General features: G+C 42.0%; 3 protein-coding genes and 1 non-coding gene across 6 annotated transcripts in view; 3 read left to right on the top strand and 1 right to left on the bottom strand.

The window, feature by feature from the left end:
- The first annotated feature begins 938 nt into the window (after positions 1-938).
- On the top strand, positions 939-49,253 carry BDP1 (BDP1 general transcription factor IIIB subunit). 3 transcript variants are annotated; one of them, XM_069962828.1, is made up of 45 exons: positions 939-1,288; positions 9,290-9,872; positions 10,852-10,961; positions 11,224-11,286; positions 11,513-11,647; positions 11,898-12,028; positions 12,129-12,223; positions 13,157-13,211; positions 14,657-14,788; positions 15,247-15,504; positions 15,937-16,089; positions 17,303-17,471; positions 18,803-18,944; positions 25,069-25,142; positions 25,219-25,327; positions 25,468-25,538; positions 25,736-25,964; positions 26,858-27,024; positions 27,225-27,351; positions 28,014-28,078; positions 28,860-29,064; positions 29,374-29,501; positions 29,658-29,883; positions 30,137-30,228; positions 31,019-31,181; positions 31,807-31,949; positions 32,309-32,495; positions 33,873-33,985; positions 37,250-37,400; positions 37,498-37,595; positions 37,807-37,963; positions 38,534-38,751; positions 39,208-39,544; positions 39,892-39,966; positions 40,417-40,450; positions 40,843-40,917; positions 41,881-42,001; positions 42,617-42,749; positions 42,866-42,935; positions 44,124-44,304; positions 44,398-44,542; positions 44,793-44,823; positions 45,893-46,121; positions 46,317-46,563; positions 47,259-49,253. In XM_069962828.1, the coding sequence occupies exons 1-45, from the start codon at positions 1,059-1,061 to the stop codon at positions 47,382-47,384; spliced, it is 6,783 nt and encodes a 2,260-aa protein (XP_069818929.1). In that variant the 5' UTR covers positions 939-1,058; the 3' UTR covers positions 47,385-49,253. The 3 variants fall into 3 exon arrangements, with proteins under 3 accessions (XP_069818929.1, XP_069818931.1, XP_069818928.1); XM_069962830.1 differs by having other exon boundaries at positions 17,300-17,471; positions 44,796-44,823; XM_069962827.1 differs by having other exon boundaries at positions 17,300-17,471.
- LOC138787655 (U2 spliceosomal RNA) lies at positions 44,864-45,054 on the bottom strand. Its single transcript, XR_011362419.1, has one exon. It is a non-coding gene; the product is annotated as a U2 spliceosomal RNA (small nuclear RNA).
- Positions 49,254-57,279: 8,026 nt separating the features above from the next.
- On the top strand, positions 57,280-94,568 carry MCCC2 (methylcrotonyl-CoA carboxylase subunit 2). The gene is made up of 17 exons (XM_069962826.1): positions 57,280-57,535; positions 59,748-59,814; positions 60,961-61,045; positions 62,674-62,775; positions 64,157-64,284; positions 64,952-65,064; positions 66,002-66,115; positions 73,375-73,439; positions 77,151-77,250; positions 78,323-78,418; positions 81,818-81,890; positions 82,848-82,924; positions 85,187-85,253; positions 88,160-88,316; positions 88,434-88,548; positions 91,498-91,583; positions 94,362-94,568. Exons 1-17 carry the CDS (start codon positions 57,296-57,298, stop codon positions 94,477-94,479), a joined length of 1,803 nt encoding a protein of 600 aa, XP_069818927.1. The 5' UTR covers positions 57,280-57,295; the 3' UTR covers positions 94,480-94,568.
- Positions 94,569-110,968: 16,400 nt separating this feature from the next.
- CARTPT (CART prepropeptide) overlaps positions 110,969-112,498 on the top strand; it is a 3,476-nt gene continuing 1,946 nt past the window's right edge. The window contains exons 1-2 of the mRNA XM_069964640.1: positions 110,969-111,124; positions 111,398-111,481. Of these exons, the coding sequence (XP_069820741.1) occupies positions 110,972-111,124; positions 111,398-111,481 (237 nt within the window). The 5' untranslated portion in view covers positions 110,969-110,971. The remainder of the gene's footprint in view (positions 111,125-111,397; positions 111,482-112,498) is intronic.

The raw sequence follows: 112,498 nt of genomic DNA, 5'->3' as shown, positions 1-112,498 counted from the left end.
TGTTTCAGAGAAGGTTGCCGAAACCAATCAGTTTGACAGGTCCACTCAACACTACTCTTTAGTATCCTTAGAGTACTGAAAACATGTCTTCCAACTCCAAGAACTCAAAGACCAGTCAGTGATTGTTTTCTTTTAATATTTATTTTTTCTTGTCTTTTTTTTTTTTTTTAATCAAAAAGCAGAGCATAAACAAGACAACAAAAAGCCTCAACCTTCCTCTATTTCCTTACACTTATTCTGATAAAGTGGCTTATCATGCAGAGGAAAGGTGACAATTACACAAATAATACTATGAGGCTCAGCTATATGTACCCATAGGCTACAAACACAACCATCATATGGAAGCACTGCGGGGTGCACGGTCATTACTTTGAATGTAAAGAGAAGCTAAACAGGAGGCTACAGGTCTCCAAGCTGCTGCTGCTATGTTCCCATGGTGCATGGGATGCTGAGGATGAAGGTAATTTTCATTCCTTCATCTTCACTATCGTTTACAGCAAATCTTCAGTTTATTGAATATTTAGATTGGTGCATTGGGGTGGGATTTTATGATTAAACTGAATCCCCTCTTCTCAGCCCAAAAATCAATTCATGTGGATTATCTGGGATTAGAGAAACATGGCTGGTTTCTACCAAAAACTGCCTGACCTATCCTCTGGTGGGTTATTATTACAACTGCAACACCATGGAACTTAGTTGCAGTACCACACTCAAGCTGAGGGCAAGAGTGGCGCTGTTTCTGCAAGAATGCAGTAGTGTTTATCGAATCGTGGATAACCCCTCCATACATTGTATAAAAATTCTATGTACAGTAAGTCGCTTTTAATTGCCACATAGTGCAAGCTATTTCCCACCGGGCAGCTCCTTCAGCCCAGTAATTGACGCTCTGACAAGTCGCATGTTGGTGACGTCATTATGAAAGCTCTCCATCCTCACTGCACGCCCTTCTCCGCCCCACGTGACAGGCCTGTGAGCGTGTGCTGCGGAGCGCAGCCTGGCCGTGAGTGTGTGAGCGGCTCCGGGATGAGGAGGAGGAGAAGCGCAGAGCCGGCCTCACCATGATCCGCAGACCACGGCTGAGCTTGAAGCCGAACGTCAGGCCCAGCGGCCGGGCATCTGGGCAGGGGGCAGCAAGCAATGCCCGGGATGGAGGAGTCGTCCCCCCAGCGGAGCCTGTACCTGATCCCGGAAGGGATGATAAGACAGCGGGCCCCGCAGAGAGCAGTACGGCGCCTGGCACGGGGGACCCGGTAGAAGCGCAGCCACAGGGGGCGAACAAGGCAGAGCCGTGAGTGTCCTCAGTGGCGATCCGTAGTCACGTGTGCGGGGTCTGGCGGGGTCATAGGTCACTACGGCTTCTAGCTGTCAGACACCTCTCCTCCTGGGCAGCCAATAGCAGCCCTTCTTCTTACCACAAGTTATATAGCACACTGTGGCATCTCCTGCAGTAATCCCCATCTGATGTAAACCACAGCTGGGCTCCCTGGGCATGCTGGGGGTTGTAGTTCTGTAACAGCTGAAGGTGGACAGCTTGGGGATTGCTGACCTAGTGCTGCACAGTATGAACACAGGGTAATATCCAGAGTACAGCCATGTATCCCTCAGGAAGGTATGGCGGTGTGTACTGCTTGTGGTCTAACCAGCAGATTGTCCCTGCTACATGAGAGCATTGAGCGTCACGTCTGACTAGTAGCCATAAGGCGCTTACTGGCTGTAGGTAGATCTCTGTGTAGCCTAAGTCCCTAGTCACACATCCTATATATATATATATATATATATATATATATATATAGTAAGAAGGTGAGCAGCACAGCAATGTAGATATGGGTGCCAGCGGTCTGGGTCCTGACTTCAGACCGTTCAAACATATAATTAGAAAATCCGCAGCACACCGAGGTCGTGAGGATTCGTGATTTATTGATTCATAAGTGCAGCAATCCAACAGACGCAACGTTTCGGTGATCACATATCACCATTTTCAAGCGTGTCTTGTGAAACATTCAAAAGCTTTTTAAAGCAGTACAAACAGTGTGATTGGTTAACAATGATTGGTAAAAAATAAATTACACGTGTGCAGAAATTCATTAGAAAGTGTCCATATACTGCCCTCTTTAGGGCGTGTAACTTCATATTGGTGGTCTTAGGTCACGAGGGCCGATTCTTGTTACGCCCACTGTGATGCGTGCATAATTAGTGGAAGTCCGTGATAGAGTCCGTGCATCACACATAGGTGAATAATAAAAACAGTGACCACTTGAAGAAAAGGGTGATGAGTCACCACAAATAATCGTTATGAACAGAAATAATATACTTTTGGATCCGGGCTCACCACCTTCTCCATTGCCTGTAGACGTCATGTCAGATCAACCATCGCGTCCTGCATTGTCATGACGACCGGAGCGTACTGCAGCCAGGAGCTCCACATGTGCAGCTTACTGTGACTATCTTTAAACACGGCCCGGGGACACCGCGGTCCAATTAAGGATCGCTGTACACCCACGTCTCCAGGAATCCGGTCACTTACCCGGTTAAGGGGAGGATCTCTTCATCCCAGAGACAAGGCCAGTGTTGCGGACCCCTCCGGGTCCATATTGGGAAAACGCATCAATGCCGCCTTGTGTGGATAGCTCCAAAACGTGACCTATTTTGCTCCACAGGTTCGCGAAAATAAAGGTGAACGTCCATGTCATCAGGTTCCAGAAGGTGTAGGTGAGTCCTGTCCTCCAGTAAAAGATTCAATTCTAAAGAAACAACAGAAGAAGGTAAGTATTAAATAAATTGATACAATGTTTCACTTAAGCTTACTCCGCATCAAAAAGTGAAGAAATAGGGCAAGTGGATTAGTCACTCATTTTAACATTTCATTTTTGATTTTATATTCAACATTCAAGCCTTGTGGGGTCAAGGCTTTTAATTTGTAGATCCATTCAAGTTCTCTCTTTTTCAAGAGCATGTGTCTATTGCCTCCATATTTCAGAGGTGGTACTTTGTCAATCACCATAACCTTTAGATCACTTTCTTTATGGTTCATGTCTACACAGTGTTTAGAGACTGGTAAATCTAGTCTCTTTTTTCTCACAGAGTATCGATGTTGCCCAAAACGTGTCCTTAAATCATGTGTGGTCTCCCCTACATAAATCTTTTTACAGGGACACCAGATGACATAAATTATCCAGTCAGTTGTACATGTGAGAAAATGTCTAATTTTATAATTACACTGAGTCTCAGGATGTATAAAGTGAGTCCCCTTGACTAGTTGTCTACATGTAACACAGCCAACACAGGGAAAGCACCCCACCTTGGGGGTAGTGAGGAATGTTTGTAAAGTATCCTTTTTCTTTGAGACATCTGATTTAACTAATCTATCACGTATGTTTTGATTGCGTCTGTATGAAAGTAAAGGTGGAATTTGAAATTCATTAATGTTTGGATATGAATCCCTTAAAATACGCCAGTGTTTTTGTATAATGCGGCCAACATGAGGGGAGCAATCGGTATATGTTGAGATAAATGGCAAACGTTTACTCAAATGTGTCGATGTTGTCTTAGGTTGTAATAGTACGTCCCTAGGGGTATCTATCACTTTTTTTCTGCAGTCTTGCAGCAGATTAGCAGGATATCCCCTATTAAGAAAGTCAGATGTCATCTTCTGGAGTGCGGGTACAAGTTTATCATTATCGTCAATGATGCGTCGTGCTCTCAACATTTGACTGTGTGGCAAGGATCTTACCATTCTTCTGGGGTGACAACTAGAAAAATGTAGAGTAGTGTTAGAATCAGTGGGTTTTTTGTAAATATCAGTACTTAATTTGTTCCCTGTTCGTGTTATCATGACATCCAAATATTGCATTTCAGTCTCAGAGTAGTTGACAGTAAATCTGATTGTTGTGTCAATAGTATTTAAATATGTGACAAATGTCAGCAGTTCATCGACCCCTCCCCCCCACAGCAGGAACACGTCATCGATGTAACGTCTCCACATCAGAACATTCTGAAAGTGGGGCGCCACATAGATGCTGTGCTCCTCCAAGTGAGCCATGACAATATTAGCGTAGGTCGGCGCGACATTTGCGCCCATCGCCACGCCTCTGGTCTGTAAATAAATCTTATCATTAAAGGAAAAATAATTGTTAGACAAAACTAAAGTTAGTAGTTGCATGATGAAGTCACATTCCTTGTTGTTGAGTGTAAGTTGGTGTAAGGATGAGGCAATGGCTGTTAGACCCATATCTTGTTCAATGGACGTGTATAGGCTTACAATGTCAAGTGTAACCAAAAGAGTTTTTTCAGGCAATTCAATTCCCTTTATCCTATTCAAAAAGTCTGTGGTGTCCTGCAGGTAAGACTTTGCACCTACAGCCAAGGGTCTCAGCACTTTGTCTAGAAAAATAGAGATATTACTCAGAATGGAATTTCTTCCTGAGACAATAGGTCTCCCCGGTGGATTGTTTAAATTTTTATGGATCTTGGGTAGAAAATACAGTAATGGCATTCTAGGATGCTCAACTGTGAGAAAATCTGCCACCTTTTCATCAATGATATTGAGACCAAGTGCTTCCTGCAAGACACCATCAATCTTTTTCTTAATGACAAATTTAGGATCGCAAGACAATTCTCTGTAAACCTCATTGTCCCCTAGTTGTCGATATGCTTCCTCTAGATATTTCTTACGATCCATGACCACGATCCCCCCACCCTTGTCGGCAGGTTTGATAATGAGATTTTTTTGAACATGTATTTCAACCTAATCTTACCTGTGACGACATTGCATGTATGAATTCTCTGATCCATGACCACGATCTCATTATCAAACCTGCCGACAAGGGTGGGGGGATCGTGGTCATGGATCGTAAGAAATATCTAGAGGAAGCATATCGACAACTAGGGGACAATGAGGTTTACAGAGAATTGTCTTGCGATCCTAAATTTGTCATTAAGAAAAAGATTGATGGTGTCTTGCAGGAAGCACTTGGTCTCAATATCATTGATGAAAAGGTGGCAGATTTTCTCACAGTTGAGCATCCTAGAATGCCATTACTGTATTTTCTACCCAAGATCCATAAAAATTTAAACAATCCACCGGGGAGACCTATTGTCTCAGGAAGAAATTCCATTCTGAGTAATATCTCTATTTTTCTAGACAAAGTGCTGAGACCCTTGGCTGTAGGTGCAAAGTCTTACCTGCAGGACACCACAGACTTTTTGAATAGGATAAAGGGAATTGAATTGCCTGAAAAAACTCTTTTGGTTACACTTGACATTGTAAGCCTATACACGTCCATTGAACAAGATATGGGTCTAACAGCCATTGCCTCATCCTTACACCAACTTACACTCAACAACAAGGAATGTGACTTCATCATGCAACTACTAACTTTAGTTTTGTCTAACAATTATTTTTCCTTTAATGATAAGATTTATTTACAGACCAGAGGCGTGGCGATGGGCGCAAATGTCGCGCCGACCTACGCTAATATTGTCATGGCTCACTTGGAGGAGCACAGCATCTATGTGGCGCCCCACTTTCAGAATGTTCTGATGTGGAGACGTTACATCGATGACGTGTTCCTGCTGTGGGGGGGAGGGGTCGATGAACTGCTGACATTTGTCACATATTTAAATACTATTGACACAACAATCAGATTTACTGTCAACTACTCTGAGACTGAAATGCAATATTTGGATGTCATGATAACACGAACAGGGAACAAATTAAGTACTGATATTTACAAAAAACCCACTGATTCTAACACTACTCTACATTTTTCTAGTTGTCACCCCAGAAGAATGGTAAGATCCTTGCCACACAGTCAAATGTTGAGAGCACGACGCATCATTGACGATAATGATAAACTTGTACCCGCACTCCAGAAGATGACATCTGACTTTCTTAATAGGGGATATCCTGCTAATCTGCTGCAAGACTGCAGAAAAAAAGTGATAGATACCCCTAGGGACGTACTATTACAACCTAAGACAACATCGACACATTTGAGTAAACGTTTGCCATTTATCTCAACATATACCGATTGCTCCCCTCATGTTGGCCGCATTATACAAAAACACTGGCGTATTTTAAGGGATTCATATCCAAACATTAATGAATTTCAAATTCCACCTTTACTTTCATACAGACGCAATCAAAACATACGTGATAGATTAGTTAAATCAGATGTCTCAAAGAAAAAGGATACTTTACAAACATTCCTCACTACCCCCAAGGTGGGGTGCTTTCCCTGTGTTGGCTGTGTTACATGTAGACAACTAGTCAAGGGGACTCACTTTATACATCCTGAGACTCAGTGTAATTATAAAATTAGACATTTTCTCACATGTACAACTGACTGGATAATTTATGTCATCTGGTGTCCCTGTAAAAAGATTTATGTAGGGGAGACCACACATGATTTAAGGACACGTTTTGGGCAACATCGATACTCTGTGAGAAAAAAGAGACTAGATTTACCAGTCTCTAAACACTGTGTAGACATGAACCATAAAGAAAGTGATCTAAAGGTTATGGTGATTGACAAAGTACCACCTCTGAAATATGGAGGCAATAGACACATGCTCTTGAAAAAGAGAGAACTTGAATGGATCTACAAATTAAAAGCCTTGACCCCACAAGGCTTGAATGTTGAATATAAAATCAAAAATGAAATGTTAAAATGAGTGACTAATCCACTTGCCCTATTTCTTCACTTTTTGATGCGGAGTAAGCTTAAGTGAAACATTGTATCAATTTATTTAATACTTACCTTCTTCTGTTGTTTCTTTAGAATTGAATCTTTTACTGGAGGACAGGACTCACCTACACCTTCTGGAACCTGATGACATGGACGTTCACCTTTATTTTCGCGAACCTGTGGAGCAAAATAGGTCACGTTTTGGAGCTATCCACACAAGGCGGCATTGATGCGTTTTCCCAATATGGACCCGGAGGGGTCCGCAACACTGGCCTTGTCTCTGGGATGAAGAGATCCTCCCCTTAACCGGGTAAGTGACCGGATTCCTGGAGACGTGGGTGTACAGCGATCCTTAATTGGACCGCGGTGTCCCCGGGCCGTGTTTAAAGATAGTCACAGTAAGCTGCACATGTGGAGCTCCTGGCTGCAGTACGCTCCGGTCGTCATGACAATGCAGGACGCGATGGTTGATCTGACATGACGTCTACAGGCAATGGAGAAGGTGGTGAGCCCGGATCCAAAAGTATATTATTTCTGTTCATAACGATTATTTGTGGTGACTCATCACCCTTTTCTTCAAGTGGTCACTGTTTTTATTATTCACCTATGTGTGATGCACGGACTCTATCACGGACTTCCACTAATTATGCACGCATCACAGTGGGCGTAACAAGAATCGGCCCTCGTGACCTAAGACCACCAATATGAAGTTACACGCCCTAAAGAGGGCAGTATATGGACACTTTCTAATGAATTTCTGCACACGTGTAATTTATTTTTTACCAATCATTGTTAACCAATCACACTGTTTGTACTGCTTTAAAAAGCTTTTGAATGTTTCACAAGACACGCTTGAAAATGGTGATATGTGATCACCGAAACGTTGCGTCTGTTGGATTGCTGCACTTATGAATCAATAAATCACGAATCCTCACGACCTCGGTGTGCTGCGGATTTTCTAATTATATATATATATATATATATATATATATATTTATATTACAGACCGGACCACAGAACTCTCTGCAGTGTTATACATTATGATGCCGGGAGCTCCGAAACTCTTAGATCTCTGCGCTGCTGTACTGACACAGCTGTGTCAGTACAGTAGCTCAAAGATTTAACTCCTTTAGAGTTCTCAGCATCATAATGTATGATACTGCAGGGAGTTCTGTGGTCCAGATTGTAGTATACAGTCCATGCACAGACCGTATAGTATAGATGTGTGACTAGGGCCTTAAAGTGGGCATATTGTCAGGGACACACAGCATCTGGTCATATATATATTCGGTTTTGTTGAAGATAGTTGCGTATGGTGAGCGTTGTCGTATTCTTGCTCAGTATAACTGGTGTGCTGAAAGAGACCATGTCACTGTGTACGCCATGTTCTGCGCCTGCTGCATGTGGAGGAATATGATGCATGGATAATCTATTGAAGTTTCTAGTAAAATGAGCTTAGAGGGATTCTCTGGGGATGAAATGTTACTGAAACCATAAACTATAGCATACTCAAGGGTTAGGGCAAGCGGATCCCCCTGTTCAGGTTTAACCCTTTTGCCCCCACCCCCCTTTGTGCCATAGTCAGGAAGCTTTTGAAAGAAGTGTTGATAATAGATACAGTAATTCTTTGATCATGGGAACCCTGAGACCCCCAAACCATCCCATATATATTATAGTTACAGACTAGCGACCTGCACCGGCTGCCATAAACTGGTTGGTCATTAAGGGGTTAATTTGTCCGCTCCCAACATGGCGGCTTACATAAATATGAATTTTTGAGCATCTTTTAGAGCTGTATATTGAGTCAGATGCTGTGAGGGTTTTGTGCCGTCATGCTGGTCTTTTAAACGTGACACATACATTACTTAATGAGTCATGCAGGACCTTTGGTTGTTCTGGCAGGATCCTCTATATGTGGATACTGTATAGATTTGTAATCTGAGAAGTAAGAGTTTAGAAGTCTTTCATTTGGTTGCATCACTTCAGATTATTGCATGTGATGTATTTACATGGTTTTCCTTTATCTTTGTCACCATTCCTGAACCATGTGTCACATAGTGACAGCTAATTCTCTATATAGTAACGGGTAAACAAGTCAGCTCTGTGAACGGGACACATGGATTACTGTTGTGTTCATTGTGGTTTACTGCGTACTCTTGTATACACTGTAGTAGTACTGGACAGAAGCCTCTATTACACTCGGTACCACCATACTACTTTAAAGGGGTTATCCAATTTTAGAGGAAAAACATGGCTTGTTTTTTTTTCCAGAAACAGAGCTACTTGTGTCCTCAGTTTGTGTGTTGTATTGCATCTCAATTTGAATGAAGTGAGTGGAGCCATGTTGTAATACCACACACAACCTGACAACAGGTGTGGCGCTGTTATTGCAAGAAACTGCTATGTTATTCTAATTCTGAGGAACAAAATGCTTCACTTCTTTTATATATACATTGCGCATGCCGGCTGATCATTGCCTTTTAACATTGCCTATTACACCAGCCAAATACGGACAATAATCGATTAGTGTAATAGGACTTTTAGTGATATAGAAAGGAAAATAAATCTTCATTGTCTATGTAACTTTTTTTTTTTTAAAATAGTTTTGAAGCAACCGCAGCAGTCAGCAATGAACCGCAACCAAGCAAGACCACTCCTGCTCCAGTCCAAAGACGGAAGAGGATCTCTACTCTGCCTAACCTGGCAAAACCAAGAGTTTCAAATTCTGCCCCTGCCTCCGTTCCGCCCCTTAAGCCTTCACAAGCGGACATCCCTTCAGCGCAGCCCATCAGTGCTGCCCCGTGTAAGATTGAGGGGCCATTACCTGAGAAGAGCAAGGTGCTGAGTCCTCAGAAATCACAGGTGCCTCTTACTGTCCCTCAAGTACAACATGTAACTTTACCTGAAAAAAGGACTCCTATACCCCAAGTTCCCCAGTTTTCACCATATAAGAAGTCTGTCCTGAAACAAGACATTAGTCCTGTAAAACCTGTGGAGTGCAGCCTGAAGGAGGAGTTCAGTCCGCTGAAAGAAAGGCCTTCCCAGAAATCCCTCAGCAATGAACTCTTTGAAGTGGTTAAAAAAACCACTCCGAAAAAGCTTATCACCAGTAATCTGGAGAAGGAGCGACTAAAACGGCAGAAAAAACTGCGCGACTTGCTGAAAGAGGAGTTACACAAAGAACGGGTGAGAGCCCCTGAGGCCTTGTGAGCCTAAAGTGCACCTAGTGTCACCTATCTTCCTAAAACCTATGAAGCTGAATATACATGATGACAATAAGGGGTCATCTTCGATATCTCGCATCTGCTCAGTAGGAGCTCATTACTTATCAGTCCTACTAGTGGCCACTGTCAGCTTAGATATTAGTGGGACACAAAGGAGCAGTAGCCTCATGAAGGATGATGGGACAAATAGTACATCTTAGACTATGGCACTCATTTAGTGTTCTGTATACATTTATGTGCCCATAGACTTCATATGTTAAACATATGTCAGAGAATGTTCAATTTCGGGTCCTGTGGATTTTAATGTACAGAAGTGAAAATTCCTATAATAGACTAATGGTAGTGATCTAGCGACTACTAAATGTTCAGATAACATACCCAAACGTAAACCTCTTTCTGTCTGTTAAGCCCCTATTACACGGGCACATCTGGAGGAGCAAGCGAGCGCTGACCTGTCAGATTAGCACTTGCTGCTTGTTCCCCGCTCGCTGCCTGCGCTATCACACGTACCGACAGTGAGCAGGTAAGAGTGCATGTCGGCTGATTGTTGCCTTTTAACACTAGCTATTACACCAAGCAATTATCGTCTGTAAGGCTGATAATCACTTGCTGTAAAAGGGCCTTTAGTCACAGGGATTATACATTGGTATACCTAAATATGTGATGTAAATGAAGCCTTAAAGGGGTTTACCAACATACATTGCTATCTGTAGACTAGGGGATGTATGTCTGGTCAGTGAAGGTCTGACTGCGGGGAGCTCCTCGGTATTGATCCTTTTGTCTCCCACAGTTATATAGGGCCTATTCCTTTAATCGTATTGAAAAGCATTGTTGACTGTCGTTTATAATAGCAGCAAATCCTGTAAAACATATGCTTAGTATCCATTCATGCAGGCGTTCAGTTTTTTGTAATTCAGGATATCTTGTGTTCTGTACTATAGAGAGCTTGGAGGGCAAAACATCCTGTTATAAACTCAGTAGAAGAGCCAGAAAGATCCAAGATGACAATGAGAGACTTCATACACTACATTCCGATAAATAACCCAATGAGGTAGGTCTGTTACAGCTTGTAATTTCTACATTTTAAAGAGGTTATCTGGATACTAAAACATATCTATTTTGCTGGTGCAAAAAACCCATAGCCCACCTCCCTGCCTTGGTCCCTTGGAGCTCCTGCTGTGCTGTCATCCAGCCGCCACAGCTTCTGACTGCAGCGGCATCCCACATCTCATATCTGATTATACCTGTGAAATTGAGGAGTTCTACCTTTCTTGATACTAGACTAACCTCTTTGCCTTCATGTGTTTTTCAAGGTCTTCACTTGAAGAAACTAAAAGTAGTGAAAAGTCTTTTACTGTGGAGTCTCAGCCTACTGGGTGAGTGTTGGCAAACTTTTTATTCATCATTGCAGTGTGGTTTTCCTTGCAGTATTGGTTGGGTAGATGTCAGTGTGGAGGATCTGCACGGTAAATGTGGAGCAAATTCAATAATTTAATATCTCTAATATAATGTCTGTTTTATAGGTTTCAAGAGAATCTTTGCCCCAAGCTCTAAAATATGTGTACTCTAGTTTTATATGTTTATTATGTCCTTAACTTTTAGGCTGGGAGGGAAAAACACTGCTGAAGAGGATGATATTAATGATGATGATGATGAGGAGGAGGAAGACCAGAGCCAGTTATTGGCTCCTCGTGTGAAGGTGGCGGAGGATGGCTCCATTATTCTTGATGAGGAGAGGTAAGCTATTATGGGATATATTAGAAAGTGGAGTTTACTTTGGTCCTTATTTTATGAATTGATAGTTATAATTTATTAATACCTTCTACACTGGTGCATGACTAAACACCGTGGGTGAAACCAGCTCATGGCTGACACTTGGGGGTAAAAATACTCAAGTGCTGTGTTCTTCTCTTCCACAGATCTGGTTCCATACATATAATCGTAATAGCATTATTAAACGTTCCTTACTTTTTCCATTGAATTTTAGTTTGACCGTGGAAGTGTCCAGAAATAAAGCACCGATTGTTGAAGGGAATGACCCCATCTTTGAACGAGGTTCCACAACAACATATTCTAGTTTTCGGAAGAGCAGTTACTCCAAGCCGTGGTCTGAACAAGGTCCATGTACTAACTGATCCTGCAGCTATCCCCTAGTATTCAGTGCATATAGTTACATCATTTCTGACCTAATGTGGTGTTTGTAATTTTTTTCCCTTAGAAACTGAGATGTTCTTCTTGGCCATCAGTATGGTGGGAACAGACTTTTCAATGATTGGCCAACTTTTCCCTCACAGAGAGAGAATAGAGATTAAGGTGAGTAGCAATTTTCCACTTAATTTATCTCTGCTCCCTGCCAGAAAAGTAGAAGCAGTGGCCATTAGCAGCCCTCCTTATAGAGATGACCCCCAACTCCATAAAACAACTCCATAAAGCTCTTATCCAGGTTTAGAACAAAACTTTTTTTTCACCACCCCTGTCCCCAGGTTGTGTGTGGTTGTGTGTGGTATTACAATACAGCTCAATGGAACTAAGCTGCACAACAACACCAAAATTGAGGACAAGAATGGTGCTTTTCCTGGAAGAAAGCAGCCTTGTGTTTGTAAGCCTGGGCAACCTCTTTAAAATGTTTAAAGGTAATCTGTCAGCTCTTGGTCATGCTGAGAGATCAAGTCAAGGTGGCAGAGCTGAGCTGCAGCGTGCAAACCTCCTTCCTCCCACACCCCTCCTTTTGGTGTCTTTTTGCACTGAACTGTGTACATCAACCAATCAGGACAGGGAGGGTTAGGGAAAAAGCGGGCATGCATCCTGCAGCTCGGCACTGCTTCCTTGACCTCGAAGCGTGATCTAGAGCTGAACGATTCCCTTTAGGAGCCCTATTACACGGAGCAATAATCTGCCAAATCAGGTCGATTCATGTAATAGAGACAACGATCCGCTGATTGATTGTTGTAGTTTTTCTGCAAGTTTATTCAGATGTATGGTAAAGTTGCAGAATCTCTGCAATAAATCTGTGAATGGAATGAATATATCCGGACTCCGCTGCAGTGGAATGCACAGTATTGGATAGCTCTTATGTGTATTGGCTTTGTGGGTTGGTTGAAGTAATGCTGGCTTCTTTATAAATGTGCTGTATTATATTTTATATAATATAATATGTATGTGTATATATATATATGTATATATATATACATATATTTTATGAAGGCAAATTAGTTCTATATTATTATTATTTTCACCTTTTTATAGAACAAATTTAAGAAGGAGGAACGAGTGAATGGATGGAGGATAGACAAGGCTTTTAGTAAGTGATTTTTCTATTATCTGTAATTTTTTTTTATAAATGGTAGCTTGTTGTGTTACTTATATGAAATGAGAACTATTTATATAGAATTGTAAAGTGCTGTGGAATCTGTTGGCGCTATATAAATAAAAAATATTATTAGTATTATTATTATTAGTATTATTATGCTATCCCTGTCACCTTGTCATTTACCAAAACTTTTGACATGCCAAAAGTTGTAATGAGTTGGGGTCTGAGTATTCAGACCCTCACACACCTTTCAGACAAGCTCTCTGCAATCTTCATCCAGTTGCACTAGATTAGCTACAGAGACTGATCAGTCTAGTGCAACCGGAAGGTAAGTGCAGCAAGCCAAGCGTGTCTTCCTGCACGTTCTAATCAGTGAGGGTCTGAACACTCCAACTGATCAAAACAAGTCTCTGTGATGTGTTAACGTCTCCCTGTCATTTAACAAAAGTTTTAACAGGGGTTGCTTTTGAATGCTTTATATAGGTAATGGCAGCACCTGCGGCATGTGCACTAACAACTTGATTCATTTTCAGTCTCTTGCACTCTATTAAAGGGGTACCCAAGTGATAATCTTTTTCTTTCAAATCAACTGATTTCAGAAAGTTATATAGATTGTAATTTACTTCTATTTAAAAATCTTATGTCTCCCAGTACTTATCAGCTGCTGTATGTCCTGCAGGAAGTGGTGTATTCTTTTCAGTCTGACACAGTGCTCTCTGCTGCCACCTCTGTCCATGTCAGGATCTGTCCAGAGCTGGAGAGATTTTCTATGGGGATTTGCTACTACTCTGGACAGTTTCTGACATGGACAGAGGTGGCAGCAGAGAGCCCTGTATCAGACTGAAAATAAAACAGATTCCAGCAGGACATACAGCAGCTAATAAGTGTGGGAAGGCTTCAGATTTTTGAATTGAAGTAAATTACAAATCTATTTAACTTTCCGACACCAGTTGATTTGAAAGAAAACGATTTTCACTAGACAACCCCTTTAATCTTGTATCTTGGCAGGTGTTCTAGTATTATTCAAAGTATTCACTACATTCCTTGGTAGTGCATCCTTGTTCTATAGATGAAACTTTACTTTTTGCAGTTTTTTAGTATTCTGCTTTGTGTATAGGTTATTTGATTCAGTACAAGATAGTTTTGTTGTTCTTGTAAGTTACTTGTGTTCAGAAGTTGGGTACACATAAGCACAATGACCGAAAATATTTATCAGGACATACCAATGGGTATTGTGTGAATAGGACGTCTCCACGTGAAACCATAGTAATTGGGGTGATGCCTGATGTCAGCCTGCTAGCAATTCAGTAAGTGTTGCCTAAAACATGCATGGAAGTGAATAAAGTGCTTATTAGTAATTGTTATGGTGACTATATTGCTGTGTGATAATTTCACCATCCTTTACCAACTAAACTATTTTGTTAACTATTTATCAGGGGAGAAGAAAGACTTTGATTTTGAGTTTTTTGCCCAGCTTCTGGAGAAGGCTCTTGAAGCAGGGAAGAAAAAGAAAAGTACGAGCAAACAGCCAAGAAAAACTAATACCAAGCCACGCAAGAAGCAAAAAGGTATTGGCTTTTTCTCTATAGTTAACTTACATTTCCATTCATCTTAGCAAGTCTTTTTTTGCTTAATAAATGGGAAATGGGATAAATGGGAAAGTTGCACAATCTCTGCAATAAATCTGTGAATGGAATGACTATACCTGGGTCCGCTGCAGTGGAATTATCAGTATTGGATAGCTCTGCTGTGTATTGGCTTTGCAGTTGGCTGAAGTAATGGCGGCTTCTTTATAAATGTGCTGTTATAATTTTATGTTGTTGAGTTGGGCAGATTAGTTATCTAGATTTTTATTTCAGTTTTAAAGGGTATATATTTATGGGGTTGATCATCAGAAACCATCTTCTTTTATATTGGATGTATACTTTTGAGACAGCCAGAGGGAGGGAGTGAAACAGCTAGGACTTTTTCTGCTCACCAGATGGCCTCCTTAAATATACAAATATATTTGATTTGTGTAACTCAGACAAAGCTGCTGCAGAACAAAGCCTTTGTGATGAGGAGTCCATCATATCAGAAGAGGAAGGAGTGGATGCTGGAACAGCCGAGAAGGAGAACAAGAGATCTCTAGATGCTGATAAATGTTCAGGGGTCACTGATCCTGTCCCTGTCAAGAAGAAGAGGGCCAAGAAGAAGAAAGATAGTACAAAGGAGCCAGAAGAGGAAAATCACGAGTCGCAGGATGATGAGATTACACAGAAAACGAAAAAAAAGACTAGTAAAAGTGAGACATGTCAATTACTTAATCTGAAAAATAAAATAATTGGTTTGCTGCGTAAGCCGAATAGACGTACAGGTGTCTGTGCTTTTCTATTCTAGAGATGTTTCCATATTGTTTATTATGGGTCTGCAGTAGGGTCTTATGTAGGGGCCCATTTATAGGAATTACTTGAAACCCATAGTGCCCACTTATAGGTAATTTATTGTGAGAAAAATAGGGATGCACAGAAATTATATCTTCTACTCCTTATTGTAGTAAGAGACTGCACAGCTTATCTTCTTTATTTGTCTTTTAGTATACTGGAATAAGCTAGTGATATTGGGCTGGAGAATAGAAGAGAGAGATGTGTTTAAAGTACTTTGGTTCTGTGAATTTATCAGAACTGTAGTGCACAACCTTGCCTTCTCTAAGTGAACTTGCTTATAACACCTATAGGTAAGACTGCTGGAGGCGATAAAGACAACAGACCTGACCGTCAGTCAGGAGATAGTGATGAAGGTCCTAAGAAGACCCCAGAAAGGAAGACAAGAGTGCAGAAAAATAAACCGAACTACAAAGAACCTGAATTGGAAGATGATGAAAATGATGGTTAATATGCTATATAGTTTTCTAGCAGTATTGGGCAACAGTAACATTTTAAGAGCTTGTGGCAATGTGTATAGGGTGAGCAGGGACAGCGGAGTCATTTTAGGTGGTGCACAGCTGCTTTCTGGGTGTAAGTGCTACTAATCTACACCACATGTCTGTCCCTATGTTATGAAGTCCACAGCAAGGGCAGCAAGATATAGGTGATTGCCTTTAAAAGGAAACTTTTATGTAAAACCCAGTAGTACAGCCTCCTGAATACTGAGATGGTGCTTTGCGGTGACATAACCCTGGCCACACAATGCTGCAGAGTGTTGGATGAATATTCATAAAAAAAGCAGTGGGTGTGTGGGTGGAACGGTGCACTGAGAGCTCTAGTACCACCCTAGTGCACTAAACCTCCTAATTAACATATTAATGAAAATCCCCTTCATTGTCAGCATCCTGTGCTCCCATAGATCATAACAGCAGGTTAAAGAAGTCTTCTAACTTGCTGTTTCCATTTAAAGAGGTTAGTTTTTTGTTTTGTTAGTTTTTTTAAAGCAGTCTGGTTGCTTTAATGGGCTTGCCTGCCCATTCCTCCACCTCTGTTGTTCCAACAGTGCCTGGCTACTCATCGATTTCTGATGACCTTTTGACATGGCCAATTACTGGTTAAGGGCCCTATTCTACTGGACGATTATGGTTCAGATTATTGTTAAATCGTCCAAATCTAAACGATAATCGTTCGGTTGAAATGCAGTTAACGATTAACGACCGAACGAGAAATCGTTGATCGCTTTATAAGACCTGGACCTATTTTTATCGTAAATCATTCACATTGAATAAGACATCATTCGGTCGTTTGCAATAGATACGAACGCAATAGCGAATACATAGCGAAGAAAAATCGTCCGGTGGAATAGGGCCCTAAGGCTGGTTACCATTGTGTTATTGGACAAGCAAGCACATGTCAGTCACCAGCTAGTGGGGTGCAGCAGGTTCAAAGACACCATTAGAGCAACATTGATGGGAAATCGAGGAGATGAATGTCTAATATTTTATTTTCCTGAATAGCCTCTAAGCTGTTGTATGGTCATCTACAGAAGAACCTGGGCACTGTACTAGTGACAGTAATCAAAAACTTAACATGATGCTACTTTACAACATGGTAGATGTATGTCACTAGGCATGTGAGTTAAGATAAACTAATGTCCACTTTTTTCCCTTCTAGCAGACTTTGACATGACAGAAGATTTTGAGGCTGATGATGACCATGAGTCTTGTAAAGCTGGGGAAGCTGAACTCTTATCTCTATCGGTTGCTCCGACATGTGCAGAGGAAACCTCACTACTACTTTTTACTGAAGAGAGTGACTACCAGTCAGGACTTGATGATCTGTCTAGGTATATTGACAATTAATGATTATAATGTTAAAACCGAGGCTATGCCTCTCATAGAAATGTATAGGGTGTTGCTGAGACATTGAGTGCTGTCTTCCTGCTATACCAGCACTGTCAGCTCTTCTTATACCAAGAAACAAATGTGAGGTGTAAATACACCGTAATATTGCTTGACATTAAAACCCCCTATCTCCTTCATCTTAACTCTTAATAATGGTTTTGTTAATGTTCCTGTAGTTATCTAGTCTTTGCTGGATTTTACTGGGTTGGACCTATCACCTCCTGGGAAGCCTTATGAATTAATAGGAGAATAAAATATAAAGCGTGTATTTAAGTAAAGTGAAGCATTTTCCATCTAGAGACCTTTCAAGCAAGTGAGGCTGGGGTTGGCACCAGTGAAGGATCGTTTTTTGACAGCTCTTAGATTTTTTGCTTCTGGTTTCTGAGTCCATTGTTTGGGAAGAGACTGTTAACGCAGTGGAGATCTGTGCTGGTCTTACTTCATGCTGGATGTTATATGAGCAGCAATGTGAGATGTAGGCATCCTTTGTATTAGGGAGCAGTAGGAGAAGAAAGATGCTAGGGTCAGAAGCCCTGTGCTCTTCATTGTATAGTGCTGATATCTGAAACAGCCCAGCTACTATTCACTTCATTGGGAGCTGGGCTGCAGTTATTTGGCACTATTGATGGCTTGTCTTATGGATAGGCCGTCAGTTATATAGCTCCGGATCAAGCAGTTTTGTCATTTGACTTTGAGAAGTTGACAGAAATAGTTGAATTGACTCTTCCTGTTATATTGTAACTTGATAAGACATAGAACAGTTAAATTGACTTTGTTCATCCTGAATTGTGGCCATATCTGAGCACAAGACTCCACTTTGCCATTCGGACACCTTATTGAGTCTGGGCCTCTATATGGTTGGTTTCTTCCAGAAAATAGAATCGCTAGATTTTTATTTTGTGGCCAAAATAAATGTAAAACCAGTTTCCCTGTAATACTGGGGAAAATCATACTTTTCTCAAACATATAATGATCATTTGACTGTAATTAATTGGGTTTCCCTTTAAACAAGTGGCAGAAACCTGATAGAGAACTACATCAAGTATGAAGAAGTTTCCAGAACTTAGAAATTAATGTTTACTAGCCTTAAAATCTAATAATAAATTAAAAATAGTAGTCCTCCTTGCCTTATAGACAACAGCTGCCAGATCTCTGTGGAGATTGAATGGATGCATACCCACATGTGTCCATGGTGCTATATGAGGGTTATCATGAATAGTGTTATAGTAACTTTACAACCTTTTAAGAAAAATTGCCTTTTCTCACTTTTCAGCATGCAGCAGAGCCTAAGTGAGGTCAATGAAGCTGTATCACAAGCCTCAGATGTGTCAGTGGTTGCCCCGAATGGCTTGCTTAGTGAAATTGTACCCATGAATATCACTCAAGAAAGAACAAGCCCTTCTGCTATTGATATGGTAGGTATGCAGTTAATATTTCTTTAACAAATTTCTGACGAAAGCCAATGTAACTGTGTGTGTGTGCGTGTATGTATATGTATATATATATATGTGTGCATGTATATATAAATAATGTGGCCCAGGGTAAGTTTGACTGATACTGTGAATGGTTAGTTGATGACCGCTGGCAGTTGGAGAGTGCCCAGTGTTGCCAGCACACAACATTGGTAGTTGTCCTGCAGTGAAGGAGATAACAGGCTGGTGTGTGCTGTGCATGCTGGGAAAGAGAAGAGGGGCACAGAAGGATCTTGTTTGGAGACCCAGTCAGGGTGTGTGCTCTGAGGTAACAAGAAGCAGGATTCTTTTGTGTGAGAAAGACAGGAATAAACAAGGTGCAGTTGTGTTATGAGGTAAAAACCCTGACAGAGAGTCAGATTTATATGAAAAGCCATAAATAACAGTACAGATCAGGATTTACCTCAGGGAGAGAGACTCCTTTACAGGATAGGACTGGTTGGACTCGGGTACCTGAAACAAACCCTCCCTATGTGAAGAAGTCCGGAATAGTGATGAGCGAGTACTAAAATGCCCGGGTGCTCGTTTCCCGATACTCGAGTGCTCGTTTCAAGTAACGAACCCCATTGAAGTCAATGGGAGATTCGAGCATTTTTGCAGGAGACTCAAGTTCGGTAGAAGGAAGGTCGTGTGAAAACCTGTCAACCTCAGAAATTGATGGAAACACAACGGAAATAGACAGGAAACAGCAGGGGCAGCATGTATGCATGCCTCTGAGGCTGCCTAATGTCACCATTATGCCTAATTCTGTGCAACAACCTGGTTAAAACAGAGGTAGCCATATGGACCACTCAAAAACCCAAAAAAGCCTGACGCAGCATGGCAGTGAGAACACAGGGAACCATTAAAACAGAGGTAGCATATGATGAACCACCCCAAAATTTTGCCTGACACAGCATGGCGGTGAGGACAGAGTGACCAAGGTAGAAGCGGTAGCCAGTGAGTCTTCCAAAAATTATACCAGACACAGCATGGCAGTGAGCACACAGAGGACCATTAAAAGTGAGTGTGGAAGCAAGTGAGCCTCCTAAAAATTAGGCCAGACACTGCATGGCATTAAGCACACAGAGAACCATTAAAAGGGAGTGAGAAAGCAAGTGAGCCCACCCAAAAATTGGAGTGAGTCCAGGGGCTGGGATTTCTAGTGGACACGAACCCAGGTGCTGACAGCTAACTGGCTAGGCCAGCTGTCAGTCACCATCAAGTGTACACCTGTCCCGCTCCTCCGCAGATGTAGTGTAACGTCAGAGCATGGCAGTGAGGACACAGAACCATTAGGAGTGAGGAAGCAATTGAGCCTCCCAATAATTAGGCCAGAAACAGGATGGCGGAAGAAGACTTGGCTGTTGGCTGAGAATTGAAGGAAGAGGAGGTAGAGGAGGAGGAGAGGAGATAACAAGAATCTTCATGTTGAGCTGCTTTCCTCGGGTGGACAGTTGAATTCAGGTAAAATCCAGGCTTTGTTCATTTTTATAAACGTCAGCTTGTCAGCACTGTCAGTTGGCAGGCGGGTGCGCTTATCAGTGATGATGGCACCAGCTGCACTGAAGACCAGCTCTGACGACACTCTAGCGGCAGGGCAGCACAGCACCTCCAAGGCGTAAAGCGCCAGCTTGGGCCACGTATCCAGCTTTGCAACCCAGTAGTTGTAGGTAGCAGAGTGATCGGGAAGGACGTTGGTATGGTCAGCAAGGTACTCCCTCACCATCTTCCTGAAGGCTTCCCCCCTACTCTGTCTAGACTGGGGACGGTTGACATAGTCTTGCTGGGGTACCATGAAACTGTAAAAGACTTTGGAGAGTGTTCCCCTGCCATTTGACAAGCTGCCTGCTCCACCCCTCCTCTCCCCCCGCTCTTTGGCCCACAGAACTACGTCCTCTGGCGCTAGTGGTGTCAGATGGGAAGTACATTTTCAGCTTCTGCACCAGGGCCTGTTGATATTGATTCACTCTCATACTGCGTTCTTCGGCAGGAATGAGAGTGGAAAAGTTCTGTTTGTACCGAGGGTCCAGGAGGGTGAACACCCAGTAATCTGTGTTTATCAAAAAAAAATTTAACCCGAGGGTCACGGGAAAGACAGCCTAACATAAAGTCAGCCATGTACGCCAGGGTCCCAACACGCAAGAACTCCCTCTCCTCACTATCCTCAATTTCCTCCTCCTCCACCAATTCCTCCTCTTCAGGCCACACACGCTCAACAACCAAGGATTGAGCATGGGTACCCTCTTCAGTGGCGGCAGCAGTCTGCTCCTCTTCCTCCTCTTCTTCATCCTCCTCATCCTCTACTTTGTGGTGAGAAACTGACGTCAGGGTGGTCTAGCTGTCTAGCGGCGGCTGTTCTTCACCCGTCTCCTGAGATGGAGGCAAAGTGTCAGACTTCAGTTTTGAAGCAGACACAGCAGCAGGATGGTGATGCTGATGATGGCGGCATCGCCGCCGACCATCTGTGTTGACTCCTCAAAGGGGCCCAGTACCTGACAGATAGCAGACATCCACGTCCCCTCCACATTGTAGATTTAAGGTAGCTGACTGACCTGACTACCGCTTCTTACTGAGGTTGACATCTGCCATTCCACAATGGCTCTGCGTTGCTGGTAAACCCTGGCTACCATCTGGAAGGTGGAATTCCACTTCGTGGGCACGTCGCACAGCAGTCTGTGAGTTGGCATTTGCAAGCGCCTTTGCACTGCCCTAAGGATGGCAGCATCTGTGGTTGACTTGCGGAAATGCGCACAGAAGCGCCGCACCTTGGTGAACAAGTCAGCCAAATTGGGGTAGGTCTTAAGGAACCGCTGCACCACTAGGTTGAACACATGGGCCAGGCATGGTACATGTGTGAGGTTGCAGAGCCGCCACCAGGTTCCGCCCGTTGTCACACACAACCATGCCTGGTTTGAGGCTCCAAGGCGCGAGCCGAAAATATAACTGCGCCATGATGCCCTGCAACAGCTCCTGGGCCGTATGCCTCTTGTCACCTAAGCTCTTCAGTTTCAACATCGCTTGTTGGCGTTTACCTACCGCACTGCTGATGCAGCTAGCGCTACGAAATGGAGGCGACATGCTCGTGGAGGGTAATAGAGAGGAGGAGAAAGAGGTGTACAACTAATGAGAGACCGCGACCGAGCTAGGCCCTGCAATCCTCGGTGTGGACAGCACATGAGCGGAACTAGGGTCAGACCCTGTCCCAGCCTCCACCAACATGACTCAGGGAGATATAGTGTCCCTGCCCGCCAGCACTTGTCCACGTGTTTGATTCGGTGGACCTTGTCGCTGACCGCGTAGTTATCCGACATGTGCTGGTGTAGGACTGGGACGGCACACCGTGAAAAGTAGTGGCGGCTGGGGACAGAGTACCGAGGGACAGCCACCGCCATGAGGTTCCTAAAAGCCTCTGTCTCTACCAGCCGATAGGGCAGCATCTCCAAGCTCAGCAGTTTGCCTATGTGCACATTTAGGGCTTGTTCATGCGGGTGAGTGGCAGTGGATTTGCGCTTCCGTTCAAAGGTCTGCTGCAGGGACAGTTGAACGCTGCGCTTGGACACCTTGCTGGAGGGTGTGGAGCAGAGTGGAGGTGAAGGGGTGCGCTCGTGCCTGGGGCCTGGGCGGGGGGACTGACAGAGCCAGCACGTGACACGGGAAGGAGCAGGGGTGTGACTTAGTCACTGAACGGCCTTGGTTTCACTGAGTGGGGTGTTTAGCACTCATATGCCTGCGCATGCTGGTAGTGGTTAGGGTGGTAGTGGTGGCTCCCCTGCTAATCCTGGCGTGGCACACGTTGCACACTACAGGCCGCCGGTCATCCGCACTTTCTTTAAAAAACCTCCACACTTGGAAACATCTAGCCCTGGCCGTGGGAGTTTGACTCCGTGAAACAGTTACTGATCTACTCGCTCTGCCCCTGCTTCTCCCTCTGCCCACCCCTCTTTCTCTTACAACCGGTCCTGCGGGTGAAGTTGCCTCCCCCTCAGAAGCACGGTCTTCACTTGGCTTATCCACCCAGCTCGGGTCAGTCACCTCGTCCTCATTCACCAGTTCTTCCTCCAATTCCTCACATTCCTCCTCACTTTGAGTTACATCCATGGCAACAACCTCACTGTCTGACAACCGGGTCTCATGGTCATCATCAGACACCTCTTCGAACCCCGCTTGCAAGTCCCCACTCTCATCACCCACTGACTGCGTGAGCTGCATAGTTTGGGCATCGGGACAGATCGACTGCTCCGGTTGCTCTGACTCAGGGAAGGGTCCAGAAAAGAGTTCATGGGAGCATGGTGGTGGATCTGAATCCCTTCTTTACCTGGAGGGGCTAGGCTGTGGGGAAGGAGGCTGAGCTAATAGAGCAAGGGTTCCACTCCCTTGGGTAGCGTGGGTGGACTGCGTGGAAGACTGGATGGTGGATAAGTTACTGGACACATTATCCGCTATCCACGTGATCACCTGTTCACACTGCTGCGGTTTCAATATCAGTCTGGGCAAAGAAGCTAGGGAGTGGACGTCTGCGGTGTGCCACTGCTCCCTCCTCAACAGGTGCTGCTGTGTCACCCTGCCCTGAACCACGGCCTCTGCCAACTGCATTGCTTGGAACACCACGCCCTTGTGCTCGTCCTTCGACCCTTACCCCTGGGGTTCACCCATTTTATGGACACTGCACAGTATGGAACTTATATATGCCTTGCGTATAAAATACAGAAATCAGGAAAAATACTTGTGGTCCCACTAGTTTTGGGGGGCTGTGGGATACAATCCGGTAGTGGCTGCACCTATACACACTCTGTGACACACCCTTTACCCTGTGCAAGCCGTTGTGCACTTAGATAGGCCTTGGGTATGAAATACAGAAAAAAGGAAAAATACTTGTGGTCCCACTAGTTTTGGGGGGCTATGGGATACAATCTGGTAGTGGCTGCACCTATACACACTCTGTGACACCCCCTTATAATGAGCAGTGAAGTTCTATGCAGGTGTACTACACATCCCAGCAATACAATGTAGTACAGCAGCACCACCAGCCACAAAATCAAAAAAGAGTACACTGAGCACTTCTTAGGGGTCTGTGTGCAACACCTAATGTCCCCTTTCTGCCAGCAGCCGATCACCACAGTGTGCTGGTAAAATCGTGGTAGCAGCACTGCAAGTCCCAGCCAGCAGTCTGTAGTAATATTATTAAAAAACTATTTGAAGGCCTTAAATGGGCTGTTTGTTTGTATTGCTAGAATTCCCTGCCTACTGGAACGCTAAATCCTACACTGACACTCTCCCTGACCAGCAGCAGCTTTGTCCCTAATCTCTTTCAGCATACATGTGAGCCGAGCACTGCCGCCTGCGCTTTTTATATGGCAGGGTCATCTGATCTGGCCAACCAATCGCTGCTATCGACATGTATGGGTCACACGTGATCGCAGGATGTACAAAAGGGTTTCCTGCATGTTTATTGGCTGAGAAATAGCGCCCAAACTTACAGGAAACTGATGATGAGATTTTCTCGAGTATCGCGAGATGCTCGTCCGAGTAACGAGTGCCATCGAGTACCTTAATACTCAAACGAGTACCAAGCTCGGACGAGCATGCTCGCTCATCACTAGTCAGGAAGCATTTCAGCATTGTTCTCAGTGATGTTTTATTGATGTTGGAGTTTTACTGTATGGAGAATGTACCAGAATAAAACCTGTTAAACCTCACTACAATGGAGTCTGTGGAGCCTCAGTTGCGAGTGTCAAAACACGGTAATAGCCAGATATCCTTCTCTGTAGAGAAGGAAGCCTGTTGCCAAGGGGTACCTCCCAGTGGGGAGAACACCAAACCACCCTGATACGTAACCCCTTAGGTCCTCACTCTGTTGCGAGCATTGGGACCATAATAGGGAAACACCAGGGTGGCCCCTATATATATAAGGTAGTCTCTAAGACTTACTGCAAATGCTAATTTGCACCCAATGAGTATGGAAGACTATCAAAAATCTCCAGCTGAGGTGGCTGAACTATCCCTGTGCCTTGTACATAAGATCACTGATGACTTTTTATGTCATGTCTGACTGGCAGAAACAGTGATAATGTTTATTCTTCTGCAGCTTGATACATCAGATGAAGCATTAGATACAGAAATTGGGGAACTTGATGAACAGGATTTGGAACCTAAGGATCAGTGAGTCACTGCTCATCATATCTACTCTTTACATTTTGTGTTCTTGAGACCTAATCTACCTTATTTATTCTGACAGACAAAAGACGCCTCAAGGACACCAAGCGCAACCTGCTACAAACTTATCAAGGGCCACTGAGGAGCAGAGTGATGGAAAAGAGCAGGTCCATGACATGGATGTTGAGAAGGTACTTTAAACTGTAATAGGTATAATAAAAATATATGGATGTTTTTTTTTATATTTGATAGCATTGTGTATTGCCTAACATACATTTTGCTTTACTCGATTATTCTGTTGATACAGTTGATTTTTTAATTGTATTTTTAGAGTGATATGAGAATAGCCAATAAAGAAAGCTTGAGCGTGGACCAACAGAAGCAAATGGATGAAGCAGCAACGTAAGTAAAAAAAAAAGAATATGATAAGTGTATGATATAACTTGCATGATACAGACACTTGCCCTGGCATCCATTATTTGCCATATCATCAGAGGACCACATTTTGCCTACAATTTTGGGCCTGTAGGTTGTTCAATCCAGAAGCAGCTTCTGGTATATGTTGTTGTGTCATATACTGATGTTTTATTTGATAACAGAGCGGAGGATTCTTCTCTACATAATGGGGAAAAGGAGTCCTCTATAAAGCCTACATTACCAGGGAGAGGGCGGCTGCAGAGGCCGAAGCCCAATTTGCCAGCAAGAACATCAGCTAGAAGAGAAAATCTTGACATTACTGATTCTAAGGACGTCCCAATGGAAGGAACTGAGAAATTTGCTGATGTGTCTGATGTCTGCACACAGGACAAGAATAAAGACGCTAAAAATGTAAGTGATGTAGTCATGTCAAAAAACAAGTCTAATACCATAAACACTATAATGCTTCCCTTATAATATAATGCAGAAGAAGCAGAAGACTACATCATGTAGTAGCTGCATTGTGTAGGATATCCCCAAAAGGGCAACTTCGTGAAGTAATGCCTTTTTAAATGTTGAAGCGTCACAGCCATTTGTAATAATAAACAATGCAGGCGTTTGGGAAAACCTCTTTGAATTAGTGCACAGGAGAATAAAAGCATTTTCATAAGTTGTGGAAGCACAAATGGATATATGAAAGGTACCATGTGTCTCCTTGCCCTAACAGCTATCTAACAGTGTTAGCAGTTTGAAACCTGATAGGCAGCTGACAGATGCACTTTAAGGCCATGTTCACTCAACGAATGTTTAGCATAAATCACTGCCGTTGTTGTAGTGTGCAACTAGGGCCGTGATTTATGCTAAACATACATTGTATTGGAATGAATGGAATCCCGGCTACACATAGTATACGCTCCGTCCGGGATTCCATTTAGCCACACAAATAGCGCATTGAATAGCGGCCGCAAGGACATGTCAGTTCACACAATGGAGCGTTCTGCTCTGGCCACACGCTCCATTGTCTGCAGCGGTGAATTGGGATGTGGTTTCACTTGGGTGTGTCCGCATCCCATTATAACAGAAATGAGGGTCATCTGGCTGGTACTGCAGTACCAGCCGGCATGATCTTCAGTAACACCGGCCGTTCTGTGACCCGGTGAGGTCACAGAATCGCCGCTGGTATACGCCATGTGAACATGGCCTAAGATTGTATCCGGTCTTAGTCCAAGTATAAATCAGGGCAGATTTCAACAATAAGTGAAACTGAAAGATTTTAATTGTGTTAAGTTTTTTTTTTTTTTAAGCCTAACAGAGAAGCTGAGGTTTCAGCACTAGATAAGTGCAGACAAGACAGCTCCTTTTCTGTTCAAGTTTCTTCCCCTGTTAAGAAAGATGTGGGATCTGAGTCTGACCTGTCACAAACAGAGGAACCCAGCACTGTACAGCAAGACCGTGAAAAAGGAGATGCCAGGTAAGAGTCTGTAGAGACGCTGCATAATAGAATGGTATGGACCTAGATCAGGTGTCGGGTGATACAGCCACTTTGCCTATAGCGTAGGGCTGCTAGTTGGCTTCATCTGCCCGCTGTATGTAATGAGGGTAGTTTAATATAGGAGCCTGTGTCTAATGTAAATCACAGTTATAGTTTATATTGGATTTTACTTTCAACAGTAAAGAGAAACCTTCCCTGCCTATTAGAGGACGTTTGAGACCAAAGCCAAATCTGACCAGGGCTACAGGGAAGAGCAAGTCTTCAGATACAGAGCAAGAAAGTCAATGTTCACAAGGTGTAGGAGTGGTATGTGTATTCATTTTATATGGTTTTGCTTTCTGTTATTTCTAATGAATTGCCTATATAACTTTTGCAAAAACTTGTTGAGACTGAACAGCTGCACAAACAATTACACAAGCATTTGTGCAACCATTTCCTTCCATCATATCTTATGTTTACATGGGGAGTTGTAATGATGACAATAGGTGATATAGCTTGTAGCAGCGGCGCCATGGTCCCCTTGTTCCCCTGTGAATCTGTCTTATAAGAGCCACCCTATTCTAGGGTAGTCACTAGCATGTCATCTTCCCTATGATTATCTTAGACCCAGATGCCATGATTAAGGGCCAAGTTGGCTCGAAACGCGTCGTCAACGTCTTTTAAGAGTTTCTACAATTAACTTGAATTTTACATGAGCTGAAGGAGTCGAGTTTTTTTCTTTAATAGGTGATATATACAGACACATAAAAACCATGAACAGCTGACAAACAAGCAATTGTGTGTTCATTGGCTGACCACAGGGTCTTATACGTGGTGGAACTACTAGGCATATAGATGTGTCTTTTATTGAGGTTAATCTGAATAGCGGTGGGTTGATTCTGTTCACATTCACTGCTTATTAGAATGCTTATATTATGTATAACTTTATATGGCTGCGCATATCTTACTACCTTTTACTTTTATCTCAGGTTTCAGGTCTAAGTGTCAAGCTGCCATCACCTGGCAGAGACCAAGAAGATGAAGCAAAGGAAAGGTAACAATGAAAGCATTCTACTTAACTTGCTGGTATCTACCTATAGTGGACAGACCGCTGAGGATGAAGGTAATTTCCTTACTTTGATCCTCAGTGCTGCTTTTGGGATATTTGTAGGTTATTGCTTATGCTAATGAGGCGTTTTTGAGCACTGGGGGCGGAACTACCACCCTCCATGCCACCGATCTACCCCAGCTGGCCCCCTCATAATGAATATTAGCAGAGAGCTGCCCCAATATTCATTAGGAGGGACGGAGCGGCCAGGGCGAATCGGTGCAATGGGGTCAGGGACTCATTAGCATATAATTTAATCTACAAATATTCTGAAAACAGTTCAGAGGATAAAGGTAAGACTCTTTCCTTCATCCTCTGTGCCTTGTACCCTTTAGGGACATATCAGCAGGCTACACGGTTCTAACCTGCTAAAAGTTTACCCTTTTAAGCTTTAGAATTATATGTAAAGATAAAATAGGCCAACAAATGTTCATATTTGGGTATGCATAGAAAAGAAAAAAAAACGTACAATCTGACTGTGTGTAATGTACGTGTCTAGTCGCACTGGTTTACAGGATCAGTGGCAGAACCCAAACTGACGGCAAAAGTAATTCACCCTCAATAGGAAGCTCCAGCCAGAGAGTGTTCACTACTGACACAGCTGCATTCAGTTGGTGCTCCCTTTAGTTTTTCTCCGCTGTAGCTGCACATAGAAGCAACATTTTACTAGAACGAATAATGTCTTTAGTTACTTTTTACACACCTATACATATCTATTTCTATATAGAAAGGAATCATGTGGCTCTCAAGATGGATGTGAAAAGTCCTCCATAAAACCTGCACCTTTGGCTCGAGGTCGTTTCCAGAGACCAAAACCCAATCTGATGAAGGCGACCTCGAGGAAAGAAGCGTCCGCTGACAAGGAAGAATCTGTTGCACTTAGTTCTGGGCAAACTGAGGGAGACACGGGCAAAGACAGCAGTTCTGGGAAAGTATGTTGCAGCTGTTTTTTGAGTTTGGCTGGTGATTTTTTTTTTTTTTTTTTAAGATGTCTTCTGGTTTTCTGTGCAGGTATAAAAAATTCTAAAGTGCTGGGAATTTTTAGTTGTGGTATATGTTGCAGCTACAATGCATAGTTTTTATTATTTTGAGCATGACATATGTCTCAATGACTGCTGCTGTTTCATCAGTTCTCAAAAGCAAAATAATACAGCAAGGTTATATTGAATTCAGGCTATGCGTGGGACAATGCCATTCCTCATAAATGGGTTTTATTTCACAGATTGTATTTTCTTTTATAGGAAGAAGATGAAGGACCAGTAAATACTGGGCCTGGTTCTTCCCAAGATTCTTGTAAGTCGGAAAATATCTTGCATCCTTCATCCTCATTGGAGCTGACCCAAGACAGCACTGTGAATCATGATAACCTGTAAGCACCTTATTATTTTGTGAATGTGATGATTTTGATTTTACGATTTTTTGCGACGTGTGTGTGTGTGTGTGTGTGTGTGTGTGTGTGTGTTTGTGTGTATATGTGACTATTAAATAAAATTGCATGCTTCTGTCCTTTTTTTATATTTCTAAGGCCTGAAGCATCCCATTTATCAGAAACAAAGAGCGCTAAATCTCCCATTAAACCTGCTCCTCTGGTTCGAGGACGGTTTCAGAAACCAAAGCCAAATCTAGTCAGAGCGTTTGGAAGCAAAGGGGAATTTGAGGAAGTGAAAGAAAGTAAAAGCTTTGAGGCAGCCTCTGATGTTGCTGAGAAAAGAGTGGAGGGAGATCATTTACAGTCATCTTATGTAAGAAATGTAAGTAGGTTTATTGTGAATGAAGCTTCACATGTCCAACAACCACAGTTTGTTTCAATAGTCAGGAGCAAAGTCCAGCTGTGTAAATTGATATGGAAACTCTAGTTATGACCACCACCGTAACATTGATTTATCCCTTGTCTGGAAACATGTATGACAGCAAATTTGTCCATCATGTTACAGCAGGGGAACATTTTTTTTTGCAATTCATTGATTTTTTTTTTCTTACGATTAATTGTATAATTGATTCTAGTCTACAGAACTCTCCAAAGAGAATTCATCAGTAGAACAAGATTGCTCAGAGAAACCAGACTCCACATTACCTCTGGAAGTGAAGCGTAAGAAGTAAGTGTCATACAAAGCAGTAGGTAATTCCATCTCTACATGCTTCTTTATTTACCTGGTCAGGTTATCTAGTCATGGATACCTTTTAGATATGCCTAAAGGGCTTAAGGTCTCCATACACTTTTAAGATCTCTGCCGCCCCATCCTCCCTACACACAGGAACATTAAGCCACAGCGAGAAAGAGCTTTTGCTGCAGCTTCTCTCTCCCTAAACAAAGGGGTCTGCTGTGATTTTCCATCAAGGCTGACCCATTCCCCCACTGACATTATCCATCAGTGGTCGATCAGGAAAGCCCCATACACCTTGGATTGACGGCCTGTGGTAAGCGGCAGGTTTAGCCATCCGTGTATGGGGGACCTTTAGGCAGAGGCACCTGTAATCTTGTGGTCAGCCAGCGTCAGAGGTCGCATACACCTAGTAATAAATGTGTATGTGACTGCACTAACATGTGCCTCAATATGGGTGTATGTTTGTGTCCATATTACCAATGCAATTCCTGGTCCAATCATGGGTCTATTTACCAGAACTGAAAGAACTGATTTACACATGTGTGAATGTGGCTTAACACTGAAATATGTGTGAATGTGGCTTAACACTGAAATATGCTAGAAGGTGAACTTGCATGGCTTTCTCCTCTCATGGAGAGGTTTATGTCAGCATTTTTACTGCATTTGCATTTGAGGAATATGAATGTCATGGGGTGGAAATTTTTCGTTGTGAGGTTTCTGAGTAAAGAGTTTGGTCCTCATCTCTACGTGTTACCAGAAAATATTATTTTTTTTTAATAAGCTTAACAGAGGAACCCAGTACACCACCGAAACCTGTCGCCTTACCTAAAGGCCGATTTCAGAAGCCAAAGCCAAATTTAGGCAATGCAGCAGCCAAGAGGATGGCACCTAAAGAGGAGGCCAGTGTGGAGAGCCCTCTGGAAGCCAAGGACACCACCTTAAATGTATGAAACACTTTGCTAACAAATATTAAATTCTCTATGTGCAGATTTAAAGAGGATGTACCACTAGGTACATCCTCTTTAATCTGAACCGACGGATCGAACGGCGCCGTCACGGGGAAGCCGGCGCCGCGGTCTGTTTTTCGGACCGCTGCCCGGTTCCTGTGCACGGCGCAGTTCTATGCACCGGAACCGGCCGGTGCACAAGCACTTGGAGGTAGGCCGGCCCGCCCCCAGTGGGAAGGAATTCCCTCCCCTGTATGACACGGCTCCATTAGAATGAATGGAGCCACGTCATAGAGGGGAGGGAATTCCCGCCCACTGGGGGCGGCTCGGCCGGCCTCCAGTGCTTGAGCACCGTCCGGTTCCGGTGCATAGAACGGCGCCGTACGGGGGAACCGGGCAGCGGTCCGAAAAACGGACCGCGGCACCGGCTTCCCCGTGAATGCGCTGTTCGATCCGTTGGTTCAGATTAAATAGGATGTACTTGGTGGTACATCCTCTTTAATGTTGATACAAATGTAAGAAATATTCCATGCTCTAGATCTGTGTAAATGTGGAATGCAGCCATTACCCCCAAAAGTGTAGGAATAAATAATTTACTAGGGTTGTGTCTCTTTACCAACAGATAACCGTAAGTGAGGAAGAAACAGCCCCGATGCCTGCAAAAAGTAATAAAGAAAATTCTGTTGCTGAAGAAGACTCTGTCACTTTGGAAATACCGAACAGTGAAGCATCTCACGAGAAGTCCGAAGAGTCTTCACCCAAACAGTATGGCCATATAATGTTAGAGGCTGTGGACAATTTTGAATGGATTTTATTATTGCATTGTACTTATTATTGTGCAATTATTGGTGGCTAAATAAGTTGGATGCAGCCGAGGCTGCCTGGAAAACAGATACAGCAATACAGGCTGTATCCATGTTTTCCAGGACTCCCTAGGGCTGCATTTGACCTCAGACACTGGTAATCAGATGGCGCAAACTCAGGCGGACCTGAGCGTGCTTGAGATTCGCTTATCTTTAGTCGGAGCAATTTTTATAGCAGCATATTTGCACAATGTATAACATGTTACTAATAGCGAATCTTCAGATTGAAAGCCAACAAGAGATGGCCATTTTGTTTTCTAGGGCTGATGAAAAGAAAACTGCTTCTGACGCCGGAGAAAAGACAGTAAAACCAGTATTAACCATGGCCAGATTTCAAAGACCAAAACCAAATTTAAACAGATCTGCTACAAGATCGGTTGTGGCCGCTCCTCTTGTGTCTACTGTGGAGGAAGAAGAGAGAAGAGCTGGTACACAGTCCACTGACAATGTAAGAGCGTGGCTTAAGATGATCAATAGTAGTCCGCACAGTAGAGTAACATGTGGTGCTGGGTACTAATAGCATTAACAGCATTTATACCCCCGTTGTGTGGGACTAATAAAATTCATAGATGTAGAATGCAGAACCAGGAGAGGGATACATGCTGCTTTTGACACTGATTGGTGACTCTAGGTTTGATAAATGACAAACTCCTTGTAAACTAATTTACATCCTGCATTGTATTATATTCCAGTGCTGTGATCACAATTTATTGCTGACATTTAACCAGCTAAACTATAGACACATCCCCTGCAAATTATTAAGACCCATATAATGTAGGTAAGCAGTTTGAGCAGTGCAGATCTTAGGACGGCAAGGAATGTGAACAGATTTCAGCTCTGAGGCCATTTAAATTGCAACTAAACTACAACTTAAAGGGGTTTTGTAGAGTAAAAAACTATTTATGGTAGTCTTACAGGATGGGTCATCGATAGCTGATCGGCTGGGTGCTGATGCCTACCGCTCCCACTTATCAGCTGGTTAGCATAGCCATGGCACCCAAATGTGAGCCATGAACTGAAGCCAGAATACTCAGTTCTGTACGTTGTTTAATGGTGACGCTGAGTTACTACAACCCAGCTCCCATTTAAGTGAATAAGCTGTACTGCAGTAACCTGGAGCCACATTTATGCTAATCTGCTATTGATAACATATCCTGTGAATTATCCATTAATTTTTCTTATGCATAAGTCCTTTTAAAGTGTCACTGTCGTGAAATTTTTTTTTTGCAGAAATCAATAGTCCAGGCGATTTTAAGAAACTTTGTAATTGGGTTTATTATCAGAAAAATGCATTTTTATCATGAAAAAGCAGTTTGAAGCTCTCCCCCCTGTCTTCATTGTTCTCCTATGGAGAGAGCTAAAGAAAAGACCAAAACAGGACAACAAAGAGTTAATCTACAAATATCTCACCCGTTATCTTCTTGGACAGTCACCAGTGACCTGTCTGAGCTCGGATTACAGCTGTCACCCAGCTCCATGCCTGTAATCCTCTGTTATCTGCTTTCTGCTGCCGGCTAACTCCCTCCTTCCTCCTCCCCCCTCCCCTCTCCCTAGAACAGACAGGGTACGTCTCCTGCAACAAGTCACAATTTTCAGATTTTTTGGAGTGGATGAAAAAGAGGAAGGAGGGGGGGACCTGGGAAAAGGCTTACATGCAGATAATGGCAGATTTGGCTAATAAACCCAGTTACAAAGTTTCTTAAAATCGCCTGGACTATTGATTTCTGCAAAAAAAAAAATACGACAGTGACTCTTTAAATAACGTACATCTTTTGTCAGAGATTAAAATGGTCATTTTGAATAATTACTTTTTCTTAAATCTCAGATTGATCCCAATGTTTCTCTTGAGGTGGGAGTGTTATCCAATGGAGATGCAGAGACTAAATCATCTATAGGAAAAGAGCCATGTAACAAAGATTCTGCTGAAACAGTTGCCCAGTAAGTCCATTGATTTAAGTTTGTAATGTGTTAAATAAATGTAACTGGGAGGATGATCTTGTGATAAGCTGAGATTGCAACAGTCTGTTGAAAGCTAATATTTCGCTGCAGGTTAAAGGGTCTGTATTCAGCTGCATTAACTCAAATATTTGTGTAATTGATGTGATTCCTGTAATGGTTGGCCTGCTCTTGTTAGAGATAAAGTAAAAGCCAAGCTGTACTTAAGAGCTATAAGTGTCATGTGAAGAGGAACACAAAGCTGGCAATACACATCCGATGAATGTTAAGAAGCCCCCTGATTTTGGCGGGGCCATTAACTGTCTAATATGGATGGAGGTAGGGCTGGGCGGTATACCGCAAAAATACCGATACCGTCACTGGCGTCGGTTAACCGACCTCAACTTAGCCAGGACGGTATCTGCGGTATTTTTGCTTTCTATCTCCCTGTTAGAGTGCCCCCTCACTGCGCCCATCCTGTGAGAGCGCCCCCCCGCACACACGCACGCCGCCTGGCATTAGCGCTGTACATTATGTGCAGGGGCGCTAATATCAGAGACGGAGGTGGTGGAGGAGCAGCAGTGTAAGAAGGCCGCGCCCCCCGCAAGTCCCGTCCAAGCGCCCGCCCTCCTTACCCGTCCGGTCCCGTCTGAGGCTCCTCACCTGTCAGATACCACCCCACCGCCAGCGGTCCAGTCCCGTCCCGTCCGATGCCCCCCACTGGTCCCGTCCTGTCCGAGGCCCCCCACCTCTCCCCTCCGAGGCTCCTCCCCCACACACCCGGGCGGCGAACACTGCCCATGTTTTCCTGTGTGTGCAGGGACGCCGGCGTGTCAGAGCTGGAGGAGCAGCATTTGGGGGCGGCTGTCCTGTACTTCCCTAAGTAACAGTACAGGAGTGTAGCATAGGAGGAATGAATGGGCTGCAGCAGGCAGGATAAGTTATAGGAGACATCCTGCTGCAGCCCATTCATTCCTCCTATGCTACAGCCCTGTACTGTTACTAAGGGAACTACATTTTCCTGTATAGTAATACACCCCTATCCGCCGCCTTGTATAGTCATACACCCCTGTCCCCCCCCCCCCCCCCTGTATAGTCATACACCCCTGTCCCCCCCCCCCCTGTATAGTCATACACCCCTGTCCCCCCCCTGTATAGTCATACACCCCTGTCCGTCCCCCCTGTATAGTCATACACCCCTGTCCCCCCCCCTGTATAGTCATACACCCCTGTCCCCCCCTGTATAGTCATACACCCCTGTCCCCCCCCGTATAGTCATACACCCCTGTCCCCCCCCGTATAGTCATACACCCCCTATCCGCCCCCTGTATAGTTATACACCCCTGTCCGCCACCCTGTATAGTTATACACCCCTGTCCGCCACCCCTGTATAGTTATACACCCCTGTCCGCCACCCCTGTATAGTTATACACCCCTGTCCCCCCCCCTGTATAGTCATACACCCCTGTCCCCCCCCCCGCTGTATAGTCATACACCCCTGTCCCCCCCCCCTGTATAGTCATACACCCCTGTCCCCCCCCCCTGTATAGTCATACACCCCTGTCCCCCCCCCTGTATAGTCATACACCACTGTCCGTCCCCCCTGTATAGTCATACACCCCTGTCCCCCCCCTGTATAGTCATACACCCCTGTCCGTCCCCCCTGTATAGTCATACACCCCTGTCCCCCCCCTGTATAGTCATACACCCTTGTCCCCCCCTGTATAGTCATACACCCCTGCCCGCCCACCCCGCCTGTATAGTCATACACCCCTGTCCGTCCCCCCTGTATAGTCATACACCCCTGCCCGCCCACCCCGCCTGTATAGTCATACACCCCTGCCCGCCCACCCCGCCTGTATAGTCATACACCCCTGTCCGCCCACCCCGCCTGTATAGTCATACACCCCTATCCCCCCTGTATAGTCATACACCCCTGTCCGTCCCCCCTGTATAGTCATACACCCCTACCTCCCCTGTATAGTCATACACCCCCATCCCCCCCCCCCCCACTGTATAGTCATACACCCCTATCCCCCCTGTATAGTCATATACCCCTATCCCTCCTGTATAGTCATACACCCCTGTCCACCCCCCGCCTGTATAGTCATACACCCCTGTCCACCCCCCCCGTATAGTCATGCTCAGTGAGTTTTTTACTTTTTTGATATTGACAGTTTTTCATAGCAAGTGGGTGTGGTTTGCAAAAAGGGGCGTGTCATAATTATCGTTACCGCGGCTACATGTGCGATTAATCGCGATATTGATTTTGGCCCATATCGCCCAGCCCTAGATGGAGGTGTCCTAAACACTTCCTTCCGAAGGCAGATGTTGATGAGAAGAAGGGGTTGGATTTCACTATGTCTTATTTATTTTATTTTTTTTACAAGGGTAAACATTCATTAGAGGTGTCCCAAAGCATACCTTTTATAATGTACACTGACTCGATCGGCGTAATGTCTATTTTGCTGCCATATGTTCAGTATCCATGGATTCAAACACACCGTTCTGTGCACAAGCCCTATTGGATCAAGATAGGTCTTGTGCGCAGAATTGACTCGATGTGGTTGTATCCATGGGTACCAGTGGCAGAATAGATTTAACCCCAGGTCAGCGTACATCATGACAGGTATGTGGTAAAGATACTGCACCACATTGACTACACATGCACAGTTAGCCAAGCATGCATGTTTGTGGGGGGACAGCTGAAAGAGGTGTTGTTCACCTTAAGGGGGGCTTGACTCGAATGCAGTACAGGTTCTGTCATGGCTGCAAATCCCAGCCTGACCACATTTTGGTTTATAAAGTGATTGTATTGACTTTCAGTGTATTTGTAACTATAAAGCAAGTTTATCCTTAAAGAGAAGTCCAACTGAGTTGAAAAAATTCAGCCAGGCGAGTGCGAGAAAATAATAAACGAGTAAACATACCTGTCCTTGTGCCTCCATTGGCCCGCCCCCAGGTCCTGTTAACAGCCACCGGCTGTCATTTTTGGATTGAATCTGCATACATCATGTACCAGGCTCTTCCAGCTGCATTGTCACGGCCCAGCTGAGCAATTGAGTGGGCAATCATTCAATGGGTATGTGACATTGCAGCTAGGATAGGAGAGCTGCAGGACACTGGTGACTGTCAGTGGGACCCGACCTATGGGGCACAAGAATAGCTAAATTTTAGATTGTTAATTATTTTCCTGCAAACCCCTGCCTGTCTGCCTTGTTCTAATGCTGTGGGACTACTCCTTTAATTAATGTTAATATTTTTTAGGCCAGTAGCCATAACTGATTCAGAACAAGGTGAAGCAGCTTCTGTAAAATCTCTTCGCACAAGATTTCCAAAACCTTGTCCAAACCTTGCCCGGGCAACTACGAGAAAAGAGACCTCAACCACTGGGCCTAAAACTTTGGCTCCAGAGAAGGTCAGTCTATAGGAAGGACTCCATTATTGTACACAGAAGGACAAATACACCTGATTCCTGTATGTGGTGTAACTTTGTATGTGGAATGTTTTCACAGGGTGAAGAGACATTGAAAGTCACTGATAAGAATCCAGAGAAAAATGAGGACACCTTAGATACAGCAATTGCTGGCCACAGTGGTAAAGAAGCTGGACTGTAAGTAGATCATCTTGTGCATGTTTCCATGTTTACCCTTTATAAAATTGAACATCACTGCTTTGACCCCTGGACCCCATCCTGACCCCACTGTTGCAGAGTCTGCTGTGTAATTCACAATTTGTGGATAGGTCTCTTATACTGTCATATAAGTTCCACATTATTGGTTGCATGAAGTTCCCATCTCCTGTTCCTCATTTTGCATACCTAGTGCCGTTGAAGAAAGATCTGCAGCTATCAAGCCAGCAGCACTGAAACGTGGCAGACTTATCAGGCCTGTTCCCAACCTTGGAAAACAATCTGCCAAGATTTTGAGCCCAAAACAGACCAAGACAAATGAAGATTCTGCCAGTGTTCCTATGCTCAAAGTAATTTTAAATTACCAACTTTTTTATGTCCTATATATTGGCAGCTGTGACTCATTCAACTGAATATGTAGCCCAGCTTATGGTGACATGAGGCATTAAAGTGACAGCTCCCATGTTGATGCGCTGGTATACATTCGCTTGCTAGACACATAAGACTGACAAAAAAGTACCAAGAGGGGATTAAAGGCAATCTGTTATCAATATATTGTGCTCCGAGATAGTGTTAAAGAGGCAGTGTTGAGCTGTAGCATACACGACTCCTCCCTCCCCCACCCTTTTCTGCTATGAGTAATTGATGTGCAGTGCTGGAAGCTAAGTCCTGGTTGTCAAGGCTGAGAGCAGAGTACATCTTTATCTCTGCTGGCTCCCATAGAGAAGTGGTGGTTATGCACTACAGCTCCTTTTAGCTGGGAGTCAAGATGGGAAGGGGGAGTGTGGTTTCTGCGTTTTGGGAATCAGTTTGTCGAGTCCCCCTTTTTTTTTTTGTTTGTGAAGACAAAAAGGGACTTGCCTTTTGTAATATGCAGGATGTTATGGATATATGCTGAATGGTTTTCTTTTCTGCCGAAGGATAAAGAACCTGTGGCGGCCACTTCTTCACCATCTAACAAAAGAAAAGCCTCCAGCTGTAATGTTGACTTATCTCCCAAGAGAATCTGCCCATCCCCTACACCCCAGAAGACATGTTCATCTGATTCTGAAGTGGACCAGGATGCATTGACCATTGATCCTCAGAGTAGCAGCCAGTCTGGCAGTGAGCAGGACGCCGTTACTCCTCAACAATCTAGGTAAGTGACCTAGGTCTACTGTTCACAGTTCCTTGTGATGAATAAATGGATATGACTTGGTTGTCTTAAAAACTTAATGATTATGTTTACTTAGCATCAAATCTGCATTGTATACAGTACATGTGAACATACCTTTTGGACCCTCCAGATCCCCCTATTTAGACAGCAAGTGCAGAGCATCTGTTCAGCACTGAACCAGTGATCAGAGTTGTTTACCAACCTGAACCTCTTTCTGTATCAGGGTCAGTGGGCTTAATTCAGGCGAGTTACTGAAGGCAATGCTTTTACCAAGTCTGCCTCCATTTATTCCATTTATAAGTGCTTTAGCAGTGTGCGTGTAAACCCCCCCCCTCACCCCCCACCCCTTTTAGGAGATCATCAAGGACAAATGTAATGTGTGTACAGCAACATGTATTTGCTCTATGTAAATAACAAAAATTCTGTTTCACATAAAAGATTTGGAAGGCCGCTGAGAAAAGTGTCCTCTCCGCCATCTGCTTTGCCCAAATCTGAATATTCATCTGATCGTTCGGAGAAAGAAAAAGTTGTGCGCAATGTTAAATCTAGCAGAGTGGCAAAGCCGGGGGCCAGCAAGAGCAAAGGGAAGACCACTCTGGTGAAGATCAGGGCTACACAGCAGGAAGAGGATGAGGAAGAAGATGCGGAGCAGGGGTTTGAAGAAGAGACTTATGATCTTACACCTGATACACAGAACCAGGCGCCAGTGTTTGTTCCCTTCAGTCTTCGATCACCTAAGCCAGTTACAGCTGAGATTGAAGAGACTGTGGAAGAGGTATTGGTTTCTGTGTATTTGGTATGGGAAATGTTTTGCTTGTGTTTCTATGCTTTATAGTTGTATATTATGTGAAGGAAAAAAAACCAAAAGTTTTTCCTGTCTATATTTGTTATGCAGTCTGATACCTGTAGTTTATCCATTTCAGGATTGAGTAAAAACTAGTGTAGCATTGTTCTAGGGGCTTACTGTCTGCACCCACCATACCTCCCACATCTTACCTCTCAGCCAGAAACACATACATACTGTACATACATTCCGTTATGCATTCTCCCACTGCTTTTTATATTGTGTATAACTCGCTTAACATGGTCTTTATTTCTATAAAATTGTCCTTTTACATGTAGCTTGAAATACCGGTGGATGGTGTGGATTTGCAAAATAGCACAAACCAGGATTTGGAGTCAACTACTTTTCACCATGTAAGTATTCATGGGCTGGCCTTGACACAAGACCCCTAGCAAATATTTTACTAAGTAGCTGGTTTGTGAATATTGTTGTTGCTATATGACTTTTAAGCAGGCTAAATGGATTGGCCACTACTCTTGATGTTTTTAATAAAACATGTGTTGATGGCAATAGACCACTTGCTTTTTGTCGTTTAATACAATTGTACCCTGCTATGTATATTGGTGAAGCTCCTCCACCTTACTTCCTCCTTAGCTGTCCATCCATGCCATCCGTATGACGTTCCTGTCCATAACGTGATGTATTACCATGAAGGGTGGTGTGTTATATACGTGTGGTGTGAAATATAGAACACAAAAAATAGTTAGCCTTGCTGTATATGTGGCGAGGGGGGTTATGATGTTCTGTCAATTTATAAAAAACGAATAACCTAACAATGTCCAATATGGTTGCATCCTGTCTAGGTTGTGGATTCTCAATCTCAGTCCCATAAGAAAGGTAAATGTTCTGGGTGCTACCTATGTGTATTAATGCAAATCTGAGCCCTTTCTTGGAAATGACTATGAAGTCTGAAGTAGAGACTATGACCTGAGCCTTCTATTAACATTACATAATCTATACTGCCTTTAGAATATGGAAATGACTAACAAAATTCAAAGTGTATTCTTGCTTGCTCAGCTTTTCCTTAACTCCCGTAAACATTTAACATGGCCACTATGATTTCCGGAGAGTGCCTTCTCTGAATTAGTGACCGGGGCCTGAGGTGCAGTCTATACCCTTCAGGCCTTTACAGCATATCCAGTGGAATAGGAATACCTGTAATGTTTTTGTTTACCTTTTGATATGCCATGTGAGAAGGATCCTCATCTCTTTGTCAACTGCTTTTACAGAACAGTGTGATGGAAGTGCTGAAGCAGCAATGGCTCTAATATCAATGGGCAGTTCAGTCTACAAGCCGAATATAGGTATGTGTTTAACTAACCTTGTTTTCTGTGTGTGTTCTGTAGGGATGAACTTGGTTTTCTAGGGGCCATATTATCACCCTATATAATAGGGCCAGCAATCAGCTGACAAATGAGCAGACACTGTAACAGGGGATGTGCGACTGATGACAGTAGTGCCACACTAACAATGTAGCAGTGGTTTGTGCAGCTCTCTTCATCGGATACTCAAGGCTCGGCAAATGAGCGCCAATATTGAAGGAGTCAGGCCATCTGATAATGTCTCAATAGAGTTGATTCACAAGTATTTTAGGCAGACTGATGCAAACTGATTGCAAAATGTTCATCTTTTTTTTTAATGGTCCGATTGTATTTTGGCTTAAAAAAACAGACTTTTGTACATCAGTTTGCATCAGTCAGCATCCGTTTTTCTATCCGTTTATTTTTCTTCTTTGGTTTCTTGCTACTTCTGCGCATGCTCAGTGCATAAACGGATGAAAAAAAAACGGATGTGAACGGAAATACCTTCCGTTTTAGATCTGTCCTCATTGACTACAATGTAAAAAAAAAAAAACGGAAGTGCACTTTCCGTTTGTGATCCGTTTTTTTAAGCGGAAAGAGAAATACTGCAAACACTATTTTTTCTTCTGTTCAAAAAAACGGATCTTGAACGGATTGCATGCAAACGGAGCACAATTAGGGCAAACGGAGCACACTAAAATAGCATGGGAATCTATGGATATTTTAACGGATCCGACAGTTTCCGTTTTGCATACTCTAAAACGGAAAAGGTAGACGGAATGGTGCCGGATGGTCAAACGCTAATGTGAACGTAGCCTTAGTCACCTTTTAGCCAAAGACAGTGGAACTGAAACTGAGAAAACAGGAATGTAAATTGTTGCACCTTTTTGTGTTTGGTAAAATGGCAAAAATGTGTGTCAGTTTTTATGAGATTTTCAAAGCAAGTTTCCTTGTTGCTTACAACAGCAGGGGGAAATGACATGTCCAGACCTGGCAGAGAGAACAACCAAGAACAAGTCACAAGCTTACACCTGTTATCCTCCCCTTCAGTGACTTTGCTAGAAAGTAGCAATACTGTAGAGCCAAGGTTAGTGATGTTGGTAACCCCTAAATGACCAGGTCTGAAAAGGCCTTACTGACCAGAACATTTTTACTATTTATTTATTTTTTTTCCCAGTGTTTTTTCTTCATTGTTTTCTTTAAATCTTATTAGTTTTTATTATCTTTTTTTCCTCCATGCCAATAAGGGATTACTATTTTATAAAATTATTTTATAGTTATAATGTACAAGCATATTTCACAGGCAGCTCTAGATCCCCAGCGCCGCCTGTGGAGCATTTTCCCTGTGTATGATTGGGTCACTGGGGAAACCCAAAGACCCGATCAGAGCGAGGAATCCCCTTTGATAATGCTGTGGTCATGAACTGCGGCACTCAAAGGGTTAAACAGATCAGAGGTTCCTCCAACACTGCCTGTGCTCCAGAGAATGCCTAAGGACTGGAAGTTGTATGTGACAACTCTGGTTCTTAGTGCAGGAGAAGCCCTGGAGCCGCAATCTTTCTTTACTGCAGCAACATCTTTTGGCAGAAGGAGGACCTGTACCGCTGGGCATCAGAAGACAGTGGGCGGTCAAGAAGGGGTTAATTTTTTCCCACTTTAGTCTCTTTAGCAACCTAATAAACAATATGCTTTGTTTTAACAGAACGGTGGAAGATCCTGACACTGCTCCCAATGTAGAGAACACATACCAGACTAATGTGATCAGTTCAGACTTTGGTTCAGTTGAAAATGTACCAAATGCAGTAAATAACAGCTTGGTATTCCCTATAGAGCAGGTAAGTTGACCGCTAATATTATAGCTAGTAATGGACCATATCTTTATCAGTTTTTTCTGAATTTTAATATATATAATAATAATTTTGTTAATTTTTTTTTCTGTTGTGCCTTGTAGATAAGTTACCCTCTCATGCATGAGAATTCTTTGCGTGAAGATTTTGGCTCTGAGGATACCACTGTATCAGGTATGTTGCCTGTCTCAAGATTTCAGTCTGGTAACAAAGATAAAGTAATTCTTAAGTGTAGGTTCGTATGCTATTCTTTTTACATTGTTTTGAGCTATGTACATTTATGTTCACTATCCTAGCACAGGAAACTGTTAATTACAGAGTATTATAACCCCCAGCCCTTCACTGGTTGAGTAACCGAAGGGGTTGCTGTGCCTGGTCTTGCACATTAGACCCATTTGGGATTTCAGCTGTGCTTGGTTAGTGATGCAGGGTTCTGGGAGTTGGATCTCTAAGGACCCTATTCCACCAGATGATTATCGTTCAGATTATCGTTAAATCCTTCGAATCTAAACGATAATCGTACGGTTGAAATGCAGTTAACAATTAACGACCGAATGAGAAATCGTTGATCGCTTTATAAGACCTGGACCTATTTTTATCGTTGCTCGTTCGCAAATCGTTCACATTGAATAAGACGTTGTTCGGTCGTTTGCAGTAGATACGAGCGCAATAGCGAAGAAAAAACGATCGCAAATACGATCATAAGTAACGATTATCGTTCCATGGAAATGAGTGAACGTTTTAAGGTCTTTCGCAATAGCGGTCGTTTGAGATCGTTAATCGTTAACGATTATGCGAACGATAATCAACCGGTGGAATAGGGCCCTTTAGGGTCCATTTACACAGAGATTATCTGACAGATTATCTGCCAAAGATTTGAAGCACAAGCCATAAACAGACTATAAACAGAGATCAGGAAAGCCTGAGATTTCTCCTCTCTTCAAATCCATTTCTATCTTTGGCAGATAATATGTCAGATAATCTTTCTGTGTAAATGGACCCTAAGGATAGGCCATTAATATCAAAGTCCCAGAAAAAAAACATGATCACACTATAGTCTATTGACTTTGTATGTTTTATGGCAATGAATGAAGAGAGTTGTGCACCATCATCTTTTTATGTCCTAGTAGCCTAGTCTTTCAAACTTTTATTGGATATCTAAAGTCGTAAATGTCAAACATGGGGAATACCTCTTTAAGACCTCTTTTAAGAAGGTTGGAGTAAGCAGCAACACTTCATATTTTTCTTAGCTCTGCAGTAGTGCTCCCTAACACTGCTGTGTTACTCCATTCATCATCATCATTTAATAGTTACAGATCATATCATGATGGTGATATCCTGTTTTGTTTTCTTGTTTTCCAGGTTGCTTCTTAGGAGAACATACAACTGGAGAGGAAGCAACGTTTATTCTGACCCTGGTGGAGATTCCCATTAATGATGACTATGCCTATTCATGTGACTCCAGCATAGCAGAAAGTCTTCCAGCCCCTGTGCTGATCAGCTCCGGCTCCTCTCAAACACTAACACAGAGTCTGAATCCCAGGTGAGATAATGGTAAAAGATATACCTGGCTAAGTGGAAAAACATTGGTCCTCTTCAGACCGATGCAATATTGTTATTTATTTCCTTTGCATAGTGTGGAAACTGTACAGTATGAGCCTTGTATAGTTGGCCAGAATGACGAAAATCCAATGTTAGGACAGACGTCGAGAAAGAGAGGCGCTGAGTGCATTGATGAAGGAGATCAAACTCCTCTACAGAAGAAGCCACTTGTTTCTGAGGTAAACCACAGATTCTGGTCTCCATTACAAATGGGTGTACTTATTGGCTGTGATATGCTACTGTCAGCTAGTTGGTGGGCTTCATGCCCAATTCCCAATAGGGGAGAGCTCACGCCTTCATATATATAAGTAAAGCTGTCGGCTATTGTGTAGAACTACCTACTGGACTTGTAAGCCCAGAATGAGCCAAAAATTATATAAATTGATCGATTCTTTAAAAAAAACTCACACTTGTTTTTCATTTTTGTAGCAGGTTGTTGATCAGGAAATTGAAGTTGCAGGTAAGCCTTTGTTAAATAGATCTTTTTTTTTTTTTTCTTTTTTTTTTGCACTGAACCTGGAGGCACTGCAATACCAGGTCAATACCTGGAGAGGACAGAGCAAGCTCTTTTTCCATATCCCTGTTCTAAAAATCCATTTAATGTATGATCCCCAGATAGGCAATGTATCAGATAATAAACCAATAAGAACACATACTACACTTTATCTTAGCCAAAAGGCCGAGAAGCGATATGTCTTATTTTTTCATGTGCATTTCTTATGTATAATTACTTTTCGGGTTGTCTGGATAACAAAACATTTATTTATAGGGATTATCCAGGAAAAACATAGCTGCTTTCTTCTGAAAACAGCACCACTTCTGTCCTCAGGGTTGCGTTACATTACAAGTGAATGACAGTCACTTCAATGGACTTAAGCTACAATAGAACACCCAAGGTGATGAAGAGTGGTGCTGTTTCTGGAAGAAAGCAGCCATGTTTTCTGAACACTCATAAGCCACTTTTTAAGTTAATTTAGATTCCAGGGTGGCTGCTTAAAGATTTATGGACATGGAGACCTCAGCTTCTCCTTGTTTTAAGAAATCTGCATTTATTTTAGTGTTTTTATATTTCTGAAAATCGTTAAACAAGTCGCCCTTGGAAAGCAGCCATGTTCTCACTTGCAAAAGATAATGCTTGGGATCATTGTAAAACTTAGCACGCAGCTATGGTTATGATATGTGAAGGATTACATGATAAGTTCACCCCATTAAACCTATCCTTTCATGCCAATGTTAATATACTATCTTTAGAAAGTTATTAGAGTTCATAAATTTGAGTCAATGATTGTATTTCTAATATCACACAACCTCATTTGACATTCATATTCAGACTATTTCCATTTCAATGTTCTAGTACAATAATCCCCAGAATTTATAACATTACTAATTCCTACAACCCCTTCACTTCCCATCCCCCTATTTGAACAAAGCTATATTCTGTTTCACTATGTGATGATTTATTCATCAATAAACAAAGATCCTCATGGCCATAGCCAGCTCCTAGCATCACATACATGTCTATTTTTTAGCTGTGGATGGTGATGGAGAAGCAGCAGTGACTAAGGCCAGGGATGAAGAAGCAGTGTCTCAGGTCAACACCACTGCTGTAAGAGGGAAACCCCGGACCTGGCCCACAGCAAAAAACAGCAATACCGTACCTGTGGAGATGCCTGGAATGTCACTGTCTGAATCATCAACCAGAAGCTTGCCTATAGTACGTGCAAATCCAGTAACCACTACTAAAACAACACTGAAAAGGTGAGCTATCTCTGGTGTGAACACACATACCATATGGCTGGTATTCTGTCTTTAGGAGAAATGGCCCTGGCAATAATCACACAGTTTATTCCCACTAATATTATTTAGCATCTACATTTTTATTCAGTACAAAATACACTGCCAAAATCTAAAGTCTATATTGGGCCATGCTTTAACATTTTCTTGGTCTCTCAGGCCTGGGAAAAAACCATTGGGATTTTTATCTTTGGTTTGCCAAGAAAAACAACCCAAGAAATCAAATGAAGAAACTCAAAAGAAAAAAGACCCAAAGAGAAAATGTAGAAAGACTTCCCCTACAGTCCATGGAAGTCCAGATGTGAACCTCGAAAGTGCCAGAGACAGTGAAGTGCCTACATCCATGAATTCACCTGTGGGAATTCAGCATACTGCTCGGCAAGGGGGCCTGCCCTCCACATCTCGGGTAAGTTTGAGTAAGCAATTTTCTATCTGGTTTTCATCTGAGATTTGTTGATGGAAGTTCCACCTTCTCTCTAAGGTAGAGTCAACCATAACCATAGGGATTGGATCTTATTTTACTGTGTTGTTCATGAATTTCTCTATTGCTTCTTTTAGTTTTACTATCTGCCCTTTTTATGTGACCTTTTTGTTTGTTAGAGCTCACTGATCCAGTTGAAGCATCCTCTCTCTTAAAGGCCACTTTATAGCCAAATTTAGCAGGCCCTTTCTGTGCCATCCTGGTTGGCGCTCAGAACAGTGATGCCATCCATAATATGGCTGTGCATGGCAAAGCATGTGGCCATGCTACTCCCATGGTGTCTTCCCCGGGCCATACAGGCTCAATGGAAAATGCATAATAGGGAGTGTGATGACATGCTTGCTCTTATGGATGAATGGGCGCTGAGCAGGATGGCACAGCAGGGGCAGGGCCTCATATATATATATAATCATTGTGGATTCTAATGTAAGTGCTTATATGGCATAAAGTTGCAAATGCAGAAAGCTGATAAATGTTGCTATAAAGTGCCACCCGTTTAAAGGAATAGATTTATTTAAAAAGACCCCAAGTATTATTAATGGAACTTGTTGGGTGGGGGCTCTGCTATATGTTTCGCATTGAGGCCCACACTGATTCTTATGTCTTTGTTAACATTTCAGATTTCAGACAGTCCAGAGCCAGAACTACAAAAAACATCCACAACCCCTGAGCTTGCTACTGAAGAGGAAGCCGCTCCGGTGTCAGAATACTTTTTTAGTGATATTTTCATGGAGGTGGATGATTGATGGACCCTAGCTGGTGGCTCCACATGTCTTGTATAGTATGTGAGCTGGATGTGCATTGTACAGCAGGGAACATGCATGAACAGTATTTTTTTTAAAATTTATGTATATCTGTTGTGTACAGTCCTAAAGAAATCTCTATTTATTTATTTAAAGTTAATTTATTGGCTCATTTTGAGCTGTAGGCTGCTACACGTTGCTGTGCAATGCATTACAGGATGCTATCATCAGGTTCATATACTTGGACTAGCTTACCTGAATTATAGCATTAACAGGATGATTTTTTTTCTTTCATATTAACACCATACAGTTGTATTGTAGGGGGTGCTTCTTCTTGATTCATACTGCAGGTTGGAAATCTCATCAGGATCTAATTTCCGTTTTGGTGCTGTAAACCTATAGTATCAACAGGAGGAAAAGTGTCATGTTCCTAGTTCATATAATAATCTGGTGCCTTTTCAAATAGAGCTTACTGCCTGAGCAGAAGAACATTTACAGTGAATTTTGAGGGAAATAAATATATCTATAATGATGACAATGAAATGCAAAAATGTAACTTTAAAAAATTCATTGAAAACTTTTCCATATTTCTACCATCTCCATTGTTGCTTGTGCATGCCAACTAGTAAGTTTATCCATAGTAAAATTAAATGTTATTCAAGTTAAAAAAAATATACTTCCTGTATCAATGTTTATGTGTTCCAGATGCTTGCAGTTAGTCAATAGGAACCTTAACTGCTTACTTTCAATGGTTAAAAATCTGTCTTGGTCATTTGATGATTGTGTTAGAAGCTATAACCAGCTGTACTCCAGTGTGTCTAACGGATGAACAGGACAGACAGCAATTCACTGGAAGTAAATAATGCAGAATCCTAATAACTGACAGCGAGCAGAGATCTTGAGGACATGAATTGAAAAAAAGAGTTAATTTAAAACATCTAACATGTTAAAGGGGGTGCAAGGATGGTTACAGCTGTACGAAGCTGGATGAACTTGGCTCTGCGGTTTTTACCTCTGACATTAAACATGCCTTCAGGGACAATCCAAGCCCTGTAGACATAAGGGATGTCAGAGGGAGACTTAAAAGTAGTAAAATCATACTTACCCAGGTCCCGACCACCAGTCCCAATGATGCCTGGCCACCGCTCTCATAGCTGGTTGTCGGGATCCTAGCATTTGTACCATCACCTAACTAATGATTAGGTGATAGGAACACCCCTTTTAACACTATAAAATAATAGGATTTTGGCAAATTTATTTATAGGTGAATTGGCAAATCTATTTGTTCATCTCTAGAAACTACCATTATAGGAAAAGTTTTAGGGTCACTTTGATAACCTGGATTAATTTCTCATAAAATTAGATTCCAAGTGTCATATTGCCTTTCTTATATCCGTATCTAAGAAATTCTTACATACTTAAACCACGTGGTTAAGGCTTGTAATAAGTTTGTAATAAGTTACTTATTCTGGCAAGCTCCGAAGACATTCCTGTGCACTATGGGCAATCCCCCTGCCTGTTAGAAGGGTTTCTTGACGGTAAGCTGTTCAGAGTATCACAGCATTATATTATAAGTATTATATTTACTGCCAGTACTACTACAGGGTAAATGTTAAAGGATTAGAAAAACATAGCTGTTTCCTTCCAGAAACAGCACCACTTTTGCCTCAGAGCCTCGTAGCCAGAACGCAAGGGGCCCCATAGAAAAAAACTAAATGTTTGTCATGGTCGCTTTTGTGCTGGCTGGCGGATGAGTGAACGCTGGGAGGAATGCCAAACTCGGGGAGAATGTGCCTGTGCCAAACACTATGATGTATTTGTAGTAGGGATGGTCTGAACCGAGTTCGGTTCGGGTTCGTACGAACCCGAACGCTCGGCAGCAGATTCCCGCTGTCTGCCCGCTCCGTGGAGCGGGCGGATCCAGCGGGAGGACCGCCTGGAAAACTGGGATACAGCCATAGCCATAGGCTGTATCCCAGTTTTCCAGGCGTTACACCCGCGGGATCCGCCCGCTCCACGGAGCGGGCAGACAGCGGGAATCTGCTGCCGAGCGTTTGGGTTCATATGAACCCGAACCTCGGCAGGTTCGGACCATCCCTAATTTGTAGGTATTGCACGGGTCTAAAGCAGACTTGGGAGTCTTCATCACAGCTGCCAACTGTGCTGAACGCTTGGAATAGGGGGAACAGTGTGCCTGTGGAGTAGCCGCTGGTTTGCCTGGTCATGTACCTGCAGCCGGTGTCTCGCAGTTGTCCCCATGTTGTACTTTGTCACAGCATAGACTATCACAGCCTCAGCTCTTCCCTTTACCCACAGTGCCCTGCAGGTCCGAGCTGATGCTGGTTTACAGTTTGTGTGGCACTGCACTCAGTGGACTAGCTAGTACCATGCTTTGCCTGGCCCCCCATGCACAGGCCCCATAGCAGTTGCATGGTCTAGCTCCATGGTAGCTACGCCGCTGCCTCAGTTTGTGTGTGGTATTGCAGCTCAATTCTGACATGAATGGGGCAGTGTTGAAAAACAACTCTCAACAGAAAGTGTGGTGCTCTTTTTGGGAGAAAGCAGCTGTTTTTTTATTCCTTGATAACCCCTTTTAATATTACACAAGGCCCATTTAAATCAATGTTTTGTCTATGTAATACAGGACAGGTCCTCTAGAGCAAAAGACACAGCTGCAGCAATGCTGGAAGAGGGCATGGGTCCTTGAGAGGCGGGCATCTACTGAACATATATAGCATATCCTGTGGCTATGTCAAAAACATCCACTTGCAAATAGTCCTTATAGATGGAAATACATTTTTCATATCAGACAACTGTTTTAGAGTATGTACTTGTTTGGATAAAAAAAAAAAAACACCTAAAGATGAAATGACTTTGTATGAATTGGTTACCATGGCTCATCTGAGCGTCATGATAATGGATGTCATTGTCATTAGGGCTAGGGCGGCCCATAACAGATTGTACTTGGACAAAATATAGCTCTGCTTTGTTACAGCATAATATGGTTTGTGCTTTATATCGGAGGTGAATGAGATGAGCCAATCTTACATGTACAAAATTTATATTTCCAACCTTGAGCGAAGTGCTTCGTTGGATCAGCTCTCCGCTCATCACTGTCTACAGTCTGCTAGAATATAACTTATTAAATCTATGTCTATGCATTTGGAGTTCTGTATAAATGGAGCCATACCCACCACAGAATTTTGAACCTCAAAACATTAGAAGGTAGATATTAACTTAAAATTTTTTGTGTTATATTTGGAATTGTCTATATATTCACGTTTTATGCCCTGTATGATCCTTCTTTTCTCTTTTGTATCTTTTTAATACAAAAATCTTAACACATGTGAGATTAAAGCCGACTTTAACACCGCATTCCCTATAAAATAACAATTCTGGAACATCTATTCTTATAGCTGTGAGATGTACCCCTGTTGTTCTAACTAGAACTATGACTAAATAGCCAATTGGGTGTTACCAAGTGGGGGGTGTCCCTACACTGTGTGACACTGTCAGCTCTGATTGGATAGTGTCAGACTATAAAGAAGGGACACATTCCCAGCTGGTAATGCCCAAATGACTATTTCTTGTTCTTACTAGAAATATATAGCTAGTAGAACAGGACAGGACATCCTCCAGAATTGTTGCTTTATGGGGAACATAAATATTTACTAAATTATACAGGTCTGGAGAAGCCAAGTGTCCACTTAATGGTAAAAGTCAGGTGACATACATGTTTATTGCACAGATAACACTTATTCTTGTTTTTTTTAATGAAGATCTTGTGTACATGAACATTACACTGGTGTGCTTTTGTGTTGTGTTTGCTTTCTGAACAAAGCTTAGTTCTATGGATGACATTCTGGTTTGTATTTTTGAATGATGTTTGAAATTTATTCTTGGATTTTTTTTTACTTTTTCCCATTTTTGATACTCAGATTATTTTATTTGTAACTGTATAAAATGTACACTATGTAAAAAATAAATGCAAGTGATGTTTTTAATCTGTCTGTTTCTTATACTTACAGTACTAGTATTATGCACATTTTTATATATGCCCAAAGCATAGTTTTTTTCAAGCGTATTGGTAGATGGAAGTATACAAATCAAGTGTCACCTGTATCGCTTTAGCACTGTATCACTATTTCTGTGCAGTAAATACTGATGGGCGTCTTAGGCAGGAAATTTAATTACATTTTAAAAAACAGATGCAATACGGAAAACATATATTTTATATTTGTTTTGATCTCTTTCTGTAGACTTCAGTGGGCTTTTTGCATTTCAAAACAGATGAAAGTAGCACATGCTGCATTTCTAAAATACACTGTAAATAGCCACATAGATTAAATCGAATGTACATCTATATGGGCGTTTTACATTAACAGGCTGGCGCGAGGATGCCGGTGGCGTGATTCTAATGGAGCTGCTTCGGCGGGACCGCTCCGAGTGCTTCATGCCCAGCCACTGCTCGGGAATAGGCCGGTGCCTTGCATGGGAACCAAGCAGCAGCTCAAAAAAAGGACTGTGGCAACAGCATCCCCTTGTCAGTCTGTTAATATTAAAAGCCCATAGCTATAAAAAAAGATATAAGATATAAGTGTTTTTATTACATTTTTTTGCATGTTTAGAAGAAATACAATACATAGGAATGGGAGAAAAAAAAAAAAAAAGAAAGACACAATAGAACTTTTTGCAATGTCCCATACAATGAATATATTGGTTCTAAAAAGAGATAAACAAATGACAAAAAATAAACTAATAGTCCAACATAGATTACTGGCAGAAACAGTTTCCCAATTGTGCAAAATAAACAATATAGTATCATGATGTGAGAGAGGGAGGAGATCTGCCCCAAGTAACCTATAGGTTATCACTTTTCTCCATAGTAAATACCCACTGTGTAAAAAAAAAAAAAAAATTGACATGACTCCAAGAGGTCAGGTTTGACATGGTTCTGAGTGTTCACACAGTGGGCAATGACTAGAACATGCCAGAAGAGCATGCCCATAACATTTTTTCCTGGCCCTTTACCACGTAACCAAGATGGATTTATAGCCTATGTTTCTGGGAATGTTTAGGTTTCTAGTACAGAGAGCAGGGAGAGAAGTGCTCGGCTCTCCCCAGTTGCTGTAGTGATTGTTTAGGGTCTAAACACTTGGGACTTGCCCAAAATTTTCTTAAAGGGAACCAATCACTCATAAAAGTGATATAGAGCTAAGTAAATGTGCCGGTACATGACCGAGCACACTTCCTAAACATACAGTATACCTATGCCCAGCACCCGTGCCCGTTATGATCAGAAAACTTACATTGAAAAAGTCCCACACTATATGTAAATGTAAATATTCATCTGGGTGTTGTGGCGGTAGTCACAATCCCCTGGGCATGCCAGCGCTGTAATCATGCTCCCCTCTGGGCATCATTCACAGCACTGTACCAGTTATACTTTGCAGCAGGTGGTTTCCAACTCGGCGATTCAATGTTGTCATCATGGCGGACAGTGGGAAATGACTCTTCTGTACTGAAAAGGTCAGCGCCAACTAGTTGGAAGACCGCTACCTGCAACGTATGGCTGTTACAGCCCTGTGAATCACGCCTAGAGGGGGTTGTGATTACAGCGCTGGCACATCCAGGACACTGTGACTACATGCACCAGCCAAAATGCCCAGATGACTAGTTGGCCTGCATTTACATACAGTGTAGAACTTTTTCAAAGGAAGTTTTTTTTAATCATACCAGGCATAGGTATATATTTAGGAAGTGTGCCTCATGATGTACTTAAATGTTCTCTTTAAAGTGTCACTGTTTTGTTTTTTTTTAGAAATCAATAGTACAGGCGATTTTAAGAAACTTTGTGATCTGGTTTATGCATTTTTATCATGAAAAAGCAGTTTGAAGCTCTCCCCCCTGTTTTCATGGTTGTCTATGGAGAGGGGAGGGGTGGAGGGAGATGAGGCACCAAAACAGGACTACAAAGCGGTAATTTACAGCTACATCACCAGGCTATCTCCTCTGAGGTCAGCTCTGATCTCTAAATACCGGCTTTCATGCAGCTCCCGCTGTGTAATCCTTTGTTCTCTGCTGCTGACTAATCTCCCTCCTTCCTCCTCCCCCCTCCCCTCTTCATAGACAGGGGCATGTTTTATGCAACAAGACACAATTTCCTGATATTTTGCAGTGAATGGAAAAGAGGAGGAGGAGGGGAAGCCTTTTTGAATGCAGATAATGGCATATTTGCCTAATAAACCCAATTACAAAGTTTCTTAAAATCGCCTGTGTTATTGATTTCTGCAAAAAAAAAAAAAAAAAAAACAATTATGTAATTCTTTTCCTGGACCTTCTCCTGGGCACCGGCAGCCCTTGGCAATGGCGCTGCTTCTCCCCGACGCTGGTAGAAGCTCCTCCTGCCTGCAGCAGCTCCCCCGGACCTTCTTTTGGCTGGAGTGAGGGTGCCAGCTGACAGGAGAAGATCCCAGGGAGCTGCTGCAGGCAGGAAGAAGCTTCCCCGAGCTGGGGGAGCTGTTCCTACCAGGCGAGTGTTTGGGTCTGCCCCGATATCAGCAATATTATCCTGGGGGACGGGCACCACAAATTTGCCAGGAGCTCTGGGGGAAGAAGCAGCAACTGCTGGGCACAGTCCTGCCATCCATAGCCCTAGCAGCAGCTGCCACCCAGCCCTCACATCCGGGACTTATACAGTGGGCCGTGACGTCACCATTTTTGGAAGAAATTATGCAGTAGTAAGTGCAGGGAAAAAAGCACTATATGTGCATTTCCCGTAATATATATATATTTTTTTCCCTTTGGTAATTTGTATAACTTTTGTTGGGCAATAACATACTTTAAAATAGCCTTTTGGCTTTTAAATAGACTTTTGGGTCTGCAAAAAAAAAAAAAAAAAGATTGCAATACAGCTGTAATAAAATAGGCTGTTTGTGTGACAGCTGGCCAATATGGATGTTTTCATAGTACTGGCACAAGTCCCCATGTGACGAGTTAGGCCGGGTTTACATATGTCCGGCGGTGCGGCGTTTCCCTCCGGCGCAGGAGAAAAGCGCCGGAGGGAAACGCATCTTTGAACTGATCCCATTGTTTTCAATGGGATCGTTCAAAATGTGCGGCGATGAACTAGTGGCCGCCGCATCGCCGGTGCGTTAGGACGCATCTTGCAGCGTCCTGGCGGACCGCCGCTCCGGTGATGCGGCCCCGCACCAATTCAATCGAATAGAGCGCCGGATGCCTCGCCGGGCAGGACGCATGCCGTTCGGCTCTGGCATCCGGCGTTCAGGCAAATAGTACACAAAATAAACATATATCTCCCCCTGTGTGCTCTCCCCCTCCCCTATAGTCCCCCCTTGGTCCCCCAGTAGTATATCACCCCCCCTGTTTCTCCTCCAGTAGTATATAGCCCCCCTGTTGCCCCCCCCAGTAATATTTAGCTTCCCTGTGTGCTCTCCCCCAATTAGTATACAGCATTGCTGTGCGCTCTCCCCCAATAGTATATAGCCCCCCTGTGTGCTCTCCCCCTCCCATATAGCCCCCCTGTGCGCTCTCCCCCTCCCATATAGCCCCCCTGTGCGCTCTCCCCTTGTAGTATATAGCCCCCCTGTGAGCTCCCCCAATTTAGTATATAGCCCCCGTGCGCTCCCCCGCAAATCCCATTGAAAATGACAGGAAAAAAATGTCAACTGATGAGCGCAACTTGTGACAACTGATGACAACTGATGGAAATTGATGGCAACTGATGTTTTTTAATGAAAAGACGGATAGAAAAACTGATCACAACTGATGCATTTTTGGCATCAGTTGTAACATCAGTTGTGGTCAGTTTTTAGGCAAAAAATGCAACTGATGCCAACTTATATATGTAAACCCAGCCTTACAGATGGATTATGATATTGCTGTACAAATGTCCAAAGAATAGTAATAGGCTTTTTTTTTTTTTCTGTCTAAATCTTGCAAGAAAAGCAGTCCTACACTAATTGTGCCGCCCTATGAAACTTTCAGTTATGATCAGGCTGGAAATTAAGATTTGAGTTCATAGGATGGACAAAAAAAAAAGTCTGTATTAAAACTAATTTCTATACGTTATCCTCTATCCTTCTAAGCAAAACTGTTGTTAGAAGTGATTGTTACACACAGACACATCATCAGGCACCCATTGACTCCACTGCATAGAACTGTACCTTATGAGGCGAGTCTGCTGCATCCTCATAGCTCCCGTCTCCAGACCAGCATCATATTGGATATTGTGGAGACAGAAGCTTGTCTCATAAGGTATAGTTATATATGGAGGTTAAAGGGGACAATAGGTAGCTCCAAAGCCTATTCTAGTGCCAAATTCGGAATAGATTTACATTATAAGGCCATGTTCACATTGAGTGAAACACTGGCCGTTCTGTGACCCGGCCGGTTACTAAAGGTCATCCCGTCCTGTACTGCAGTACTTCTGCTGAATTCGGATGTGGGTGCGCCCAAATCCACCGCTGCACACAATGGAGCTTGCGGCCGGAGCTGCACACTCCATAGTGTGAACCGACAGGTTTTCTGTGGCCGTAGAAAGTTGACATGTCAGTTTCTCGTGCAGCCGGATGGAATCCAGGCCGGAGCGTATACGAAGTATATGCTCCGGCCGTGATTCTATTCATTCACAGACAACGTATGGTTTGTATAAATCACGGCTGTTATTACAAATTGCAACAACAGCCATGATTTTTGTCAGAAAGAAAATACACCGGAGGTACACGTTAAAATACGTTTGAGTACTGTGGGGGAAATGTATTATTCATTCTATTAGATACGATTTGTGCAAAAGAAAAAAAAATTATTATATGCAATTTTTCTCACAAAAAAAGAGCATGAATACATTTTATGCCTGTCAGGAGGCGGTGAACCATTGCTGATTTTCACAAATGGTCTGCGATAAGTTCCCAGCGTTAAATGCAGAAATAAAGGAAGTTGCAAGCACAATGGTTTGAAATGGATAATACTGAAAATATACAGTTAAAAGGGAAAAAAACTGCATTTGGCTGTCCAGGCATGATGGGAGTTGTAGTTTGGCTACAGCTGGGGGGAGGGGGGCTGAGTTTGACACCTGTGCTCTACAGCTTATGTGCATGTTTCCTTTATAAATATGAGTGGTTATCAGAGCATTGTACACTTTAAAGGGGTAGTCCACAAAAAAAAAATTTCTTTCAAATCAACTGGTGCCATAAAGTGCCAGAGATTTGTAATTCACTTCTATTAAAAAAATCTTAAGTCTTCCAGTACTTATCAGCTGCTGTGTGTCCAGCAGGAAGTGGTGTTTTCTTTCCTGTCTGACCCATTGCTCTCTGTTGCCTCCTCTGTCCATGTCAGGAACTGTCCAAAGCAGGAGCAAATCCCCATAGAAAACCTCTCCTGCTCTCCAGACTGGAAATAATACAACTTCCTGTTGGGCATACAGCAGCTGATAAGTACTGGAAGGCTTGAGATTTTTTAATAGAAGTAAATTACAAATCTCTGGCACTTCATGGTAGCAGTTGATTTGAAAGAAATTTTTTTTGGGTGGACTACCCCTTTAAATGTGTATATCTAATAAAGATTTGACAGGAAAAAAAATGACCACAGCAACCAATTAGATTCTGCCTTCTAGTTTTCTACGTCTAGTTCTGATTGGTTACTATGGGCTGGTCTACTTTTCATCAATCAGCAGTGAAACTCCTATGGCAGCCAATCAGATTTAGGTTCTGTACAGCCTCAAAATAAAAGCAAAGATCTGATTGGATCCTTCGGCCCTGGCAGTATATAAAGCGCGTCCTATGTATATTAGTCCTGTCCGTTCTATTGTGTGCGGAAGGGAGGCGGGCAGGAAGTAATGGCGGCCGGGTCTGGTTGGTGCGGGCAGTGGGTGTGCAGCCGGTTACGTTGTGTACATGTCATGCGGGGGTGTGGCCAGCAGCGTCCTCTCCGGAGCACTTGACCGGGCAGGGAGAGCAGCACTGGGCTGTACGGTAGTGCCGGGCCCCTATAGCACCGCATACATGCTACATACAATGTGGCCCCGGTGGGCTCTCCTGAGAGGACGCTCCATGGGCGCTCTCCGGCGACTCTACCACGGAGACAAGGTGGCCACAGTCGGCTCCCCACCAGACTCTAGCTCCCCGGCTTACCAGGTAGGCCTGTCACCGGGTCAGGGTCATAGAGACTAATGGGACGGAACTGCCTGCAACAGCGCAATGACTAGTGTGTGCAAGCAGTCACCCTGCAGCTGCTGTGGGACTACAACTCCCAGCATGCCATATTCAGTGTATACGCAGGGGGCTGTATACAGCCGTACATACTCTCCGGTATATGTGCTCTAGTAAATCTATGGTTTACCCATATGACCTTTACTGTCTAGTCCTGTGTTCTCAGCTGTGGCAGAACTACAACTCCCAGCATGCCATATTCATTGTATATTCAGGGGGCTGTAGTCACAGCTGTATATGCTCTACAGTATATGTACTTTAATAAATCTCTGGTTTACACATATGACATTTACTGTCTAGTCTTTTTTTTTTTCCAGCTGTGGCAGAACTATAACTCCCAGCATGCCATATTCATTGTATATGCAGGTGGCTGTAGTATATGCTCTACAGTATATGTACTTTAATAAATCTCTGGTTTACCCATATGACTATTACTGCCTAGTCCAGTGTTCCCCAACTTGTAATTCTCCAGCTGTTGCAGAACTACAACTCCCAGCATGACAGCTGTAGCCTGTATTGTTCATTGATGTGCATTGTAAATACAACAGAAGGATAATCAGGATCCACACCACATTCTGAATCCAAAGCCTCTTGTACAGCGGTTTCCAACCTGTGGCTCTTCAGCAGGCATTCTGGGAGTTGTAGTTTTGCAGCAGCTGGAGAACCACAGGATGGAAGTGACGGTCCTAGAAATCTGCATGGAGACTTCCTGAGATCAGCGATCTGTTTCTCTTGTGGCAGCCATTTCTCTGCCTCTGTCTGCACTTTGGTTTGCTCTGTGTTGATGCCGAAAATATAAATACAATTCGAGACTATATGTCTCCTATTGGTTAAAATATATACACACACACTATATCGACGTCATATCCCATAGACACAGGTGGTGTGATATAGATCTCCTGCTATAATGTCATCCTTTGAAGAAATATATGCGATATTACACAGGCATTCTGGGCTTGTATTGCGTCTCTGAGAATAAGTACAGTAAGTACGACCTGTTGGCACTATGGGGGAGATACAGTATATCAAACTTTGTACAGAGAAACAGCGGAGCGCTTGTTTTTAGCAACCAATCAGATTGCAGTGTTCATTTTTTCAAGAAGCCTCTTAAAAATGAAAGCAGCAGTCTGATTGCAATGTGGCGACTTCTCTGCACAAGGTCTGCTAGATCTCCCCGTGTGCCATTATATTTTATTACCCTTGGCTGTTTAGTTTGTCTGCACTATCACTTAAAAAAAAACAAAAAAACAAAACTTGACGTGTCTTAGAGCAGGGATGGGGCCAGTGGCCTTCCAGCTCATGTTTTCTACGTTCATGCATAACTTTTGTATGGATTCTGCCAATGCTATTCTTCAATATGTAATGTGTGCATGCTGATATACTGCAGGTGTATGTACCAGTACTGCCCCATCATTCCAAACATCAGCAAGGTGGCATTGGTATATTATCTGGGTAGTATGACTTTATTTGTAAGATAATGAGAGATATATTAAAGTGTCACTGTCGTTTTTTTTTTTTTTTTGCAGAAATCAATAGTCCAGGCGATTTTAAGAAACTTTTGGGTTTATTAGGCAAATATGCCATTATCTGCATTTAAAAAGCCTTTTCCCAGGTCCCCCCCTCCCTCCTCTCTCTCTCTCTCTCTCTCATCCACTGCTCATTATCAGGAAATCTCAACTCAACATCAGTCGGGCCCTGTGTAACCTACGGAGAGAGGAGGGGGGAGGAGGGAGATTAGTTGCCAGCAGAGAACAAAGGATTACACAGTGGGAGCTGTGTGAAAGCTGGTATTCAGAGGTCAGAGAGGTCAATGCTGACTTCAGAGGAGATAGCCCTCTGATGTAGCTGTAAATTAACTCTTTGTTGTCCTGTTTTAGTGCTTCATCTCCCTTCACCCCTCCCCTCTCTATAGAAAACAATGAAGACAGGGGGCAGAGCTTTAAATATTTTTTTTTCACGATAAAAATGCATTTTCCGGCTAATAAACCCAATTACAAAGTTTTCTAAAATTGTCGTACTATTGATTTCTGCAAAAAAAAAATGTAACCGACAGTGACACTTTATTAAGAATGCATTATTCCACATGTGTAAGTAGATCTATAAGTTATTATAGTAGGCCTTTTATTGTTTCCATTAGGAGAGCTATGATAGAATGAAGGCATTAGTAACAGAGCTGCAGGAAAAAGCAGAAAAGATACGACTTGGTAAGTGACCCACAATATACCTGAAGGTGTGCATATCTCATGTGTGGGTTTATATAAGCTAAGGGCAGTCCAAAGATTGCAGAAATTTGTGTCATTTGAGGATTTTTCTGCTGAGTCACTGTGTATTTACCTCTGGTATATTGAAAGTGTGTGAAGGGAAGCTGACAGATCCCCTTTAAGGCTATGTTCACACTACGTATATTTCAGGCAGTATTTGGTCCTCATGTCAGGTCCTCATAGCAACCAAAACCAGGAGTGGATTGAAAACACAGAAAGGATCTGTTCACACAATGGTGAAATTGAGTGGATGGCCGCCATGTAATGGCAAATATTTGCTGTTATTTTAGAACAACGGCTGTTATATTGAAATAATGGCCGTTATTTACTGTTATATGGCGGCCATCCACTCAATTTCACCATTGTGTGAACAGATCCTTTCTGTGTTTTTATTCCACTCCTGGTTTTGGTTGCTATGAGGACCTGACATGAGGACCAAATACTGCCTGAAATATACGTAGTGTGAACCCAGCCTTAAGGCGTTATCAGGATAAGCCATGAAAATGATCCCAGTGTGGCTCTATTGTTTATAAATGCTCTGCACCTGCAATCGCTGTACTATTAGAAGCAGAGGTGCAAACTACAGCAGAATGGGACTGCAATATAGTAGATTGTAGATGGATGAATATATGATACATGATATTTAAATATTTTTTTAAGACTGCGTCATTTATTCCCAGGGTACTACTCTCATTCTCATGGCACTACTCTCGGTAATCTTGAAGTCATATAAAGGGACAAGTGACAACTTTTATCAATAATGTTACATAATTCACGTACCGGCCTTTATACCACAGAAAATAAAGTTTTAATCTGACGGTGTGCGGCAGGCAGAGGAGGGCAGGTAGTCATCTGGGTGGGTCACAGCTCTTTGTCTGTCACTATGCTCGGAGAGGATGATTGACAGGCAGAGAGGTCTGCTACTGTCCTTTCCCTGTCAATCATCCTGCCGAGTGCACTGACAGGCAGAGTGGTGCCTATAGATAATTGTCACTAATTTGTTTTCTTAATAGTTCAGGCTCCTATAAAGCTTTTATATAGCACTTATCATTATCATTACTTTTCCCCTATTGTCTTTATTTTTTTCAGGAGGAGGAGAAAAGGCCCGAACACTCCACACTTCCAGAGGGAAACTTCTACCAAGAGAAAGAATTGATAGACTTATAGATCCTGGGTAAGAAGCTTTACTCATCATGAAACCACAGGTTCTGTTCCCGCAACTTCTTTTTTAGGCAGATAAACGGCCGTTGTTTGATAATGGCGGCCATTAATAATATTCATGATTATTATTTACAGCCGTCATTACAAAACCACGGACGTTATTTTACCTAAAAGCAACATAGTCCAACTATGGCTGTAATAATGGTGCAAATGGATATATAATGAGGACAGTGCTATCACTGTGTGACTTTTCACTCTTTATATTTGTTGACCCATAATATGGTTATCAGCATGCATTCATATTAGATGGTGTTTTTTGATTTAAGAAATTCACTCAAAATGTTTTTCTGGATACACACTGGTTTAGAAACGTTGTCAAGTGTTTATTTTTTAGTAATATTGTTTCCTTGATGGTATGTTAAGTCGAACAGTGCCTATACACTTTATATAGCTTCAGCTGCCAGCTACCTCAAATACCTGCACTTTTGCCAAGAACATGAGCCATTTTTGTATTAGGTATATTTCGTTTTATATTGAGTTATTATCATCAGTAGAAACAAACTACAACCACAAATGTCTAACATGTCATATACAACATTCTTGTATTATAATGTGGGCAGCACATTAAAATGGCTGCAATGTAGTATTATATGTTCCCAGCAGCGGCCTGGGGTCCATTCTAAAGGTGGTTGTTTCTCAAGGGACAACTCCTTTTGTGTCCCCGTTGTAGTCAAAATTTTTGAGTTGTTGTAGAGAATGGATTTCTAATTAAGCTGGATAAAGAGCACAATGTACTTTTCTCTATCTTAGCTAGAGTGAATTGTGTCAGCTCGTACAATCCTTCTTACCAGTGCAGGCCGAAGAACACCCCCAGTGCACCAAATGGACTCATTTACATATTGCCTTTGATTCTAACTACTCAGAAAGGGCGACACAGAGGGAGATGGGAAGACGTGCCCAGATCAGTAGCTCTGCCACTACAGGTACCTATCAGCAGGTTTGTATGTACGAACCTGCTGATAGTTATGGCAGAGTCTTCTCCAATCCTGAGAGTTGTAACATGGTGTGATCTTTATGTTAGTTTCATGCTTTGAATGGGATGGGCTCAGCTCCTGGACGTACGTCATTCCCATGGCTTACATTTACAACATTGTGCATTACCTTTATTCCCATAAACTTAAAAAGTTTGCTGGGATTAATGCAGAATACAGCAGCATTATAACTACACGTGCCACAGCAGGTATCCACAGAAACAGTTCTAGAAACATTATCCTCAACAGTTTCCTTAACAAAAATCATAGCCCCATCCTCTGAAGACAAAACCATATTTACTAGGATCTAGTTGTGGTGCACCTTTTAGCCACACCAAGAGTAATACATCAAATTCAGACTGGCTTTAGGTTTTGTCTTGTCAGGTTTCTGTTACACTTGGTGTGGCTTAAAGGTGCCCACAACTGCATTCTAGTAAGTATGGCTGCAAATAATAGCAGATCTGCTGCACTATTCTGTCTGTCGAAAAAATGTTAAAGCTGAAAAAGTCAAGATAGTGAGATCTCTCTGCATCCGTTGCATAGAATAATTTAAAAAGCCCAGCCCCATTCTCTTCGTTGGGAAACACTAAAAATGTTATCATAATACTAGGTCTCCTTTCCTGGAATTCTCTCAGTTTGCTGGTTACCAGTTGTATGGAAATGAAGAGGTTCCAGCTGGAGGACTAATCACAGGCATTGGTCGTGTATCAGGGTAAGTGGATTCCATAAATCTAAATACAAGCTCGCTGTGGATATTGCTGAAGGCTGTGTTCACACATTGTGGGTTTGTCATGAATTTGCAGCAGAAACCGCAGTGTGAGCACAGACTCAAGATTTGTAGTTATTGTAACACACCCAATTACAATTTCAAGGCAGTCTATCAGGGGATTTATGCTTAAAGCTTCACTGTCGTTTGGAAAAACTTTTGACATTTCTGTGGCTAAGCGTGGTCCTCTCCCGGCTTTGTGTCACGTGATGAGTTTGGCTCTTAATATAAGTCTATGGAGCCCGACTGCAGATAAAAAATGTACAATTATAGGGCAGTTACTTGTCCATATAGGGGGTGTATGTGATGGATAACATTGTTCTGTAAATGACTTGTTCACTGTCTTCATATGATCCGTGCTTGTACAAGTGATAGCTGGACTGCTGTTGCAGCCCTTTACCATCATCATTGTTGGCTGCACATCTGTTTACAAAGGGGAGTGTGCATCTGACTATCAATTATTTTAAAGCATGCTAAAACGTGGTGATCTGCAGGTAAACAAATAATTTTCGCTCGAAAAATCCAGTCTGGGAGAATTGCAAACAATCACATGCCTGTAATTTACACACAATGGCCAATCATTACCTTAAAGTGTCACTGTCGTTATAACTTTTAAAACCTAAATCAACAGTAGATGTGATATAAAGCTAGTTTGCAATTTACATTCATTATTTTTTTTTAGTTGAAACATGGCACTTTCTGTGTTCTGACTTTTTTTTTTCTTTTCCAAGTCAGAAAACAGGAAGTCCAGTGTTTCACTGGCCATCTGAGCACTCACAGAGAAGGCTGTCATGTGGTGGATGGACACAGAGCCGTGACTCTCTGTACTGTCCAGACTTCATGTGTTTAGTCTCTTTTTTTAACTTAGGAGACTGGACCTGGTTTCAGGTAAGTACAGATTTGTTTTACAGCATGATAACAAACAAAAAAAAATGAAAGTAAGTTGCAAACTTGCTTTATTTCACATCTACTGTTGATTTAGATTTTAATGACAGGTACACTTTAAGTGTCTGGACACCAACAGATTTTCCAATGTAATTATTGAAGCTAAAGCCAGGAACAGACTATGAATAGAGAACAGGTCAAAAAGGAAAAGACTGAGATTTCTCCTATTTTTAAATTCTTCCAGGCTTTGTTTTCACCAATTGTAACCAAAAATCTGTATGTGTGAACACACTTTGGTTGTATTTCATGGCCCAAGCTGTGACCTAAACACATGCCAAGCTGCTAGATTACCATAGGCTTAGAGCCCTAATATTCTTAATACCTTGTTGGTTTTAATATGACCATATTATTATGTAACTTTGTTGCTTCTTTTTTTACACAGAATAGAATGTCTTATTGTAGCCAATGATGCAACGGTGAAAGGAGGCTCCTATTATCCTATAACAGTCAAGAAGCACCTCCGAGCACAGGAGATCGCTATGCAGAACCACCTACCTTGTGTATACTTAGGTAAGATAGATTTATACTTAGGTGCAGTTCATTACTGCATATTACAATTTGTTGCATCCCTGTAAATTTTCAACATCATGTAATTTTTTAGGGTTTAATATTCTTTGCTGAATGATACATAATATCTCTTTTTATATGACTTTTTGCTGTTTCCTTTTAATTGCAGCTGCCACTAGATTAATGTTATTGTCTATTCAGTTCAATATGAAAATTGGATCTTTCTAATCTCTGCTTAGTGGTGGCTTCAAGCAAACAAGAAGGACAAAAATAGAAAACCGATTAACTATAACTTTATGAATACAGATGATTTAGATCACTGTGTGTGAATAAATAATGTAGTCTTTATAGTTTCATCATGTATGTATCTGTTTTCTGGGAAGCATGTTCATGCTGAAATGTGAACATGATCCTGCATAAAAAGTTTTGTTTTAAAAACATGCGTCTGTATAACAGAACACAAAATAAAGTAGCGCTGATTCCTTCCCAGTGTCATTGTTCTCATAGAGCTTTTACATTTGACTATAAATCTGAATTAATTGACCTATGGTACGATACTAATGTAGACTTAATTCTAAGGGGAAGGTTTTCACCTTGCTGCAAGTGATATTAAAGATAAAATTTTTTTCCTGTTGATCTTATCAAATATTGACATAAATTTTATTTATAGTGGATTCCGGTGGAGCAAACCTACCTCGCCAGGCAGATGTATTCCCAGACCGTGATCATTTTGGCCGAATTTTCTTCAACCAGGCAAGGATGTCATCACAAGGAATTTCTCAGGTGATTTATCAAGTAACTCTGCATTGTGCACCTTTGTTGTGTATCTTTGCATATACAGTCAAATATCTTTAATATGGCACCTGATAAAATGCAGATCTTACTGCTACTACAGAAATACAAAGGCAATATAATTTCACAGGACCAGAAGCAGAACATTGAGCAGAGCTAAGCAGTAAGGACATTGCATTAAAAATTACAGTGATATTACTTTCATTTAAAGAAACTTATGACATGTCTGTGTGACATACACGCAGTATAGGAGTATAGGGTAGTTGACTACAGGGGAATAGGAAGCAAAAATTAGCAGCACCTCTATGCATCTGTTCACACTGTAGGTTGCACGCTGCATGTGGCTTAAGTTCAGGAAAAAAAACAAAAGTGCAACAGTAACCCACAGCTGCAAGTGCTTACTGAATATGCTCCCCCCGGTATGCACACAATAAAAACCTGCTATATAGATATTAAAAAATGAGGATCTAAGCAAACTATTTGATCAGAGTGTAGCATGTCACCACATTAAGGTGTCCTTAGAAACATGGTCCTCCTCTAGCATTTTCACACTAGCAATGGCCTCACACAGGGGGCGGGGTTGGGGGTATAGGAGTAATACTGAGATGGATGGCTGCCAGTGCATACAGTGAGAGGGGTCATACCAAACATTGCCCAGAGTCCCACAGGTGTAAAAGTACAACCACTTTTCACTGTAAACAAATTGCGTTGATACCATAGTGCATAAGTTTGGGAAGGGGTGGTCAAAAAGTTCTGACAGAACGAGGTATCAGGAACAGCAGTTCCCATAGCAGTATCTGTTGATGATCCAATGGACTGTATATTATAATGTTTCCATTTCAGATTTATTTTCCTTTCCTTTGCGTTTTGGCTAGCTTGTCCTGGATTTTCCTACAGTGCATAATATTTATTTGGACCTTGCTTGCAGATTGCAGTGGTGATGGGATCCTGCACTGCTGGTGGAGCATATGTGCCAGCTATGGCTGATGAAAGTGTCATTGTTCGAAAACAGGGAACCATTTTCTTAGGCGGACCTCCATTGGTAAGTGTTTTTAAAAAATACATAATAGAGGATATGATAGAAAAATTCTGGTGTTATTTAACAAATCATGTTCCTAATATGAATGCATGTAAATGGCAATGACATTTATAGTTTATGGTCTGAAAGTGAAAGAAAATATTCTTAGTGTAACACTTAAAAAAGCAGTCTATATATACTTGTGCTCTCAGTCACATGACAAAAAAAAAAATCTGCTTTTTCAAGAGCACCAATAATTTTCCCAGTGCAATCTTCCATCTGTAAATTGCCCCCCAGAACCTTGTCACTGCAAATATAGATCCTTGTACCCAATAAGTAGACATGAGGGTGAAGCTATATCCGCATTTACTCACTTTGCCTCCTCCTAACCCATAATGCTAATTGGTATGGTAAGTGCTGGCAATTATGTGACTGGGAATAGGGCGTGGGGCAGTGTGAGTACATGCCTCTGCAGCTCCACTCCCATGCCGATATTTTAAAAATACTGTCCCATTGTGTCTTTGCTTAGCAGCTACAACCGCTCTAGCTGTTTTCTGTCTGCTCACTATAGCTGTTAATCATGGATTAAAGCTCAGTGAAAAGAAGGTGTCTCTTTTGACTGGGCCAGCACGGTCTACTTCCATTGTCCATCTAGCCCTAGTATAAAGCTTCCTAGCTTGTCCCTATGTCTCTTGACATAACATTTTTTGTGCATTGTAAATTTATGCAACAGGATACACAACCTGTTTGGATTTTTTTTTTAAATTGCTGTTTACATTAGACTAATCACTGCTAACACTAAAGCCGCTATTACATGGAGCGACTGTGAGGAGCAAAAGAGCGCTGTCAGCGCTTGTTTGCTCCTCGTTCCCCATTTGCTGCTGCCGCTATTACACGCTAGATCGTCCGGGCAGCCCATAGAGGATAAAGGCAGTCCTCTGCCACCGCTCCTACTCCACTGAGCGACAGCAGCATATCGCTGCTATCATTGTTGTTTGTCTTTCAACATGTTGAAAGACAAACGACAGCAACGATCAGCCAATATCGTTCATGTCGGCTGATAGTTGCCTTCAATTACACTGGACGATTGTTGGCCGTAAAGGACGATAATCGTTCCGTGTAATAGTGCCTTTACTCAACCAGGGATGTCTTATTTTTATCGCTAAGAAAAGCAGGCCAAAAAAATCACCCTCACCCTCACCCTTAGACCCAAAACAATTAGAGTTGGCAAATACCCCTGTTGGATGGGTTCTTACCCACAGATCTGTGTCACGTCTGTCGAAGGCTTGTCACTATCAGGTCCCTTGCTGTTCCAGCTGTGTTCCACTGCAGCAGAGTGTATTGATTGGCTCCCCCTGGTGAACAGAAGCAACACATGGGAGTGGAGTGATGCCAACAAGACTACCCAGTCTGTATGTGAAAGCCTGGTGCTGGCCAACCCTTATCATTGTGGGGTATTTTGAGTGCGATTCTTTTGGGAGTGTCTACTTTCCTTGATAAAGGCCCTATTGTATATGGCCTGCTGTTATTCTATTTACTTTTTTACATGTATAGCTACCTGGACACTCAAAGGAGTACTCAAACATAAACATATAACTTTCTAAATCAACAGTAGATGTGAAATAAAGCAAGTTTGCCATATACGTTCATTATTTATTCTGTTATCATGCTGTAATACAAAGCTGAGCTTACCAGAAATCCAGGTCCAGTCTCCTGAGGGCAGATTTTCTGACTGGTTGAAAAAAACAGACTAAACACAGGAATTCCGGCCATTACAGAGTGTCACAGGTCAATGTGTCCATCAGTCACATGACTGCCTTCTCTCTGTGAACTCAGGATCTCCTCTGTGATACACAGGACTTCCTCTTTTCTGACTGTTTCCTGGTTTCTGAAAAAAAAAGAGTAAGAAAACACGAAGTGCAAAATAATGAGTGTAAATTGCAAACTTACTGTTGAGTTCAATTTTGAAAGTTATAACGACAGTGACACTTTTAAAATCTCAAGTCATCTAGTACTTATCAGGTGCTGTATGCACTGCAGGAAGTGGTGTATTCTTTCCAGTCTGGAGAGCAGGAGAGGTTTTCTATGGGGATTTGCTGCTGCTCCGAACAGTTCCTGTCACAGACAGAGGTGGTAGCAGAGAGTACTGTGTCAGACTGGAAAGAATACACCACGTCCTGCAGGACATACAGCAGCTGATAAGTACTATAAGACTGGATATTTCTTAATAGAAGTAAATTAAAAACCTCTGTCACTTTCTGACACTATTTGAAATGAAATTTTCTTTTTTGCTGAAGTACCCTTTTAATGGACTGTAACTAGAGCTTATTTTTGGAGTAAGGCTTATATGAGCATATTACAAAAATCATGAAAAATAAGGCGTATTTCCAGCAGAAACACAGAAACAAATACAATGCACAAAAGGTTAGTTTTAAAGGCTAAACAATGCAATTTTATCAGAATGCAAAAATGCCGTGTGAACCTAGCCTAGTTCCTGTCGTAAAATATCAACTGTATGTATACAGCCCCTGATCCCCTACTCCTGTGTCCAGCTTTAAGCTTGAGCCATTATGAAGAAAATAAATGCTCTGCAGACTACAGTCTATTTTTTTTATTTATTTTTGTCACAATGCACGCAACTGGGGTCATGGTGGAAAACTTGTTGCGCTGTAAATACTAAACAGATCTATAACTCTGTCACAGTGATAAATATGCAAGAATTCCATCGATTGAATCTACTTTCTTGTTGAATGTGTTTTAAGTGGTAATGAGTCATGGTTCTGTCATCATCCTCCTATGTTTGCGTGGCCCTGTGCTCAGGGGAAATAGCAGGGTCACTACAGCCACCTGCAGATTGATTTTTACATTCACTTCAATTAAAACTCGTGGAGAGAAGCCCATCGATACAGAGCAGTAATGGGACCTCAAGGAATCCCTCTTTCATCCAGTCTTAGACAGATGCAGGCTTAGGAAAAATACACACAAAACCGGTAGTTTGGCAAAGTCTGACATTCTTTCAAATCTGGTGTGTTTGTGTGTGCCTTTTGTAATTGAGTTTTTACATCATGCACCCATTGTTTGGGCTATTGAAATGCAATAAAAGGAACATGACATTTACATAATAGATGATGAAGCAAACTTTCAACTAGGAGCAAATGTAAATCACAGAGGACAAAGGGGTTGTGGGAACATAATCAAGGGATACTCACCTGTCCCTATGCCCCCGCAGCACCACCATTTGCTGTCAGCCTTCAGTCTCATCTCCCAGCTTCCTGTGTCGTCACAATACGGCAGGAACCATCCACTCAGCTAGTCAGTGACTGCAGATGTGTCCTGCCTGAACTTGCTGACTGGCTGAGCAGGCATTTCTGAGTCAGGTTGTGACATTTCCAGATTCGGAGATTCAGGCTACCGGAGGGGACTATGAGGGGTGGTGTTACAGGGGCACAGGGACGGGTTATGGTGCCTTTACACAGAGAGATTTATCTAAAAGATTTTTGAAGCCAAAGCCAGGAATGGATTTGAAAAGGAGAGAAATCTCAGTCTTTTGACCTTTTCTCTTTTTATAGTCTGTTCCTGGCTTTGGCCTCAAAAATCTGTCACACAAATCTGTGTGTGTAAACGCAGCCTAAGTATCCCTTGATTAGTATGTTTCCACCACCCCCTGCCCTCTGTTTGTGTGCTTTTTAAATTTTTTTCCTGGAAAACCCCTTTGTGTAACGGCCCCTCCTTGAACTTGGCAACATTATACAGCTATTGGTTAAGAAATGTGGTAGTACTTTTGACCCTGAACACAAATATAGAAACGTAGCCTAAAGTTTTCTATTAATTGATTAGCAAATTATACCTGTTAGTGGTAGACTGAAAAATGCATCCACCATGATGACTTGTACAGGTATTGTTAGGTTGGATCCACAATGCGAATCTAGGCCTCTTTTACATGGGCCGTCATTCCTGTCTTACCCATACACTGAATGTTTGGAACTGGGGAGGGGTATGCTGCAGCCAGACAGCTTTGGTAGTGGATTTTCTTTGCAGGTCAGGCAGTGACATTTCACTCTTATCTCAGGAGATCCCCATACACTTTATAATGATAAAGTGTATGGGGACCCTTACTGCTGCTGATGTTTGATGAGCCATTACAAGGCTCGAATAACTGTGCAGCTCAGCCGCACCAACAATCTGGAGCGTTAACACCGGGCGATGTTTGGCTGATGGTGATAATATAAATGGTTGCACGAAAGATCCAATCTGATTGTTTTACACGGGCCAATTATCAGGAAAGAGTGTCCCTAGGAACAATATTTTCCCTATAATCAGTCCTTGTAAAAGGACCTTTATTCCCTATGCAAATGAGGCAGATTGGTGCACTGGGACTAACATGGCCTGTCCCTCCTAATGAAGATTGGGGTGGCGCCCTGCAGTGACATCACTCTGGTGGTCATCGCTGGTGGCGCCAGATAAATATTAATTAGAAGGGGCATGACTGCAATGGCAGATCAGTGCAGTGGTCCCAGTGAACCAAACCACCCCAATTGCATAGGGAAAAATTACAAATTTCCCCCCCAAAAAATTATCTTCATCCTGACCTGCCTGTGCGAAATTTCCGATTTAAAAAAAAAAAGTTAGCAACGTAGCAAAATAATAAAATGGAAACTAGTGAGGTGTAAACACAAAACACAATGTGAACTCCTGCTTTCCTTGAACCCTGAATGCCAGTGCTGTGTTGTTATACAGGGATGTGGATGTATAATTTATGCAACCTAGAGATAACCTGCAGATCACCTCAAGGCTTGAAATACAACTAAAATGACTTTCCTTATATTTCTTTACTCACTTCACCATCTGCCACCAGATGCCTGGGTTTGCAGATATCATATATTCTCTTAGGCATGTAGATGGAATTTGGTTGCAGATGGTAAAGAGCAGAAAGACATACGATAGAGTGTAATTTTTAGCATTTCAGTCACACAGTGAGTATTCTTTTTTTTTTTTTTTCTCTGAATGGAGACATGAGGGCATTATCGCAATACGAGGGCACAGAGGGCATTATTACTATATGGAGGCACAGGTGATATATTACTATATCGGGGCAAATAACTAATTGATTAACAATAACTTTGTATTGTTTCGAACATCCAATATGATATTTTTTAGTGCGCAGCCCATTTACCCAGCTGTGTTAAAGATCCCTGATTTAACATCAGCTTAAAGGGGAACTCCAGCAATCACATAAAGAAACGAAAACCATATACAGTAGGTACACTCACTGATCCCCCACTAATTGACCCCCTTTTCACTTGTCTACATTTTTCATAGACCCCGATTCAAACTTTTACAAATGATTCCAATTTTACATCATGGCACCCAGATGGGAAACTACATCTGTTGTTTCCCCGCCCTTGGCCGGGTGAACACTGTGTGATGTCAGTGGTGGGCAGTGGTTACAGATGAGGTGTTACAGCTTGCCTGGCAACAGAAGAGACAAAGATCATGTGACCTCTGTCTCAGAAGGGAGGGAAGGACACAGGAGCCAAAACAGAGTAGGCCAGGAAGTGAGGATTTTCAGCAGCTTCAGGGTGTGAGTCAGGATGTGCTGCAGACACATATAATGTAATAGAATAGAATATAAGCTCACATTATGGGTGGGGATTAAACGGGCTAAAAACTTTCTTAACTGTAGTTCCCCTTTAAATGTCATTGCTAATTGCTTAACACAACCGTATCCCCAATTATAGGAGGGTGTTTACACTTTAGCAACATTTTTTTTTTTTTTTGTTTTACCCCAAACCATACCTCTCCTCCCTCTGTCTATCACTGGGTTAAAGGGGTTATCCAGCGCTACAAAAACATGGCCACTTTTCCCCCTACTGTTGTCTCCAGTTCAGGTGTGGTTTGCAATTAAGCTCCATTTACTTCAATGGAACTGAGTTTCAAAACTTCACCCAATCTGGAGACAACAGTAGGGGGAAAGTGGCCATGTTTTTTTAGCGCTGGATAACCCCTTTAACTATTATATGATTGCTGGTTTAAAAGGTGGTCTGAAAGTGTCTATGTTTGGCACATTTGCAAATGTATATTGTTTTTCAATGGGAACACAATTTGACCATGATCTAAAGGTTTCAGGAAGCCTATAGGGTTCTTTTCTTACTCATCTTCTATATTTTTCTTTATACCACTTTTGCATTTTTTTTTACTGATGCCATCTGAACTATTGCATTTTTTTGTTGGTGAGGACTGTGATTTTATATTCACATGTGGTTGGTTTACTCATATCCACATTCGACAGCTTTGGTGATTATACTCCTCTTTACCTCTTGTCTGTAGGCCAACACTGCTTTATGCGGAGCATTCTGTACTGTACTGTATTTATGTTCTTTACCATGTGTACTACAATGAGCCTGAATATGTTTGTGATAAAAAAAAAATCTAGTCAGCTGTTCTCTAGATATAGCTAAAAAACAACTTTATGCAAATTTCGGTGCACAGGGGGCTGTCCAAAGTCCAACATTTCCTTGCTGGGTGGTTAAAATGGTGCACTTGGGGGCTTGGCTTTTCAAGAACACCCCCTTTATGAATATTCATACTCTAGCAGGGGAAATTTTCTTAACTTCATCCTCAGTGCAGTGCCTTTTTTTTTTTGCTAAATCCTTATTTTTATCAATAGTAAATGAGTAAATTAGGCTGTATGGTGCACTGTGTGTGTGTATGTGTGTGTGTGTGTGTGTGTGTGTGTGGTGGTACTACAGTCCTCAATGCCCCAATCCACCCAATCAGACCATTCCAGTTTTTGAATATTCATGCAGTGATGAGCCACTGGTGTGACAACCCTGCAGAGCGTCATGGATCGGGGCACTGAAGGCAGTACTCCCGCCCCCAGTGCACCAAACTACTTAATTGGCATATCGATTAAAGTAAAAATTTTGCAAAAAATGGCACCAAGGATAAAGGCGAGAAGATTACCTTCATTCTCAGCTTTCTGTGCTTTATGGGTACAAAACAACATGTTAGAATTTCCTTTAAGTATACATAGTAGGGCATAGTTAAAAATATGATTAACATAAAAAGTTGATTTGATCAGTGGTCATTTTCTGATTACACATTCCCTTTGATTAGATACTCTTCCTTTAAAATATATACACACACATTTATATACACTGAAAAGCTGTATTCAGGGTTGGTAAACTATAAGATGTTATATCTTAGATTTGCACATTTGTATACACTGAAAAGCTGTATACAGGGTTGGTAAACTAAGTTGTCATATCTTGTTCTTGTTACAGGTAAAGGCAGCTACTGGGGAGCAGGTATCTGCTGAAGATTTAGGAGGGGCAGATTTACACTGTAGGTAAGGTATCACATAGATTGACCTTATTTTGCTCACCAGCTTCATATGGCATCAGAATAAACATACAGGCTTTCTGGTTTACTGTTTATATGATTCTTATTACCCTTGGATTTTACGATGATATCCAGAAATAAACCATGCAGAATAATGCAATCTTCCTCTGATAATTTCCAGCATAAAATGGTGGCACATTTATAAGAGGTCCCCTGAACATTCATCGTAAAACACTATACAACACATTTGTCAATCTCAAGCAATCCACATTGTTGCATTTGGGGACATGTTGTAACTGATAGAAATTTGCATTAGATATTTAATTCATGGAAACGGTGATAATACAGTTGTTGGAGCCAAAATCATCTGACCAAGGCAGAACAGACCTCTTTCCTCAGTTATAAATGTATCTGTGCGTATAGCTGTTCTACTCTGACCCGTTCCTAGCAGTGACTTGTTTTATGAAGTCTGTTCTCAATACCTAGTTTGAGAACATTAGGTGCCATAATATAATATTAGGTAGTAATTCTTTTATATAGCCACATTCTTTTTATGCTCGGCAATTGTCTTGCTGTTTTTCTACACTTGAATTCGTAACTCTACTGTCGTCACCAGTAAATTCAATTACAAATTTGCCCTGAGCAATCTGTTGTGTTGTCCAGTTGCATGAAGGAATGTGCAGGACATGTTATACATTATTAATAGTGATCTCTTCTATAGCCAGAACCTTTCAGATATTGTTCCAGATCACAAAATCTCTTCTTCACAGTGTGGCCACCAGTCATCAGTAAATGTCTGTCTATCTCCCATATCATGCCTAATATTGTGTAAGCTCCCCCCATGCTAACAAAACACTTCTGATGTATCAAGACACAGACTCAATAAGATTCCTGAAGGTGTCCTATGGGATCTTATGGTCCTTTTTACACACACAGATTATCTGACAGTTTTTTTTAAAGCAAAGCCAGGAACAGACTGTTAACAGAGAACAGGTCATAAAGGAAAAACTGAGATTTTTCCTCTTTTTAAAATCCATTCCTGGCTTTGGCTTCAATAATCTGTTAAATATATGTGTGTGTAAAAGAACCCTTACACCAAGATGTTAGTAGGAGATCCTCTAAAGGAGAAGCCCCACCAAATGCAAAAAAAATGGAGGCAGGCAGGGGAGTGTCTGGAAAATATACTCAGCCACCTCCGTAGCGCCACTCCCAGGTCTCGCTGGTGGCCGCCAGATGTCTTTTTTTTTTACTGGAAACTGTGTATGTCACATACCCTGCTCTTCCAGCTACAACGTCACAGCCCATCAGCAGGCAAACCGTCACAGTGATTGCCTGCTCAGCCAGGCAGGGGTCCCCCGCATCAATCACTCAGTGGGGTACATGATTTTGCAGCTGGAAGAGCTGCAGAACACTGGCAGCTGTCAGCTGGACCTTGGAGCGGCACTATTGGGCACAAGGATAGGTAAGTTTACTTAGTTTTGTTCTCGCACCCTCCTGCCTTGGGACTTCTCCTGTAGGTTGGGAGGTGTGGCAACCAGGGAATGGATTTGTGTTTTTTCTACACATCCCAGGGATGCTCAGATAGAGAACTGGAGACATTGGAGATTTGTACAGGGGCAATGGTCATTGGCAGTAAGTGGGGAATAGCACTACCATAAAGGGGATTGTATTTAGTCTGTACAGTTTGTTTCGGTATGAGGTACATGTACATGGTGGTGAGAGGCAGAACACTGCCCAGAGCATCACATTGCCTTCTGTCGTCTTCCCCATGAAAGTTACAGGCATTAATCGGACTACACTGTATAGTGCTCCATAATCCAGTGCTTTTGTTCATCATTCCATTGTAGGCACTTTTGACAGTAGACATGGGTCATATTGAGAAGTCTGTGGCCATGCAGCCCCATACACAGCCAGCTACTTTGCACTGTGTGTTCTGACAATTTCTATTACAGCAAGCATGAACTTTTTTTTAGCTATCTTCAGTAGCCCTTCTGTGGGATCAGACAAGATGAACTAGCTGTTGCTCCACACACATCAATGAACCCTGGGCATCCATAACCCCATTAAAGTTCACATTTGTCCCTCCCTGGACCACTTTTGGACAGTAACCACAACAAACCAGAAATTACCTACAAGATCGTCTGTTTTGATGATCTGACCCAGTTGTTTGGCACCATCAGTTTCATTCTGGTCTTTATATTGGTACATGTTTCCTTCTTCCAACACATCAACATCAAAAACTTTCTGTCTAATATATTCCATTTCTTGACAGATGCCATTTCAAAGGGGAATTAACAGCAGGTTAGAAGACTCTAACTTGCTTTTTTGTTCCCAGGGAAACTGAGAATGAAGGTAATTTTCTTACCTGTATGACATTTTCAGTTTAATTAATATGTAAATGAGGTGGTTTGGTGCACTGGGGGTGGGACTACCGCTCTCAGTGCACTGTTCTGTCTGCCTGCTGCTTCCCCATGCATATAGAGGTGGCGCGCTACAGTGACGTCACTCCGATGCTGATCATTGCAGAGTGCCAGTTAAATATTCATAAAGTTGCAGCTGTTTTGGGGGGTGGGGTGTATGTGAATCGGTACACTGAAGGCTATAGTACCGCCCCCATTCCATCAAACCACCTAATTTACATATTTGTAAAAATGAAGATTTTATGAAAGCTTTGCTAAGGCTAAAGATGAAGGTAAGAAACCGACCTACAGTACATTCTTAGCATCCCCGACTCTGTGGGGACATAACAGCTTAGAGGTTAGAGTCTTCCAACCAGCTGTTAGTTTCCCTTTAAAAAGATATTCAATGTTACTTATTTGCCTTATCTGGGGCAAGTAGCCTGTAAATCAGCCCCAGACACACAGTCTATACAATTTTTATCATAAAATATTATAACCATGGATAAGAATTAGGCATATAATAGCTTAAACACAAAATAAAAATGTTTATTACGGTAATCTTATAAGTGAATGGTGTAGGAGTTTGTTCCTTGCTGTTTTCCTGTGCATGTCTTTTAATATTCATTTCTAGTTCCTAAATGGACTCTGTCCCTCAAAAAATCCCAAATAACCTTCAATTATCAGTAAATAGTTTAAAAGACATCAGGTCAGAGTCTGTAATTTTTATCTTTTTATTCTGTAGCATGCCCTCAGTGTAAGCCTGCAAACTGAGCGTGCTATCACATAAAGAGGACTACTAATCTCAGTGATATAATAGAGAGGACTACTTAGACTCCCAAGTTTGCAAGCTTATAGCAGGGGACTGCAAGTGAGTAGAAAGCTGAAAATTATTTACGTATTACTGTTTGTGGGGGAGGGAGAGTGACAGGATATGGATATCATAAAAATGGTTGCCAGCTAGGTCCTACCAGAGTGGTAACCTACTCACAGAGACACCTGGCCTGTCCATGCCTTGTATGTTTGGCTATTAAAAGACTTAATAAATATCAATTTACTTTATTAGTTCAAGCAAAGATGTAACTGACAGGGGTACTACAGTGCACTGATCCGCCCCGCTTGTCTACCACCTCCTCATGAATATTGAGGCGGCGCATTGCAGTGACATTACTTTAGTGCTAATGACTGCAGAGTGCCAGATAAACATTTATAAGGAAGCAGTGGGCACACAGAATAAAATAGGCAGTTTTAGAAGTATAAACACACATATTATTATTATTATCATCATCATCATTATCATAAATATTCTTACTTTAAATTAGAAAGTCTGGCGTTACTGACCACTATGCAGTAGATGACAGCCATGCCCTTCACTTGGCTCGGAAAGCAGTGAGAAGCCTAAACTATAAAAAGAATCTAGATGTAAGTTTCATATCATCTTCTCTTCATGTATTAAATTGTACATAGTTGGCAAAAAGTTTTTTTTTCCAAGGGCACTTGGATGAGTGGGCATAGTATGTGGGGTGTGGTCTATTGTGGGTGTGTTTTGCTGGTTTGTGGCTTGTCATCTGTGTTGATTTTTTTCGGAATATTCCCTATATTGCACTCATTGAATGTACCTTACAGTTAGGACCATTTATAAGCTGGGTGACCTCCATAATATTGAGTACAAGATGCTGGGAGGACTGGGTCACCTATATCATACTGACTACAAGATACTGTGAGAGTTGGGTGATCTCCATTATACTGAGTATAAGATGCTAGAAAGCTGGGTGACCTCCATTACACTGATTACAATACGCTGGTAAAAGCTTAGTGACCACATCATACGGAGTATAAGATGCTGGGAAAGCTAAGTGACCTCTATCATATTGACTACAAGATGCTGGGAAAGCTGGGTGACCTCCATCACACTGACTACAAGATTCTGGGAAAGCTGGGTGATCTCCATCATGCTGACTACAAGATGCTGGAAAGCTAGGTGATCTCCATGATGCTGATTACAAGATGCTGGAAAAGCTGGGTGACCGAGAGAAGACTGCACTTAGTGAGTTCTCTATTGGCTCTGTTACATGACTGAGATGGCCGCATAATGTAAGTTTATGAGACTGTTTTGCTCACATAGAGCAGGGATTGAGGCCCACATGTTGATAAGATTTTTGAAAACTACTACCTTCTCTCTCTGTATTTTCAGTGTGGAAATCTGCAACAATTCTTTTTGTGAATAATTATTAATATTAATTATTTGTATAGCGCAAACTGGTTCAGCAGCACTTAACATAGTCCCATAGCCCCATTAGGGCTCACAATCTAAATTCACCTATCTGTATGTTTTGGGTGTGGGAGGAAACCCAGGCAAACACAGAGAACGTACAAACCTCTTGCATGTTGCCCTTGGTGGAATTTGAACTCAGGACCCCAGCGCTGCAAGGCTACAGTGCTATGACTTTCAGCATTTTTTTTTTATTGCCATGTTTTAATTTACCTGATCTAGGTGACTGTTGAAAAGCCAGAAGATCCACTGTTTCCAGCAGATGAACTGTATGGGATTGTTGGTGACAATTTAAAGAAAAATTTTGATGTCCGAGAGGTAATAAAACTTAAAGGGGTATTGCTGTGAACCTAAACTATTTTATCCTAACATATATGCCATAAATGTTTTAAATGGAAATACTGCTTTAGGCTACGTTCACACAATTTAACTTTTCTATTAATATTAATAGAAAAGTTATGTTATACTGCAGTCAGAGGGAATCCTGGTCAGAGTGTATACACTTCGGCCGGGATCCCTAGCGGCCACATGAAAAACTAACATGTCAGTTTTGTGCGGCCACTATTCAATGAATAGCCGCCGCACAACACTAACAGTTCACATAATGGAGAGTGCGACAATGGTGAATTGGGATGCGCTCGCATCTCAATTTAGCACTAATGAAGTTCATCCAGCCAGTATTGAGGTATAAACTTTACTTACACCGGCCGTTCTGTGACACTGCCAGGCCACAGAACAGCCGGTGTTGCACGTAGTGTGAACCTGTCCTTAAAGGGAAACTATCAGCAGGTTAGATGATTCTAACCTGCTGGTGGCTCCCTATTGTGTACGGGGCGCTGAGGTGGAAGGTGTGTCTCTTACCTTCATTCCCATGCAGTTTTAATGTAGTATTCTGTCTGGTAAAGCTGTTTGGAGCACTGCCCAGCCCTTGGTGTTTCTTCCTTGCTTTATAAACCTGCAATGTTATGTGACTGAATCTGTATGCCTTACATTGTCCAGAGTACTTCAGAGCTCCTAACTAGGTGTGAAAATATCCTGCTGTTTTTTCAATTACAATCCCAATGGGGCAAGGCTAATATAAAAATGATTGAAATTAAGGTAGAAACAAAAAAAAAAAACTTGACATTTGGAAATCTGAAGCTTCATGTGCAGACAGAAATGTGTAATTTCATCTGTCTCGGCTGCCTCAATAACATGGAGAACAGCTATTGCCGGGCTTTCAAAGCATCAGTATGTTTTCTTCACAGCTCCCTATTAGTATTGCTGTCCGAGTAGACATACCCTGCAGGGAAGCTGTTCCTTACTGTGTTGTCTTAATTTCTGATATTATTAATTACACTCTTGTAGAAAGGGGGGGGGGGTTGTCTCAAAGCAGAAGTCAGTAATGAAAGGGGGGTCTAGAATGTACAGTGGCTTTGAACTACAAGTTCCTTTTACAATCTGGTTAATTTATTTCTGCCCAGTCGAAAAATAGATATCCCTGCCAAATAATTGGATAGATTTGAGCTTTAGTGAAAATCATGTTGAATTGAATGAAATCATGACTTAGGCTGGGTTCAGACTAGCCTCATTCAGATATATTTTTACGTCTATATTACTGCCAAGGGTCTGATGACCTGAACTGACACCTGACACACGACTTGCAACTGTAACACAACTATAAAAACACACCTGTTAGGCTAATTGTGTACTCATCCTGAACAATACCTCTAGCTCAGTACCTCAGCGGGGAAACAAGAAACTGCTTTTATTTCTCACATTTTGATAATCGTCTCTTTTGGACTTTGTTTAAGGTATTCATGAATCTTGTATGCATTTTGTCTGTGGGGATATGACATTGACACCAAGAGACAAGTGAAACTGGTGTTGCAACTAGAGATGAATGAACTTACGATAAGTTTTGGTTTCGTAAGAACCTAGACTATCGCCATTTGATTCCAGGGCTGCCTGGATACATCTGCTCTGGAATCAAGGGCTGCCTATGTGTTAATTCGCTTATCTCTAGTACTATAGGTTTCTCCAAAGAGTTTTTAATAAAGAAATATTAATAAAGTAAAAAATTTAGAATAAAAGTTGCCTTCAGCTGTTGGTGTATACACTACCGTTCAAAAGTTTGGGGTCACCCAAACAATTTTGTGTTTTCCATGAAAAATCACAATAGAGTCAAGACATTGACAAGGTTAGAAATAATGATTTGTATTAGAAATAACATTGTTTTTACATCAAACTTTGCTTTCGTCAAAGAATCCACCTTTTGCAGCAATTACAGCATTTCACACCTTTGGCATTCTAGCTATTAATCTGTTGAGGTAAGCTGGAGAAATTGCACCCCACACTTCTAAAAGCAGCTCCCACAAGTTGGATTGGTTGGATGGGCACTTCTGGCGTACCATACAGTCAAGCTGCTCCCACAACAGCTCAATGGGGTTCAGATCTGGTGACTGCGCTGGCCACTCCATTACCGATAGAATACCAGCTGCCTGCTTCTGCTGTAAATAGTTCTTGCACAATTTGGAGGTGTGTTTAGGGTCATTGTCCTGTTGTAGGATGAAATTGGCTCCAATCAAGCGCTGTCCACTGGGTATGGCATGGCGTTGCAAAATTGAGTGATAGCCTTCCTTATTCAGAATCCCTTTTACCCTGTACAAATCTCCTACCTTACCAGCACCAAAGCAACCCCAGATCATCACATTACCTCCACCATGCTTAACAGATGGCGTCAGGCATTCTTCCAGCATCTTTTCATTTGTTCTGCGTCTCACAAACTTTCTTCTTTGTGATCCAAACACCTCAAACTTGGATTCATCCTTGGATTCAGTATTCCTCTGTCCAATGTCTGTGTTCTTTTGCCCATCTTAATCTTTTTCTTTTATTGGCCAGTCTCAGATATGGCTTTTTCTTTGCCACTCTGCCCTGAAGCCCAAAATCCCGCAGCCGCCTCTTCACTGTAGATGTTGACACTGGTGTTTTGCGGGTAATATTTAATGAAGATGCCAGTTGGGGACCTGTGAGGCGTCTGTTTCTCAAACTCGAGACTCTAGTGTGCCTATCTTCTTGCTTAGTTGTGCAACGGGCCTCCCACTTCTTTTTCTACTCTGGTTAGAGCCTGTTTGTGCTGTCCTCTGAAGGGAGTAGTACACGGCGTTGTAGGAAATCTTCAATTTCTTAGTAATTTCTTGCATTGGAATAGCCTTCATTTCTAAGAACAAGAATAGACTGTCGAGTTTCAGATGAAAGTTCTCTTTTTCTGGCCATTTTGAGCGTTTAATTGACCCCACAAATGTGATGCTCCAGAAACACAATCTGCTCAAAGGAAGGTCAGTTTTGTAGCTTCTGTAACGAGCTAGACTGTTTTCAGATGTGTGAACATGATTGCACAAGGATTTTCTAATCTTCAATTAGCCTTCTGAGACAATGAGCAAACAAATTGTACCATTAGAACACTGGAGTGATAGTTGCTGGAAATGGGCCTCTATACACCTATGTAGAGATTGCACCAAAAACCAGACATTTGCAGCTAGAATAGTCATTTACCACATTAGCAATGTATAGAGTGTATTTGTTTAAAGTTAGGACTAGTTTAAAGTTATCTTCATTGAAAAGTACAGTGCTTTTCCTTCAGAAATAAGGACATTTCAATGTGACCCCAAACTTTTGAACGGTAGTGTAAAAAAAATTATATGTGATGTTTTACTCCACTTTTCCTCTGATTTATAGGTTATTGCTCGGGTTGTGGATGGAAGCAAATTTGATGAGTTTAAAGCACTTTATGGGGACACATTAGTTACAGGTATGGAAGACACTAGAGGCGACTGACAAGCCTAATTTACTGTAGATTAGTTGTATAAACTATTCCCTGTATGTGGGGGAAAATCTGCCTAACATCTAAAATATTAAAGGGGTATGCCGACCAGGACCCCCTTTTCTGAAATGCCCAGAGAGGGGGTTGGTGAAAACAATTACATCCACATAATTCCCCTTAATCCAGCGCTGCCACCCACATTCCGCTGCTCCAGTTTCCTGGTGTCCGGCGCTTCCTGGTCTGAGATAGGACTTGGCAGAGCCAATGGCTGAGTGGGCCTGCCAAGTCCCGTCTCAAACTAGGAAGTAACCAGACACTGGGGGACTGGAGTGGCACAAAGTGGGGGCAGCAGTGCTGGAGCTTGGGGGAGTAAGGTGAATGTAATTGTTTTCACCCACTGCCTTCCTGGGCATTGCAGAAGAAGGGATCTCAGGTGGAGTACTGCTTTAACGAAGGCTCTGTTCACATGGATGTTGTTGGTCTCCTTATAAAAACAGTGCCCACCACTGCATTCATTTTGATGGGAAGACTAGAGCTGCATGAACATCTTCTCTTTTAGTATGAGAACTTTTTAATGATAGATAGACCTAAATATTTAGAGCATCAGAGACTGATTCTTCATTAAGTCTATAGAGCCTGTCTCTTGCAGCGAGTGTGCCAAGCCAAGCACTCTTACTAGTGTGTACTAGTGATCAGTGGGGAACCGAACACCCAGACCACCGAAAGATTGAACCTATTGAAGTCTGTTACTTGTCAAAAGTTTACTTCACTTGTCCTGGTAACATAATACCATTGCATCAAATAAGTCTTATCATCAAACTTAATATAGGGATATGACTCAGGGATATAATTGTAGAGGGCAATACATTTTCATACTGTGCATATGCTTTGTGTGATATTCTTGTTTAAACTACATTTATTAAATGCATTCTCTTTATTACAAAGGATTTGCAAGAATATTTGGTTATCCAGTCGGTATTATTGGAAATAATGGCGTTCTTTTCTCAGAATCTGCAAAAAAGGTACTGCACAGAATGTACAATACTGACCTACTACAGCTGCTTAGAAAAATAAGCTGTTCAAAGGCTGCAATGCTGGTAGAACCCGAAGCAGTCAGCTACAATCGGAAAGTGGTTTGCAGACACATAGGCTCACATTTACTAAGAGAACTGAATCAAGTTTAAGAAAGAAGAAAGTAGAATCACACCTATTAATGGGCTTGCACAACTCATATAAATAGTCCTGTTCCTAGTAAACTAGAACCAAGCACCATTTTATTCATTATGGGGCTTTGTTAGGGCCCTAGCACACTATGGAAATCATGCGGATTTCGTGCTCGCTCCTGCTTGACTCTCCTCCCGTCCCATAGACTCTATTCTATGCTCGGGCGGATTCAGCTGTCCGCCTAAAGAATTGACATGTGACTTCTTTGGGCGGACAATGGAATCTGCCTGAACATAAAATGGAACCTATGGGACTGGCGGAGAGTCAAGTGGGGGTGTGAAAGACTTAATCAGCGGCAGGTTATCTACATGATTTCCTTAGGGTACTATTAAACGGAACGATAAGCGGCCGAATTGGCCCGATTCGGCCAATTATCGCTCCGTGTAATAAATGCAACGATCAGCCGATGACAACGATCATCGGCTGATCTTTGATATAGGTTAGACCCTATTTTCGTCGGGCGCCGACCGCGCACCGCTGTGTGTAATAGCGGTGCGTGGCCGGCGACTAACGATATACATTACCCATCCACATTCCAGGGCTGCTCCTGCCGTCCGCTTCTCCCAAGGTCCCGCGCGCGCTCTAGCTTAACAGAGGCCTGTCAGCTGATAGGCTGCTCAGCCAATCGCAGGCCGCGACGGTCCCGGCCTGTGATTGGCTGAGCGGCCTACCAGCTGACAGGCCGCTGTGAAGCTAGAGCGCGCACGGGACCCCGGGAGAAGCGGACGGCAGGAGAAGCGGCCGGCAGGAGCAGCCCTGGAATGTGGATGGGTAATGTATGCCAGTTTAGCAAGGGCTGCAAGGACATCGGTAACGATGTCCTTGCAGCTCTTGTCAAACGATTATCGGGCCGTGTAATAGACCCAGTAAACGAGCAACGATCTAGCAGATCGCTGCTCGTTTACAGGTATTATCGGGCCCTGCTCGGCCCGTGTAATACCACCCTTAGTGTGCAAGGGGGTGGGTGGGTGGCTGAATTCGTGCACCAAGGTAGCGCAATGTGCGCACCAAACAGCCTAATTAGTATATTTAAAAAAAACAGTTATTTCATAAAAAGGACACACCTGAGTGCGGTATTACAGGTATCATGTCCCCTTTTAGTTTCTGTCAGTAGGTTAGAATGCCCTAATCTGCTGATTGGTTCCATATAGGCATTAGATCACTGAGATGTCTCAATGTATCTTTAAAAGTAATTTCTCTTTACAAAACATATAATTCATACAATATAAAACTGCATTTTTTCAGCCCAAACCCCTTACTTCTGGGCATTTCTCTTTAAAATAGCAATCTTTAGTTCTGTGTCTAAAAAGAGTTTTCCGTACCAGTTGCCATGGCATAAGTCTCAAGGGTACTGGACAGCGCAGCAGACAATGTACAAAGACCAGCCCTTAAATGACAAATAGTATGTGCTATTGACTGGAGAACAATGTCACCCCACTTATTGTGCTGCTTTGTTCGCCGAACAGCTGTGTCGTACACCCACTGAAACTTTTATATCCTCTGTGTACCTGCCCTTTTACTGCAAATTTCATTTGCCAGTAGCGACTTCATCTGTCAGATCTATCAAAGCGCAGTGCACCTGTTTTATAAGTGATGCATGTTCTCATTAAGTTTGTTAGAACTGGAAGGAGCAGCTTAGTTTAACCCATTGTGTAAAACTCCCAGAATTTTACATCCCAGTTACAGGCAAGGCATACAGTAGGATGCTTATGTCCAGCATTTGCATTTGGCACTTCATTTTTGCGATGCTCACAATATTTTCTCATGTTTAATGGGAGAGATGTGATCTCCCACAGCATGACATATAGGTGAGTTATAGCTGATATGTACACCAACTCACAGCTGGGATAGTAAGGTACTAGCTAATATGGATTGTGAGAATAGATACTTTACTGTTAAGCGCTGTGCTATGGGCTTTGTATGTTACCTTTATAACTCATTTCTGTCACTAGTGAGATACATGCTTGTAATAACCTCAGCTATTATACAGGCTGTTACCTGAAACTGTATGATGCCGTATAATGTGATAGATTGTAATAATATCTCATCTCATTTTACAGGGAACACACTTTATTCAGCTGTGCTGTCAAAGAAACATTCCCCTCCTTTTCTTGCAGAACATTACAGGTGAGTATATTGTATTCACTTGCAATTTCTTGGTTATCTAAAGCTTAATTAGTAATTCAATATTCTCTATGTTATCACAAGTAATAGTTTATTTATATAGTGTTCACACATTCTGCAGAGCTTATTAGCCACATCTGTACCAGTCTCTATTCAGGCTCAATACCTGACTTCCAAACCTAAAGTTTCTCCAAAGTCTCTTGCCTGTTGAGACCTCCTAAGATTTACCACACCAGACCAATAGGCATTCTCACTGAGCCGACTATAACAAGATCTAATGACACCACTCCTGACTTCACCAATCCCTGTATATGTCTGTTTATTGGGTGCTATCGGTGGGCCTACCCCATTTCAGTTAGTAAAAGGATTTTACATCAGTACATGTCTTAAACTTACTCCATTCTGACCCCCATAATTTTTGTTTCCATCTATAGCGATGATCGAAGGCTAATTTTTTGTGCTATGATCTTTTGATTACTTTTTATTCCATGCAATGTGGTCCTATTAATATTGTGGAATCAGGATGCTAGGGGGGGTTGTGGCAAAGTATGTGAAAGGTTGCATAGAAACCGCAGGATCACAGTTCAGAGAGGAAACCAGGAAATTAATAGATATATTGGGGAGGGCGGGGTTAAAAAAAAACTTTTACTAACTTTGCTTTGCGGGACAACTACGTTTGTGCATGGATTTACTGTTCGGACGCATGTTCCTTATTAAATTTGTCAGCTATGCCCCAAAATGTATCTTAAGGGGCATTCACAAGTCCGCAAACATAATAAATGTGTTGCTTATTTAATGCGACACTACTTTGACACATGCGGTGCCAAAATCTAGCATAGCAAGCATAGTAAATGTGGGCCACCTTGTCTACAGCTGCTCTGTAAACTTAAGAACAAAAAGGCAAATTTGGTCAGCTCTCCTAGAACACCATTCACACTAGGCAGGAGCACGTTGCTATGGCTGAAGTTGCAAACACACAAAAACACAGAAAAATGCAACAACTCACCGCAATGGCAAGATACAGACCCACTACAGACATGAAAATCAGCCCCCCCCAACTGCCAAAAAAAACTTCCACAAAAATAATGAGGCTCTTCGTTACCATTTGAAAATGTGTAAACTACCCCACCACGTTACGGTGGCCTCATACCGGGGCAGTCCCACACTGTACTATGGCCTCTTCATGGCATAAAATACGATATAAGATGCAAGATATGTCTTAAAACGGCAAAAGTAATTACACCACCTGTAAACTTAAAGGTCTGCATGGTAACATGCTCCAAACTAGGGATGGTCCGAACCCGCCGAGGTTCAGGTTCGGCTGAACCCGAACGCTTGGCATCGGATTACCGCTGTCTGCCAGCTCCGTGCAGCGGGCGGATACAGCGGGAGGACCGCCTGGAAAACTGGGATACAGCATATGGCTATGGCTGTATCCCAGTTTTCCAGGCGTTCCTCCCGCTGGATCCGCCCGCTGCACGGAGCGGGCAGACAGCGGTGATCATTGCGGATGGTTCGGGTTCAGACTCCAGCACATCGTAACACAGCATTACTCTCTCATTTTAATTCATATCTAATTTTAAAGGGAACCTGTCACCCCCCGTGCCGGGGATGACAGGCTCCCGACCCCCCGCTACAGCCCCCTATACTCACCTGATCCCGCCGGGTCCCGCTTCTGGATCCGGTCAGGTCACAGAGATATCAGCCGCTGCAGCCCGGCGCGCGCGCGCTGAGAGGTGAGTCCAACGCTCATAGAAAATGACGCATTCTGTTAAATCCGTCACTCTCTATGAGCGTTGGACTCATCTCTCAGCGCGCGCGCCGGACTGCAGCGGCTGATATCTCTGTGACCCGACCGGATCCAGAAGCGGGACCCGGCGGGATCAAGTGAGTATAGGGGGCTGTAGCGGGGGGTCGGGAGCCTGTCACCCCGGCACAGGGGGGTAACAGGTTCCCTTTAAGCATCACTGTTATCTATAATAACTTTTGACATGTCATTCAGACATGTTGAAAGTTTGAATAACACTGGGTCTCGGTCCCATTAAAAAAGGCATTGTGGTATGGTTCTGCTGGAGCGTGGCCTAAAAACACAGCTGTAGCTCACTGGTTTATATAGTGCTGACATATACTTTAGCAATCTATTCATTTACATTGGTCTTGTCGTCAGTAACCTTACAGCATATTACTTTTTTCTGGTAGATGCACTGGCTTGCATCATCTTGTGGTTGATGAATAAAACCCTTTGTAGATGACAGCTGTCCCTCCCGACTATATTTTGGGCTAATTAAAACAATATACTGAGGAATTTCTGACGTAATAGACCAGTGTCTTCAAGTCTATTGAAATGAAACTTCTCATTGATGGGATTGTCAGTACAGCTGAGACCCTATCTGGTGTAATAAGAGGATAGTGAACCTGAAGCTTCATGCACACAGGCATATGAAAATACACTTTTAATATTGCACTCAGTTTTCCACACTGATTACAATTTTCTTCATTTCTTCTTAGGCTATGTTCACACACTATTTTTGGTCACCATTTTGCAACCAAAACCAGGAGTGGATTGAAAACACAGAAAGCCTAAGTTCACACACTGTTGAAATTGAGTGAATGGACGCCATTTATTGGCAAATAATAGATGTTATTTCAAAACAACGTCCGTTGTTTTAAAATAACTGCAGTTTGCCATTAAATGGCGGCCATTCACTCAATTTCAACAGTGTGTGAACATAGGCTTTCTGTGTTTTCAATTCACTCCTGGTTTTGGTTGCAAAACACTGTGTGGGAACATAGCCTTAAAGGGGTTTTCTCACCACAGACCCCTTCTGTAGACTAACAGTAACTGCTAATTAGGTCCGTTCCTGCACAAAACCAATATTTTTCTTCTATTGCTATACTTGTTGTTTCAGGTTTCATGGTTGGTCGAGAGTATGAAGCAGGAGGTATAGCCAAGGATGGCGCTAAAATGGTAACTGCTGTGGCCTGTGCCAGTGTTCCCAAAATTACTGTAATTATTGGAGGCTCCTATGGTGCCGGGAATTATGGGATGTGTGGTAGAGCTTACAGGTTAGTGTTTCCAACTATACATTTTGATTGGCTAGAAGAGGCAGCCTGACCAACTCACTGCCACCTTTACCATTACACTTTAGGAAGCTAAAACAATGTTGTGTCTTCTTCTTTCAGTCCCAGGTTCCTTTATATGTGGCCTAATGCTCGTATATCAGTGATGGGTGGGGAACAAGCTGCTACTGTATTAGCAACTATTGCTAAAGATCAGAAAGAAAGGGAGGGAAAATCGGTAAGAAGCTCAATGTTTTCTTTTGTACAATAGCTGATTTTCTTGTGTTACTTAAAACTGATGTGAGTCCACTAACAATAGTATTCTACATAATAAGAGCGCTTCTGTCTGTGCCCAGTTGCAGAAAATGAGCTAACACTTCTGTAGGGTTGTCATCCATATCACATAAGTGGCAGATTTGAGAAACCTATGTGGATTCTATACTATATGGCCAAAGTATGTGGACTCCTGACCATCACACCTATATGAGCTTGTTGAACATCTCATTCCAAAACCATGTTCATTAATATGGAGTTGTGGCTGTAATGACCTTCGCTCCTCTGAGATGGCTTTCCAAAAGATTTTAACGTGCATGTGGGAGTTTTTTTTCCCATTCAGCCAAATGAGAATTTGTGAGGTCTGACACTGATGTGGGATGTATCTCTGGCTTACAGTCAGCGTTCCAGTTAATTTGATATGGTTGAGGTCACTCATGCTTTTCCGTGCCACCATATCTTCAAGGATCTTGCTTTGTGTACTGGGGCAAAGGCCTGCTGGAACGGTAAAGGAACTCCCCTGGAACGGTAAAGGAACTCTCTTTAGTTGGGTCATGTGACCTTATGGAGGGGAAGGGAAATAGGCAAAAAATATCCCATTACTGATGATTATTATACAGCTTCTGTCACAGTAATAATGACCGTTTACATACAGTCTATTAGCTTATTTACAGATATATAGAGATGGAAATTATTACACTGTCCATCCAGCAGGCAAAAATGGTACGGATGATAACCTTAGGATACCGTGATGTAATGGTACTTGGCTTACAAATATGGACTCTGTTCCATGAGTCTCCTTATGAATGCCATATAATAGTAAGTATATAAAATGGCAGTAGATCACTGCTAGTGTTCAGTGGACCTGTCAAACTGTTCAGGTTCTGCAACGTTCTCTGAACCTTGACGCTCAGCATTTGATTCCCCCATGGATACCTAGAAAACATGGATACAGCCTACTGCTAAGCCAATGGGGTCTTGGAAGACTTAAACAACAGACTTAGGGCCGCTTATTCTCAATGGAAAATTCTGCACACACTTGAATCTCCATCATTATTTTGCTGGTCATATCGGTTCATTCATGACAAGTATCCCTACGTATCATGCACTACTAATTGGGGTAAAAAAAGGTTCCGGAGTATAGGCCATGTGCAGACAATAGAAATAAGTTCTCTGTAGTACATTGTATTATTGCACTAGACATATGTGTCCGTTCTCTTGAAGTGGGCTCTCTTGTACCGGTAGTGTGAGTCATTAGCGTGTAGTAATGGAAGAAGATGCTTGAAACTAGAATGAGGTATTTTTAGGGATCTGTAATGAAAATGTATTGTAAGTTTGGAAATCTGTAGTGAGTAATGCAGCAGAGGAGGGCATCAGTAATGCAGCAGAGGAGGGCATCAGTAATGCAGCAGAGGAGGGCATTATTACTCATTTGTATATCACTTCACATATGAGTGCAACAGCTCCAGAAGCTCAGAAATTGCACAAAGCGACTAGTGGCGATGGTAACTTTAGCACAACCCTTGCAAATACTAATGTGTGTCTAACAAGACTGGCTTTATACACCTGTTTGCAATGGACATAGGTGCAATTACAGTACTCATGGTTACTACTTATGGTGCGTTTACACGGAACAATAATCGTTCGAATTTTCACAATAACGATCACATTTGAGTGATAATAAACTCGTGTAAACACAGCGAACGATCAAGCGAGAAATCATTCATCTTGGTCTTTCAACATGTTCTCAAATCGTCGTTGGTCATTCGCTAAAAATTCACAGATCGCTTCGTGTAAACCAGTGCTTTTCAATACCAGCCCTCAGGCCTCACCAACAGGTCATGTTTTGAGGATTTCCTTAGTATTTCACAGGTGATATAATTATACTCAGTGCATCAGGTGTTAGCACAGGTGTTCTTTGTATGGGAAATCCTCAAAACATGACCTGTTGGTGAGGTCTGAGGACTGGAATTGAGAAGCCCTGGTGTAAACAGTCTTTAAAAGATTCACCCTATGTGTGAGATGGGCTTAAGTGATCTTAAAAACAATTGCAATAACAATCTTTCTAACGGTTTTTCTAACGATTTATTCTTCTAAACGCTGATCGTTATAAAAACCAAATTGTTGCTTCAAAATCGTTAAACAATCAATTGGGCAAATTATCGCTTCGTGTAAACGGACCATTAGGGATCTATGTTGAAAATTTACTGTAATGTTGTGGCCTAAGTTTGTCTAAGCCATTAAAAACTAATATTCATTAGCTCATATTGTTGTCTTATGAATGAAATGAGAGATTTGGTTGAACAGGTCACCAGGTCAACAGGTTTGGTTAAGGACACCCTGAAATGGAAAAAAATGTTAGTGGTTATTTTAAGTTAAGAATGTTGATTCTGCAGCCTTCATTTTGTCACTGATTTTTAGTTATTCCGTTTGCAGGTAGCTTCTAGGCTTAGGATTTTTCTTGTGTATATGGGGCCTGAGTGTTCTAGGATTCAGAGATTTGCCGACGAGTGAGCTTTTTAAGTATACGTTTCCCCCCCAGTCTGAGCACATTACAGTAATAAAAAACTATTTAAAATACCCCTTCTACTGTAATACGGATGTGTTAGTGTGGAAGCAGTGTTACGCCTTTGAAGAACAGCATAATGGAAGCATGGAAGTTCTGGTATAAATATAAAGAACATTATAATTAGACTTTTATCTATCAGTATCTAAACTCGGTTGTTGCTTTGTCAGCCTGTGACAGTAATATGATATTAGACTGAACATTAAAGTCATTATGTGAGATTATAGCTAATGGTGAATAGTCTACTTGTAATTGTTTGCCCGGGGGCCATGTTCTGTATGACATCAAAATTATGTTTGTGATATAAAATGCATCACTTTGATTCATTACTTTCTGTTATGATGCCAGTTTTCAGCAGAGGAAGAAGCTGCCCTTAATGCTCCAATAATCAAGCGATTTGAGGAGGAAGGGAACCCATACTACTCCAGTGCAAGGTGAGATGATGTGTAGACACTGATATTGCTTAGTACACTAACACAAATTTACAGTCCCAGCAATACTAAGCATCAGCCCATTTTTGTTTTTTTTTGTTCTCTGGAAAAATGTATGCCACTGTCACTAAATTTCAAAGAGTAATGCTTACATTCTAATAAAATCAATTATCTTTAAATGGGTTGTTCAGGTTTAGAAAAACATGGCTATTTCCTTCCAGACGCAGTACCTTCCCTGTCCTCAGTTTGGATGTGGTTTTGCAGCAAAGTTCCATTAAAGTGAATGGAGCTGAATTGCAATACCACAAACAACTTGGGGGCAGGGGTGGTGCTGTTTTTGCAAGAAAGTAGACATGCTTTTTATAAATCTGGATTACCCCATTTAAATTTCATCTTAAATGTGAAGTGTCAGTCCTATGTTACCCTACTGCTCAATCTTAAGATACATGTCTGCATGCTTTGTGATACAGTTGCCAAGGTCAAATGTATGACACAAATGAGTGTTATACGCTGATCCTGTTAATTAGAATAGGACCCCTATGTACAATACAGACCAAAAGTTTTCTGTATTTTCATGACTATGAAAATTGTAGATTCACACTGAAGGCATCAAAACTATGAATTAACATGTGGAATTATACAGTATACTTAACAAAAAAAAGTGTGAAATAACTGCAAATATGTCTTATATTCTAGGTTCTTCAAAGTAGTTGCCTTTTGCTTTGATTACTGCTTTGCACTCTTGGCATTCTCTTGATGAGCTTCAAGAGGTTGTCAACTAAAATGGTCTTCAAACAGTCTTAAAGGAGTTCCCAGAGATGCTTAGCACTTGTTGGCCCTTTTGCCGTCACTCTGTGGTCCAGCTCACCCCAAACCATCTTGATTGGGTTCAGGCCTGGTGACTGTGGAGGCCAGGTCACCTGGTGTAGCACCCCATCACTCTTCTCCTTGGTCAAATAGCCCTTACACAGCCTGGAGGTGTGTTTGGGGTCCTTGTCCTGTTGAAAAATAAATGATAGTCCAACTAAATGCAAACCGGATGGAATAGCATGCTGCTACAATCTACAATTTTCATAGTCATGAAAATACAGAAAACTCTTTGAATGAGAAGGTGTGTCCAAACTTTTGGTCTGTACTGTATATCCCACTTGGTGTTGTATGGTAACCCTGGGAATTGTACCACCTAGCATACAGTTGCCTCTCTCTACACCTAACCTAAAGATCAGATGAGAGGTTAACATCAGATTGACACTTTATGTATATTTGTTTCCCATTTTAGTTTTATAGCATATACACAGAAACATTACATGCCTGATTTAAAGGGATTCAATGTCATAGATTTAAATGAAGAGAACTGCACATTACCTCTACATTTAGTCTCCTTCAATATGTGGCATTGACTTGAACATGGGACTAGAAGTGAGGCACCAGGTTATGATACATTTATAGCCTATCCTGTGACCAGACCATAAACGTCTGGATGGACTCCCAATGCAGGTCTACGGGGCTATCCAGGTCGGATAGGCAGAGAGTGGGAAGACGAGCGCACGGCAGCATGTTTGTCTCCCCAATGCTTATTCTGATTGGCTCCAGTCTGAACACTCTCTGTGGCATGTCAAAAAATTTTTTAATGACAGGTACACATTAAAGGGAATGCATCAGCAGGTTATCATAACCTGCTGATAGATCCTAATGGAGGAAGCTACAATGAGGAATACGCTACCTTTACCTTAACACTCTATTGTCTTTATTATTTGTTTTATTATTATTGAGGTCTGGCCGAATATTCATTAAGGAAGGGGGGGGGGTATTGCTAGAGGAGTGAGCAGGCGGCCAATTTGGTGCACTTACAAGGGTAAGGTACCACCACCAGTATTTAGTTCCCCACTTACTTTGAATTGTAATTATAGATATTACTTTACATACATCTAGTGTACTTTATATTGATTTACTAGTTAATCTGCCTTGTATAATGTATATGTTAGGTTGCCTCATGCAAGTTCCTCATGATCTAATAGATTTCATTCTTCTTAATAATACTGCAGTCGGTACAGCAATCAGTATTTTTTCACTTGTGCTTAAGACATCCATTCCAGTGAGAGCTGTGTCTTCAAGGAATACTATTTTGACTCTCTGACTACTTTTTGGAGTGGTGGGTAGAATTATTTATGGTAGCACACCAAAACCGATAGAAGATAACAGAATGCTTGTTTTAGCACTTTTCTTTCTATCTCTTGCTCAATGTGTTGGCACAGTGTTTGCATGTCTTGTAATTATAAATCAGATTAGAAGCAGACGTTCATTGAACGGCCTGTATTTATGAGAGTCATTAGGGGCCTCCTGTAGCATTTATCACTCTGCCTACATTTCTTTACATTGGCTCATTGATCAATTTCGCCCACTTACATTTCTATTTCAAAGGGTGTCTGGGTCCATGCAGTGCGGGGCACAAGATTTAGTATTCAGTATTCAGTCATGATCATGAAATAACTAATATTTTATCAGTCTTTGAATTCTTTTGCTATGCTGCAAAACAAAAAATCAGTCCTCCCAACAAATGAAATACAGTACAGGTGCCTATGTGTTCTAACTACAGTAAATAAAATTGTAGGATAAATGGAAACTTCTTTTTTTATTATTATTTCATTATTGGTATATTTTCTATACATATGAGGTTCTATGAGGCCGCATTATTATGAAATTGTTTGAGTATTTAGAGTTGCATCGGTATAGTCTTGATAATGATTATCAATCTTTTCTCTTCATTTTGTGTGTCTACAGGTTGTGGGATGATGGGATTATCGATCCTGCTGACACCAGACTTGTTCTAGGACTGAGTCTCAGTGCAGCTTTGAATGCACCAACGCAGAAGACTCAGTTTGGAGTTTTTAGAATGTGATTGACTCCAGATGTATTGTGTTCACTACAGAAACAATGTGATCTTTCTAATGTGTTCTGTTCCTGTAAAATAAAACTTTTTATACAACACTCACTGTCAGTTCCATTTTTATGATAATTATTAGTCATTGGTGCCTTTTGGAAACAGCTAAAAGGAAATTACTTGGTGGTCATACACATTACATAAATATTGGTCAAACCTGTCTGTTTCAGTGGGACTGGCCAACCATTTAAAGGGGTGACCCAACTCTTCATTGTTGGAGGAGGGGGTATCCTGGTGTGTTGATTTTCAACCTACCCGGACCTTTTTATCTCTCTAAAGTCCAGCCGCCGCCAAGGATGTCTGGAAGCGGCTTACTCCTCCCCCCCCCCCAATAAGATCACATGCATGCTTGCCAGGTGTATGGGCAAATGAGGCAAGGAATGTTTGTCTGATGGTAATCTTACGTGTCTTGTCACTGTATAGTTCACTTTTCAACCCTTTGATAGCTAGGAATTAGAGATGAGTGAACCGGGTTGCGATTTGCAGCAGCTGCAGAGATCCATTGCACATGCAGGATGTACAGTTGGTACACTTCTTATATGGCATAATTCTATAACATGCTCAGTCACCTCTGTAGAGCATCCCACTGAAGTATCATATATCATTACTGGTCGGTATGTCCGCTGACAGATCAATAATTACTATAGGTAATAAAATGTCCCCCTACAAACTACTCAGAAATATTGACAGGAACCAACATCACAGATTCCACCAATGCCCCTGAGACAAAAGAAGGCAACCTAGCCTTTACTTGTCATCATTGTACTGATATACCAAAAATAGCTGCTTTTGGTAGTAAAACTACATGTAATACCAAACATAGTTCCTTGCAATTTTTTCCTCTTCTGTCTTTATCCTGTTTTGTTTCTTATTGCAATCAGAACTGAGATACATCTAAAGGATGTTCATTCTTTTGACGGACGGCGGAATCCTCCCGACCATAGAATGGACTCTATTGCAAGGGCAGAAATGCACGGGGACGAGCTGTGGAAACCACCGCAGGTGATCCGTGCGGATTCCATAGTATGCACATACCCTCACATAGCTAAATCTGCTCTCAGCTAAGAAATGCATTCACTTGACATATATCAGGGTTTGACAGATCATCAGCAATAGCTTACATCTCTCCTGTCCTGGTACTCTACAATCATGTATTATTGAAGGTACCATGTACCAGAGCAATTCCTAGGCTGCATATAATGGCATCCACCTATCAGCTTTAGGCAATGCTAGATGTGTACAGGTTCTAAGTTTATGGATGTAAACCAGGATATTTTAATCCACTGGAGTTTTGAATATGATGATGAAATGATGCATGCATACAATAATTTATATTTAAATCAAATGCAAAACACTTAAAATTCTATAGATTAAATAAGAGTATATATATATATATATATATATACATACACATACATACATAGTCATGGCCAAAAGTTTTGAGAATGACACAAATATTATATTTTCACATGATCTGCTGCCCTCTGGTTTTTATGTGAGTTTGTCAGATGTTTTTATGACATACAGAAATATAATTGCAATCATATTATGAGTAACAAAAGCTTATATTTACAGTTAGAATGAGTTAATGCAGCAAGTCAATATTTGCAGTGTTGACCCTTCTTCTTCAGGACCTCTGCAATTCTCCCTGGCTGCTCTCAATCAACTTCTGGACCAAATCCTGACTGATAGCAGTCCATTCTTACACAATCAATGCTTGCATTTTGTCAGAATTTGTTGGTTTTTGTTTGTCCACCCATCTCTTGATGATTGACCACAAGTTCTCAATGGGATTAAGATCTGGGGAGTTTCCAGTTCATGGACCCAAAATCTCTATGTTTTGTTCCCCGAGCCATTTAGTTATCAACTTTGCTTTATGGCAAGGTGCTCCATCATGATGGAAAAGGCATTGTTGATCGCCAAACTGTTCTTGGATGGTTGGGAGAAGTTGCTCTTGGAGGACATTCTGGTACCATTCTTTGTTCATGGCTGTGTTTTAAGGCAAGACTGTGAGAGAGCCGATTCCCTTGGCTAAGAAGCAACCCCACACATGAATGGTTTCAGGATGCTTTACAGTTGGCATGAGACAAGACTGGTGGTAGCGCTCACCTTGTCTTCTCCGAATAATAAGCTGTTTTCTAGATGTCCCAAATCGGAAAGGGGATTCATCAGAGATAATGACTTTACCTCAGTCCTCAGCAGTCCACTCCCTGTACCTTTTGCAGAATATCAGTCTGTCCCTGATGTTTTTTCTGGAGAGAAGTGGCTTCTTTGCTGCCCTCCTTGAGACCAGGCCTTGCTCCCAGAGTCTCCGCCTCACAGTGCGTGCAGATGCACTCACACCTACCTGCTGCCGTTCCTGAACAAGCTCTGCACTGCTGGTAGCCCGATCCCGCAGCTGAAACACTTTTAAGAGACGGTCCTGGCGCTTGCTAGTTATTCTTGGGCGCCCTAGAGCCTTTTTGGCAACAATGGAACCTCTCTCCTTGAAGTTCTTGATGATGCGATAGATTGTTGACTGAGGTGCAATCTTTCTAGCTGCGATACTCTTCCCTGTTAGGCCATTTTTGTGCAGTGCAATGATGACTGCCCATGTTTCTTTAGAGATAACCATGGTTAACAGAAGAGAAACAATGATGCCAAGCACCAGCCTCCTTTTAAAGTGTGCAGTGGTGGCATTCTCAATCATGACATATTGATCTTCAGCCCTGTTCTCATCAACACCCACACCTGTGTTAATGGAGCAATGACTGAAACGATGTTAGATGGTTCTTTTAAGGCAGAGCTGCAATGATGTTGAAATGTGTTTTGGGGGATAAAGTTCATTTTCTAGGCAAATATTGACTTTGTAAGTAACTGCTGTTAAGCTGACCACTCTTTAGATCATTCTGGAGTTTGTGCAAATTACCATTTTATAAACTGAAGCAGTAGACTTTTAAAAATTATTTGTATCATTCTCAAAACTTTTGGCCATGACTGTGTGTGTGTGTATACATATATATACTAGAAAATGTACCCGGCGCTGCCCGGGTATAAAGTGTCAGTGTGTTAATTAGATTTGTTCTAAGGTGCCCAGGAGGCCAAGCTAAAGGTATTGTTTCATTCAGTGGAATTGTGGAAAATGAAAGCAGTAATCCTATTGGTTGCTAAGGCTCCAACTGCCCTGTCTGCTGCAGCTAATTATATCACCTGTGTTTGCATTCATCTCTATGGGGTGCCGCTCTTCCCCCTCCCCCTCCCCTCCTGTACATCTGGCGGGGACGGGACCTTCGCAATAACCTTCCCGGGCACCCAATGTACCTGTGTGCCAAATTTGGGGTCAAACGGTTCAGGCGTTTGGAAGTCTATAGAGGACAGACAGACTTTCATTTTTATTATATATATATATATATATATATATATATAGATATAGAAATCGCCCACAGCACACCGGTCGTATCAAAGAAAATTGAATTTATTTCATTGTGAAACCACAGCAAACAGTTACATAGCGACGTTTCGACTACCTCCGTCGTCTTTTTCAAGCATAATAACATAGTGAATATCAGACCTTCTTATACAGGTGAATTAATTAGTGTGAATCCATGATTGGTGTAGAAAGTGCACGTGATTAAGGTTTGTCTAGCAAACATCATTTCATTTACATATTATAAAAACAGTTATATCAGTGTTTATACATGTGTATAAAAAAGTGGATAAAAATAGAAATAGAAAAAGCTCGAGCCAGACGGCGAGTACATAGTAAGTCCATAGGTGAATATAAATAGTTAAATTCAGTTGAAGCAGGCTTCATCTCACCACCCATAGAGTCAGAGATCGAACCAGGGCAGCTGTCAGCTGGATCATGTTGATGTTCAAACAACAAGACACCCATCAGAGTCAGGTGTAGGAGGAGCATGATAGGAGTAGTAGTGCTGGTGTTGCTCAGTCAGTTCAGTGATAGATCGCATCACCCTAGCGGTAAAAAACACGCCAGTACCGCAATCTGTAAACACCGGTCTAACTTACCAGCCAACACGCATATCATGATTATATACACAGTTATAAGCATTAGGCATTTCGTAATAAACATAGGCAATATTCGGTACTTGGGACGAATTCTTAGGGAAGTGCAACACCCCAGATCATGCATTGTGTTCCGGTACCGCATCCTCCCGTCGTCCTGTGGCCACTCCAAGCCCCTTTCCCAGAAATCACTCCATGTTGCCCAACATGCTAAAATCGCTGTGTGTGAATAGTGGCAAGCAACTCTCAACTTGATACTTTCAAATGCTGCCTCAAATCCTCTTTAAGAGGAAATAAATGCTACCTCGGTACTTATTAAAGATGGAATTCATGCTGCCTCGGTTCCTCTTTACATCAGTAGGTGGTGAGTGAGTCCGCTTCATAACTTCATACATTATCTAAAAAAAGAAAATATAAATATTAGTAAGATACAATAAATTATATAGAAGATCCAATATGTATAAATTTCTACCCTGGATTAGTTAGTCAAGGCTACAGGAGAGACCCAGTACGTACACATCTCATCTAGTTGTGTGTTTAGATGTTTTGTATTCCACATTGAGTCCGTCCGGACCCAATGCGTCAGTCTTGAATATCCACTGCAGTTCTCTTTTATGTAGTGCAAGTAGTCGATCGCCCCCTCGTGCAGGCATATCAATTCTGTCCACTATCATACATTTAAGATCGTTCTCATTATGTTTGGCCTCAGTAAAATGTTTGGAGACTGGAAGATCCATTTTTTGTTTCCTGATACTATACCGATGTTGTGTTAATCTGGTTCTGAAATCCCATGTAGTCTCACCTACATAAATTTTTTTACAGGGACACCACAAAATGTATACCACATAATCAGATTTACAGTTGAGATAATGTCTGATCTTATACTCTTGTTTTGTTTTAGGATGAATGAAACTCGGACCTTTTACCAAATACCTGCAGGTCACGCAACCCAGGCAAGGAAAACAACCTAAGTTACGCGATCCCAGGTAAGTTTGTGTGTCTTTTTTCTTTTTAGAAATATCCGTTTTTACTAGTTTGTCACGTAAATTTTTACCCCGTCTATAGGATAAGAGAGGAGGGGTTTGAAATTCTGGGATTCCCGGGAAGCTATGTTTTACCATGGACCAATGTTTATTTATTATATGTCCAATTTTAGGGGATACATGTGTGTACGTAGATACAAAAGGGACTCTAGCCGGTTTATCATTTCTCCTTCCACCTGTCAGTAGAGTTTCTCGTTCAATTTCTATCACACTTGTTTTACAGTCTCTAAGTAATTGCTTAGGGTACCCCCTTTCCCTAAATTGTTGGGTCATCTGGTCTAAAGTTATTTCTAGGTCATCAGTTTTTTCCACTATTCTCTTGGCTCTTATCATCTGACTCTTTGGAAGAGATCTAATCATCTTCCCTGGATGGCAACTGTTGTACAATAGTGTATTATTACAGTCAGTCGGTTTTGTGAAAAGGTTAGGTACCAATCTATTGTTCTCCAAGGTCATATGTATGTCCAAAAAATTCATTTTTGAATCACTGCATGTACAGGTAAATTTTATGGTGTCATCAATATTATTCAGCATAGATGTGAATGTGTCTAAATCCGTGCGGTCGCCAGTCCAGACCACGAAGATGTCGTCGATGTAGCGCCACCAGGCCAGCACATGCTGGAACTGGTGGGCCACATAGACGCTCTCCTCCTCAATGGATGTCATGACCAAATTTGCGAACGTGGGGGCTACATTAGCCCCCATCGCCACGCCACGTGTCTGTAAATACATTTTACCATCAAAACTAAAATAATTGTTGGTTAGATTCAATTCAAGCAGTCGCAACACAAAATCCTGTTCTTTCGGTATTAGATGTAATTTGGGTAACATTTTCTCAATCACTTTTAGGCCCATGTCCAGTCTAATAGATGTATACAAGCTAACCACGTCAAACGTCACCAACAGAGCACCATCAGGTATATATAAATTCTTGATATAATTAAGAAATTGTGTAGAGTCTCTTAGATAGGACTTTGATTTCAACACAAGAGGTCTCAAAATCCCATCCAAGTAAATGGAAATGTGACTCCATATGGAGTCCCGTCCGGAGACAATAGGTCTCCCCGGAGGGTGCTCCACATTCTTGTGAATTTTGGGTAATAGATATAGCATTGGTAATTTGGGATGTATAATAGTCAGATATTCACAAGTTTTCTCATCTATAATGTCATGTCGCAGGGCCTCCTGCAATATCACCTCTATAGATGCGGCAATTTTAAATCTCGGATCCCCTGCTAGCTCTCTATATACCTGTGTGTCCCGCAATTGACGGTAAGCTTCATTCAAATAATCTTCCCTGTCCATAACCACGATAGCGCCCCCCTTGTCGGCGGGTTTGATTACGATATCGTGGTTATGGACTAGGGAATTAATGGCCTCAATTTCAGTGCTTCTCATATTCGGATGTATTACGTCCCCACCTGAAATGGTACATTGCAATTTTTTAACATCTTTCTTAACCAAATCACAAAAAGTAGCAATACTTGCAGGTGTATCTGGTGGAACAAAATTACTGTCAGTGCGTATATTCAGATTTTTGATACTTAACGCTTTGGTGATATGTACATTATCTGCAGGTAAAGGGTTATTATTAAACCATGCTTTTAATGATAATTTACGTACAAATTGTGTAATGTCTAAGTCCAGTCCAAACCAGTCAACTGGCTGGCTTGGACAAAAACCTAGCCCTTTGCCCAATGTCTCTATTTGTGTTGTGGTAAGAATTGTATGAGATATATTTACCACTTTTCTCTCTGTTTGGTGGTAGTCGTATATATATATATATATATATATATATATATATATTGTGGCTTGTTACTAAGTGGCTGAGAATAAGTGGAGTTAAATGTAGAAGTGAAAAATTCTGGTAAGTGCTAAATTTATTTCTTTATCACAGTGTTTTTGAAAAAAGGATAATTGCTAGCAAGATAGGAGGTTTTCTTCAGTGCACAGTTAGCTATATGTATGCACAACCGGAGCTGGAGTTCTAGGACGGATACCGCTGTGGCAAATGTGAGCATGTTGCCCATTTTGAAGCTTGTATCAGTGATCTGGAGAAGCATATTACAACACTGAGGGCAGTTGTACATCCCTGCTGCGAGTTTCTCTGCTAATGTATAGGGCTCTGAAAGTATAGGGCTGGGATCTGCAGCGAGTCTCGCTGCAAAAACGCAGCAAGGAGACTCGCTGCAGATCCGGCAAGTGGGTTTGTACCCTAAATGTGTTAAGCTGGATGGCAATTTTGTATATGTTCACTAATGCCAGAAGTCTAGCCAGCAAAATGGGGGAGCTTGGTTCTGGAGGAACACATTGATGTAGTTGGTGTGACTGAGACATGGCTGGACTCCTCACATGACTGGGCTGTTAATATTCAAGGATTAACATTGTTCTGAAGGGACAGGGTAGGCAGAAAGGGAGGACTAGTATGTCTTTATGTTAGAAAAAAATATGAAAGTGTGTGTAAAAGATTCAATAGTGGGTGATAATTGTGAGGATGTGGAATCATTGTGGGTAAAACTATAGAAACACTGAAAAAAAATGTTACAGCAATGTACAAGACATATGGGAAAGAGATGTTCCAGGTAAAACCCCCTCAAACGGCAAGGGGGCACTGCCTCCGACTGGAGAAAAAAAGTTCAATCCCCGGAGGCGGCAAGAATTCTTTACCATGAGAATAGTGACTCTGGAATAGTCTACCCCAGGATCTAGTCACAGCAAAGACAATAGAGGACTTCAAAACAGGCTTGGACAAGTTCTTATACCAAAATAACATTAAAGTGTCACTGTCGTTTTATTTTTATTTTTGTTGCAGAATTCAATAGTATAGGCGATTTTAAGAAACTTTGTAGTTGAGTTTAATAGGCAAAGATGCCATTATCTGCATTCAAAGCCTTTCCCCAGGTCCCCACCCCCCCTCTCTCTCATTCACTGTCTAATATCAGGAAATCACGACTCTTTTACATCAGACGTGCCCAGTGTAACCTGGGGAGGGGGGAGGAGGGAGTTAAGTCGGCAGCAGAGAACAAAGGATTACAGAGTGGAAGCTGTGTGAAAGCCTATTTAGAGGACAGAGAGGTCAGTGCTGACTTCAGAGGAGATAGCCAAGTGATGTAGCTGTAAATTTACTCTTTGTTGTCCTGTTTTGGTGCCTCATCTCTCTCCACCCCCCCTCCATAGAAAACCATGAAGTTCAAACTGATTTTTCATGATAAAAATGCATTTTTCGGCTAATAAACTGAATTACGTTTCTTAGAATCGCCTGTACTATTGATTTCTGAAAAAAAAAAAAAAAATAAATGTAACGACAGTGACACTTTAATGCTTTAATGCACATGTTTAGAACCCCCCCCCATCATCCATCCCCCATCATTCATCCCACTTCCCTCCATCCATTCCCACCTTGGTTGAACTTGATGGACAAGTTTAAACCACACTATGTAACTAAATAGAGTCTCCATAGTAAAATCAGCAAGGAGCCAAGGGTTATGTATTCTATCATTTATTTCCTATTATTTACTCTATATAGAATCAACTTATTTCACAGACACCAAATGCTGTCCCCGATGGGGCTAATTTTTCTAATGTGTTTGGAACGTGAAAGGAAAACTTCAATAAGATGTGGAGAAATAACAGATGTTATTCTCATGGGATTAAACCCCAAAAGTCTATTGCTTTAAGGCAACAGTGCAAACCACTGAGCAACTGTACTGCCCATCTTAAAGCTGGTAGGTGAAGCAGCACTATATGGGCAGACTTATATAGACAGAGGTCTTCATTGAGGCACCTTGTATAATGCCAGGATGGATGAATCCTGGTTGGGCAGATGGAATGGAGGAGAAGATACTGAGCAAATAGAAACTCAACTCCATGTAAAAACACACAGTTTTGGAATAGACCCTAAAATTTCCTATAGGGTGTTCATGTACTTTTGTTCATATAGTGTATAAAAGAGCACAATTAAATGGCACTGTCATAAAATAAAGTTTTGACATGTCACAGGGGCATAGAAGAACAATGGAATCCAACAGCATTCAGTAGTGTGCAAAGTTGCAAGTTCTTATTGTATAACCAAGTAAATAGCAATGTTGCCACCTAAATGGTCTATGTCAAACATACCATTTAGGTGGCAACATTGTTGCTGTTCTTCTATGTTGACACACTGGCATATGGGATTGCTGGGAAACTAGCATGCATTTATGCCTCTTCCAGCCTATTGGTAAGCTACAGTTGATGGTGCTGTTGGATTCTACTTTCTTTTGGCATGTCACTGGGATATATCAAAAGTTTCAATCTGTGGGGTCTTACTGCTGAGAACCCCATCTATCAGGAGATTACACTGGGAGAAGTGTACGGTAGCATCTTCTATTCCCTGGCTTGCAGTGATCTCTATCTAGGCAGCTCCATTGCAAGTCTATGGAACTGCCTGGATGGAGATGATTGCCAGTGGGGAAGTGCACTGTCCTGAGCAGTGGGGTCTGAGACCCCCAACAATCAAACCTTTTGACATATCACCTTTTTTATGACTAGTGACAAAACCAGGTAGTGGACCCCTTATAACACAATTGAATTGGGGAAAGCTAAACCGTGGTCTGAAAATGGAGGTTTTCTTTGTCTTTATCTGAATACCTGTCAGCAAGGCAATCACTGCGGAGTAGATGCAGCTGCCACTGAAAGATCTAGTTGCCTTGGATATGTCCCATAACAGCTGGGTTCCATGCACAAGCCTATTTAACTATTAAGCCTTAGGGTAGTATTACACAGGACGATTTTTCGGCAATAAAAGATCTCAAGTGAACGACACGTTATTACACCGAACGATGTTTGAGCGATTTGTGAACGATTAACGATAAAAATAGGTCCAGATTCTATCAAACGATTAGCGTTTCCTTGTTTAATCGTTTCCTGCTATAACACGTAATGATTATTGTTCAAATCCGATCAATTTAACCATTTTTTGAATGGTAATCATCCAGAGTAATAAGGCCCTTATGCATGGAGCTGGTGTGCGAGATATCCAGGGCTACCCAATCCATCCATTGGCAGCTGCGTCTGTATGCCATTCCTGGGTGATTGGCTTTGCTACCAGGCCAAAACCAACCACAGAAACTGCAGGGTTCATTCTCTCAGTCTGAGGGGTATGATCAGGAAGGAGCTGGATGGTGCAGACTTGCGGCTGACTGAAGCATACACAGCACAGATGGATGAGGTAAGTAATAGTGGAAATAATGGTCAATAAAGGGATTATTACAACTTTCCTTAGCAGAGGACACCATAATGTATTCGTATGACAACAGGCGTTACACAAGTAGTGTTTCCCTTTGGTAAGAAGGATCTAGTAGCTGCAGTCATCAACATGACACCTTCTATTATCTTGTATCTTTTCTTATAATGATAATTATATCCCACAGGTCCAGTCTCCTAGAGATCATTTATTACCAGCTGATGTGCTTGTTACATAGGGTCCTGTCACTCCAGATCTAATGGCCTCATTTGCTGTCAGAAATTCCACTTGTTCTCATTCTGAATCAATGATGGTCAATAATAAATGGAAAACTCATAATAACGAATGAAAAAATCAAAACCTATTTGTACAAATGAGTTTGTGCAGTTAAGATTGATCCTGCAGGTGCTGGAAATGACGCTGTAGCAGGTTACTTCCTATACTGAACCAGTGAAGAATATTACCAGAGATATCAACTGAAGGGGAAAAGAAACCAATAGGTCACTAATGGCAGGTCATGTTTTATACAGTATAGAAATAGATACAATATCTACAGTGAAAGGGATGATTTTTTTTAATGATGGAGTTGGTGTACTTCTTTCCCCACAATGCACTTTCCAGGTCATTCCGCTGTACCATCTCTCTCTTTCTCCTCTTTCTTGACATTTTGGCCCCTTTGCTACCTGGCTCCATTACTTCCTATTTACTAATATTCTTACTCTGATCATGGGTGATTTCATCATCCCCATTGACAGCTCAATCTTCCCTTTGGCCCTTTCTGTCACCAGTTGATTTAAAAAAAAACAAAAAAACTTTTTTTTCCCCTCTGGAGTACCTTTATAGAGTGGTTGATCTGATTGCTGCATTCACATTTGCTGTCACCTTATTTGTATGCACATAAGTGGTCCGTAACCCTATCCGGGGCTAAAGGACCAACATACTCTTGTTGCCTCTTGCAATAGCTGTTAGCACGTCCTGCAAGGTGGGGGCAGCGCCATTCTGGTCAGAAGCCCCGGCTTCCTCCTCCCCAGTCTTTCCCACGCTCACCTCAGGTGTGGCCGCCATCTTTGGAGCGGAGGCCTCCGCCACTGTCCCGAAGTTTGCGGTCCCAGGAGATAGCCACTCGGCCTGTGCAGACCCGATATCTCCCGAAGGATTAGACTCTACCAGCGTGCGGGTGTATTTCCTGAGCCACCCAGTGATATTAGCCGCGGTGTCCGTCTGTGAAGATGGCGCCGGGACAGCAGACCCCTGCGCTCCTCTTCCCCTCTTCGTCTTATCTTTGGTTGAGTTCTTGTTTTTGTGGCTCATTCCCGTCTCAGCAGAGAACCGGTCGATAGTCCACCCGGTCTAAGGCAATAAAATGTAGTGGATGGCAAGATGCCCAGGATATACAAAGGATTAGCTGGTGAAGCTCACTGAGGCACGTCTGCTCACATTGCCGGCTAAGCCACGCCCCCCACCAACATACTCTTCAGTGTTGAACTCACTATTAAGCAAGCCTAGGCCTTTTTGGTATATTTTCTAAATATGGATCCCAAAGCAAAGTTCTCAAAATAATGTACAAAATATTCCTATATTGACCCTAAAAGGATTTTTTTAGTCATCATAACATTGTTTAAAGGCAGTTTTTTGGAAGCAAACACTTGTCTTGAGTTTCTTCCGTAGTCTATCAACAAATTACCCTATTTTAAGTATGCTATATCCTTAGGCTGGGTTCACACTACGTATATTTCAGTCAGTATTGTGGTCCTCATATTGCAACCAAAACCAGGAGTGGATTAAAAACACAGAAAGGCTATGTTCACACAATGTTGAAATTGAGTGGATGGCCGCCATATAAATAACTGCCATTATTAAATACAACAGCCGTTGTTTTAAAATAACAGCAAATATTTGCCATTAAATGGCGGCCATCCACTCAATTTCACCATTGTGTGAACAGAGCCTTTCTGTGTTTTCAATCCACTCCTGGTTTTGGTTGCAATATGAGGACCACAATACTGACTGAAATATACGTAGTGTGAACCCAGCCTTAAAGTGTACCTGTCGTTACAACTTTCAAAATCTAAATCAATAGTAGATGTGATATAAAGCAGGTTTGCAATTTACATTCATTATTTTTATTTTTTTAGTTGTCATGAAAAACACAGCATTTCCTGTTTTCTGACTTTTTTTTCAAGAAACAGGAAACAGTCAGAAAACAGGAAGCCCTGTGTATCCCAGGCTGAGCGCTCACAGAGAAGGCAGTCATGTGACTGATGGACGCATTGAGCCGTGACTCTCTGTACTGGCTGGAATTCCTGTGTTTAGTCTGTTTTTTATAACCGGCACAAGTCAGAAAATCTGCCTTCAGGAGACTGGACCTGGTTTTCTGGTAAGTTCAGCTTTGTTTTACAGCATGATAACAACAAGAAAATAATGAATGTAAATTGCAAACCTGCTTTATTTCACATCTACCCCATCTACTGTTGATTTAGATTTTGAAAGTTATAACGACAGTGACACTTCTGTGTAAATGGACCCTTAGGCTTTTTCATTAGCCTATATGGAACATTATTCCTCTTTATTTTTTAATGGTTTCATTTTAAGGGTGCCTTCACACCTACCAGATCCACAGCGGATCTCACTTCTGTGGATTCGAAGCGAGAACCGCTGCAGATCTGGTACCATTCACTCCTATGATAGCACATATTCACAGCGGGATTAACATCCCGCTGTGAATATGTGCTTTAACCACTCGCTGTCCGCAGCCCCGCCGCCGCATTAGCCCATCCTCGGCCGCATCCCCCATCTCCGGACGCATCCCCCCATCCCCCGCCGCATCCAGCAGCCCGCATCCCCTATCCATGGCCGCATCCTGCAGCCCGCATCCCCGCGGGACCGGAGCTGGGAGCCTCACTGCAGCCACGCCGCCAAGCAGGTCCTTTATGCTCTCAGCGGTGGGATGCAGGATGTGGCCGGGGATAGGGGATGCGGGCTGCAGGATGCGGCCAGGGATAGGGGATGCGAGCTGCTGAATGCAGCGGGGGATGGGGGGATGCGGCCGGAGATGGGGGATGCGGCCGAGGATGGGCTAATGCGGCGGCGGGGCTGTGGACAGCGAGGGGTTAAAGCACATATTCACAGCGGGATGTTAATCCCGCTGCGAATATGTGCTATTATAGGGGTGAATGGTACCGGATCCGCAGCGGTTCTCGCTTCGAATCCGCAGAAGTGAGATCCGCTGTGGATCCTGTAGGTGTGACGGCACCCTAAATGATATTGGCCTATCACATATCACAAAAAAAAGGTGGTAACAACAGACTGCACCTCAACAAAAGTAAGTATAAGAAAATTTCTTTAGTACAAAAAAGGACAAGAAAATATATATAAAAATCCCCCACTAAAATCACAACTATCAACGGTCATGGTGGACGCAGGTGAAGCCAAATACATCCAATTACAATAAAAATGGAGAATGCAGTAGTAGCCAAATAATGCTCTGCAAAGTAATATAAATGACAAAAATTCTTACTAGTGCAAGAAGGTGCAAAAAGATTTTTTAGTACCCAAAGTGCAAGTACCAAAAAAGAAAACTATCATTCTGTTCACAGGGCCCTCATATAAAGATTAGGAATAGTTGGCACTGCTCTTTGTCCCTCAGGGGAGTTAATTTACTCACGTCGCATACGAGCGATGGAATCCGCCGGAATTTATCAGTGCGGATTCCGTAATGTGAACCCACCCCTACTCTGGACAGTTCCTGTCATAGACAGAAGTGGCAGCAGAGAGCACCATGTTAGACTGGAAAGAAATTATGACTGCAATGTCTACAGCTCCAATAGGTGGGTCCGGCAGGCCGAGTACAGTTATAGGCCAGATTAATGTGTTTTGTTTTTGTACTGATAAAATTTGCATGTAAGACATTAGCTGTGCCAACGTAGCTTCACTCTCTCCCGTACAATCTTTCAGTTTCATCAAAATGTCATATTCATACAAATATGATTTAGGGATGTGTCAGCTGAGAATTACTATTAATAAAATCTATAAACTTGATTTCTAAAAGAGTGATACTTTGTACGACTTGAAATTTTGATGACTAGAGTTGAGGGGGTAAAGGATACCTGTTACATTAAAGTGATTATAGAAAGATGCATTAAAACGGATATCAGCATTCAGAGGAGGATCCCCCTGAAGGATTATACATAAAACATTTCTGTGTAGATAACTAATGTAATTTAAAACTGCTGTCAAATAGAAATACTAATGGTATGACACAACACGGATATAGTCCATAGCCAACTTCAAGCATTTTTTACTTTGAACTACATAACATGTTTCATAAATGAAGTCCTGTTGTGCATCTTAACAATATATAACTTCTATATAATAGGCATCATTTATGAAAGATGCAGAATAAATGGACCATGTCCACCTGCAAGCGTCATGTGTCATTACTGCACTCATCAATAGTGGTTGTCACTCATGGCCAGTAACATGTCATTGTCATATGTAGCAGAGCTAAGTTTGTAATATACCCTTTCCTTTGTACACTGTGAAACCAGTAACATAAAACAGCTTGAGGGTAGGTTCACACTACAGAATCCATGTAGATTAGTTCCATCCTATTCCGTGGCTCGTACCCGTTCACGGTGGTGCACATATCCGCCGGCTCCATAGACACCATTCTATGACGGGCTGATTCAGCTGTCCACCAAAAAAACTGATGTGTCAATTCTTTCGGCGGACCACATTATCGGCCTGGCCATAGAATGGTGTCTATGGTACGGGCGGATATGCGTGCCGCCGCGAATGTGTACGAGCCACGGAATCCACCGGAACTTATCTGCGCGGATTCTGTAGTTTGAACCTACCCTGATATTGTATGGAAAAATGTGTTGTTGTTTTTTTTTTTTGTTTGTTTTTTAGGGGGGTGGGGGGGAATAAACTATAATAGAAATAGTATTTTCACATGAGAAACCCTTGCATATCAGGGAAATCTCAGCTCCAGAGCTGTGTTTAACATATTATAAGGTTAGGGCTCCTTGGCAACATTTGTTTGCTCACAAATTCTTGTAACCTCATTGAATAACTGAATAACCAACTGAGTGTTACCAATTGGGGGGGGGGGGTCCCTACAGTCTGACACTGTCAGCTCTGATTGGATAGTGTCACACTGTGTAGGGACACACCCTAATTTGTAACACTCAGTTGGTTATTGAATCATAGATTTGTAGTAAGAATAATGGAGGAGGGGCACATCAGAGAGATATAAAAAAAAGTAGGTGATAGGTGATCCAGAATTCTTATTTCATGGGCACAGCATGTAGGTCCTTTAAGAAGTTTGTAAAGCCTTTGACATGTTGCCCAAACGTATGAAAAGTTTAGATGCCAATAGTTAAGTTACAATGTACACTACTAATTTATATTTTCCAGTTATAACAATATAGAATCCGGCTTCTACATAAAGAAGGACATTGTAGCCAATAATAAAATATTACTCAACCTCTCAATAAGAGAAAGTATTAGGGCATCAATGCAAGATCAATTAGAAACTTTTTCTTACTCTTATGGATCACTTTTGACCTGTCAGCCTGACCCTTAAGCAGGAGTATGTAGCCCATAACATTTTATACTTATGTACTGCCTGACAGCAATGCTTTGGAAGCTAATAAGGAGCTTAATAGTCATATAATCTAACATTCTTCACAGTCTATGGTAGCAAGTATAGTATGCTTTATTTCTTATAGGTCAACTGCTGCAGAACATCATGTGAATTTTTCCATATGCAGAGTCTGCAGCAGGTGTTATTTTTGTTTTGTCTAATCTAAACTGCAGCTGCTGAAGAACATCACAGAAGATGATCACTATATGTCAGTAGGATCCTGCTTGGAGGATATTCCTACAAAAAGGCTTTGAGACAGACCACCACTGCAGGAAGAGATCAATAGACTAATCTATCAAGAATCTATCTATCTATCTATCTATCTATCTATCTATCTATCTATCTATCTATCTATCTATCTATCTGTGTATCATCACCTGTGTCCTCTCTGGTAAGCACATCTGACTATTTGTCACTGTGACGCCTGTGTAGTCTGGGGTGCAGTCTATGACTGGTGATGTCAGCACAGGTTGCTCTCCTGCCCCTATATATAGAGCTCCCTGCCATCCTCCCAGCAGCCTGCACATCAGCACCATGGAGAGCTCCCGCAGGACCCTGCTCACACTGCTCAGCTCCACACTCTTCCTCCTGGTGCTCAGAAGCAGCTGTGAGGAGACAGACTACCTGGAGAGCAGGTCCCTGGACTTCTACTCCCCCATAGACAACAACATTCATGAGAAGGAGCTGGTAGGACATCCATTCCCATCTCAGGTGTCACCTACTGCTGGGGCTTGCCTTCTACTGACACCAAATACAAGTCTCAATCTTCCTTCTGATTGTCTCAATAGACCAGTTGTATAGTCAGAGGTCTGGGGGGGGGGGGGGGGGGGGGTCATATGAACAGCAGCTATATTCTTTTTAAGTTTTCTTGTAGTGTTAGTATATGGGTCAGAATGTAGTAAACTCTGCCCTGCCTCCACTTGTTGCTTATTGCATTGATGTTCCTGTTGTGTGTTGCAGATTGATGCTTTGCAAGAAGTCTTAGAAAAACTGAAAAGTAAAAGGCTTCCAGTATTTGAGAAGAAGTATGGACAAGTGCCCATGGTGAGTGACCCCTTAATGTGCTGCTGACCATATGTTTAAGATCATATAATGACTTACAAGTTAACTATATCATTATAGTATCTATCTATCTATCTATCTATCTATCTATCTATCTATCTATCTTTTAATTTTTAATTATTCTTGTGCTCACTCATTTTAGACTATTTAGACTAGATAAATACGTCTCCCTATTAGCTAACCTAGTTATGTTATAGTTATATATTAATACTATAAGAATTAAGTGTAAAGTAACAGGATATACAGAATATATTTTAGAGTGTGGCTTTGTGCTGGTAATGATGCTGTTCTTCCCTCTGTGCCGAGGTGAACACCAGACAGCTGTGAATCCCTATGTAGGTTGTGCCTAACTTATAAGGACACTAAAAGCTATTACACAGCTGTAGTACATGATAGATGTGGATACACTTGGACCCGCACACACAGCTATTACAAGCCCATAATGAAGTGATAAAACTATTACAATGGATTGTCAATGCATTTTTTTTCAGTTTATATTACACCATATATTATATATTTATTAGTATGTATAGAAGAAATACACATAAACCTATAAACTCCAGGCAGGTGTTATCTTTGGTTGGATACAATCCCAGGACTCCAGTGCTGCAAGGCAACAGGTCTAACCATTGTCACCATGTGGGCTGTGATGTTTTACATTCATGTGTATTGGGTCACTGGGATCACTGTGATAAATGGGTGTAAATGGCATTATAATGGATAGCAGGGATGTATTAATTTCATCAGATCATGATCTTATGTTCCTGATCAGGTACTGTATGTCCTAATGTGCTGTACAGGTGTAGCAGGGCGGCATCTAAGATCAAACTATTTTCTCTATCTCTTAGGCTATGTTCACACACAGTAAAATAATACCAAAATACAGACGTAATTTTGAGGTGAAAATACAGTCTTATTTTCAATGTAATAATATGCTTCATTGAATTCAATGGGAAGTTGGACAGCAGTTGAGTACGAGCATCCAAATATTGAATATGC

This window comes from Dendropsophus ebraccatus, chromosome 3 (assembly GCF_027789765.1).
Source record: "Dendropsophus ebraccatus isolate aDenEbr1 chromosome 3, aDenEbr1.pat, whole genome shotgun sequence".
In the NCBI taxonomy this organism is placed as follows: domain Eukaryota; kingdom Metazoa; phylum Chordata; class Amphibia; order Anura; family Hylidae; genus Dendropsophus; species Dendropsophus ebraccatus.
This window is presented reverse-complemented; position numbering and strand designations above follow the sequence as displayed.

Bases quoted from the DNA above. Each gene is read 5' to 3' on its own strand.
- BDP1 (XM_069962827.1), top strand. From the start codon at position 1,059: ATGATCCGCAGACCACGGCTGAGCTTGAAGCCGAACGTCAGGCCCAGC. The intron at 29,502-29,657 runs GTAAGCACCTTA...TATATTTCTAAG, and splicing joins ACTGTGAATCATGATAACCT to GCCTGAAGCATCCCATTTAT. The intron at 31,182-31,806 runs GTATGAAACACT...CTTTACCAACAG, and splicing joins CCAAGGACACCACCTTAAAT to ATAACCGTAAGTGAGGAAGA.
- MCCC2 (XM_069962826.1), top strand. From the start codon at position 57,296: ATGTCATGCGGGGGTGTGGCCAGCAGCGTCCTCTCCGGAGCACTTGAC. The intron at 61,046-62,673 runs GTAAGAAGCTTT...TCATAATACTAG, and splicing joins GATAGACTTATAGATCCTGG to GTCTCCTTTCCTGGAATTCT. The intron at 78,419-81,817 runs GTAATAAAACTT...TCTGATTTATAG, and splicing joins AAAATTTTGATGTCCGAGAG to GTTATTGCTCGGGTTGTGGA.